A 137,854-nucleotide genomic window follows, 5' to 3' on the forward strand; every position below is an offset into this window, starting at 1 on the left:
GCAGTGTGGACTCTCCAGTATCTTATGCTTAAGACTGGAGCAGAGCACACCAGTGGCAGGGATTCTTTGTTCAGATGCTCAACAGAACTTTATCTTTGTGAAACACAGTTCAGCTGGCAGAAGGGTCCAAAGTTAGAAGGAAAGGCTTGCGTGCACACAGAGACAATTTAACTGCATAAGCTTATTTCTTTAGGAAATGAGGTGAAACAAACTGAAGTTGCATTCCTAGTTCTATTCTGGAGTTTAAATTATTGGCCTGGTTTTCAAGCTCAGAACAAACAGCTAATCCTATGGCCTTGTGTTTATATGAAGCCAGGTATTGAGATCCTGTTTGTTAAAGCTAGCTGCAGTTTTCTGCCCTTTCTTCTCCTGGTGCATAAGAGACCCAGAGATATGGAGATGTCCTTTAAGCAGTAGAATGAGAGGTCACTGGTGTGATATTACACCAATGTAATATTCATGGTTCTTTGCTCTTTCACAGGAGCAGCACCTTTCCTTGAAGGATCTCAAAGCATAATCCCGACCAAAAGGAGTCAGCAGAGCACCTCTGGAGTTCTGTGGGATGCAAGGTCTGATGCCAAGCGGTCTTCCAAGAGAGGGACCCAGACCTGTGGCATCCTCAAGACTTTCCTAAAAGCCCTGAGCTTACAGTGGGTTCGGATACAATTGTTTGCCATCCTCTGCTGTGGCTTAGATGAGAGCAAGGTAAGACTATTGCTTGAATTAGGAATGTGGACTCGGCAGAGGACTTCCTTCTACCCCAGTCTTCACTCAACCAATGATGCAGGAAAATTGCTCTCATCTTAGAAACAGTGAGTGCAGTTCTTGGAAAGTGAGCCAGAATCTGGCCTTGACAAACAGCACACTTCAGCACATGCTCAACTTGAAGTGTGTGCTTAAGCTTGTTAAGCCTGCTTCTTCAACAGAGAAGATTTTCTTTTGTGTTGGGAGTCTCATCTGCTAAAGAAGGTGGAGGTCACAAGGTGATTTATTATATTTTGTGTAGCAGCCTGATCTAGAAAACACTTGCTGTCAGCTGCAGTATTTTGCTACCAGCTTGTCTCAGTGATTTCCACTGGGCTTCATGGGATAGCAATTATTCCACAACAGGGAGTGCTCTTGAAGTGTCAGGGCAGTGTGCTTCCAAGGTACTGCTGCAATCTGCCCATGCATCTCTTATTATAAACAGCAAGGTCCATAGGCAATGGGAGCGCACATGCTTTGTTTAGGGAGGGCATTTCCCCTGTCTGATCATAGCAAAAATCCTAATAGCCAGATCCTGAGAAACAGCCATAAAGGTTCTGTTTGAAAGATTGTGACTACAGAAAGCAGATGCTCATCAAGTTAAATAAGGAATTTAATTAGCCAGCATTTTATCTTGTTTTCAGCAACATGATGACAAATCGCATCTTAATAAAATAACATTAGGGAGCAGCACAATTCCAGTGCTTCAGGAAATGAGAAGCAGTATAAGTTATAGGCCTCTTCCCACCAAAGAAGTCATTCCCATTCAGAAATCTGACAGGCTGTTAAGATGGATAGTGTTTTAGCAAAATGGTCCTCTGGCATCTAGAAAGATTTACACCACTTTTGGCTTTAAAAGGCTTAATACAGGGTGGTGAGAGAGAAGGAGTGGCATGAATAGCTTGATGGACTGGTAGTGCAATTAATACTTCTTTATTCCTGTGGTGGCACAGGTATGCAGAGTTCCTCACAACTGAGTAGAGCAGAGTTGTACTTTTCTCAGTGGGGCTATAAATAAATATAAATGTTAGACATTGTATGATAAGTAACAAATTTAGTGTTTGTAATGTCAAAATTCAACTACAAGCTCTCATTTGATGTTTTGTGTAACATACCAATTCTTACCTAACACTGAGAAAGGTTTATTAAGGATCCACAGAAAGTTTGCTCATGACCTGGTTTGAGAATTACAAAAGTTTGTCTAAGCTCAGCTTCTGGGATCCAAGAAACTACTGCTGTTTGGAATATTTATGTCCAGTAAAAAGGATTACAAAGCATAAGAGTGACAACAATAACAGATGAGGAGAATTAGCTTAATTATACAAGAATAAAGGAACTACTTCTCCCATTCAGCATGGAATCCTTCCTTTTGTCTGTACCAGGGATCAGACCCAAGTTTCAGGTGACTGATCATGTGGTTATCACATAGCTGTCTACTATAAAATGCACATTTTGATCCTAGATTATATATTGAGGCAATACATTTCCCTTGCTGATCATCTGTTTTAACGACAGTTATTTCTGATGGTCTATTTGACATTTTCCATCTTTCATATTCAGAAGTTGCTCCATATAGCAGCTATTCATATGGCACCACAGAAAGGAGGAAAGTGCAAGAGTTGTCTGATTGGATCTCTTTGTCATGCGAGGGTGCACACATACAGAGACAGTACAAACACTGAGTTTATTGAATAAAAGGCAGTCAGTGCAGAAGTGTGGGCTGGGAGTGGGTCTCCTCTTTTAACAGGCAGGAAATTCCTTTTAAGATTATCTTGCAGGAGCTTGATTTAAGACTGAGCATGGAAGAGTGAGGTTTTCTCTTCTCTCTTTTGGTGGAAAAAAATTGAAATGTATTGACCTGGAAAATCCAAGCTCAGAAGCAGCAGCTGGGTTTTCAGCAAGTCCCTTGATTCTTTCCCTGTTGCCCATCTGGATTCACTATAACACGGAGAAATCAAGCATTGCCTCTGAGGTCAAGTGAAGTTTGGAAATGGCCACCATTTCCATGTAATTTTGTGAGGAGGGGGTGCTGCTCCGTGCTCTGAGAGTGCTGCTGGATGTCTAAGCAGTGGTGGGTATGACTTCTCATTTGCAGAGCTGTTTGCAGAATTGGACCCTGAGCCCTCCTGGAGCGAATTGTGAAGCAATGCACAAATCGAATCAAGATGCTGACTGAGATTGCATCCTGGCACAATATCACGCTGACAGAATTTGAGGTTAAAAGCAGTGACATTCATGTCCTGCAATGTCTAATATTTTGTAAGGTTGTAAAATGACAACTGAGTCCTGGAGGACGAAGACTAACGCCCTTGTGCCCTGCAAATACTTTCCAGTCCACAAACAAGTTAAAGACCAAGTCTTCAAAATCTTCTGATCATCACCTAAACTTGGTCTCTTAACAGCAGAACAGGTATTTCCTTCTGAATTTGCAGATGCTGTCAGGTTTTATCCATGGGCATGACACCTTGCAGTATTAATGTTCCCTGTGGATGCCACCACCTTTTTTTAATAGATTTTCCACACTTTCATTAATCACTTAATTGGCACACAGTCATATAAGAATTGAAGTGAATTCCTATAGGGCAGTCATACTTTAGACAAGCACCATCTATTTGCAAGCTGAATTAAAAACAACTGGGAAAAGCATTTTCAGTTGTCCCTGCTTCATTCCTGATTTCAGCAACAAAGCTGATATATTGCCAGGTACTGATCCCACTTGCTGGGATTTGTCCAGGTTGAAAACTTATTAGTGTTTATTTGAGGGGAGAGGGAGAGAGAGGGAGAACACAGCTTGTATAAATCAGATTAAAGTATTGACAACTCCTAAGCAATGCTCATTCCAGGAACAAGTTCACTATGTGATAACACCACTGCTATAAAAGAATTGCATTTTGAATGCATGTCACTCTGCAAATACCTGGTGGGTCATGAGTTCTTGAGGCTTAGCTCCTAGAAGAGAAAACAGGATTGTTTAAAAAGTTAAATACTCTAGATGGAGATTGTGTGAATGATTTAATATGTGGGAAACTTAACAGCCGTTGGACCCTGCCCTAGCTGATGATTCATAGCCATCTTGGATCAGAGTAGAGTAGAAATTATTGCAGGTTATACAGACTACATGAAAAAATCCAGGTCTTTGCCCAAGCCTAGTGAGCAAAGAACTCCACTGTGTGCCATGATTAACCTTGGCTTGCACATTTCAGTGAGGAGGCATGGTTAAATGCAAACCTAAAAGTACAAACTCCCATCTCTTCTCTCCGTGTGGCTGCTGGATGTCACAACCATGAAATATAATAGTGTGTGTTAAGAGTCCTCCTCTCTGCCTGGTGCACAAGTAATGTACATCTGTCTTTGATTTCAGCTACAGAGCTCAGCTTGGGCTGCAGACACTGGTGCTTTTCTCTTGGGAGCCCTCGATGCCCTCAGCAGCAAGGCAGCTTTGCCACTGGTGTCGAGTCTGGGCTTGGCTTCCTGACTGTCAACCTGGCATCTTGTATCAGCACTAAAATACCCTGTGTTATTTTTATTTGACACCCATATGGATAGCAGGGTAGTAGGAAGCAGAACTAATATAGGGAGCAGTGGATAGGAAGAAAAAGGGACAGCTGCAGTTGCAAGTAGAGAGCTCTTCAGTGGCTCTACCAGTGTCCCAACCCCTTTCCCCATCCCTTTTTCACACACACACACAGAGGCAGTTGAGCAGTGGAAGATGGGAAAAGAAAATAGATAAATAAAAGTGTCGGCAGGATGGATTGATTTGCACTTGGTCTCCTCTCATCTCTCTGCATATGTCTGCTGGCATGTAAAGATCACACAAGCAAGGGACTTAGCACTGACCTGGAAAATTTATATCACTGAACATAAAAATGAATCAAGAAAAAAAATGTAGGAAGGAGGTGGTCAGGGAAGAGAACAAAAGGAGATTAATTTTTTTTTCCCTTGTACATCAGGATTTCATTGGGACAGTGATTTTATGGGATCACATGGTTCCAGTGCTTCTGCAGGTACAGCTCTGTTTCAGAGAAAAGAAACCATGTGGGCAGTATCCTGTGCTGAGATCCCTTGAGGTTTTGATCCTTTTTTGCCTAAATGAGGGTTCCCCAAATGGCAGAGCCAGTCAGGGGTAGGCTCAGCAGCAGAGTCCCAACACATGATGACTTTAGATAGAAAAGACTCCATCTCTTGTCTGCACGTTCTCCTGATACCCAGGAGGCTCTACCAGTACCTCCACACACCCAAACAACTTCAGGAAGAGCAGGAGAATACATCTTAGTGTACCCTGGGCCAATTCTCCTGTGATTTACCAGTTTTTTATTAAGTCTTGATGCTTAGCATGAAAGTCATACCCAGGATCACAGACAGCTTCAACAGTGGAATGAAGTTCAGATTTGGCCTGTGTTTTATGCACGAAAACCTTCATTTTTAGAAAATGCTGGAAACATTTTTCCTAAGGCACCATTCTCCAGGGCATCCTTGCCTCCTTTTCATTGCTAGGTTCTACACAAATGCAGGATCTTTGGTGCTTAGTCACTCTACTGTTCCCGCTGTTTATTGCCTCCGATGGGCATAATTCTCTGCTTAGGAGACCTTTGCGAGTTGCTGTGGAGGAGCCGTGGGCTGTTGTCATCCCGTTTCCAGGGGACAATAAACAGCAGCAGTCAAACTTCCATGCAAGAAAGATTGTGCGATTATTCAGTCATAAAAAGAGGGAAGAAAAATAGAGATATATTGCATGTGTTCTTACTTGCACATCACACAAGGATGTGCAAATTGCTCTCAAAGAGAGCCATGCTATGAGGTAAAATAGTTTCCTACGCGGCGCTTCACTGCTGATTCAAAGGGGGAATTCTCTTGCCTGTGCCTCAGTTTCCCAATATAAATCAAAGGGGTTATAGCTCTTCCCATCTAGCTTAAGTGCTTTCAGGGCCAAGAATTAATTTATGTCCTTACAAACTCACAGAGTTGTGAGTTTGGCGATGATGCAGGGAGAGATGTGTTTCCTGGGGTTGACAGCTTGTTTTCTCCCTCTGAATAAGAGCGCATTGTCTGGGAGGAAGATCCAGAGAGACCCCACTAGTCTTAAGATGGAAAGGACTGGTATAAGAGTCAGCCCATCACCACAGTCATCTGCATTGTGACCTGAGGGTTAAAAAACATCACCAGAGAGAGCCCAGGCCTGTTAGGAAGGAAGAGCCCCTTTAGTAGCATGGAGTTGTTGCCTACTTGCAGATGCTGGCTCAGAAACCGTTACTTTTGAGGGTTTCCTTTTAGGGTCTGCAAGACTGAATATTTCTGTCTGCTGGGACCAAGTCATTAGGAGCTGCATGACCCCAAAAACTAGAGGAGATTTCCAGCTCATCAGCACTGAGGGTTCATCCCACAGGGAAACCCAGGCACTCACCACCTTTATGGAGATGTTTAGTTTATGGCAGCATCCATCCCTAAAATGCTCCCCCACAATAAAATGTAATTACAAAACTCTTTAACTACATAAGCTTCTAAATTAGTTAATTATCTTGGTAAGAAAATGTGTATGGTTTTGAAATTTCACTTTAATTAACATAAAGTGCATTAGGAAGCAGTAGATCTGGGCCATCACTTGGATGTAACAGTCTCTCACTTCACGAGCTCCTAAGGCCCTGGGAGAGTGTCAATGTGATGTTTAAGCTCCCTTTCAAAGACTGTGTCTGGGCCACATGCAAGGCCAAGACCTCCTCTACAGAACAAAGTTTCCATTCTGAGGTACTATTGGGGGATGCTCCTTAGAAATGCAATGGTCAAAAATCAATTCCTCTTTCCATGGATGTAAATCCACTAATTTTTCCCACTCTTCTATTTCCCTCTGCTTTCATCGTCTGCACTATGCCACCTCCAACAACCCTGCCTTTAAATCCACACTCCTCTCTTCCTGTTGGAGCCTTCAGTTCATTGACAGACACTGCACTTGTCCTTTGTGCAAAGTTGTGGGGAGAGGTCACCAAGGAGAGTGACACCTGCCAGTGGAACCTTTGTGCACTTTTTAATGACAGTTGTGATCTTTTCTGTGTTTCTGATGTGCGTTGGAGCATAGTCAGGGCAAGAGAGGAGACAATGCAGTATTTTAACAGGCTGTGTGTGAGCCCTGTGTTTTGTGCCCGACACCTTCCAGGCAGTTGTGGAAGCCTACTGCCTTCTTCTGTGAAAATGATGTGGAGCTGGTGCATATGGTGAGTATGCACAAGGAGACACTAAGATGTCCTCCTGCAATGTACTTCAGTGTGCCTTTCTCTCATCTCCAGTGTCCCTGCTCTTCTCAAGACCCATTTTATGCAATAAAGATCATTTAGGAGACACCTAAAAAGGTCTTCTCATGTCTGGGTCTTGGCCTCTGCCAACATGGAAACCCACCTACTGCTGATGAAGCTAAGGAGATTATCTGGCTTGTAAGCAGCTTCACTACCTGCACTGTATTTATGCAGCATGTGTATATCTGCCTGCTGATCCAGAAACAAGGTGCTGTAGATGGGGAAGCTATCTGGGCAGCCTAAGATGTTAAATCCTAAGATTGGTAAGAATTTGGGGAAACAGTCTCAAATATCCAAATATTCATTATACTGAAGGAGAATTGTAGCTCAAGAAGGATCTTAGCTCAGCACAAGATTCACAGGATTAATCTCCTGGACATCCTGGTGTGGTGACTCCGTGCACTACCCCTTTATGCCAGGTACAGATCCTCCTGAGGACAGACTATCAATCTTCCCATACAAAACTGTTGCTTTTTTCTTGAGGATGGCAGTGTTGTGCCAGATGATGGTCCTAGGGGGAACATCCTCAGTGTTTCTGTGTCTGCTGATGAATCCTGGTAACTAAGCAAATGCTGGATGACATGCTGGATCCTTTCTGTTCCCCTGGATTTGGAGAGCATGGGATATCTGTCAGGATCAGCCCCTAATGAGCTTGTTTAACAGCATTCATTTTACTCCAAATCCATCAGACAAGTGTAAGCCAGTTCTAGGTCTGTTGTGTGTCACTAAAATAACATACATCTGAGAAAGCAATTAGACACTTGAAACAAATTTGACTTGACTTAGGAGAGGAGTGGAAACATCCAAGGGACTTTTGATTATATACTTTCTTTTTTTTTAATGTCTAATTTTCGGGTCCTTTTAGGCTTGGAATTTCATGACAATTACTACATTCCTGGATAGTTAAATCCACACAGCATTTTGCTGAATGCCTTCTGAAGATATCCTGAAACACACCGTCTATTGCAGCTGCTCTGTTCCAGTCAGAGTTCTGACTAGTCATCCAAGGGGACAAGGAATTCCTTTTGTAGGAGGTAGTGTAGGACTTGTTACCAGGAAAGCTCCATGTTTGAAGTTGTCTAGTCCTGAAGAGAAGTGCTGTGGCACTGCAAGTTTGAATTTTAAATCCAGGGCCTAAAGAAAGAAAAAGTGGGGGCTGTCCTCATCAGCAGTAGTATCTTCTCACCCACATTCTCCTGCACATTGACTGGTCTCAAGCCTGCTTGTAGAGAAAGCTCTAAAACAAAGACATTGGTTTCTTCCTGAACCCAGGCAAAAAGATGTGCAGTTGTACTTGGCTTTGCTTGGGGTCCTCTTGCTGGACATGCCTGATTTTTCAAAGAAGAACCAATTCTTTTCTCTCCCCTTTGTAGAGAGCAAGCTGCCATGGAAATAGAAATTTTTTTCTGTATCAATTCAGAGACAGACCATGATTTTTGCAGGAAGAGAGCAAGTGGAAGTTCAGTCCCTGCCTGGGGAGAAAGAAATAGCACAGGAACTCCCTGTGTGCAGAGTGCAATGACTTTTGCTCCAGTCCAAGACAGCAGATACACCAAGGCACAAAACTCCAGAAATTGTGTTCTCCTCTGAGAAGATTATTCCAATCAATATATAGATTATTTCTGAATGTTTAGAAGATGCATAACCCCCATCTGCTCAACCCAGCTTTCCAGCAGCAACATCCTTTGCATCAGCACATTTGCAACTGCCCAGAAAGAAAGAAAGATTAAAAAAAAAAAAAAAAAAAAAAAAAAAAAAGTGTCAGAGCTCCCCCTGGCCCCTGGCTGCATCTGCCCACAGGCTTCCTCAACTGAGTTATGGTAATTACATCACTTGAGATTTATTTAATATCTCTGTCCGGGAAAAAGAACTAGGAAGTCTGGCTGTGACAAGCAATCAGAGGGTACTCAGCTGATGAGCAGTTCCCCATCATTGAGAGAGCAGCAGGAACCTTCAATGTATTGGATTTAAGTAATGGTTTGCCAGAGGGATGGGGCCCATGCCACGGCAATCAAAGCTACTCTGCACCATTAAGGAGCTGTAAGTGGAGCAGGAGGCGCAGTGCAGCTATTGACCGAGTAGGTGGGCATGAAAATGGGTTTAGGTAACTGTTCCCTGAGAGATGGAAAACACAAAGGAATGTTTCTCTGGCAGCTTTCTGGCTCCCTGATCCTCTCTGTCCACATCAGCATTTATATTGTCTGACTCTCACATGCTTGTGCACAATGACCAGTGTGCTGAGTTCAGTCTGTTCAGCTGCAGTCCACATAATGTTTTCCTGCTTGCATTTGCCCTCTCCCTATCTCTGCCATTTCTTTAAAAATCCCTGAACTAACAACATAAAAAAATTAAAATAAAAATTTGCTTATATGATTTTATATCAAGCTGCCACATAGGCAGACCAAGTATTCATGCAGCTCTAGCCACCTTTTTTCTTGCTTCCTCCACCCCCTCTCTGCTGAGCCATGGCTTGTACAGAGAGGTGAAGAGGAGGCACAAGAATAGCAATACTTTTTTTGTCCTTGTTGAGGGAGTAGCTAAGGGCAAATGGGCCCACACGGTGCCTTAGATAACCAGTGTCTGCTGTGAGACCAACCTGCAGCCTGACACTTGAATCCTTCTATAACAAACAGTCCTGCCAAGATGCCTGGACATATCCCAGTCTAATTTCCTAGTCAGTAGCTTGGATGTAAGCAACCAAGAGGAACCAGTTATCCACTCTCAGCTGATTGAGTCACGTGTTTTTCCTTCCTCTTTGGGTACCCGAGGAGGGCAGAGGTAGTGTCTGCCAGAGGTGATGCCTCCCATGGTTGTCCTCCCAATGTTTACCTCTTGCCTTAGTGGGCTCAAGAGACAATGGATCAAAACTCCCAGAAACAGGTCCTTCTGCAAAAGAAGGTGCTGCCCATCATTTGCTGCACATTGCTTCCTGTGAAGAAAACTTAGGAAGGCTGAACTGGCCTCCTAACACATCCTGACTCTCACTGGGATCTCACCAAAGTGTCTTGGGCCAGCTCTTTCCAGTGCAAGCATTTTAAACGAGACACCTTGATCCATACTAAAGGGCCTGAATGCAGCATCCAAGTGTGAAAACATTGGCAGCTGTCCCATTTACCAAAACAGAAATAATACCCACTCACCTCTGGGAAGCATGTGGAGCACTTCCGATTTATTATTTGTTTTATTTATTTTGTCACATTTATCAGCCATTCAACTCTCTGGGCACACAGCCCATACATTAAAACCCAGAGTATAACACAAAGATCTCCTCTAGCCTGAGAATATCCTTTCTGTAAGACCAGGCCTGGGCAGGAGGGAAGGATGAAAGATGCTTTACACAAGAGAAGGATAACAACAATATATTTTTCTCCAGTTCTGTTATTGATGGAACCATTCTGAAAATGTTGGTGACATCAAGACAAGAAGATGGGAGCAATAAAAAGCATGGGGGGTGGTGGTGGAAAGCCATCCTGGAGCATGGACACAGAGACTCAGCCTCTAGCCAGCCTGTCTCACACACAGGAAGTCTCTAAAATGCTCTTTCCATTATTATTTCTCTAATGACCCCATTAGACACGTATGAAATTCTGAGAAGCTGTAATATGTTGTAGACAGCTACACGGGCAAATCTGCCCAGCTTTTCTGAGGAACGGCAGGCTGCATTGATGAATGTTTTAAAGCATCCCAATGTGTAATTTATTTCCTGGAAATTAATTGCATGTGCTGGTTTCATTTTCCTGTAGCAAATAATCAGTCTGCTCCTTTTTAATTAGGTAACAACATAGATTCCTCTACTAATCATGACACGATGTTTTATGCACGTCATGTCTTTTTCCATGGGAAACAATTTCAAATCATTGTCTGGGGCCCAGCACAACTTTAAAGAGACATGAGATTATTTATCAGAGGTGTTGCCTGGGTCACTGCCAATGAAGACCTTGTACACAAGACCAGCTAGAGTACCCAGACTGTGCATTGGCACAGGCAATGGCCTCCTCAAGGAGAAGTTTAAGGAAGAAACCAAATTAAATGAAATTTCAATGGCATTGTCATCATGTCAGACCCAGGCGCCAAGAGGTGTGTCTCATCTTGCAGGTATTCACTGGTCCCTGAGCTGAGCTATTCCACTGACATTAGCCAGATTGCATAGACTGGATCAATAATACTTTTGGTCCACATGAAATTCAGTACCTTTGTCAGCTGTTCCAGCTGGAATGCAAATACCAAATTCCAGTTGAGACCTAAGTTCCCCCTCACATTCAGAGGCTGCAGAGTCTGCATGGACACACATATATCGCAGGATGGGGTGGGGAAAGCCACTTCTGCTGATGATTGCAGAGAAGAGCTAATGGCCAACAGCAGCTGCTACTTAAAATTTTCAAACAGGCTGAGAGAGTAAAAACTATTGGCCTTGACATCCATTCATTACTTGCAGCAAAACTCTAATTAAGCAATAGTGTTCAGTCATATTTACCCTCCACTGGGCTACAAGGAACCCATATTTCTACTGAAATACATGCTACTGAAACAAAACAAATCTATCAGCAAAAAACGCTGCTGGAGTAAAATATAATAATGATATCATAGCTATTAGACCGTGAAAACCCCTGCAACAAATTAATCTGCTAGGGAAAAGTTTGTTTGTGGGGTTTCGGCTTCCTGCTGGGAACACGTAAAACCCTCACCACTACCCGAGACACCGCCGCACCTGCGGCCTCTGCCTCCTGCCCCTGAAGTTCCCCTGTGTCACAGGACCCGCAGCGGCCGGTGGGAGCTGGAAACCCGCCTGGAACACGCCGGGGCGCCGAGGCTTTGCCGCCTTCCGGGTGTCTCTCTCGGCGGCGGGGCCGCGTCCCGCAGGGCCGGGCTCGGCGGGGCCGGAGGGGGGCTCCGCGGGGCTGGAACGGGGCTCGGCGAGGCCGGTGCGGAGCTCGGAGGGGCTCGGCAAGGCCGGTGCGGAGCTCGGCAAGGCCGGTGCGCGGCTCGGCGGGGCCGGTGCGGAGCTCGGAGGGGCTCGGCAAGGCCGGTGCGGAGCTCGGCAAGGCCGGTGCGCGGCTCGGCGGGGCCGGTGCGGAGCTCGGCGGGGCCGGTGCGGGGCTCGGCGGGGCCGGTGCGGGGTTGGCGCGGGGCTCGGCGGGGGCAGGTGCGGGGCTGGTGCGGAGCTCGGCGGGGCCGGTGCGGGGCTCGGCGGGGCCGGTCCGAGGCTCGGCGGGGCTCGGCGGGCGGGCCGGGGGCGCAGCGCCGGCGGAGCCTCCGCGCCCCGCCCCGCGCCGCCCCGCCCGGCGGAGCTGTCCGCGCCCCGTGGTGCTGAAGCCGCAGCGCCCGCCCAGCCCCTTCCCCGCCCCTCCTCCCTTCCTCCCCGGCGTGGGCTCTCGCAGGCAGCCGGCAGCTCGGGGCATCAAAGGTTGGGAAGGGCTCCATTCCTCGCTTTGATTCTCCCCCTCTCAACCCCGCCTTTTTGCTTTTTCTTTCTCTCTCTTCTTTTTTTTTTTTTTTTTTTTTTTCCCTCAAGCTGGGGGAGGAAGAAGAGCGCGGCCACGTCCCACCCCTCCCTTCCTGCAAATCCCCGCTCGCACTGCAAACAATCTGCCTTCCCCATTGCATCGAAGGGAGATAGCAACAGCAACATCATCACGGCAAGCCGGATGGGAGAGCGGAGAGGAGGCTGCTGCTGAGGGAGGAAGGCACACACGCACACACCAGCTCGATGTTGCCAAAGCGGTAGGAACCGCACGAAAAATAAGCCATGCTGCCCCATGTGTCTGGCGCATTGTGCTCCATCCGAGCCTTTTAGGAGGAAGAAGAGAATTATCTGCTTCGGTTTTTTTTTTTTTTTTCCCTGCCAGCGAGAGTGCGACAGACTTGCGATGGTTGAATGTCAATGCCTGTGAGAGAGAGCAACAGTCAGAGCAGGAGGAGGACAGAAGGGGAGGAAAATGAAGGTGGGGACGGTGGAGGAGAGAAAGAAGGAGCCTCGTCCAATGCATCAAAAGGAGGTCCCTGCAATTGCTGATAGAGCCCTGACCGCCTCGCCATCCACAATGGTCTGTACAAGCTGCCAATGCGTTTGATGACGTTCCTGTTTTGTGAAAGGAGGAAAGGAAACGTGACCATGTAAGATCCACGTTTCCCCGGTCAATTACATGCGAAGAATAGATCCGATTTCGACGTGGGTTTTTGGTCCAGGATGGTAACAGCTTAGGGAATAATACAGCCGCCTTCCCTCATCAATTTCGCCCTGATATTTTTTTTGTGTGTGTGGTCCAGACAGCTGCTGGAATAGAGAAGGTCAGAATATATAAATATATATAAAATATATATGATATATATATATATTATATATATAAAAATATATTTGTCTCAGTACATCTGGGATTAAGCTCATTGAATGCTAATTATTTCTTTTCGGACTTTTAATACAATGAAATCTTTTAAAGGCAACGGTAAAATCTGAAGCCACCTGGGAGCACAGTGTTGAAAACGTAGGGTGTTTTCCCACAAACAATGTGAAGGTCTTTTTTGTCAAAGAGGCAATTTTGATAATAACAACAGCTACCAATTTTGCATTTTGATAGCCAGACCAGCTGCTATTTTGTCTGGATGCACACCGGGAATCGTGTGATCGGGTTTTATTTTTTAATTGAAAAAAAAAAATTATTATAAAATAGAAGAAAAAGGAAAATTACTTGAGATGCCAAATACTGTCGAGAGAAGCATATTCTCTCTCCTCCCCACACCCACCGGAGACGTGGACCCTTCTTTTTTACAGGCTTAGGAGTTGCGAGAGCTGATCGGGGGCTTTCTCCCGACACCGCCGCCTGCGCCCCTGGACCCTCGGGCGTGGGAGATTTATTTCCTCTTCCCGCTGATTTCTAAGCAAACTTGTGGAGGGGGGAAAGGATCCCTCGGCAGCACAGAGTCGTTTTTTTTCCTGGTGTGGATTTTTTTTTTTCAATCGCCGTCCCCGCCGGGTCGCAGCGGGCTGCCGGGGACTCGGCTCCCTCGCCCTCCGGCTCTGCTTTTGTGCGTTCCCCGGCGGCCAGCGCAGCCCCCCCCGGCACTGCGGCCGCCGCGGAGCCTCCCCGGCCGCGGGGCGCCCGGCTCCTGCCCTTTTCTTTCCCCCGTGCCCGCCTGCCAAGGAAAGGCACATGTTAATACCACCCGGCGCGGGCATTTTCTGCTACTGCTGCTGCGGGCTCCTCCGTCCAAGACAGATGTTGCGAAACCAAGGCCTCCTCAAGTGCCGCTGCCGCATGCTCTTCAATGACCTGAAGGTCTTCCTGCTGCGGAGACCCCCCGCGCCGCCGCCGCCCTCCCCGCCGCCGCCGCTCCCCATGCCCGGCGGCGCAGAGGCGGCGGCGGGGGCCGCACCGCCCGGGGGGCGCGGGCCCGGCTGGCGGGCGGCGGGCGGCGGCGGCGGCGCGGGCAGCCCGGCCGCCGAGGAGTGGGGCAGCCCCGCCGGGGAGCCGCCCGCCTCCCTGCCCAGCAGCACTTCCTCGGATGACTTCGGCAAGGGCAAGGCCGAGGACCGCTACTCGCTGGGCAGCAGCGTCGACAGCGGCATCCGCACCCCGCTCTGCAGGATCTGCTTCCAGGGGCCCGAGCAGGTGAGAGACCGCGGGCGGTGGGGGCCGCGGCGGGCCCGGTGGCAGCGATGCTCCGGCCTGAGGGACCCGGGGCCTGCTGCTGCTTGAGGGGCTGTCCCTGTAGCCCGGAATAGGAGCCCAAACCAGAGGGGCTCTGCCTTCTGCCCAGGCCCCGGGCTCCAGATTTTGCATCTCGGTAGTGTTTCCCAGGGAGGTGTGGGGTAGAAGCGTGCTCCGTCCTTTTCTGGTTCCCGGCAGCCTTGCCCCGGGCACTCATGCCCAGCCTGAGAGCCGTACAGCCGTGGCATGGCAGGAGAGACATGCTGGCACCTTCATGGAGCAGAGCACACCTCAGCAAGGGAGGCTGTTCCCTGCTTTGTGGGTACCTAGTCGCAATGATTCCAAAAGTGATGCAGAGGTGGAGTTTAATGTGCTCTTTGCTTTTAAAAATACAACTTGAGTCTGTACAAAACATGTGGCACAAGACAGCCCCACTTCAGTGTTTCCCAGGGGATGGCTAATAGGGACTGTGCAGGTGCTCCGCTGCTCCCGTGCTCCCAGTTGCCCTATCTGCAGGAGAAACACAGCTAGCTGTGATTGTACCTGCTGAAAATGCAGACTTGAGGCGCTCCATGGTACAGACTGAGGTTAGGCCAGTGAAGTTTCTCTCCACCACACAGAAGAATGAAACAACTGCAACCATGCTAGAATATAAGATGCCGCCCTGGAGCATTATGCTCCATATTTAATGACAATTAAAAGCATCTCATGTATTTTAGGGCTGGCAACTTCCTTACAGAGATGCACCCAGCAACATTTGTACCTAACACGACACAGCTTGCAGGTGCAAGGAAGGCTGTAGACCTCCTCTTGTGAGATCAAGCCCATATGTGCAGATAACCATTATTACTCAGGATAACTTCATTACCTGTCATAATCCTTGTATGAAAAAGGGTTGCCAAGTTCAACTTGACTATTCCCATTTTGGGCACAGGTTCTGGCATGTAAGGTGATACGTTGAAATCTTATGCAAAATGGGTTTTACCCCAGGTTTTCTTTCCCCTTCATGGACCTGCGTGCTCTGCTAAGGAGAAAACCAGTGCTCATTTGAAAGTGGCCATGCTCTGGCACATGCCCTGCCTTTCCCCAAGTTGCCAACATCTGTAATGCAGTGATTGTGCCTTCCCTTATGTTGGTTTGAGGATGGTGGTATGGGTGCTGGAAAGTGGGGAATGGGCTTCCATTCTTCCTTGCCACCAACCGATCCCAATATGCACAGCCCTGCTGTGCGTGTCGTACCAAGGGTTCCATAGGTCCCAGCTCAGTGCTCTATGGACTGTAGCCTTCTCTAATGGTTTATGCAGCTGGCAGACAGCTGTGAAACACAGCTTTCACCACAGGATTTCAGATGGGAGTGGAGGAAATAATTCTTTTTTGGAGATACCGTACACCTTCTTCTCTTGCTTTTCTTGTCCTCATCTCTTCTAAAAGTTGGAAGTCATGCAATTCACTTCCTGGGAATTTTCATTATTCCACATTTCTAGTACTCTTCCCTGGCTTGCCATTCTGCCTGTGTACACAAGACGTAGGCACCTCTGAGATTGGCTTACGTGTCAGAGCAAATAGAGCCTAAGCAGAATTAAAAGGTAGCTTGCTTCTTTGGAGAACATTAATGCTTGAAAATAATTGATGCTAATTTTCACTCTGAAAACCAGTGTAGGTTGCATTGTAAAAGTGAGACTATTTCCTGACCATCTGCCAGCCTACCTGAGTGAGGAGCTGAGCAGATGTGACTGGCATCTCATAACACTTTCACCAGGATTTCTCTTTTTTGATCCTCACAGTTTCTGACCAATACAATAAGATATTTGCAACTGTATTCTGCCACTCCTCCTTGAGCAGTACCTTATTCCACAAATATTTTTTTGTTCACTGGCATTGCTTGAGGAATATTTGAAACCTTTGCCCCTGCAGCAGCTGGGAAGCACAAGTCATTATGGAGGTCCAGACTGTGGGGTTTGAAAGCACAGCCAGATCCTGACACAGCTTCCTGGAAGTACAGTTCAGAATAACTGAGCACTGAATTGGTGCAGCTGATGTCAAGACCTGCAGTTTGGTTTATTTGGTGCTTATGTCAATAAAACTCCAACAGGGCTAAATCCCACATTCCTTGTTCCTTTTTGTTATGGTGTTTATTACTGGTTTAGCCTTTATTTCCCTTTTTTTTTTTTTACAGCTCAACAGCTGACCAAAGACTCTTCATATTTTGGACCCTCACAACTGTAAAAGTTATAGATGCACATATTATTCTGTACCACCCCTGCCAAGATCATGATGAAAATTTATCTGCTTGGAAACAAAATATAATTGCTATTTCTTTACTCTGCTGATTAATAACAATGACAGATCTAAACAGTATTTTATTTACCTGTCAAAACCATCTGAATTTGCTGCAGCTGTGGGCAAATTTGCAGGGCTGCATCACAGTAACAAGAACAAAAGCCTTCATTATAAACCGACTGTTAGGCGCTCTAAGCTTATTTACTCAGATAAAATGACAGTGAGTCTCCAAAAGATGTTTTAATCCTGTTTTGATATAAAGAAAGCCCAACCAAAACAACAGCCAAAAAGGTTTTTCAGTAATCTGGCTTTGCAAGTAGGTTTTGTTTAGTATCTAATGCAAAATAAAATTGGTAGGGATTTTTGCTTTAAATTTATGATTGCCCAACATGCATGATACTTCAGGCTACTGAATTGCTTATATTTTGAGCTCCTCATGTTGGTTTGTGGCTCTTATGGACAAGCTGATTCTTCCATTTAAAAATGTGCTGAGGACCATAGGAAGGAGGAAAAGTCATTTTTGTGAAACTGTTCTGATCCTTGCGTGTTAGTCAAGAGAAACCAGGGATGTGGGTAAGAAAAGAGTGGATCTGATGACCAGGGGATCACAGCATCTGGGCTCGTGTTTTGAGGGCATGAAGGGCAAACTCTGCTCAGGTCTGACAGCTGAAAAAGGCAGCTGCTTTCATTGAAAATGAGAGCTAAACATGGTTGAAGCTGAGGGACTGAACTCAGCTCTTGGCAATGGCATTTCCTTTCAGGGACTTGCTTGGCATTTTCAAAGGTTTCAATGACTGAACATCCTGCACCGTTGTGTCAGCAAATTCTGAGACCCTGGATTGAGCAGCAAAGCTCTGGGGAGAAAGTGAGGAAGAAAAATGCTGGAGTATTTTCTTCTGTTTTGGTTAATGCTTAGTGTTTGTAGAATTTTGTCTGCTTTCCTGGATATCTGACAATGTTCTGCAAGAGAAAGAAACTAAGATGAGCTCCTCTCTGACAAATGTTGTACAGTATTTGATATGGTTCCAAGCTGAAAGCAAGTCGTGGGGATTACCAGAAAAAGACATGGGTGAAAAGTCCCTTTGCATCAGGAGATAAACTTTTAGCCCACGTCACAAGGAGTTAGCTGTGCTGTGGAGTTTAGGGTCTCAGAAGTGGTGCTTTCAGCTGTGCTGGAAATAAATAGAGAACCATTCTTAAATGAAACTGAGATAATTTGGAAAGCCATGTGTTTCAAGGTTTGCTTGTTATATTGTCGGTAAGAGCGTGTGCACGTCTTTTCTTACCTATCATTTTCAGTCTGCATTTCTCTTTCTCTTTTTGGGGGAAAGATGCTGGAAAGATGGAGATTTGAAAAGTCAATAGTGATAGATTTAGTTGGCTATGGAGGATCAGAGAGAATTGTAGACTCTTTCCTCCAGGCTGGTAGCTTGGACTTAGTATTCAATAGAAATGCTTGGATGAAGACTATTCTTCCCATCAAATTTCCTGCTAGACTTTTGGGACATCACTTCCTTAATAGGAGAACATGAAAACCTTCAAGAAAATTGGAAGGGAAGATAACTTAAAATGGATATTGAGACATACATTTCCATGTGAGATGTAACTGGGCTGTGGAGCTCCCTGCTGCAGGACAAACAAAGAGCTAAAGTTTAATGAAGTATTATAAAGCCATGTGATTATTATGAATATCTAGAGTTGTCACAATTAATGATAACACTTCTTAAAGTAAAATTCATCCTTCACATCTGAAGCCAGTCTAGAGACCAGGGTAGGACTGACTTAGGAGCAGGGCCCTGGGGCTGGTGTCTTGCCCCACAGCTCACCAGCTTCCTGTGCCTGACCAGTGAGATCCACCCCTGCAGGTGCATGTCTGGATTTCATGCTCATGTAAGTTGATGTCTTCAGTGTGTAGGCATCTGCCATGTTCAGGACTTCTCTAGAATTAAAGTGACCTCAAATTATTCATCCTGGACTAACACGCATTCTTGGGGCCCCGTGTAGGTTCAGGGAAGGGTCAGTACCACTGAACAGCTGGTCATTGGCCTGTGTTACTTGAAATAGCTGGTGAGAATCTCAACCTCTTCCTGGTACAGACATGAGCAAAAAGCATCATCAGTTCCCTGCGTGGTAGGGTCTGCAGAGAAGGCATGAGCTAAGGTCAGGAGATACTGCTGGTATACAGACTGGGCTCTCAGCAGCACAGAGGAATGGAGGAGGTGTCTGGGATACCTGATTTCTGATTTGCAATGTTGCAGGATTGAGGAAAATGAAGTACTAGAGTGAGACAAAGAGGAAAAGAAACAGTCTCTGTCAGAATTCAGAGCACAAGTATGATAATGAATGAGTGGAAGAAGAAACAACTGTGCAACCAGTATCACAAGCATGTCCAAAGCCCAGAAAACTTGCAAATACAGATGCTGGTGCTTCACAGGGTCTGTCCAAACTGGCTAGACCATCAGGACACTGTTTTCAAACATGCTGAATCACATGACAGTGCAGGCTTCCATCCATGACCTTTTCATAGGTGTGTTCCCTCAGGATTCATTTCTTTGCTGTTAGAAAGAGAATAATTCATTAGAAAACAGCCAGTCCTGCTAAAACTGAAGAATATGAGATGCTGGAATGCAGCCATTTAGATTTCAATCTATATTTTGTAATTTATGAGAGAAAGAAAGAAAGAAAGAAAGAAAGAAAGAAAGAAAGAAAGAAAGAAAGAAAGAAAGAAAGAAAAAGAAAGAAAGAAAGAGGATGCTTTCTGTGACATTCAGTCCATCTCTCTGCCTTCCCATCTTTGAATCTTAACAAACACCTCTGTAGCTACCTCTCCTCTTTCACCTGTCCCAGGATGAAATCCGCACTGTACAGGCAGAACATTTTTGGTTTTGGCAAAAGCTTTGCTTGAGCCATCAACTGAATGGAGCCCAGGATGTCATCTATTTTAGATTTAGTTGCTGTTGCCACAGAGTTGATTGGCAAAGCTCCCATTAACTTCAACAGCAAAAGTGTAGGCATCCAGTAGCAAGGACCTGACCCCTGTATTTCAATAATGTTGTGTGCACAGCGGGGTTTCTATAAATAATAGTGAAAGCCACTAATCCCATTGACTTTTAATTGCTCTGGAAGACAAGGTTTTCACCTTTTGTGCCAGCTGAAACTCTGATGCCTGACCCATTTATTTCAGTGCCACTAGTTAGCCTGAGCAGCAGTTTTTCTTTTCTTTCACTTTTCCCTGTATAAAAGGCTTCATGAAGGAACTTGTCTATGTGTCACTGTTTCTTAAATATACATTTCAGACCATGATTAACAGTGGCTGATGTCAGTTAGTGACAGAACAAGCAATGCAAAAGCTTGTAGCTCCATTGTTTGCATCTGTAGAGTCACTGTTATTTCCACAAAGGCAACACTTGGCTCTGGAAGGGCTCTGTTCATACAAAACTGAATTGCATTTAGGTTGTCTTTTTAGCAAAAATTCATTCCCAGCAAGGGCCTCCTCTGGGGCAGCCTTTTGCTCACATCGGTGTTTTTGCATTCAAGGCTGGCACAGTCCAGAAGTCAGAAATGGTTGTGCCAAAAATCTGTGATACTGTGTGTCCTATGTGCCTGCCGCACATCTCCATTCCTGCTAGGCCTGTAGTAAGATAATAAAATGTAATTGTTAGTGGTCCACGTTTGTGACCATCCCAGCCCTTTATTATCTGGCTGCCACAGGAATAAAGCCGTGTGATGGTGTGAGCTGTTACAGGTTGTGCTCATCAGCCCTCCTCTAAACCTACTAATGACAGCCACATCTGGCTGAGAGTGCAGATCTGAAAGGCATCAAATTCCTGTATGCTTCATGAAAACTAGCTGGGTGAAGAAGAGGAAAGCTAGAAATGTCCTGCTGAGAGAGAGATTACAGCATTATCTGTGCTAGACACTGTAGAGTCCGTGGAGGAGAGAGCTTCAGATGGAACAGCAGCTGTAATAGGAATGTGTATCCCATTAGACAAAAAAAGAATAACCCCATCATGATATGGTTTCCATGGGAAACCAGACTTACAGAATGGCTTGTTAACTTTTTATCTTTCTCCTTTTCCTTTGTTAATCAGAATTGCTTACCTAAAATGAATTGCTTGATGCTGAAGACTTTCTTATCTTCCCCCATCTTTTCACAACCTACCTTTTATCCTTTTCTGATTTATCACTGGTTACAGGAGAACAGATTACCCTTTTGGTAGTGGAGAGTGATGAGTGATGACTTTCTTGTGGTGAAGAAAGTAACAGCAGGACCTGGAAACCTATGCAGATAATGAATGGACTGTCCCCATGGCCCTCTGTGAAAAGTGATGAGATAAGGCAAAATCATGGTAGGCAAACTGGTTCTAGTGACAAGGCCCCTATACTGAAATTGTCACACATCTTCTGTCATGTCATTTCTTGTTCTTTACACTCTTGGGTGGTTTTCTCTCACCTCCTCTTCCTTCTTTTCTTCTTGGCCAAAGCCAATTGACACATCAGAGCTTGGTTTCACCCATCCTATCTGTCTCTATCTGCACAGGTTCTCCTATGGCCTTTGTACCATCAAATCCAAGCCTCCTCTCTGTGCAGCTTGGAACATAGGTGACATCACTCCCAACAGTCACACAGGCTCAACTTGCTTCCCTGGGTAGGGAGTGAGGGATGGTACAGAATGGGAGAATGATACAAAATAAAAAAAAAAGGTTTGCATATTATAATTTCCTACATCTAGTACCTTGTGTTTATTGTAGGAACCAGGCTGTGCTTGGGGAAGACTTTGTAAACCCCATGGAGGATGGGGTAGTTGTATCTTGAAGGGATCCCTGAGAAAGTTTTGTCTCCTCTGTAGAGTTACTTTGCAGGGAATGTCCCTTTTGGTTGGAGAACTGGACTGTCAGGCATACTTTTTTCCATGGAGTCACAGACATAAGCAAAACAACTTTGCAGAACATGACAGAGAAAACAAACTTGATATTCAGCCAGTTTGGAGGTCAAGCACTGCTATGGCCCTTGTGGTTTCTTTGCCATGTTGCTCTCAGCAGAAGGTTACCAAGGTCTGCTTGATTGACAGTGTGTTCATGTTTAATGTGAGGCCATGAGGTCACCTTTCCCATGCAGAAAGTATGTGCCATTAGCTCAGAGGTCAGTCAGTGCTAGAGGCACCTCTAAGGGTTGCAGTGCTCCAAGCATTTTGAGGTGTTTGTCCCCACTGCAGACAGTCCTGTGGCCACGGCCTCTGTCAAGTCATTCCCTGGGATTGCCATTGTAACCTCTGGTACTCTGTGGGTTTAGCTTATGTTTATTAATGTGTGCACTGGTCATGCCCAAGCCTGGGGCAGTGCCCTCTACCTGTCCAAAATCCTGACAGAGCCTGTTCTAACCAGTTCTTAATGATGGGCATAGTTGGAGAACCCACCTTTCCTGTTGACACTCATTTCTTCTTGCCCTTTCCATTTTTTCCCCAATAAGTAAGTAACTGAAGGTATTTTCCAGTATTTGCAAGTAAACACAGTGAAAATTCATCCTTTCAGGATTTTACAAGTTTAAGTGACAACTGAAGTCATAACACTGCTTCTTCTCTAGACCAAACAATCCCAATTGTGCCTTTCCTTTTATGATGTATCTTTTAGAACACTAATCATCCTTGGTGTTACACTTACCAAATGGTCCATATTTTGCTATAAAAGCACTGGAAACAATTATCCAGCTGAATCCTTGTCAGTGCCTAGGAGGCAGAAAGGTTTTGAGTCCTGCTTTACAGGTAGCAGAAATCATCCATTCCAGGCTAATGTTCGCCCTCTTTATTTATTCATTTATTTAGGGAACAGCAGATGATTATTGATTGTTACTCAGCTCATGATCTCCATGTCCTTCAGAGCTGCTTCTTGGCCAGTCCTCCACCCTGGCTCTGTGCAGTTGGCATTACTGCACTGGTGGAGGAGCTGCATTTCACCTTACTGAATTGCATCCATTTTCCCCCAGTAGCAGCCCCTTACAGGAGGGCCTGCAGATGCAATAAGCATTAACTGTGTTGCATCTTCAGATCCGTAATGACTTGAGCTCAGCCTTGCCTCCTGAGCGGAGCTGGAATGAAAAGGCTGGAGGAGCAGTTGTGCTTTTCTTTAAGGATCCCATGACTGCCACAGGTAAGATATAGCTGGGGCTGGTCCTGCCTACTTAAGGCCACGTGGAGGAAGGGTGAATGGATCCTCATTCCTTGAGTTCAGGTATCTGCTCTCTGCCCCAATTAAAGCCACTCTCAGCAAGGCTGAATATGATTTTCCTGACTGTTTCAGGCTTCTAGCCAGTCATGCTTGAAATGTTGCCCACACCACCCCTCCTGCTTCTTCAATCACTTTATGGATGGGTTGGCTCACATTTCCTCCTAGCACCTTCTTGTGCTAGCACTGTCACTGGGGGCATTAACCCTACACCCAGTTTGAGCTTACGTTCTCTCATATCCCAGCTGTGTACTCGTGTTGTGTTCATTTGCTTTCTCTAGGATTGCACAGACATTTGTTTAGATCCTCATTTCTTGCTTTCATTACTGTGATCCCTCCCTCTCCAATTTCCCAGCACAGGCATTGTCCTGCTTCAGTGGAGTCAAAACCAAGAAGCTCACTTTTTTGACTGGTATCTTAATAAAATAAATGGTTTTCCAAGAACTTCCATGTGCATCTCCACACCCTTCAGCATTCCCTGTCCTTACCCAGATAGATCCTGTGTAGTTTTTTACTCCAATTCTCAGCGTTTGGGAGACCTAAAAAAAGCCCATGTGGAAGGATCTGTTGAAGACATAACACACAGCATCAGTGCTGCAGGAATCCTGCTGGCACTTCACCCACATCACATCAGCACCTACCCTGGCAATTTCCTGCAGGTGCTGAACTGAAGCTCAGTGGATGCTTTGCACTTCCTGCAAGTACAGGGCCATGGGCTAAGCCTGCCCCTCCAAACACCCCAGTGCTTTTAGTTTTATCAGTTGTCTTCTCTGTCTGATGTCTTGCATGACCTTGCACTGTCTGATGAATTAAGCACTTCCCTTTTCTTTTTCTCCTTGTTAAGCACACTAGGACCTATCAGGGCTTAAGGTGCTGGAGAAGTACAAGAATATTATTATCCCATTCCAAGTGATATTAAAAGAACATTAAGATGGATCAAATGGGCATTGAAGAAAAGTAGGCAATAATAAAATACTGTATCAGAGGGAAATAGCAGTTAAGTAATTAAAGAGAGCGTTTCCACAAGAGGCAGAAGGAGAGTTATGGGTGCTTCTGGCCTCCTGACCATTCTTTATTTTAATACTATGATAACCTTCACAGGATGTCAATATGTCAAACATTGCACCAAGAAGTGAAGCAAAGGCTTTTCTTGCCCTACAGAGTTCACATTTTAGGACATAAAACCCCAATATTTCCTTAACATTGACAAGGCAGGCATTCTTACAAGGCCAGAGGGAGTTACTGGGTTAGTCTAGTCTGAACCTCTCTGTAATAGCAGTGAAATAAGTTCCCTCAATGAAATTCCTGCTTGAAGCTTAATAGCAGTGCAAGGACTGGAGAAGAAATATCCCTTCTTGATTTTCAGGTCTCCAACAATGGGAAATTGTTGGAGTGCCCAAGGAGAAAATCTAGGGAAACAGAGAACTGAAACTGTCTTTGCATATCAACTTTTGTCTTTTCTGTCACAGAAAGAACTGTGTACTGTGTGCATCCTTAGAAACCAGCTTCAAAAACCCTTGGGCTAGCTGGCAGAGAAGATTTCCCTCATGGAAGAAGTTCTGTGTTTGAAGACAGTTTTATTCCACATCAGATTAAAAGCAAGAAACTTTCAGCCTGGAAAAATACTCATGGGATTCAGCTAGTTAGGAAAAAAACAGTTCATAGCCTCCTCTGACATATGAGAGCAGAAGTGCTGTCACCTACATTTAACCCACATCTGGAGAATTTTCTTCATAGAGGGGATAGCTACATCATTTCTAAGAAAAACATTTTTAGAGCCCTCATAGCCTGAAGTGAGGACTCTTTCATAAAGTCCAGCTTGCTATACTGTCATGACCTGGCCCAGCTGATCGTGTTGGGTCATTGTTATTAGCTTTCCCACTCCTTATGATTAATTTCTTGCCCTTTTTGCAGTTACGTGAAATCTGTGGGAGAGTTCTTGGCCTTCTCATCCTGCAGCTATTAATGAGATTTCCTCTCTCATCTTTTTCTTGGTGATGCCAGACAGGAGCTTCCTCTCTTTGAAGGTGTGCTCAGGCATTCAGTGTAAATGTCAGATGATGGTGACAATTTTGAGTTATAACTCATGTCAAATAAACTTACACAGCCTCAGAATATTTTAGGATTTTAGGGAACCTCAAGAGATCATCTTGTTCAACTTCTGCTCAAGCAGATCTGACCAAATCAGATTTCCAGATATCCAGAGCTGGATAATTCCAGGGACTGTTATTCCAGTCATGTCTCTGGACACCAGATTTAATATTTACCTCCCTTGTAGTAAAAATGTGTGTATGTGGGGTGTATTTTTGATTTATAATCATAATTTCTTGTGTTTCAAACAGTATCTGTTTCCTCTTGTAACCATACCTTTGAGAAGAGTCTGGTTTTCTTGCTGTACCATGAGGTGGCTGAAGACAGCAGTAAGATCTCCCCATAGCTTTTAGAGTGATTTTAGAAGGAGCTGTGCAAAAGAAAGGATTAAATCTCTGCTCTAACTGCCCTGTGTGGATTTGGACAAGGGCTGAGATTTGTGTAATGGTAGTCAGATAAATACCAAGAGAAAATACCTGCCCATCTATAGCTTGAAGAATGAGAACAAACATTGCTAATAATAGCAAAAGCTCAGTTATGTGTCTTTGTCATAGCCAGGACCCTTCTTGATCCAATAATCACTAAACCTCAAGGAGGTGATTCTGTTTCAAATCTGAGTCTTACAGAAATACTGGTTGTAGAAAACCTTGATTGAACAAGAATGGTTTTTGTTTAAATTGAACAGAAGGATGAGCAAAAAGAGATCTGTAACTAAGGTTTTCAACTTTACAGAAGCAGATTTTGAAAAATTATGAATCTGTAAAAATATGCAATATAGCAGAAATTTATTATATGTTGTCTTTTTACTACCAAAACAGCCATTAGTCTCTTCATAACAAGCAAGCATTCTGTTACAATTGCTGCTTTCTGGAATCTTACAATAATTCTCTCTTCTACAGGCCATTTTTGCTTTCTGTCTTCAATTTATTTGCCTGGAAAGCTGTTTAAAACCTGTCCCAAGATATGTTTTAATAGAAATGAAAAATATTCTCTTCTCTCTCTCTTACTTGCTTCCCTAAGCATCAGTACTTATCCGTGTCAGTTCTGTTTATAAGTTCACAAGATACACTCAGTGACATTTAAACTTCTCTGTCAAATCCAGCCACCTTTGATAAAATAAAGGGCTGCAGAACTCTTAAGCTCTTATGAGTTGTCTGAAAATGTGTGGCTGAGTGGGGCATATTCCCCACACTGGGTTTGTGATGCCATGGAGGGGAACTGTCATAAGAGGCCCACTCCTACTAGACATCATAGACATCATAAAAAAGACATCTTACCACCAGGTACAATTCAGGGAGAACATACACACTGTTTGGCTCCATTGCTCTGAGACCTTCTGGTTCTGCTGTTGTCTTTGCTTTTAATTCTCTTTACAAAAAGGCAAGAAAAAGATCCATCTGCCAGCAGATGTGGAACTATCAAGTTTCAAGTTAATACTGGAATATTTCAGAAAACTGTACATTTGGGAAACATAGGGACCTGTATAGTAAAAGTTTTAGAGGCTTCTCCACTGACCCCAGTCCAGGATCTGTTATTTTAGTCAGCCTCTTTCTAGGGCACTTCACAACAGGGTGGTCACACACAGCCAGATGGTGAGACTTGCCCTTCAGGCAGCACACAAAGGGAGGATGTTGATCCAGCCCTACCTAGGACTGCTTGAAAACCTGAAGAAACAGCTTTGGTAGATGGCTGATGGCAGCAGCTCTGTCTCAAGCCTGCAGAACTCTATGTGTCACTCCATCACTGCAGAAACCTCAGCTGGAGCGGAGAGCCAGGTGATCAGGGGAAGGATTGTAGTTAAGTGATCATGACTGGCAGGGAGAATATCAGAAATAATTCTGTGCAACTTAATGAGAGGAGGAACTTTGATCAGAGGCATCCAAAGTGCATCTGTCAGTAGGAAAGCAAACTAAGCTGCAGGGACTCTTCAGAAGTTCTTATTGCTATAGTAAGCCAAAGGAGATGCAGAAGCTGCTACAGGCTTATAGATTTCCACAGAGCAGTCCAGTAAGCTCACATCAGAGATTATTTGCAAACACAAGGCATAAAAATGTGTGTGTTTGTGTACCTGAGCTGCTCTGCTGGTGTTTAGGAGGATCAGAAATGTATGGGGTAAAAGTTGTGATTTCTGAAGGTGGCAGGATTTCTACCATAGCATGGCTCTGCTTTCTGTTTGTGTTGGATTGAGTTATTTTTCTCTGTAATGGATGTGAGAAGGCCTCTGAGATTGGGTTTGTGATGAAACAGAAGATGGAGGGGGATGTTCTTGGAACAGATGAAAGCTGGAAAACACATGCTCTGCTTCTCTGATCAGCACAAGGTTGTGATGGAACCTCATTCATTCATTCATTCCTGCAATCCCACTGCCACCAAAAAAGCCTAATGGCATTCATCAGCTCCTTGCTTCTTTGCATCCCAGTTCTGCATTGCCCCATTTTGTATGTTTCCTTCCACAGGATTTATAACTTCATCCCTCTCCAGGTGGCATCTCTCCAATAGGGCAATGTAACTCTGTCTTTTCTTACCAGATCATCTTTTGTCCCTAAGCACTGTGAGTGGAGCAGCAATACCAGCCCTCTTAGGCTACAGGGGAGATTTTTCACCTTCTCTAACTACATTGTGAATGTTCCCAGTTTTTCAGCATGCTCTGCATTTTGGCTTGATTAGCCTATTTGTTCTGTTGTATTGCAGAGACAAGGAGCAGTGCTTAGGCACAAGAGAGTATGTTCTCTCTGTATCCTGTAAAATGAGACAAAATTTGCTCAGCTGGAAATGAAACAACTTTGAGTTCAAAACTCATTTTGACTGACAACTGTTTTGCATTTTTGTACAACCATCAGTGCAGGCCAAGGTCTTTACCCCATATGTAAATGCTCCTAAGGCCGTTAGCCATTTGTATGCCAGAGATACTGACGAGTCAAAAAGAGGCTGTACAAATCTATGGAGATAGGGAAAACCATCAGGATTTCCCTCCATATGGCATGCCCTATACATGTTTGGAACAAATATGGAACAAAATTCACCCCAAGTCCCCTTTCTCAGACTGCCCTGTCCACCTGGCCAATACTGTTTGGTACTCCCTGACACAGCCCTTCCTGTGATTTATATCCATTCAAGGGAGAGAGAAGGAGCTTTGCCAGATATCCATCTACCTATAAATGCATATGGCATAACTGCTGGGACACAGCTGAGCTCACGTGACTGTCTTTAATCTTGTTTCCTTTTAAATCACTGTGTCTACATTGCCTTGAGCTGTTTTTCTTCCCTCCTGAAATGTGCGCAGCAGCATTGGCATCAATATCTCCAGTGCACTGCTCTGCTTCTGGACTGCACAGCCTTCAGGGCTCTCATGAGATGCTCAGAGGGCCATGAGGGTCAGGGTCCTGGGTTCCCATCAGCATATCCATGGCCTCTCTGTCTTCAGAGGTTCTGTGTGATCCCCAGGCAGCAGCCAGCCACAAGCCCTGCTGCAGTGTGTGAGTGTGTGCTGATCCCAGCGCTCATGGCTGAGCAGGGATCGGCTGTACGTGTGTTTGTGGCAGGGTGGGACAAGGCAGATGCCACGTGGCTGAGCCAAATTGGATTGAGGAGATTAAATGGTCATTTGTGGGTCACGTTTTCCTGCAGAGGGCAGATTGATGCCATGATGCACATCTGGGCTGTGGAGCAGATGTAGCAGTTCCAGCTGCTGTGAGGCACTTTTCTGGAGGACTCTGCTGTGTGCTGTATGGGGCTGGGATCACAGCACACCAGCCAGGAGCTCTCCCAGCTGGGGAGAGCTGCTCTCTGCTGTTACTGGTACATTTGTAGTGAGAGATCTGCACTTTTCTGTTTCTCCAGTACTGTGTGCATGGCACGGCCAGTGCAGTGCGGTGATTTGCAGTGTATCACACCTGTACTGAATCACAATAGCTCACAGATCAGGCCTCTGTGTCTTGTGGTTTTTTTACAATCCACTTACCAATGTTCTGTATCCATCCACTGAAAAAGATCTTTCCATCTGACTGATCAGCTGTAAGTTCACCAGGTCATGAAAGCAGGCTGACCTGGAAAGATACGAGATATGAAGATGGTTCAGAACTTGATTTAGGCTTGAGTAATTTCTGACACTGGGGTGTCAGGGCTGTGACTGTGAAACAGTAGTGGGCCCTTGCTGGACAATGCAAGTGGTAAAGAAAACTTCCTGGCCATGTCAGAAGATAGCTAAGCAAATGGCACAATGTGATATGGAGGAAAACCACATGGCCTGCTTCCATGAGTGCTTGGAGTGGGCATGTCTGCTTTCTGCAGAGCCAGGTTTTGCCTTTCTGCACAAGAAAAAAAAGTAAACTAAAAGGTGTGGGGAACTGAGCAGCTAACACAGTCCTCTCAGATGAGAGTCACCCTAGGAGGTCAGAATTAGCAAACCCCAGAATTTAGAGTCAGGGTGGCAGCTGGGTCACTGGATAACAGGTCCCAGCCCAGGTAGAGAGTCGGTCTCTGGCTCTGAGAGGACACATTTAGAATATTTCCCCCATTGGGATGGCTTGGCTAGAGGAGGCTCCTCTTCCAGTTCAAGTGAATGAAAGTGGATGAGCAACAACCATGGATCTCAGCTTCTCGTCTGAGCTTTGTAAACAAACTGTGATTCTGGGCACATCACCAAGGTGGGACACAGCTCTGAATTGCAGACACCTCAATGTGAGTGTCACAATGTAGGTGTCTGCATGTGGACTGGGTGTTTAGGCAGTGAAAAATCAAGAGCTTGAGTCATGCCCACACAATGATTTCTTAGTGGAAAACATCTTGAGGTAGGTAGTCGTGCCCCTAGCGAATGCAGGCAGCGGAGCTGGAGAGCCAGACACCTACATTTGCTCCGCTGACTCACTCCCAGGGCTCTGCTGTCAGCATTGACTAGACCCCCATTGATTATACAGGAACCAGGGCATCCAGTGCACACAGAGCTGCTGCATCTACATGGAGTACGCAGGACCCTTTCATGCCTCCATAAAGCAGACTGGAAACCTTCGCTTCTAGGAATGCTTTAAGGAATCCTTGCTCATCTACAAAGCACTTCAACCTAGGTGCTCTGCAAATGCTGAGTGTTCACGTTATTATAAGTAAACAGGAATTCAGAAATGCATGCACAACACTGAAGAGAAGTAAACAGATGGGAGAAGTTGCCAAGTAAGGCCACGCTGAAGTGATGAGCAAAAATAAGTGTTAGAGACAGTCTGACATTTTTATAGCAAGACAGATGCAGCCAGGATTTGAAGCATATAGCAATGAAATGGGGTCAAGAAGGTGATCTGCTTTTTCTTGGCCAAGCTCTTCTCCTTTGGGCAGTTCCTTCCGTGCTCAAGCAGCAAGTGCTCCTCACTGTTGGCCTGGCTAATCAGGATAATCATGGTGCAAAATAGCTCCAGTGGACAAGGCAGGAAAAGTGATATTGTTTGTGGTGAGTTGTTGTGTGGGAGAAAAGAGATTTTAAACACAGCCTTGAAGTCACTGAGTGACACCAGCACTGGGCTGACTTGAACTGACAACTGTTCATTACTGAGAAAAAATGACTCACTAAAAAACAGTAATTGTCTTACATCTAATAGATGACTTACAGTCAAATAGAATGCTACAGTCCTGGCATGGGGGACATGCATAACGTGACAGACAGCTTGCAGCCTCACATATCTTTTACAGAAATGGAGTTCAAAAGTTGCACAAGACGTGCTGTATTTTAATTAACCAAAGCACAGAAAAGCTGCTCTGCAAACACAGGCAGAAAGTGCATGAGGACACCCTTCTCTTGGCAAAACACTGAAAATCTAGTACAGGGCATCCTGAAATATGTACAGGGCTTGCCAATCTGCTGTTGCTAACAGCAAGAATCCTCTGGCTTCTGAAAAGTTGTTATTTTCCATTTTACAGCGTCCAACTGGAATTGCTGCTGGAAGCTCCTATGGGGAGGGGAGAGCATCAGCAGAAGGGGTCTTCACAGAGAAATAGTGAAAGGGAGCAATTCCTGGGGAATGATGCATTGAACGTGTGACAGGCATTTCTGAAAATTCATGTGTCTGTCAGAATTGATGAAACTATTTCCTGTTGGTGTGATAAGAATGTATTAAATAGTTGTCTGGGTTCACACAAGCATGGATTATAAGAAAAGCTCTTGTATATTAAAGGATTACATACTTTATTACAGTATATGCTACCTAAGTAGTACTGGGAACGGTTCTCACATGTGTCTGTGCTACAGGGGAACAGTAAGCAAAAGGCAAATTGTTTATGGTGGTCCTAGGTGTAATTTGTATGAGCCAATATGGTTTTCCCATTTTTGGAGTCCAGAATGATCTTTTCACCTTCATAAAGTGGCCTAAGTCAATCTGGAATCTGATGGTGCTGAGGCTCTCATCATTTGGATGTAAGTGGCTCCACCACTCTTCTTGGGCATGGGAGCAAAGGGGATGTGTCTCTGGTCCTCAGATCACTTTTTACTCTTCAGCAGGTCATTTCCAATCTCTGTTTTGGGAGGGAGAGTCAGCAGACCTTGGCTCTGAATTTCAAGATGCTGGGCCTATTCAACAGACAGAGATGTCTGATGGGAAGCAAGGCACTCAGCATCTCTGCAAATGGCACCATCAGTTCAATGCCATCTTTATTTTTTAAAGAAAAAGTTGGCTTGGTTGACCCTTGAGTTACTGTTCATTATTTTCCCATGTGCATGTTGATAATTCCTTGTTATTGGGTCATTTCTCTTTGTAAAGCACTTGAAGTACAATTCAACACCAGTGTGGGACATGCAATTCCCTGAGACGGTGGTGGCCTCCTGTTCACTTCTCCTTCTCTTTTTCTCACTCTGCTGCAATCACATGAAAGTTCCCTTGAGCTTTTGCTTAGCTGGCTCACCCTTGACTCTAAATAGTAACAGCCTTAATCCAGGGGACTTCTATAATCCTGGGGTCAGAGTGGGAAGCATGAGTGATTGCTCTGAGCAGCAAACCCATTTATGCAAAGTGTTTCACTCTCTGAGCAGCATCGTTCAGGAAGGATGAGATTAGAAGGATATCACTGGAAAAGTGACTAAGAGATTTATCTTATTCATAGGCTTGGCTTGTACTTAAGGAATTTACATTATTGGGATTTTTAAAAAATCTGAGCTGGTTGAATCTATCAGTCTTCCAGCTGTGTCATAGATATTGAAGGCTTGTTGTTTCCTTCCTGGTTCCTACCTTGCAGCACCTACACATTGCTCCCACTGCTTTTTCTTGTTGCTTTTCTACACCTATTTCCATGTGCCAGGAGTACCACAGCCTCCCCCAAGTCACTCAGAGATTATCATAAGGCAACTCAGTGTCAAGACACTTTCCCAGGTATTCAGTCTCTTTTTTTCTTTTGCTTAATTAATTTCTTCATTATTTGTCTAGTTAATAGTGTTGGGAATGATTAAGAAAGTTGCATCTCCCTCTGACACTTATATGTCTGAATATTTATAATAAAGAAAAGTCAATGTCCTTGAAGCTTCTAAGTCAATGATTCCCCTCTAGAGCAGGGGCTGGGACAGATCATAGTATGGATATAGATATTTCTCTGCAACTGTCCTGAGAGAAAATTCTCAGGAGCTCAGCCCTCAGGGAACCCCTACCCCTGCTGAGGTTGGCAATGCCAGCACAAGTGCCCCAGCTCACAACAGTGAGCAAAGACCTGGAGTGCCTTTGCTCCCCTACAACTGTGTATTCAGACAGACTGCTTGGGAAATTATGTCAGCAAACCCCACACTCCTCTGCTAATGAAGACTGGCACCTTGCTGGGGGATGGATGAGGAGGGGGATGGTTGGCACAAAGGAGATGCACTTGGTAAAGGCTGCATGCAAAAAGACATGCAGTGCTGGAAGGCAGAACATCCAGGGTGAGCACAGTCAGGCTAAAGTCAGTTCAGGAACTCTGTCTTCCCAACATGGTGTCTCCCTGCACAGGATTCAGGCAGGAGCAGCAGGGACATTCCCAAGGGAAGGAAGGAGGTATCACTGAAGTTGAAAGAGAAGTCAGTGTCATTGAAAGAAGGTAAAGTCTTATCTACAGACCTTTCCTGAGGGTAAGGGTGACTGTCCAGTGTCTTGGTGATGTGTGCTCGTGAGCAAGCGGAGCCAGTCCAAGACCTTGCAGCTATAATGAGCAGCAGCCTCAGCTCTGCATTTCAACCCTTTCCATGTTCTAGCACCAGGGACCATGCAGCCAGGGTCTTGGTCCCAATTTTTTTTTTTTTTTAATTCTGATTAGCTTTTTTTTAAAATCAATTCCCCTATCTGACCACCTGGTCACCAACACAGCAGTGGTAATGGGGCAGGGCAGCACACACAGGAAGGGCGGTAGGAAGGGGGAGATGGCAACACAGACTTAGGCATAAACTGTGCCCAGAATTGCATCCCAATACCAAGAACTTAGCAACTTCTAGTAACAATGAAGTATAAGGCATTTGAAGATACTCTGCAGCAATTTAAAGGGGATTATTTTATATTCAGCCCGGAGATAAAGCAAACTTCAAGCTCAGCTCTTCAAGAAAACAAGCTCCTTGCCTGGCCTGACATCTGAATATCTGTCCCAGGAGGGAGTCCCTTTTACCTCTGTAAAAGGAAAAAGAAAGCCAGTGACACTTTTAGGCATGAAGCCATGCCATTTTTGTTCTTACACACTTTGCAGTTTTTCCCCAGTGACACTGAAGTTGTTCCCAGCTCAGGGAGGAATTGTCTTCTGGCCATTCTTGGAAGAAGGGCTGTATGAGGTGGTTGCAAGCTGCAATTTCAGAGATATCTTTCTTAGTGCCCAAATACTCCCCCAGCACAAATGAGAGATTGACAATCTGGGTTAGTCAGGGGGGGATGCTAAAATGCTAAAGGGACAGAAGCACATTATGTGTGAGGAGAGGTGGAGGGATTTGGGCTTGTTCAGTCTAGCAGCAGGAAGATGAAAGGGGAGATCAGCTGCCTCGTTCTACTTGAAGTCAGAGCATAAAGACTACAGTGCCAGAGGGGCACAGCAAGGGTCTAGAGGCAATGGCACACATTGCAGCAAGGGAGGTACTCATTGGATATACAGAAGTAAACTTTTGCAGTGAGAGCAGAGTAGCACTGAGACAGGAACCCAGACATATGGTAGGATCTCAGTCCTCTGACATCTTGACAATTCAGCAAAATGGAGTCTTGAGCAACCTTGAAGCTAGCCCAGGTTTGAGCAGAAGGCTGGACAAAAGAAATCCAGAGACCTCCCAACTTAAATTCTGTGACCTTAAAAAAAAACAGGGGCTGAGGAGACTGAGAAGTGGCTGCAGTGTCACTGGTCACAGGTTTTAGCCTTCTCATTCTGGACAATGGTATTACAGGGAGAAGATTGTTAAGCACGCAGAGATGTGAGCCCACCCACTTGCCTGCCTTCAGACATGACTGTGCCTGCAGCCATCTCAGTGTGTCCCAGCTTCTGTCTGACTGACCTTTGCACAAATGAGCTGGCCCAGCACGAGAGCCTGTCCTAATGAGCACAGCAAAGCTATGGCCTTTTGCACTGGTGGCAGCAGTCAGTCCATGACTGATGTCCAGGAGGTGCCTGTGCTCCCCACTCATGTTGTGGGGGCTTGTACTGCCGTCCTTCACTTTGAGAACAAATTATTGTCTAACTAGTGAAAATTTGGGCTGGAAAAGACTGGATAGATGTGCTCTATATGCCCACCATCTTCCTTACCTGTACCTCTGGCATGTCTCCTGCTCTATTCCCTAGATAACCCCCAACCTCCCATATCATCAGCATGGTTTACTGTGGGTTACACCAGGTCCCTCCAGTGTAACATCAGACCCCTGCTCCCCAGATATCAACCTCTTTGCTTTCAGTATTATTCTCCACCTGTCTTGCTGAGGCACCCCAGTAGCATATTCCCAGTGACTGTCACCTCAGATTCCCAGTTAGCAGCACCTGTCTTACACCCCCACTTCCCAGAGCCTTCCCAAGCTCAGTACTGCAAATACTCAGTAGTGTGACCATCCTCACACAAAGCTCTTTCTCCTATGGCACATCCCCACTTTCCTCTTCCAGTAGCTCTTCCAGCCTAGCCCCCCAAAATGGTCCTTCCAGGTGCTCTCCCTTTATCTTCACCTTCCTGGCAGGAGTGTGGGAGGAGAAGGCAGGCAAAACCTCTCCCTTAGAGTGGGCGTGCTTAATTTGGTGTTTGTTTTCAGTGCCGTCTGCTCATCACTGTTTAATGGATTGCATTTATGACGTTCACAGAAAGAAAAAAAAAAGAGGAATATCTCTGCCTCACTACAGCACCTTATTTCAAGGGAAAATGCCTTTCCTGTTTGCCTCTAGATGCTTGTGTCTGTCTGTGGGATTCAGCTATCAAAAGGCATAAGTGTGGTCATCTGACACATGCATTGAAATGCTGCTCATTTTCTCCCTCAAGGAAGTAGATGAAAGGTTTCAATCTGGTGCTCTTCTGCCAAGGGAGAAAGTGATGATAAAATGCAGCCTGCCCCAGAGGAGAAGCTAGGCAAAGAGGGAGCTCTGGACAGGTAGATGTGCTCAGCTGGCCAGGTCTGGCTGCCCTGTGTCCCTGACCATACCCAGCACCAGCAGGAAGGGACTTTATTCCCTGCCTGCTTTTGCTGGGGACTGACCCAGAGAGTCCCTGCACTGGGGATGGCCAGGAAATCTTGACCAATTTCTAGCCAGCCCACAAGTCCAGACTATTTGAGACCTGTTTGGTTTTGTGTCCATTAAATCCTTTATTTAACCAAAATCAGGCCTCCAAAAATGTCAAATAAATGATTTATATTCCTTTAAATAGTTACTAATTTCCTCTTTAAAAAATTTCTCTCCTGTTCTCCTACAAGGAGTTAGAATTAGGTGCCACAACTGGACAGGGTAGGCTTTCCCAGCCTCTGCATGGGGCTTGGTACCACACTGCTGGTTTGCAGAGGAGCCATTTTCCTGATTGTGGCACTGGCTCTGACTCTTATTTAAGCTGCTGTGAAAGGAGAGGCATTAGGGAACAGCTATCAGGTCTCCAGAGAGCCAGACCCCGGCAGAAGTGTGAAACGTCACTGTGCCTGTGGGTGAGCAGGAAGAAAGTGTGTTAATGCTTTCGAGAAGCACCATCAGGCCACAGACTTTATTTCTCAGCCATCCATCTCACAGTCCTCTTAGCAAACCGCAAATAGTAACACCTCCCTCCATCCCTCCCTCCCTCCCTCCCGGGAGCTGGGAGGCAAAATTAACTATTGCAAAGCCCTCTGGGCGCATGAAGCCGAGTCCAAAGGGTCTATGAAAAAGCCTTTCCACAATGCAGATTCTCACTTGTGACGTACTTTAGGTTTTTCACGGGATTAAAAATAAAGCAAGACGAGCCTCCTCCCAGCGCTCAGAGCTGTGGGTATGTGCAGGGAGGATTTGGGCTCACTGCAGACGCTGCTTTCCTCAGCACGAGTGACTTGAAGGAGTGAGCCCAGCGTCGCATTGTGCTTTTAGCACAAAAGGATGGATTTTGAGGCTCAGTGCAAAGAAGTAGCGCTGCCTTTCCCTGCCACCCTGCTCCCACCTTCATTATGGCAGAGTGCGCTGCCAGGAGCAATTAAGCAGAACGAGTTTTGTTCTCCCAAAGAGCAAGAGCTCTCTCATGGAGCAGTGGCTTCTCACTGCTGTAACGTGGCTTAGCTCAGGAATGTGCCGGGGATTTTGAAGGGGTGTTGCCAGGCTGGGTAGGACCAGCTCGTTTTGTTAGAAAGGGGACGAATGACAAGCCAGGGAGGGGCACACAGGCTGGTTAAAGGAAGAAAGGATGGTGCCAGTAGGAAACCTCTCACCTGGCATTTGGAAGCCTGCGGCATAAATGTCTGCTCTGCCAGTGTGTCCTCCAGCACGCCTCTGCCCGCACACCAGCTCCTGCCTGGGCACAGGGGACACCGTGCTGTCCCTTTTCCCCAGGGTGAAGGCATTGACAATTACACACCTTCAGACAGTATGAAAGAGGGAGACACAGGCACGCTTGCCCAAGATAGCCACTGTTAACCTTGCCTCATTTTATATATTTTTACAGCTGCTGCAGATGTCTCGGTGTCTCCCTGGAGGGTTGTTAGGTACTTACAGCCCTTTCAGCTCAGACAGAGCTGCCTACCAGAGCTCGTGGCTTTGGCCCTGGCTCCATGAGGCTCCCTCCTTGCAGGGAGGCTGGCTGAAGTCAGAATTGTCCCTGCTCTGAAAGGGACTTCACTTGAGTGCAGCTGGGCTTCAGCAGCTCAGTCAGTGCTGGCAGCTGCTCACCCTGATCTGATTGTAAAGTCGGGATGGAAATAAGACAGAGGATAAATAAGCAAGGATGTACTGGGAAGCCCTACAAGAGGAAATAAGGACATTATTATTGATTATTAAAGATAATAACAGTAGTAGTTATCGACTTGATCTTGCAGCATAACCCAGCCATGTTGTGCTATTGCAGGAGAAGGGAGAGGTGCAGAACCCCTGCACACCAGTCACACAGCTCATTTGTTCTCACCCAACAGAGCCAGAGAGAGCACGTTTGTAAAATGTAGCCTGAATATCATAAGCTAAAGTGACCTATAGGATTTTCACACCACAGTCAGCTGGAGAGCTGTTGGCAGCAGTAATCCAGAAGTATTTTTCCATGGCATCAGCCCAAAGGGTGGTGGAATTGCTGGGAAATGTGCTGAATTTGGGGAGCTTTGGAGCTGCTTGGAAGTATATTGCAGGAGATGGAGAGGAATTGGTGTTCTGGATTTATGGTAGTGCTGGCTCCCATTTCCAGGCTCTGTAGCAAAATGGTCTCCCCACTTAAACTATCCCTGGACTCACTGTAGCTCCCCAGGCTCAGGGCTGGCACAGCCACCTGCGGAAATGCTGCAAAATGGGATGTATCTGTCCCAGCTCAGCTCAGCTTTAGTGCCAAGGCAGGGGATCCTCTGCATGGAGCTAAACATGAAACATATTTGCTGTCCTCCAGTTACCTCTCCACCTGGCCCCTTTGCAAGTTAGCTTTTAAATGGGGAAAGAACTATCAGGACACTGCTGCTGCTGCATCCCAAGTGAGACAATGCAGAGCTCAGGTGACCCTAACCCACGGTGCTGTGGGATGGATGCAGCCCTGACTCAGGTAAGAGGCTTATGTTATGGAGGGCATGTGGCACTCTGTCCAAGAACATTTGCTTTGTCCTCTCTCACCCGCTAAATCTGATTTAGGGTGGCCTCGTCTCTGAGGCCTCCAATTCCTTTAGTCTGTTTCCAATCACCTTCCTGGCCACCCTGTTAGTGTGCAGATGTATGTGTGTGTAGTGGGGTGTTAAGCCCTTTAGAGCATGAAATGTGATAGCTGTCCCTGCACGCAGTGAACTGGGGCTGCAGAGGGAGATGGAATTAATTGCACCAGCAGTAGCAGTTGATTGGCAGTCAGCATCGTGGCAGCAGGGAGGTGAGTCTGCAGAGGGGGAGCCTTATCAAATAGCTGGAATCAGCTTAATCAGAAGGAGTTTTCTTCAGCTGGTAGCTGGACAGAAAAGACATCTGTTGGCGTTAGTGCCTGAAGGCATCCACTGGGTTGGAGGAGCACAGTGGAGGACCATGGCAGCCACTTGCATGCCCAGGCTCCCCAGGGATGTGGAGTAGGACGCACAGGACAGCAGTTGGGATGTGCTGCCTGAGAAACCTGGTTTGATGGGATCATAAGAAAGCAGCCACAGACAAATCCCTGAGATGTGGGCTCTAAGTGACGGCTTGGGACTGAAATGAAATACCAGACTGAAAAGTGAATTTTGGAGCTAGCAATTTCCAGAGGTAGCTGTCCCTGGCAACTCAGTCAGAGGATAAGGGACATTTAGCTGCTCATCCTGTGTGGGATTCAGCCTGGCATTTCTGCTCTCCAAGCACGGAGCTACCACAAACCTGCTGTGCCATGGCAGGGTAAAGCACAGTGCCAGTCAGTTGGTTTTACTGTGTTGTAGGCAATACTGACAGCTAATCTCTAATCGGTAGCTTGTCTTCATAGCCCCAAACCCACTTTGTACAATTCAGAGTCTCCACTAGGGCAAGATGCTCAGTGACTCCAGCTTGGTGTCTTCCCCTCCTTGGTGCCATGGAGAGGTTTTATTGCAAGCATCAGAGATGTGAGCACCCAGGCTGATCAGTGCAAGGCTGAAAGTCACCATAATGACAAATTACCCCATGGCTGTGCCTTTTGTTGCAGGGCTATTGCTACCATGTCCGTGACACAGAGATGAATCATTCTGCCCAGCGGTAGCGCACAGCCTCCCCCGGAATGGCTGCTGGTTACTCATGCACAGCAGGAATACGTGCTGCCTTACTCTTCCAGAAGGGTCATCTCCAGCTGCCTCTTCAAAATGCCAGAAGGGGGTGATTTGGCCCATGCTGTGGCTGAATGGGGCTGGTACCCTAGATGGGCAAAAAGAGGAGCAGCACATTGTCCCTGGCCCACTATGGGGAGCACAGGTGTGCAGAGTGTTTTCTTAGCATCATGAAGGAGCAGAGTTTCCACCTTGCCATAGAGTCATTTGAGCTGATCGCAGTAGGAAGCAGGGCCCTGTGCTCAGCTTGTAGCTGATTCCCTGCCTGACATGGGAAAATGAACTAGGGCTTGTCTGCACCAGAGAATTTCCCCCCTGCACTAATCTGGTCTGGCAGAGGAGGCAGAGCAAGGTGCCAAAATGGGGGTTTTTTTCCCTTTTCTTTTTCATCCTCTTTTTAAATAGCAGTTCAGCTGATGGGCAAAACACAGTCTAGAGTAGCATTACAGGCAGCAGAAAATTAGTTCAGCTTTTACCCTCATTAGCTGATTGCCAGTAATTAAAATTTTGTCATTAACTACAGATGTTTATGGCCTGGAAGAGAAGTTTGGGTGTCTCCATGTTAGCTTTCAGAAATGTACTGATTATCTACATTTGATTGGCTGCCTGTGCCTCGGTTTCCTTATCTCCTACAGGGTAAAAAGGTCACCCCTATCCTCTGCTTTACATCGCAGCCTATAAGGGCTGTCAAAGGAAGATGTGCTACCTTCAGATATAGTTCTTTTTATGAAGTTCAGCTTCAGGAAATGCAGTTATTCACTCTTTCTACCTTGCCATCCCTTCCCTTTAATAAGCCTCACTATCCAATAGATCATAATCTTCTTGGCATTGGCCTTTCATTGTCTCCAGGAGCTTTATGCCATCTATTATTTTCGAATAAGCATGGATGCCCACAAGTTCATTCATGCCTGTTCTTTGACAGCAACTGGTTACACTAAGGTATCTTATAGAACCAGAGCTGGAAACCAGGAGGAACAGCCCTGAAGCCCAGCTCCTGGTCTGAAAAAGCAGGCAGAGCCCAGCACCTGGATCTCAAACCCTTTGACAACTGGGGATGAATAGCACTCACTCATGGGATTCCTCTTTGACAAGTTCCTCTGTGTCCCTGCATTTCAGAACAAATCCTTTCATAGCATTTGGTTTCTCATTAAAATAAATGCATTTCTGTAGCAACCTCCTCAGAAGGAGTAGCCCCACAGTAGCAAATTCATGTGTGCAGCCTGGCATTGCAGAGGAACAATGTAATGAGAAATAAAGCCAGCTGGAGTTTAATCAGGAGAACCAAAAGAAGCCTCTCTCCTCTTCCCACTGCTTGTGCCTGGGGCATTGAGCAGGGCCCAGCACTGACCTGGTTGTGGCTCTCCTTCCCTCCAGTTCCCACTGCAGCTGGGAAACATTAAAGGCAGCAGCACTCTGCACAAAAATGTCTTTCCAGAGACTGCTTTAAGTGTCACTGAGTGAACAGGGAGAGGTAGGAAAAACTAGAAAGTCATGCACAATACCCTGCCAGTTTCCTTTTGAGAGTCATTGCTGTTTATGTCCCCAGCATCCCCCTCCTGTTCCTCCTGCTGTGCTGGGAGCCTCAGCGCTCTCTGCTTCTCAGCCCTTCCTCCTCTTCTGCCTACATAGCCATCTACACCTTCTGATGCTCTTTCTGTGAGCAGGAGGAAGCAGAGTGGGGATTGATGAGGGAGTTCAAAGGCCCTGGGGATCAAGCAGTGACGCTTTCTCGCTGCCGCAGTGACTCTGAGTCTCTGTCTGCTGGTTCCACACACAGGGTTGTACACCAGGGCCTCTCCCAGACACTGCTGCGGTCTCTGCAGCTTGAGACAAAGGCTCTGGCTGTATCTGGAGTCAGTGGCAGTCTTTAACAGAAGGGAACATAGCTGTTCAGCAGAGCTCAAGGCAGCTGGGTGATTTCTGGCTCACACACCAGGCCCAGTGCTCAGCTGCTCTCTGCATGGGCAGGGAGTTTGCCTGTGCCAGCAAAATGCACATTGATGCAGCCTCACACACCAACCCCTCCCACGCAGCAGCATTGGCTGCAAATGCATTCCCATCACTGGATTTATATCCCAGCAGTGCCCCGGCCGTGCTAGTGCTGTTAATAGGTGTCAGCATCAGCACCAGCAGATTTGATAGCCCCCAGGCAGAGCTCATCTGAAGGATAGGGACATTGCAGTATCAAGGCTGGCGTTGCTCCAGCGCAGGATGGGAATGTTGGTGAGGGAGTCCAGCTGTCACACTGAGGCGAGGCAGCAGAAGTGGGCTTTATGCAGCAATGTCCAGCGCTTCCATTGTCTTGCTTTCACTCCTGTTTATTTTCCTCTCCTCCTTTGTGGGTGTCACCTGCAGAGCCTTTGGCACTGCTTTTTTTATTGGCGTGCCCCAGCTTTTTACAGATCAAATGCAAGTGTGGCTGACAACTGCTGGAGCAGCACTGGGAAAGCATGACAGCACAGAGCACACCATCCAGGAGCAGCCAAGACAAGTGAATTACTGGGCATCTGGATAAATCCAATGGGGAGTCCAAGGATTGGCCTCAAGCAGGGACAGTATGTGGCCAGAAGATGTGTCACAGTCATTAGGAAGGAGTAGGACCCCCAAGGCTGCCCAAGCTGTGCAGAGCATGTTTGCACACAGCAGGAGCTGTGTGTGTCAGAGCACTCTGTGCTCTTGGCACATACTCAGGCTCGGGGCATGGGACAGTCACATCTCATCTAGTGCCAGAGCAGTGACCCTCTTGGCATGACTGCTAAGTCCCAGTGCTCTATTAGCTATTGCTCAGCTCTCCAGCTCTGCCCTGAGAGTGCTTTGGACAAGGCAGGAATTCCCAGCCCTGGGTTTCCCTCTGCTCTTGGCAGACAGGCTTTCCTTATGTAGTAGAACCCCCAAACACTGGCTCCCTGTGGAGGGAAAATTGCTAGGCCAGTTTTGGTGAAGTCTCTGCCTTCTCTGCTCCTCAGCACATCACCCAGTCACATTGAGTGACATAGCAGCTTTGCAGGCAGAGAGGGAGCTCCAGAGAAGCCTGGAAAATGTGGTGGTCTTCCTGGTTGCTAGGTGTCTTCAGGATGGGAGGATCCTCCATCAGCAGCCTTGGCAAAGACTGTCTCCCATGCTGGCGGCTGGTCCTGTCCTAGATCTGTGGTTTCCAGGAGTAAAGATCTGAGATCTTCAGGGAGGTCTTGAAGAAAAGGTGGATCAGCGCTGATGAAGACTGCTTTCCTCTGTGCCTTGCACTCAATGTCTCTGGTGCCTAACCATGTGAACTGAAGTAATTTCCAGGATACCAAGGCACTTCTGACCCTGTCTTTGCATCCTCTCCATTTTGTGTGGGTACTCCAGAGTCAAATAAGGAATTCAGCTCAGTGCATTGATTTTCCTACACTGACAGTTTGTAATAAGGTTTCTCTCTTCTATGCATTCCCTTATTTTCAAGACACATAAGCAATTTTATCTTAGAATCCTCTTATCCTTGCCAAGTTTGGCTGAAAGCAGCCAACAACTAAAAAATTATTTACTGGGGGCTTCACACAGGCCTGTGTACTAACGAACTATGCAGTCTTGCAAGCATCATTCCCATTACAAACCATGCTGAAAAGGGGAAAAACAAAACCTGTTGTGACTGGTCATGATGGGGGAAGATGTAACACTATAGAGACGGCAGTGATGCAGAAGTGAGGTAGCTCTGGCTGCAGGAGAGAGGAAAGAAGTACACTCAGCAGTGCTGCTGAAGCAGTTGGATATATTTAACGTGTGCTGGGATGATCCAAAACACTGCAGTTCTGGACAAAGGTTGATACTTAGGTGTGGCTGAGCATTGTTTTGAATGCCTCCATGCTACCTGCTTGTGTATTTCACAGAGTCTGAGCTAGAGAACTGGACAGACTATTGGGGGTCCCTGGGAAGACTGGGGCAGGTTCAAACTGGTGTGTGCATTTCTGCCAGCATTAGGGCACAAGCACATTGTGCCTCCAGGGAGGGGCTTCAGGGCAGGACTGCCAAAGTGTCTCAGAGGCTTTGGACAAGAAGAGCTCTGACAAGGGCTCAGTGTGCCGCTGAGAATGGAAAAAGCCCATGGGACAGGTCATCACCATGACTGCAGTAGCCAGGAGAGAAAGTCCTTGATTTTCTTGACAGGGCCCATGTGGCCTTTTGGTCACCAGGTGGATGCCAGTAAGACCTTTTAGCATGTGGAACTTTTTCTGTTATTCAGAGTGTAGCAGCTTGGCCAGCTGTGGTCATGGGTACCTTGGAACACCTGGAAATGGAAGTGGGAGAGGAGGACTGTGTGCAAGTGATCCAGAGCCTGATTAACATTCTGTCATGGAGAATGTGTGTAACTGCTCAGTGCACAACTTGTGGCTGGAAGGGGACAGCTGTTAAACAGACATGCAGAAGCCTTTTGGGAACAAAGGTAAATTCATGGATTTCATTAAGCAGTTTTTTTAAAAAACAGCACTCCTGATTTCTCTGTGGTGTGAAATTCTGTCAGGCTTCCCTCATTTCAGACCCAGTGACACTTAAAATTTCAAACATAACTAGATTTTGTTTAAGACTTCAGGAGCTGAGGGAGCTAGTGCATCTCTCTGTAAATTCTTTAATAGCTAATTGCTTTCACTTCTTAAAAAAAATGCACTTCATTTCTAGACTGTATCTGTTCACCTTCACCTTGCATCTACTGGATCTCATTCTGCCTGTCTACAGGATTAAAAAGCCCTCCACTGTTAAAAACCTTCTCCCAGTGGTAGTACTTAACAGATTACAGTCGCGTCACGTCTTCACCTTCTCTTCATTAAGCTAAGAAGATTAAGCTTCTCTCTCTACTCACTAGAGAGACAGGTTTTCCCAAACACAGACTCACAGTTCTGCTTTTCACCTCTGAAATTGTAGGAGGTTTGTGCAGAGTCAGGGTATGCTCCAGATGGTTCAGATGACCAGACTAACCTCAAGACATGAGGATAAGGTGTAGGCTGTGTTGGAGAGGCTGAGCTCACTCTGAGGTGCTGATTTGCCAGACTCTGGTCCATGGAGATGAAGCACAGTACTCTATAGTCTTGGAGACCTCTCCTCTCCACCATATCTTCTTCCAGGATGTATTTACAGGAATTGGAGGTGAAAGAACATTTCTCAACTATCTCAACTTAGAGCAGCTCCTCTCTGCATCTGGCAGTTTTTGGGTTAATCTTGCACTTAGAAGTTTTCCAATTTGCAGAAATTTCCCATTTACTTCTTGTGTGCACTTCGTTAAGGATAGGCCCATATGTCCTGTCTGCTCATCTAGTATGAAGAGGATTGACACAAACGAATGGTGTCATCCACAGCCTGATCATATTTGGCATCCTTGAATTTGGCAGAGGCTGTGGAGCTAGCTTAAAAAAGAAGAAAAAACTGTAAGATGCTGTCAACTCTGCTTTCCTAAACGGTTTATTAGAAAGTACGCTGTAAGAATCTGCTCAGCATTTTTGTGATTTGATCAAGAATACACAGGAGGGATGAGTGAAGTAATCTGGAAGGAATAAGAATTGATCCAAAGCCTGAAACTTATTGGAAGTTTTTAAGTTTGAGCAGCTTCATGTAACTGTTCCCATTGCTGTTTTCATGATCTTTTACCTTGCTAACACTGGGACCTGAGATCCATGTAACAGAACTGCTCTAAAACCAGGACATGTGCCTGACCAGACTTGCCAAGTCTTGAAGAGGATTTCTGCCTCTGGATTTCTGGCCAAGCCACACTCCTCAATCACAGGTTTCTCCCTCAGTGTAAATGCACAGTTTCTCATCTTGGCAGTCTGAGGATATTCCGTCACTGCTGTCACCCAGGAGCAGTGGGTGGGATAGGCCTCTGAGTTGGGGACTGAAGGATGTTCAATCCTGTGTCTTTGCACGGTGTTTTGTCTTGTCTCTGAAACATGAATTCCTTAGTAGCTGATTTGGCTTAATGTGCTCAGATTGTTTTGCGTCAGGTCCCCAAAGCTTTTCCTGCCCTCTTTTCTCTGGTTTGTGGAATAAAGAAAGGGATGTCCAGCTTTGCCAAGGATTGAAGAGTCCTCAAGACTCAGAAATCCTCAGTGGGATGCAGAATGATTTAGTGTGCAACAAGACTAAGCAGAAAACAGCTCCAAGCTTTAGGAGGAGTAGAAAGAAAAGTAATCATTGGAAATTACTCCAATGTCACCACAGTCAGCCTGTGCTTGGGGCCCTTCCAGTGCAGGCCCAACAGACTGCCCAGAGCAGTGTTACTGAGTTAAGGACCTCTGGACCCCAGAGTGATGGAAAAGCTTGTGTTTATCTCAAGGAGCTTGCTTTCAGCCAGAATGGCAGTGACTGTTCCCATTGGTGGGAGTAAAAGTTCTCATGGTGCTTTTAGAAAGGGCATCCGAACAAGTCCTGGTGAAAAGGCATCCAAACAAGTGCCTGGGCCATTCGCCAGGCTGGAGAAGCCACTGCCTTTGTCATCTGCCTAGGTCTCTCCTCAGAATTATGAAATTGTGGTAGGCCTGGCAACACCACTGGCATTGATGGTAAATTACTACTTTTAGTGGCAGTCTAATGCCTCCCTGCTTTGGGCTCTAATCTGCCACATTTCCAGTTACCTATATGGACACCTCCTCTCATGTGTCAAGTGGGTGAGTTGGGCATTGAGCAGTACATTTGATGTCTTTATGTGGCACCAGACTTTCCAAAGCAACAGGACTTCTCCAGAGGAAGAATCTGCTTTCCTGGGAAGGTGATAGGGTGGTGGCTGGACAGATGAAGCTTAGCATATTAATTGTGAAATTGTGCAAGTAATAAGGACCCAGTTCCCTTTCTGTCCTGTGAAAGGTCTTAGGTTGCAGATACACTCAGTTACAACGCTCAGACTAAAAAGAATTAATCCTTATGAATGCTGAGAAGGAGTCTAAGGAGGCTCCTGTATTTTTGGTTATAAATCCTCGCTAAATGCATTCACCCATCAATCAAACATGTAATTTAACACTGGCTACATTTCTTGGCAAGTAAGGAGATTTTAGCTGGCTGGGCAGGGTGAGTGGATCAGTACTGACCTTTTGAAGTCAGTGCCCCTGTGGTTGTTAAAATGTCCCCTCAGTGTCCCTCTGAATTTCCACAAAACACACATGGGTAGGGTGCTTAACCATTTGTACTTGAAGTCATGGGTGATAATTTCAAGCCTTGGGAATGCTAATCCCATCCAAGACTACGAAAGGAACTGTGTAACACTGAGGAAATCTCCCATGCAAAGATTCTTTTCTATGCAGCAGTCATGGGTGTTCACTGTGTAGAATCATAAAAGGGTTTGGGTTGGAAAGGGCCTGAAAGATTTCAGGTTTCCAACCTTATTGCCATGGCCATGGGGACCTACCATGGACCAGGCTGCTCAATGCCCCATCCAACCTGGCCTTAAACACTGCCAAAGATGGGGCATTCACAATTTCTCTGGGGAAAATATGCATCTACAGGTTCACATTTCTTTTTGCACCTTAAAAACAAAGAACATGAAAAGGTTGGGCAACATAATCTATAAAACTAAAGGATAAGAAAAAAGAAAAAAACCTCAAAATTATGTGTACTTGAGGAAGACCTGCATTCACTTCAGCTTTCTTCATTTCTGACCACTTTCAGAGTAAGCTCCAGAGCTGCAGTCCCCACACTCTTAGCAGAGCCCAAGCCATGGCTGCTGCATAGTGGTTGTTGCTTACCAGGGGCAGGAAAAGCCTGATGGCAGGACAGAGTGGCTTGGTGGACCAATGCACTGCTGAAATCTGCCAATGTCATGAGGTTCAGAGGCATCATCTGTGGGGAGAAGAATGGCAGAGGAGGATTTTTGGCATGGTCACAAGCATGGAGACTCATTGGACAAGAGGCAGACACCAGCCATGTGTTTGGCTTAAGAAGGCAAAGTCTGAAGGAAGGATGCTGGGCTATTCTAGCTCTGCTAGATGGGGTATGGGAGACCATAGCATGAAGGAGCAATGTCCACTGGCAGTCAGCATGGTTCTCAAAGGAGAAAAATTCAGAAACAGCCTCAAGGGGAATGACACAAAGAGAAAAACCACTTTTAAAAGCCTGGGTCTTTTACTTGGGATTGAGGCTTGCCTCGGGATACAACTTGGTCTATCCAAGTTAAAAGTCTCCCCCATAAAAATAGTCAGTTCAGAAAAGTCTTGTGTAAATCAACCACTCAGAATCTGTAACTGTGATATTCTTCACACACCCAAAACCTATTTGACAAAAATAATAAATCTGGTGGCTAAGGTAAGAAGAAGATGGCATGAAACTTAAGCTGGAAGAAGAGGACTTGAGATTCCAAGAGTAGGTATGCAATTCTATATGCACAGTTTGTTAATCCCAGCTGGATTTGTTTGTTTTAGTCATTTGAGACTTATTCACTAGGAAACTAAAAATAACTTTGAACTTATGACTATTTCATCATCTCTGGTTTCTTCTCCCTGCTCAAAAATTTGAACTATTAATCAGACAGTTAATCTTTTAATCTACATCTAGTTGATTAAATGGGTCTTAATCAGTGTAAAGCCTCCTGTGAACTCAGAGTATCGAATTTGGGCAAGGTCTAGATCTCCACACACGCTCTTCATCCCACCTAAGTAGCCAGGTTAGCTGTCAGGAGGCAGAGACAGGAGATTTGCTCTGGTCCAGCTCCTGCTCTCATAAGCTGCAAGCGCAGACATCCTGACCTTCTCTTGGCTTTGGCTCATCTCTAATGGCCTTGTGGCGAGATGAGAGAGAAAATGACAATCATTCAGGTCAGTATTTGAACTTCCACTCTCTGTCCAACTGGTGGCTGTCCAACATGGCTGTGTGAGGACAAATCCAGCAGGCAGCTGGGACTGGCTCTGGCTGTAGCTCGTTACCTGCAGCCAGTGCAGGCTCCTCAGAGGCACTGACAGTGCCACTGTACCTGAGCCATCTGTCCCAGGCACCACAACCTCTCCAGCACCAATATACCTAATGCTCTCTGCTAGGAAAGGCTCTTCCCAGCAAGTGCAGCTGTGAATCAGGCTCTCCTCCTGAGCCTGACCAAGGGAAAGCAAGCTTTCCAGCTGGTGCTCAAAGGACTTAGAGCAACTGTATTTTTCCACTGAGAAATCGCAAGGTCCACTTTAAATGAATAGCTTCAGCTTTCCTGAAATCTCATGAAAACATGGAAAGTAAAAGGTAAGACTGTCATTGGGGTGAGAGGTCTCTATGAAAAACTACCCCCTGTTGCCCCATACTATTTGTCAGGCCTCTCCACCCAGAAATGTCTTCAGCCCCACAAATCAGGATCTGAAAAAGGTAGCAGGAGGGCAGCTGAGCAAGGAGGGGTCTGGCAATTCTTGCTGGTCCATCCCACAGTAACTGCTTTGCATTCCTCCTTCATTCAGAAGAGGCTGTTGGCCTTCATCAGTCCCAAAGCAAATTTTGTACACAATTATTCCTTCAGCCTTCACATGTGGTAGGACTCTTCAAATGCCCCTCTCTCACTATTATTGTGTGGCATTCTTTCTCCTGGTCATAGGAGACTGTGCTTTAGACTCCCAGCTCCTGCTGGGGCTCTCCAGCCTGCTCCTGCCCTGCTGGCACTGCCTTCCTGGGGAACAGCAGACCTCATGCACAAGCTGCTTTGTTCCACATCAAAAACCACTTCCCAACCTATTTTGCATGGCCCCAGAGCAGGTAGAAAATATCCCTCCAGTCTGAGTGAGCCTAGGAAAGGGCCTTTAGAGAACCAAAAACATGGTAGGTTTGAACACACCCTCCCTGAGTGACCTGCCCCAAGACCATGCTGTGAAGAAAAGTAAATTACCCAGCCAGTAATGCTGCCTGCACAGACAGCATTAAATGACTCACTGGGCTTTTCTGCCAATTTGTTTGGGGTTTAAAAATGTTTTTTACTATTACTTAGCTTCCAAAAGTGTTTTTCATATCCTCTCATCTGCTTTTAATGGACTGCATTTAGTTTTCTTTTTTCTTTTTTTCTAAATCAAATATTAAGGCATTTTCTGTTTTTAAATAGGTGGCTGATTAGCTGTGTCAAAGTTTTTGGTATGTCTGGAGTTTCTTTTCCATGTGTGTTAGGGAGAGCAGGACATGAAGCAAAAATAGATGTCTTACATTTATTCACTGTGCTGGCCATGAAAACCATTCCTGTTGGAAATGAAGTCTTGTTATCTCAAACATGCCTCTTACGTCTGTGGTGGCAGCTGCCAGAGAAAACGCATTACTCTTCCAGCTTGTGCAGTGAGGTGGTGGCGCTGTGTGTGGGAAGGGAGGAGTGTTTTTTTATGGAAGGACCCTTTACTCCAGTGCAGATGCCTTTCCATCCCGAAATTTCTGCTCCTGGGATGAGCGACACCAGGAGAGAAGAAAATGGGGTTTGTTCCTCAGGAAAACACGGGGAAATGCAATTGAGATGAATGGTGTGAGCATGTTGCATTTTTAGGCAGACTCTGCTGTCACTCAGCTCCAGCGAAAGCTAACGTGCTTTTCTGGTGGAGCAGAGGGCCTCCAAGAGGAGCAGCACAGCCTGCACTGCCCACCTACACAACAGCACATCAAGGTCTCAATCCCATCCCTTCCCAAAATCTTCGCCAGCTCTGGAGATGGAGGCGTGTGTGGATGAGACGATGCCACTCAGAGCTGCTCTCCAAATTGCGTCATGGGAGAAAAACAAGGAATACAGGCAGGGTGGAGGGAAGGGGGAGGCAGGCAGACTGGAAGGGTGAGTCCAGAGGCAGGCAGGGCAGAGGAGAATGGTAGGATCCTAGAAGCAGAGGCAAAAAGACAGTTTGATGCTGTCATCAAGCCAGGAGGATCAGGGGAAGAGCATGGACATCCCAAGAACTGTGTGTGGCTGTGCTGGAACGTGTGGGTGTTATTTGCTATCTGACAGAGATTGCACAGCATCTTCAACATCCCTATCTAATATATTGATTGTGATTAATGCCATTACATGGCGTATCTGATTAATTAACAATGGCTTCCCGCTGGCGGCTGCTCCTCGCCCAGCAAGTGCGGCAGCTCGTACCCTGCAGATGCCAGCACTGGTGTTGCTGATCCCCACAGTGATCCCCACAGTGGGCTCCCCACTGCCCACCACCAGAGCACGGGGTGCAAACAGGAGGGCTGGAGGGGAAGCACAAAAGCCACCGCCACCCCACTGGTGGCCGACCAAGCTTTGTCACAGGGATGTCCCCACGGGCTGTGCTCAGCTGGGGTGCAGGATGAGGAGCCGTGCAGGGCATCCTCGCTGCCATTCCCACAGAAGTGTTTAGTCTTGGTTAAGGAAACAGCAGCCAATGTTTATTGAGAGAAAAATCAATGCCGGAAAATATCACAGTATGTTGAGCGAGTGTGCAAGAGTGTGGGTGGGTGTGAGTGGGTGTGCATGAGTGTGGGTGGGTGTGTGTGAGGGTGAGCAGGTGTGCAAGAGTGTGAGCAGGTGTGCATGAGTGTGCAAGAGTGTGAGTGGGTGTGCATGAGTGTGAATGGGTGTGAGCAGGTGTTCATGGGTGTGCATTAGTGTGCGTAGTGTGCAAGAGAGTGAGCGGGTGTTCATGGGTGTAAGCGAGTGTGAGTGAGTGTGAGCGGGTGTGTGTGAGTGTGCGCTAGTGTGCAAGAGTGTGAGCGGGTGAGTGTGCGCAGGTGTACATGAGTGTGAGTAGTGTGCATTGGTGTGAGCAGGTGTGCATGAGTGCAAGCAAGGGGAGGTTGTTCACCTGCTCAGCTTCAGCCCGAGGCTCGGACAGTCAGAGTCCCCCATGTGCAGGCCCTCGCAGCCCCAGCTGCCATCGCTCCTTGTGACATTTCTCTCACGGGTGGTTTTCGATCGCTGATAACCTGTTTCCATGACTACCAGCCACTGTTGTGACACCGGTCTTGGAACAAGCTCAGGCTGATGTGTTCAAAGTTCCTGCATGTCTCAGGCAGTCAGAGGGCTGCCTTTGCACCCTCCCTTCATCGCTGGCAGGCCTCCGAGGCTGGGAGGAGAAGGGTAAAGTTTCCCTGTAATGAGGGCAGTGGGTGCCTGGCTACATTTTTATGCATTAGTGAACCAGAGAGAGATTAAAGGGTAGAGGCTCCACTAAAGGATTAGCAGATTTGGTTATTCAACTATCTCTTTAAATTATTATCCCTAATTATAAGTATGATGAAAGTCCACTTGGTGAGGGATTAGAAAAGAGCCAGATGCAGCTCTTGGGGCTCTTGTGCTAGAGCCTGGCTCTGAGGAAGATCTCCGTGTTGTGCTTTTGTATGCTCCACTATGCTCTTTCTTGTCTGGTTGGAGAACAGCTCCCTTAAAGGGGAGTTGGGGCCCTGGTGCTCTCTTTTTCCCCCTCTGATCCCAGTGAGATGTCCCATGTGTAGGAGAAGCCAAAGGCAAGCGGGACCCCCATCTCCTTTTTGGCTCTTCACCATCTCCATTTGCTTTCATTTCTGACTGCACGTGGCTTCTTTGCCTTCCCACATCACAACGTGAGCAGTCTTACCATTGTTTCCAAAACCCTTTGGGGTCGGCACATATGCTCCAGACAGAAAAAGTATTTTAGTATTTTAAATCCACACAGCCTTTGCTGCACACAGATCTTTTGCTTCTGTGTCATTATTTTCACTTAAAAGGGCTCCAAAGTGGTGTGCAAAAGCAAGGCTTGGGGGTCCTGCTGCTGGAACTCATGGTGGCAGGGGAAGAAAGTCACTGCCACCAAAGGTACAACAGCTTACATGGGGCCAAATATTCAAAGTGCTCTGGAAAAGGCTGAGCTGAGAGACAGGAACTTCTTCCTAGGAAGAAAGCTGAAATTTGGGCAGGAAACAGAAACTAAGCCACCTGTGCCTATGAAGTTCACACAGAGAGGTTCTAGGCTATTTTGGGTGTTACTTTGTGGGTGCTGAACCCCAGTTTTCCTGGCAAGCTAGCTTTCTTTCCTGGCAGCCTGCAGAGTCTGGATTGAGAGTCTGCTGTGATGTAGAGCTGAGCATTTGGGACCAGAAAAGGGTCTAAGATCAAGGGGCCGAACTAATTAAGCTCAAACACCCTCTTAGGGAGTGGGAGAAACAGCTGGCATCCATGAGCCTGGGTCATGCCAGGGTCTTGGAAGTCCTAATCCCATGGGAAGGGCAGACCTTGCCAGCAGCTGCGAGAGGGACCTTACAGCCCCATGTGAACCATGTCTCAGGACAGCTCCTTGGGAGCCCCAAATCCAGCCACAGCCGTCTGGGTTCTCTTGTAGCTGTGGTGTTGTGCTACAGATTTGATTGAACAATTTCTTTTTTTGGGGTGGGGGAGAGTAAATTGCTGGCAAGAATTCAAAACATGGCAATTAATAGGCTTAAAGTGTCATGTTTTACAAGACTGTGTGCACAACTTACAATAATGGGAATTGTAATTATAAGTTCTCCCAGCTGACAGGGAAGGCACAGCTTTGAGAGCTGGAGTGCCTTATCCAGCCCACCCCACAGCATCTCGTTGGGATGAGGAAGAAATGAGCTACAGAGCTTGGGAATAGCATTATTTTAAGGAACATTTGCTATATAGGCTCCTAGAGGAAACCTGGGAGATCGAGGTGGGGATCCACAATGAAAATGGACATCACTGTCACTGTAAGGGTCACAGGGATTCAAGTTATGTGCTGGTAACCACCCTGGAAACCTGGGCTGGGATCCCTGCATTGAAACAGAAATACATTCCCTTTTGGACTAATTTTCTGATGGCTGGAAAGGAACAGGACATCTCCAAACTCCCTAACCCTTAAGCTGAAGGGTTTTTCAGCATGTTTCAGTAACAGCATTCAAAGTCACCCTCTTGCTGCTTTAAATGGTTCACAGCTTGCAAGGCCTTAAATGAGTTGTGTATTGTGAAGAGTAAATTACATCACAGTGTGTGCAATTGGCTCCAGCTGAAACACGAGCCCTCCTTTTCCTGAGTCAGCAAGTTCTCCCAACTAACTTTGAAGGCTATTAATGTTTAAATGTCATCTGCACAGAGGACCTGGGACCCTCTCTATTGAATGCTCAGGTCAATCACTGCCTACAGAATGCCCACAGAGCAATAAGGATTTTAGTTATTCACATTCTCTCCTTTTCCAGGGAGATTATTGCTTTGTTCACAGGAATATGGTTGGGAGTCTTAACAGGGCAATACAAAGTATGCCAGGAAGATGCAGTGTGTGATGACTGGAGATCTGTAGTGGGTCCTGAGTTCTGGGTTTAGCTCTTAAGTTCCCATTTAGTCCCCTGAACCATCTGCCCTTCCCATGCATCAGTTTCCCCAGCAGTAAATTGGAGACAGTGGTCTTCCTACCTATGAATCCTGAAAAACAGCTCATAGGAGAGGGGTTATACTCTCAATGTGTTGCTAATAAATACTGCAATATGAATCATTCGGTAGCCTTACATATAATTATATACTCTCCTTAATTATTGAACAGCTGCTTTAATAAAACATGCAGCAAATAATTCAAAATCTATTCAAATAAAAAGATGTGCAAAAATTCTTCCTGTAAATATGTGCAAAAAATAATTTGCGTATTATTTAAAAATCAGAGCAGTCCTTTGCTCTATCTATAGAGAATAATTGAATAGAAAAATATTGAAGTCAGTAAACAGCAAATTAATAATTCACGTAGTATTTACAGTCACAGTACACTATATTTTCCACCAAGTGCATGTTCTCTTTTTGCCAGTCGACCAAAGAGATGCTGCAATCTAAGACACTGTGTCTGGGCACTTCTGTGAACTGTTTGGTGACAGGGGGATGCTGCTGTGAGTGAATTGTCAAGTCCAGCTGACACTGGAGTCTATGAAAACTTGCCAAGATGGAAAATCAACCCCTGTCTAGAGATATGCAATATTTCAGCTCCAGATCCATTCAGTGACCTCATTTGCATGATCTGCATCCTGGTCCTGTTATCACACATTGAATCCAGTTTATGGCACACAAATAAATTGATTTTGTGTTATTTTTCTTGCTCCTAGCTCTGCAATGGTCAGTTTGGGAGGTGATTGTCCTATTTTAACATTAATTCTTCTCTGGAAAAATCTATTGAATGGCCTGTACCAAAATCTGTGTATTGCTCAGGAAAAATAAGTTGTCATTCAGGGTTCTCTTTTTAAGAGGAAATGGAGGTAGAAAACAGATTTTACCAGAGATAAGTCTTGTGGGATTTTGGTGAATCACTCAGAACCGTCACTACAGAGTGCAAATTTGGGGGAAAAAGGAAAAATTTTGATTGCCTGCTTTCCTGAGCCCCCTGCCTGTTTCTGTGGGGAGCAGTGCTGGGGTGAGCACCTTCAGAACTCCCATACTGGGTGCTCAGGGCTGCACAGTGTTGAGTCTGCACTGCTGCAGGGTGGGCTTTGAAAGCAACTGCTCATTGCAGAAACATGAGATGATGTTTCTGGAGCAGCTTCATGGACCACCAGGTTGTGCCCCAAAGGCAGCCCCATCCAGCAGTGCAATCCCTCTTCATCCTTGTCCCCAGCCATGACAGGGACAAGGTGTCCTCACACGTCACACACAGTGGTGCAGGAGGGGACATCCCAAGGGCAGTGATGGATCAACCTTCAGAGGCAGCTGGGGCCAGGCTGGGGATACCACAGAGTCAGAATAGATTGGATGGGAAGGAACCCTTAAAGGTCACCTAGTCCAAACCCCTGCAATGAGCAAGGGGAACATCAAGTTGTTCAGCCTCATCTAACCTGACCTTGAACATTTCCAGGGATAGAGCATCTACCACCTCTGTGGGCAGCTTGTTCCAGTGTTTTACCACCCTCACCATAAAATCTTCTTCCTTATATCCAGTATAAATTGTCCCTTCTTTAGTTTAAAACCATTACCCTTTCTCCTGTCGTAACAGGCCCTGCTAAAAAGTCTCAATTTTTTTTAAAGGCCTCCTTCAAGTACTGGAAGGCTGCAGTCTGGTCTTTCTGAAGCCTTCTCTTCTTCAGGCTGAGCAACCCCAGCTTCATAGGAGTGGTGTTCCAGCCCTCTGATCATCCTCAGGGAACTCCTCTGGACTTGTTACAGTACATCCCTGTCCTTCCTGTGCTAGGGACCTCGGAGCTGGATGCAGTACTCCAGGTGGCATCTCATCTTCTTGCCCCTATCTGCATCTCCACAAGGGACTGAAGTCTGAGAGTGAGACTAATCTAATGAGAGCAACCCTTCAGGGGAAGTTTTAGACCTGAATTCAGCAGCTTTTGGGTCACTTCAGTTCAGATCAGCTCCAATCTTGCACTTTTTCTAATGGCAGTGCCCAGGGCACATCTCTGTAGAGTTCAGTGCATTTAAAAGTGCTAACTAAATCTTGGGGGAGAGGGCCTTTTCAGAGGCTCTTTGAAGAAGTTTTTCTAAGATCTAGATTTATATTGTGTCCCTTCCCTTTCTTCAGATGTGAAGCTTCAGTGCTGCCTAACTTCTCTGGGAGTTTATCCCCAGTGTGGTCAGGTATTGCTTCCCTTCTGAAAAAACAGAGCATTCACAGTATCCAAATGCTCAGGTGATTGGAATCAGAAAAAAATAGTGCATTTTCCTTTCTAACTCACAGTTCTAAATCCTAGTCAGTGAATGCCCATGTAGGGTGGTCCTGTCAGGAGAAGAGCTGAAGTTTGTTTCTGAGCCGTTGTCCCCACTGATGTGATTTTGCTGGAGCAAGATGTCGAGACGTCCTCACAGCTATGTGTTAGTAGTGCTGGGTTGGACTCAGGGAGTTTTGGTTAAAGGAAAAGAAGAGGTAGGTGGTTCTTCAGCATGGGCCATGCTCAAGTAAAGGCCAGGAGCAAGGGAACTAGTCTTCAACCAGGAGTTTGGAGTGATAAAGCCAAAAGGATGGAGATGTTGGTGCTGAGCAGGGAAGAAGGAGTCACAATGACACGACTCAGACATAGCCGTAAGGGTTGCATCTGGATCCTCTGAAGAGGGTGGGGATTTCGTCACTGGAGATCTGCGTCAGGGGTTATTTCTTCAATCAGGATCCTCCCATTTCCTCACTCTTTCCTCTCAGGAGCCCCTGACTGACAGCTCCCCAGCAGGGATCCGTGCAGCATTGCCAGTCACTCATTACTGCCAGAGATGTAACGCGCTCACTGCAGCCGGAGCTGCAGAGGAGCAGGGGGTGTCTGAGGGACACCAGGTACATTTTACTCCATCCATCATTTCCCTTCCTTGCTGGGGCTTGCGTGACTCTATATCTGACAAAAACAGGGGTATTATCTCAAGCTCTGTGACTAGATTTTAATGAGGCAGTTCTTTTATTTCTGCTTTACATTTATTGAATGCCTGGATGCAGAGACGAGACACTGCACAAGGATTAAACCATTATCAAACCTGCCAGCAGTGGCAAACTGGAACTACCTCTGTTTCCTGTCCAAAATCTCCTGACTGACAGCCATCTTGCCCTAACCCACAGTCATGAATTTCATCAGGGGGTGGTTAGGTGGTTTGGGTTGAAAGCTGCTCATGAGAACCAGCATCCTACCCTTGAGGGTTAAGACTATAAGACCACAGAGCTTAACAGGCTGATTTCACAAATATTGTCTTGCCATCCCATCAGCTGAAGGGTCTGGGTACAGGTTATGACTGGAGACTCCACTACAGGATCTTACAGGATCTGATGTTGCAGCATGGATGTGTCGTGTCCATCCTGGCCAAAACAGCTATTTTGATTCATCTCTGTTCATGCAGTTATCTTTGACATTCACATTAGGGGAAATGGAGGCAAGGGAAAGGGTAGGATCCACATGGCAGCACCTGCTGTTTTCACTCCCCCATGCTGTCCCACGTTTTTAGTTCCCATCATCACTTAACCACCTGCTCAGGTGAGGTCCTCAGTCATGGCTTTGCCTTGGTTGCAGGGCAGTGCCTGGAGGGAGGAACTGCAGGCTTTGTTTCTCCTGGTACCCCTGCAGTTGTGCACTCATGGGGTACAGTCCTGGTATTGTCCCATTCTTTAGTCACAGACTGTCTGAAGTTAGGGCCTGACTGTTCTTGGAAGCCTTAGCTGTTCTACCATCCAGGTGGAACTGTCCCTTTTTTCAAGAGGATGCTCTACTCCTTTATAGTTTTATTTACATCTTTATATTTATGTAATTATCTCTACTCCTTTATAATTCTTTTTAGAGAGAGACTCCGTTGCTACCATGAGTAAGGACCCTTTTCTAGGTCTTTGGCATGTATTTATATATTTAGCACCTGCTTCATGCTAATGCTGCTGCTTTCTTTGCTCATGAGGACCCTAAATGAAGAGCTGAAGTGAGAAATAGGTTTTTCTCTTTTGTTCTCTAAAAATATGATGTTGATTGTTCATAGTAAAGATATATTTCAATCAACCAAAACAGAAGAGACTCTCTCTCCTCTACATAGATATAATGCAATTTCAACTACAATTTAAAAATAAGGAGTTATCCCTATAAAAGCTAATTCTGTTAGTGTAAACAAGACATCAACTGATCAAAAACATGTTTGCATTTATAAAAAATTTAAATTCTAGTCAGCGTGATTGTGCAGCAAGAAGACTAAAAATACCACATCTCAGGTTTTCTGAGACATAATTTCTGCCTTGGAGATCAGAAATTTCCAGGTGTTCAAGGGAAGGTGAGCACATTGCACCCCAAATACCTTCAGAAACATCTAGAAACCAAGCACTGTCAGCATGGATCAATAACAGATATGGCCCAGCAAGGAAGTGTCAAGACTAACTCATTTGCTGTGGATGGTTAATGGTCCCCTCTTACCTGTCTTGACTTGTCCCTAAACCAGGAGCTCAGATGGGGAGTCTGCAGGGGAGCACTGCACATTAGATGTGATAAATCCCACACTCTGTCTCTCAGTCAAACTGCTTCTCTTGCTGTCACTGCTTCTCTCAATGTTCCTCTTCATTTCAGGTTTTAAAAAAGGCTGATGTTGCTGCTATCTATAGGTTATGCAAATGAGACATTTTTCCCCAAAAAACACACCACCTTCCTTCGGTGTGTTTCTAGAAAGCAAGAAGCTAAATAACTAGTTCACCTTGGCTCAGCAATGGAATGGTAGTGGAGCCTTCAGGGTAGAAAGCTACAAAATCCAGCATCAAGAACAAGAAACAGTTAATTACTCATCACTTCTTCCAGTACAAGAGCTAAAGGGTGCCCAGTTATCAGATCAAAAAGCAGCACAAGGAAGCACAATCCATCAGCTGGGCAGCTCACTTCCTTGGGATGTTGCAGGAGAAAATAAAAAGAATAAAACACCTGAAAGAGGGATTAGGAGTTATTAAACACAGTGGTCCAGAAGCAGCTTCTTTCAATGAGCTCTGGTCTGACCCTGCTGTTATGAAGGCTGTGGCTGGCAAGCATTAACCCCAACCACTGCTGCAGCCCCAAGAGGAACACTAATTAAAACACTTGTCCAGAGCAGAACAAATAGTGCCCTGGAGTGATGGGAGGTGATTTAACAGATATTGGTGGCCTTAGAGGCAATATCATCTTCTGTCAGCAAAGGGGCCCAGCTGGATCCTAGGAAATGGGAAGCTGATCTGCTCCCCAGCCTCAGGAAAACCATTTCCTTGGTCTGGCTCCTAGCTCAGATCTGTCTCAGTAATATGCTTGCCACCTCTGCAGGGCAGGCACAATCTTTTACCATCTATCTGTTCCATTCTTAGGAGAAATCAGCCCATCTCTAAGGCAGTGTCTCTCATTGTGCTTGCCATTGAGACGCAAATGGGCATGATTATGTCTATTCTGGAAAAAAAATAATCCATTCCACTGTGTATTTTACTCTGCATATTTGAAGCTGTTCCATTTACAGACACCCTCCATGTGTCACTCCACTTACAGACTCTGATGCAGATGGTCCAATTATTTATTAATCTGGTTTTAAAATATCCTCAGCATGTTTCAGCAGGAGACACTTTCTTCAAGGTCCCAATTTCAGCACAGTAAAAAAGAGGTTTCCTGTTGAATTTGCTGGAGAGCAAGATTGAGTATTCTTTTGTCCTTTCTGACCTTCCCTTTCATGTACTACTAACATCTCTTAGACCTGGGAGAAGCAGTTACTCTTGTGGTGCATTTATATTTCTTAAATGTCTGAAATTGAAGGGATTATAGCTTAAATCTTTGCCTGCATCCCTAGAGTGCATTCATATTCTCACAAGCCATAGACACATGGATCAGAAAAAGCATAAAAATTTATGTGAATTAAGTGTTAAAGAGCTGAGTTGGGTTTTTTGTTTTGTTTTTATCCCTTCTGCCACATGTCCCAGAAGATTCAGAACATCTGGAATGTTGGCTGCAGGCCTGAATGAACTAGTTTTAGTGGCAGCCCATTGGATTTTTGCCCTCCCTCTTTACAATTGTGTTAAGCTGACCAAGTTATTAATCCAGTCCAGACATCAGAGCTGAATGAGGCATCACCATGACTCAGGGTTTTCCCTTGATGGGATATAGAAGATGTCTCACTGCAGAATAACCCTTCAAAGTGGCCACCAACCACATTCACAGGCTACGCTGAAACCCAAAGGCCAAATTCACCAAGCCATGGGGAATTTGAAACATGAGCTGTGCCCTTCCTCTGCAAAAACAGCAGAAGAAAGGTGCTAGGAAATGCATTCACCACCTCATTGCTTTTCTAGCACCGTTATTTGAGTGCTGTTGCTCATGTGCTCAGGGGGCTGATACACCAGAAGGGTCCAGAAAGCTCTTGATCATCTCTGCCTGCACCCTCCCAATGGCTTCACAGGATGAGGTCTGAGAATGGCCATAGACTTCAAAAGGTGACAATCAGAAAATAGCACACTCCAGACTTCCCTCTTGTGCATCCTGTGAACCTGAGGTCATGGCATGACACTGCCATTGCCACAGCCAGCTTGAGCACTCCTGGGAGAAGGACTGCCTCGTACTGAATGGCACTGAGGGTATTTTAGAGGTCTGAACCTCTGCCTCGAGTTCAGTGCTCTGCCCCACCTGCAGGAACAGCTGGAGGCACAGAGGAACAGAGCAGGAGGTTTCCCCAGCACAGCTCCTTATTTGACTTCACATCCCAATCTGCCTCTCAAAGGTGCCCATCATTCAAATCACTTCATTGCAAGATTAAGCTCCCTTTTGTTGCACCAAGTGAGTAAATTTAGAAACAGTTAATCAGTATATTTGTCTTTCACCCATTAAATTATTATGCAGCAAGCAAGGTTTCCTGGGAATAAAACTATTATTGTGGAAAATGAAAGGAGATGTTTGTTTAATTCCCTTCTGCAATGAATTGTTTGGACAATGCAACATTTGAACTGATGAGCAGGAAGTACTGGAATTCTGCCCTTAAAGAGAAGTGGAAATCTCCCCAGCTCTCCCCCATCTCAGCTCCGTGGTTTAGAGCATCACTGTCTGCCTTGGGCCTTGGAGGGAAACACAGACAAGAGGGACACTGAGGGCTCTGCTTTGCTGAAGGAAATCTTCAGCTCATCTGGGCTTTTGCTGCTGTGCTCCTTCATGTTTTTCTTTCATATTTTTGGCTTTTTGTAGCTAGGGGTTCCCATCATTTAAAGACCCTTTGGCTTTAGGAGTATCGTGTGAGTATCTTGTGAGTATCTTCCTCACACAGACTGGTCCTTGAGGAACTCTAGTGTGACCAGAGTGCGTCTGGGCTGATAAAGACAAATGTGATCCTGAACACCATGGAAAACGGTCTCCCTGCTGTTCTCTGCAGTATTGATACCTGTGTCTGGCTGCAGGCAAGGCTGGGCCAGGGTAGCACAGGGAGCACACCACAGGGAACACTGCTTGGAGGGCAGTTTCAGTCCAGCAACAGTGCAGAAACAGGCTGCACACAAACCCAAGGTGGTTTCCTGAGCAGGAGCTTGGGAACCCTGGGAAAAATTAAATGCTGACCTGATTTATCCCTGTAAATACACAGGAGACATGTAACTCTGGGTAGAGAGTTCAAGCTGTTCAAGCTTCCCCTACAACAGGAATATTTAATATAGATAGAGCCTCAATGAATTTAGGGTGACACAGGTTTCCAGCTGACCAAGTAGGGAGCTATTGGAGGAACATTCCAGAAGGAGCTGGGTCATTAAACTGAACTGATATTACAATGAAGCAGAGCAGGTTTGAGAGCAGATTTATGACATGCAATAACAGGAGGCTGGAGCTGGTGGCTGAAGTGATCTCTTCAATCTTACATCTTTCTGCTGAAAGCAGGCTCCAGTTTCTGAGCACAAAAGCATTCAGTCAGTTAGCAAGGGCAGACGTGGGGCTGGTGACCATCACCACCCTCTACCCACAGCCCAGAGCTGCTTGCCATGGTCTGCCCTCCCTACGGAGATGCTGTGCAAGGCAACAAAACCTCCTTCCTCTGAAGTCAAACCCAACAGGGCTCTCTTTCTGGAAGAGCCTCCTGAATACATTTAAGCTTTTATTTCTCTGACTGCAAGGATGAAGGTGTGTTATTCCCAATACCCACAGAAACAGTAGAAGCATTGTGGTTCACAACACATGGGGGCTGGAGCAGAGTCAGTGTGAGAGGAAAACCCTTCCCAGCCCAGAGGAGCATCATCCCAGTTGGAATGCTGGGGATTCCAACTGGGATGATTGGATGAATTGATGAAGGTGCACCCTTGCCACACAGGGGATTTTTGTTCACTTTCTCCCACTGCTTCTCTTTGAACTTTGCCAAATAATCACTGTCCCTCCTTGACCTTGCAGCTTCCATCAGGCCACAAACACAGCAGGCCTACCTGTGCTTCTCCAGCCTTTTTTTGCTGTTTCTAGCATGGGTATTCCCCTGTGCAAAACCCCCTCTGGGTGTTGCAAATCTAAATCAGGATAAGCAATTCTGAAACCAGCCATGATCACTGAAAGCAGCCAGCTCCAAACTCACACACATGAGGGAACAGATAAACCTCAAATTAGTAGACAGCTTATCACTCATTTATCATCACTCAAAGCTTCCAGTTTGCTAATACACCTGGGTGATCTTTTTACAATTACTGTAGTATTGCAGAGGAGCATCCTTCAAAATAATTCCAGGTAGAGAGAGCTTGCCTGGCACACAGCTCTGAGTATCTCCCAAGTGAAATAAGTACTGTTTCCACCTAAATAGGATCTAATGAGCCATTCAGTAGAGTAGGGGGGGAGGAAGTCTTTGCCCTGAGGAAAAGCATCCCAAAGAACTCAACAGCATCTCCACTCTGCTGCTGGCAGTGCTTGTCTCTCAGAAAATACAAGCTACAACAGTTTTCTGAAAGTATAAGTGAAAACACAGAATTGCAAGAAGGAAACGAGCGTTTTTAGGATATTGGTTTCATAATTGTTCCCAAGAGTCTCGGTCTTCAATTTCACAGTTCCTTATCCTGTCACAGTTGCAAAGATGATTGGTAAAGACATATTATGGTGGATGGATTATTGCTCCCTGCATTTGTAGGGAGCCTGAGACAACAGGTCAGAGGTGAATGATGTCTGGTCACAGGTTCACAGCAACACAAGGAGCAGTAACAGCACTCCCAACAACCACTTCACAACTCACAGAATTACAACAAAATTATGGAAATAAGTAATTGACCACCTGAAAGGGTGCTGGGTTGCAATGGCATGTTTCTGTGAGCCTGGGAATAGGGCAGGGAAGTGCAGTCCCATAGTCTACAGCAAGGTTTGCAGAGAGCTTTCATCAGCTGACCTGATAAAAAGTGAAAAATTGGCCTGACCCACAGGGAAAATCAAAAACAAACAAAAAAAAACCTATGTAAGCAGACCCATTATTCCAGTCCTTGAACATGAAAGAAACAGTGCTTTGTGGACAAAAAACTTACTTTTATCCCCAAGACCATATCAAACTCCTGAGGTTCAAGAAAGGAAAACCAAAAATTTAGAACTGGATCAGATCTCTGGTGAAAAACATTCCTTCCCTGTTGGCTGAGGGTCTGTATTCAGGTTCATGGTAGAGGAAACAAGTCTGGAGCATAGAACACAGCAAGGGTGAGGTATGTTAGACATAACCTACAATCTTTACATTTACAGCAGTCTCATTTTCTAGTCCTGCATGGTGCAGAGCTTGAAGTCTTCTCTAGGGATTGGAGGAGTGGGAGGGGCTTCTGTACCACAGATGCTTAAAGATGAAGTGTGTTTAGCATCAGGTTAAAAAGCTCATGTCAGCTCTCTACTCACATTCAGCCATTAATCTGCTCTTGAGAAATTCTGTACCTGGGAAACATCCAGAGTAAATAAAGGTGGATGCAGGAGGAATCCCAGTCAGCTCAGCTCAGAGCTCACACTTCCATTTCTACCTGGCTGCACTGAGGACAGATCAGTCCCCTAGGGGCTGCCTGGACTGGGGCAAGGGCAGATTCCTTGATGAGAGGTAGGTTTAAGTGTTTTCTGGTCACCACAGACTGACAGAGGGTCTTTTTTCTTTTTTTTTTTTTTCTTTTTTTTCTTCTACATGAAAATAGCTGTGTTTTAGTAATAAAACTAGATTGCATTTCATTATGAAACACTTCCAGTCCATGCCTAGGAATGAGTCCACAGAGCACATGCAGGCACTGCATGACCATAGAGACAAGGAGAGGAGACAGGAAAGGGGAGGCTGAGAAAAATCAGTGGTACCTGCTCCCCATGAGGCAGCAAGAACAGTGAGCTAAGTCCTCCTAGAAAGGAGGTGCAGCCCTAACATTGTCACTGTCCCAGAGAAACGAATCCTGCATGGCTCAGAGTAAAGCCAAACAAACTCACTAAAGCCAAGCAAAGGCCATAACATTGCTGACTGAAAGGGAGCTCAGCCTCCTTCCATCCTGCTTCTAGGTACAGCCTCCATTCTGTAGCTCTCTATCTTCCCTGGCCCCACTAAGATTTTAGGCTGGTTTTCAGCAGAGCTTGTCACGGACACAGCCTCCCAAATAGCAGCAGCAGCACCAGAGAGCCAGCAAAATCTTCCCAAGCTTCTTGTGTGACCCACAGCAAACCCATCCCCAGACAGCTCCCTGCTTTAACAGAGACTTTACTTCCCCACAGCTGCTCTGAGCAGCAGTTCAGCTATGGAGAGTCCCCTCCTGCGGCTGCTCTTGGCCACTAGCCCAAGAGGACACCCCACTGCCTTATCCAAACCCTAAAACAGCCTCACTTTCCACTCTTCAAAGGTGTGCCCAGGATATTCAGGTGTGTTTGCTAATGCCCTCAGGACTGTGGAAAGAAGCCCAATGGGCTTTCTCCTGGGTCAGTCCAGGTGAGGTGGAAGGCTGCAGCAGCTGCAGGTGGGCTGTGAAGATGCTGTGTGTCCTTGCAGGAGAATTCTGAGCTGGGGAAGCCCTGGGGTCTCCTTGGACTGTATTTTTGGAGGTTAGGCACCCGGAAATATTTTCTCCTTTAGACAGTATGCTTTTAGGGTTATATTAATACTTAAAGACTGTAGTAGGACTGTTTCTCTAGGGCACTTTAGGATCCTCCCTCTGCTGCCTGGTGGGAACTGGGAAGCTTTTCTATGTGTGACAATCTCCATAACTGACTACCAATGTGTAAAAAGCCTGACTACACCCACACCAATGATGAATTATGGCATTTCCCTTGTAGGCCCTCACTCCCTGTGTCTGTCCCAAGGTATTGTCCCATCATCTTTCACAGCTGTAATGTATGATATTCCTCCTGAGACAACACTGCAGGTGGACATGACACAGGATAAGCAGCTGTCTGTTTTCATCTCCTCCTGACAGTCTGGAATGAAAAAGAAGAAATTCATGCCTGTAGAGAGGTGATGTAAAGTGCAGACAGGGAGGAAAGGGAAAGTGATGGCAGAGCCAGGCTGGTTTGAGTGACTGCCTGTGCAGTAGTTAATGCAGGGAATACAGTGGCAGGGAATACAGTTAATGCAGGGAATGCACTGGGTTTGCTTCTGGAAAACAATGTGCACAAGGATCTGTGCAAAGCTGGGGACAGTGCAAAGCTGGGGACAGTGCAAAGCCTGGGCCAGCCCCGCTCTGAAGGGCTTGTGCCCTGGGACGATGAGCAGATAATCAACCCTGAGATCCCTCTGCCCAACATCCTCAGGCCCGAACAGAGAAGCAAAGCATCACCAGGCTAAGGCAGGGCTGGATCTGCTGGCAGACTTGAGGTGGTGTGGCCTTAACACGTTCAGTCCTAGCAGTCCTTTGTCCCTGCCCCGTAGGGAAAAGCAAATAACCCATCTCGGCAGGCTCTCGCACGGCTCTCTGTGCCCCGCCGGCCGCGATGGGCTGCCAGCAGCCCGGCCGGGCTCTGCGCTGCTCCAGCCCCCGATCCCTGCTCCAGCCCCCGTGTTCCCTGCTCCAGCCCCTGTTGCTGCTCCAGTCCCTGTTCCCTGCTCCAGCCCCTGTTCCCTGCTCCCGCCCCTGTTCCCTGCTCCATCCCCTGTTCTCCGCTCCAGTCCCCATTCCCTGCTCCCGCCCCTGTTCCCTGCCCCAGTCCCCGTTCCCTGCTCCCGCCCCTGTTCCCTGCCCCAGTTCCTGTTCCCTGCTCCAGCCCCTGTTCTCCGCTCGCAGCGCAGCTCCCGCGGCTCCGCTTCCTCTGTGCTTCCCCACCTCGCTCCCTTCCATCCCATTACACCCAGGTGATCGCTTCCCCTCCGCCTCCCTTCTTCCTGTGCTCCAGCCCCAGCCTTGTCATGGCCAAGTTACCTGCAGGCTGTGCAAATAAAACCATTCCTGTGGAGGCAAACATGCCCATATTTTTGGCTCACCTTGGGGAAAATCTCATTCAGCTTATGTCCCTGTTTCCTTGAAACCTATTCAGGTAAGGAGGGAGGCAAGCTCCCCTCTGTAACCATTGGCAAGTCTAATAGCTGCAGGCTAGGATTATTACTTTTTTCCTATTAAGCAATGAATTTAACCAGAAAACGAACCGGTCAGGAGGGACTTGGACACCCTGCTTTCAGTTTGTAATACAGCCAGCCCTAAAACACGTGGCAGTGCAGCAGAGCGCGTTTCAAGACCTGCCCCCTGTGTGCTTGTGTTCCTCAGCACTGTTACCAGGCAGACTTTTATCTCCGTTATCTCCAAAGAAATAAAGAGAAGGAATTAAATTAAAAATTCAAAACCCGTTGCTCTCCTCCCAGCAGGAGGAAGGGCGAAATAGCTGGAGGAGATGCTGAGCAGTGAAGGCCAGGATGCAGGTCCCACCCTGAGATCTTGTTCAGTTTCCATGGCGGCTACCAGAGCCCAGGAATGTGGCCAAGCACAAGGAAGGGGTCTGGAGGACATGGGGTGTTTTCACCCTCCAGGCCCTGGGGCTGTCAGAACTCTTCCAGCTTCTTGGGATGATTGCTGTAGCCTTGCTGGGGGTCACCACTGCTTTCATTTCATACTCACTGCCCCTCAGAAGGAAAACTTCAAATTGTATTTACTAGCTGTGGAAATGTATTTCAACCAGAGATGAAGGCAGACATGGCTTGGGCAAGAGCTTTGGATGCGGGTGTTGTATCTCTGCCAGGGCCCCTTGACCCTGCTCTGCCATCCCTGCAGTGGGGGACCATTGAGCACTGGCCCCTCACAGGTATACATGGCAGCTGGAAGTACTCGTTTTGGAAACAAAAAATCATCTGCAACTGCCCATGCATTTCACCCAGGACGCAGAAGGCAGGCTGAGAATTTGTATGTAAACATATTGAAGAGGAGAAGCCCCCCTACTGGGAGGCTGTGAAGTAGTAAGGTAATTTCTTTCCTTAAAATTTCAGTTTGCTGTTACAAAACATTGGCAGAGCCTCTGAAAAACAGCTTCTACTTGAGCACCTCTGCAGGTGAACAGGGCTGCTGCAGGGGTGGGACCTGCCTCCAGAGCTGAACTGACTGCCCCAGTGCTTTAGGCTGGACATGCTCTGACTGCCAGAGCATCAAAGACACACCAGCGAAGATCAATGTCCATGCAGACAGGTGGCCAGCCATGCTTAATAATTTTCCCTTCAACAACCTTGTTTTTTCAAGGTCTTTGTACACTGTGGACTAAATGAAGAGCAAGGATCACAACATGGAGCCTTCACCAAACCCAAGCAGCAGGACATCAGCAGAGCTGTGGGAGGGAGAGCTGGGGCCAGGGCCCACTCTGCCCATGCCATCCCCACACAGCTCCCATCACACTGCAGCCCATGAGGAGCTTCTGTGGCTGCTGCAGGTGTTTCCCATTCCTGGAGCATCGCCCTGGAGGGTGATAGCTGGGTAATGAGTTTCTTTAGTCTTGCTTGAATGCTCTCGGCTCTGCAGACACAACTTCTCAGTGTTTGACATCAAAGAGCAGATGAGTAGCTGATTACACAATACCCTGCCCTGAGCAGTTAGTGGGACTTCCTCCAGGAAATAGATGTGTGCATAGCGATAATTTCTGTGCTTATCTCTCTACCAGCCCCAGTTCTGCAAAGGCAAGGAAAAACCCCACTAGGAGCTTTCAAAAACCTCTTAAAATCACAACAAAGCCCAGGACTATTGTACTAAAGGAACTCAACTCTTGGGACTTGTAGCCCTGTCCCCTTTGTACTGATGACATCCAGGGCAAAGCAATGACAGCAGCTTCCCTCTTTCCTCTTCTCTCTCCAGTGCCCTTCTTCCATCCCAATTGCTTGCATGAACAACAGTGAAGGAGTGATGAGTCTTGGCCAGAGTACAGCAAGTCACTGTCAGGGAAGTGGGCTGGGCATTTTCATGTTGTTCCTGGCTTGGTCCACCAGAAAGTGGAGTAGAGCAGCTGGGTGGATGTATAGGACAACCCCATCCTAAAACCTGAGTTCAGGTTAGATGGATGATAACATCTCCAACACTGGAACTCAGGAACAGGTATTTGAGCCTTCCTGTGTGGAGACACAACTTGCTGAGAGAACTCTAAGTTTTTACAGCAGAGATGTGTTGTTTCAGAGAAAGGCAGCCTAACCTGTAGCTAAAGAAGGCCACAGCCCAGTCTGACTGGACATAGTTCACTGAGCTAACTAATCCAAGTGTGGCAGGAGGAATCTTGCTTGGCACAAACAGGTTCTGTATCTGATGCAGCAAATCCCATGGGAAAAGGGCAGGAGAACCAATTTGACATTGCATAATAAAGACCAATAACAGAGAGATAATAATTCATATTTCAATAGGGCATCTTTCATACTGAGGGATACAAATGATTTGGCCACTGTTTGAAGTTCAGCCATCTCTGGAGTGGAGCATAGCTGTGCATGGCATCTGACATTGCCTCAGTGTTGATGTTTTTGTTAGTATGTAAGCTGCCAATCAGTACATCTTCAAAAGGTTATCACAGAGTCAGGTGATAAGTAGCCCTATGTAATGCTTAATATCTGTGCACGGATAGTGCTGAAACCTCAAAGCCCTGGCACTGTTTATATATGCACATTTGTGTGTGTGTATTTCACCTGGTCTTCAACTTGTGCAAAAGACTGATAAAAAAAAGAAAATGGCCTCTATAGCCCACTTGACTAATGTTACAGCTATTCTTACATTTATTTCTATTTTCTCTCCTTTCTGTTTCATATTCTGCCTGTGAAAGGAAAGCTGGATTCCCCAGCTGAAGTAGGAAAATGCAAGAAGGCTTTCCAGGAGATGTATGCAGGCAAAGACTGAAACACATGGATTTATGCAGCTTTGTATACAGGAGGCTTTTTGCCAGGGCAGCACTGAAAAAATCACAATTAGTGTTGTGCAGCTTCCCCTGGGGACAGTGCAGCCAGTGCCACTGGTACCTCTGGCTCTGTCCTATTGGGCCGCTCTTGACTGGAAAGTTGGCACACTGTGCAAAAGGATTTGGGGATTAAGCTGCCTTTTCCCATGGTGTATTTTTGCTGCACTTCAGCTAAGTGGGCCTGTGGGTTTATGAGCTCTGGAGCAGGCTCCTGTGATGGCAGGTAGGAAGGTTCTGACAGTCAGCAAGAGCATGCTCCCCTGCCTCCTAATCCCAGCCTTTCCCCAGGGGACTTCACCTACTTTCCCAGGATGCCTTGAAAATGGAAAGCAAATGAAAGGGCAGTGTGACCACTCCTGCCATGGCCAAATGGTGTGAGACACCCTGCTTTTATCGTCTCCCTTACCCCATTCCTTGCTCAGGCTGTTCCATGCTGTCGCTCTTCCATCCGACTCGCAGCCCCCTGAGCTGCCAGCCCTGCAGACACCCCCCAGCACAGCCCTGTGAGTACTTGCCTGGATCCCACTGGAGAGGTGCTGCTGGCAGCTCTGCCTGGTGGGATCCTGAGTGGTATCCATCGTCATGGCACAAGTGCATCCTGCAGGCAGCTGCTCTGCTGCCTATGGCAGAGACACCTGCAGAAGAAACCCTTTATATTTATGGCTGGTTTTCAGCTCACTGCCAGTAAAGGCAGTTCAGCTTCACTCTGGAGCTGCATCATTTAGAAGGGAGGTGCTTCTGCCTCCAGTGCACGTTTGTGCCAGCGAGCATTTTGAATTTCTGCCAAACACTTAAGTGACCTTATGGCAGGACTGGAAGGCAAGGCTCTGGAGCTCCACCACCCTGCTGACCCTGTGGGTCTCTGTTCTCCCCTCAGCTGCCTCCTTCATGTATTTTTGTTCAGCATCTCTGCTTGCACGGTTGCCTGAGACATTAAAAAGAAATGCCTTCACCGCTAAGGCGATAAGGAACTTGATCTCACATAAATTGGGATGTTCTGAGAATCATTTTAATTTCTGCTAATCAGCAGATGAAAAATGAATTACTTCAGATGTCATGTCCTATTGCACGAGTCTTGAAACGTTTGGAAAAGCCATAACAGAGTTACCCAGTAATTGAAGGGCTCTACATGAGTGAACTTCGTAATTGCATATTCTTCTCCTTGAGTCTGGGAGGCAGAAAGGAAAAGCGGATCAGGCCACGTCTTAATGAACCAGCTCAGTCCCGCAGTGCTAGTGAAGCCAAAAGTAAACAAACCACGCTCATTATTTTATATCACAGCTCCCCTGCTGCTGCTGCAGCCACATGTGTGTGGTCTCCCACCTCACTTCTGCTTTCAGCCCCCTGCCAGGCTGTCCTCAGCCTTCACCCCAGGTGCCCCCAAGGCCAGCAGCCCACGTTCAAGCTCTACCTCATGCCACAGGAGATACAAACAGCTTTGGAGACAGACGTAGTTTTGGAGCGTTTCCATCTCTGAGCTGCCTGTCTTGACCATCCCAAATGGAGCAGGAAAAGCTCCTGCATAACTATTCCCATCCAGACCTGTTGGGACAGTCCCTCCTATCGTGTCCTTACTCCACATCCAGCTGGAAAACACTGAATTGAGTAGTGGAGATTTGCTCTGTGCTTCTGTTTGTGCCTTACTGGTTTCCACTTGTTGAATGTGCATGTGGCCCCCTCGGTTCCTCACTGTGCTGCCCTCAGTCCTGACTGGGGGTCACTTGAGGGTATGATGGCAAATGACAGCCCTCAAATCCTGGCTGCCATCATCTGCTCCCCTCCTGTACTGATGAGCTGGTACAGGGTGAAACAGCTCCTAAGCCCTTGTTGCACTTTTGGACAGAGCATCTCACTGCTGTATGACTGCCAGTAGCACCTGGCCATTTTCTCATTCCTGAAGAACCCAGGAAGATTAGGCAAATATTACAGAGATTTTCTCAGGTCTAATGTCGAAGGGTTTTTCAGCTTTCTCTGAGAAAAAAACCCAAACAAACAAAACAAAACCAAAAAGCCTATTGGTCTGTTTGTTTCACTGTCTTTAAAAGTGGAGAGTCAAAGTAGCATCCGTTTCTGTAGATTTTCCATGGCTGTTCCTCAGCAGCTGATGGCATAATGTTTCCTGAAATGGCCATTAGCTGAATATCTTTATGAGCAGCTTCCCAGGGAAGTAGCTGCAAAGTTCAATTTGCTGAATTATGAGCACATCTCGGATAAGAATTGCATTGTACAGTACTTGCATTCTGAAAGCATTAACTTCATACTTTGAACTTAGAGATAGTAAGGAATAATTGCTATCTTTTTTATCTATGAAAAAATAAGTATATTTAGAAAGATTTTATTTGGATGATGCTTTTTCTAGTAAAAAAGCCATTTGTACCCCAAAAAAAGAAAACTTCTATAATTGGTTGTAGATTTATTACAAGAAGCCATAACTTAAGGGTACTTGATTTGTGCTGAAGAGTTGTTTGACTTCATGGTGTCGCATCAGATTTATCCCAGCATCTCATCCTAGGGAGCAAAATTGAGTTCCCTCTTGTATCTCACACAGAATAAATCTATGTATTGTCTGAAATACTTTAAATTTAATTAAGAAGAGCCAGAGTGAAACAACAGTGGATTTCTTTTTCAGAAGTAACTAGAGTATTCTACCTCATGAAAGGGTTGGGGTCCAGAGTAAATCTCCAGAAGCTTAAAGCCCTCAGTACCTTGGGTGAAAGCCCAGGAGCTACAGTTCATGACATTTCTTCTCTGGGATGCTGAAATGGCCCCACTCTGTATTCAGGAGGAGTCTGGAGCTGAACTCAGTGCAACACCAAATGCTCAGGGGTGTTCAGGTACCTTGATTTCACATGTGCAGCACTGTGACTTCCATGCACTGAAGGCTCTTCACTTAATCGGTGCTGTTATCACACCTGATGAGGCACAGCAGGAGATATTTGAGACACTTGCCTTTTGATTCCTTGCAACCAAGCAACATTTAGTAAGAATTACTTAAATCAGCTAATCAAAAACATGTTCAATGACATTAGGATGAAATGGGCTGTAGAACACATAAGTCAAGTAATTTTTCTTGTGAAAATCCTTCTGTAGAGAGAAAAGCAAATAAATACCATATTCTGTAACCTCTCTGCTCCTTGAGCTATTAATAATTAATTCCTGATTCCTTATTCCGTATTTCAGGTAAACTTTGTTCTAGTGGAACAATTGTTCAGGATCAGTTTCAGCTACTTTGTAATGGATTTGCTGGTGGCAACAACAACATGGCAGGAGTGCTTGCAGGTCCCTGTGTTTGCTGAGGAGCTGATTTGCACTGAGGACTGCCTTGCTCTGATTTGCTCTCATTTGCTTATTTGCTCTGAGGAAAACTGATGGGTCAGGATTCCTGTTCAGAGGAATCTCCTCTGAGAAGGGCCTGTCTTGGCAAGACCAGCACACAGAGATGGAGTTCAGCATCTTTCCTCTCAGTTAAGGGGGACCCTTAGGGACTGTCCTTCCCTCTCACTTACCCTGCAGTGGTGGACTCAGGTGAGAACCAATCCCCAGCATCCCTTTCCTTGCTGTCTCCCTTCCCTGGCCAAGTGGGACTTGAATGGCTCTCTGCCCTTCACTTTTCACTGGCCTGAAACCAGGTGTTAAAGTACTCCATAGCTCATTGCACATAAAATGCCCTGTGATTCTCTGTTTCTCACAAAAATGCATTTTTTCTGCTGCTTTGAAGGAAATTGGTGTTAAGCCATGAGACACCCAGCCCTTCCTAAACCATCTCCCTTTGGTCTTTACCAGTGGTGGCAAAGAAGTGCCCAGAGCTGTGGGATAGTACCAGGCTGTGGGCAAGCACATGACCAAGTTGCCGTCAGATAAATACTGAAACAGCCCTAGCCTAGATTAAGTCCTTTTTTTCCTTTTTTATAGTGAAAAGGGATTGGGTCACGTCCAAATATTTTATATTAAATTCTAGAACTTGCCTGTTTTCTCTTCTGTTACCAAGGCAAACGTGCCCCAGCTCCCTGACAGATCACATTAGGCTCAGTGGAGCTGTGTTCGATCACCTTGCTCTGGAAATCAGTGCAGGAGTGAGGGCAGAGCCACCACTCCAGACTGCTCCCAGGATGAGTCACCACAGCAAAGGCTCCTGCCTGAGTGAGCCAGAGCCGCCTCTCCAATGCGCTGGGCTTTCTGCACCCAGGACTTCTCAAGCCTCTTCTTCTTCTTTCTTTTCTTCATGAGATTTTATTCCTTGTCTTCATTTCTCTCTCCCACCTTCCTGCCCTGCGGAACTCTTTAATGTTTTAGCAGTTAAGGGAGGAAGAGAAGGCATCCTAGGCATCCTCTTTCCTGCTCCTTGGCAGAGCTGAGCGATGATCTGAGTGCAGAGGAACCCACTCCTGCTCCTGCCTGGCTGAGTCTGTGGCACCATTGCTGACCCTGTGGAAAGGTGGAGTACAGAGGTTGCCCTCAGGCCTCTCTGACGTGGCACCCATCCCTGTTAATAGGCAATGGGGATCCCCTGGGGGCACAGGGATGGTGCCACGAGGGGTCTTTCTTGCTCAGAGGTGGCAGAATAGGAGCAGAGCAATTTGGCAAAGAGGGCAGCCATTGCAGCTGAGGGCCCTCTTGGGACTTTTCTGTTCTCTGCTGAACAGCCTTGAGAAGGGACCTCAGATGCCTCTGTCAGATGCCTCTCCTCCACATCCCTGCACTGTTGTTGGGCATGGGTACAGGGATCTGACCCACTGTCTGCCTCCAGCACAGCTGAGACTCTTGAGTCATCTGCTTCAACCAAAAAAACATGTTTTGACTTAAAACATGGGCAAGCTTTGTTCCTACCCTGATGAGCAGCCAGATGAGGTGATGGTCCCTCAGTTCTGCAGTGACAGAAGAGTCCCTGGGGAGAATGGTAACGTTCAGAAAATGGAAAGTCTTCCTTCCCACTTCTCCATCCCACTCCCAAATTCTGAGCTGACACCTCTGTCATTGTCTGTCTCAGCAGTGGTGACAAGCACAAAACACTGCAGACGGCAAAGAGCAGAGAAAATACTAAATTTCCCTGGTCTGTGGTGAAGCCAGAGGCTGTGGGCATCAGCTGCTCAGCTGGGAAGTCATGCCTCTTGTGACAGGGGTGGGATGAGTTTTCCAGCAGAAGGAAGATGCAGAGCAGGTCCCACCCTGCCCTCCTCGCAGCTGTGGCTGCAGCCTTTCATGTTTTCATCAGAGAGGTGCAGAAAAAGCCTGAGCAGCCTGGCAGCCCCAGCACTCCTCACAGGTGCCACAGCAGCAGCCTCCGTGGGTGGAAAGGCAATTTGTGTTGTTTTTGAAGCATTGGGAGCTCTGCAGACATGATGGCTTTTCAGAAAAGGCTCACTGGAACAAATGAGGGGTTTTGGCTCAGGACCTTGTGAGATGCATCCCTTTCCCAACTAGCACCCACACTGCCAGACATCACCAAAATACTCCTGGTGGTCCCAGAGGGGTGTGTGATGGTTTTGCTGGGTGCACTAAAGCTGAGATCCCTGTCTGCTCATACCCAGCCTGTAGGCAGAGATGCCTGAGGCACGCAGAACCGCCAATCCCGATTGAAAATTGCAGAAAACCATGAAAAAGCAGAGCTGTGCCCCCACAACACCCATCTCAGAGCCCCCAGCCTGACATGCCCACCTGTGGCTGCTCATTCCTACTGCCAAGAAGCTGAGGAATCCTGGAGAGGGGCCCACACCTCTGCCACAGCTGAGCCTGCAGAGACATGATCCTGACCCAGGGAGCTGCCAGGCTGAGAGCACACACCAGAGGCTTCACCAGGCAGTCACAGACTTAATAAAAACCACAGCTAAGCAACAGAAACAATTGTCCAGAGCTTGATTTTTCTCCTTTCTTGGGCTGCATTTTTCTCTTGCTGTTGTGATGGGGGTACTCGCAGCACCCCAGGGCACACAGATCTTGCCTGCCATGGGCAGTGCTGTCTCTGCATGGCACAGGGATATCAGGTCTTGCAGGGGAGCTGTGGGATGGTCCAATTCTGATCACAGAGATGGCAGTCTTGATGATTTATTTTTCTAATCACTTGCATAGATTCTCCTATAGGGTCTCCAGATTTCAGGGAGGTGCCAAGCTGGGGTATTCCCCCAGCTGGGTCAAGAAGAGGCTCTCAGTAGATTTCTGCCAAGATGGAGATTGGGATCAGCACCCAGCTCTGCTGAGGTGCCTGGGAAAATGCCATCTCACCAGAGCCCCATACATAACCATGTCCTGTGCTGTCCTGGACCACAGGAGACCTAGCTCCACTCCTCCCTGGGTCCACACTGTGTCAATTTGCCCCAGTGCTGGAGAATTTCATGCAATATAGCACATATGTATACACACACATGCACATGGATACCAGTTCCATGTCCTTTGTTGCCTGTTGCTGGCTGGCACAGGGCTTGCATGCATGGGGAAGCATTTGAGATGCTGGTAACAATGTGTTTGGTTCAAAAGGATGGAAGGGCAACTCTTGTAAGTGTGTGAAGACAGAGTGGTCATTAGTACATGTTCATTGAAGTTTACCAGCTGTGTAACAATGGGCTTCTCTTTGCCATTTTACTTAATTTGTCTGTAATTATGTTCCTAATATAGAAATCATTTGGCATTTATTTACTGTAATAAAACTTCCCATTGCATTTAAACTCAATGTGAAGATTTAAGTATATTTAGGAGACACAGCTGAAGACCTGAAATTAAATGACCCTGGCTTCCTTTTGCAAACAAGACAAACTCAGATAAATGCTAGCAGTCAGATACACACATGCAGATCTGTGAGCAGCAGCAGCAGCTGCATGTACACCCCCAAAGAGAAATGGCAGCCCTTGTGGTGATGGGACAACTCCTCCAGCATCTTCTCATTGATCTGCTCTGGCCCAGGGCACTGCTCCTCTGACTGATGCTCGTGCTACTTTGCATACCTGAGCAGGAAAAATGCACAGGTAATGGAAAAACTGCAGGTCTTAAGATCACCATCAGCTATCTTGGTTTTGTGCACAGCTTGCACTGGCTTTCAAAATGTTTGATTTAATGGTTGTGGTAGTAGGATGTTGGGCCAACCCAGGACACCAGCCACATCCTGGCCCAGTGACACCATCATCCCCAGCCCTGCCCTGTTTAAAGGAGACTAGGGGGCAAATTTGCTGTACTTAATTTGCAGTTAAAAGAACAGGCCTGGGAATCACATCTCATATCTGCCTGCTGGTGGGTGAGCAGCTGCAGCTGCGGATGGGCCCCAGCACTGATAAATGACAGATAAAAGCCAGGCAGAGCTCTGCCACCACCACTCAACAGGGGTGACGCTGCTCCTGACGTGGTTATTTTCTCCCTGGATATACCGAGCACCACAAGCATACACTGGCAATAATTTTTTTTTCCCCATCCTTTCTCAGCACTCCTGCCAGTAGGCTTTAAATAGCAGGGGCCAGATAATCATTAACCACTTTGACGTATTGCAGCGGGGACAGACTGGGAGTTCAGACAGAAAGGACAGAGCTGGAGCAGAGCTGCACTACTGGTGCATCTCCAGCAGTGTTGTCCTCCTCAGGATAAAGCCAGTTCAGCCTGGCCTTGCCCTTGCTGCTCATTGAGACAAGCTCCCACCCTACTGAGAGATAGGGAAGAATATTATATATATAATTGATCAGTGAATTACTCTTTCCAGAAGTAGGGAAGAGCATTTCATGCATATGTTTGAAATGGTTGTGGCTGAGCCAGAGCGCCTTTCACTTTTTGTTAACTCTGGTTTTTCCTAATTTAGACTTGGATAACAGAAAAAAAAAAAAAAAAAAGAAAAAAAAAGGCAGGTGATCTGACTCCAAAGCACACTTCAGTATTTCAGAAGAACAAGATGATAGTGAGCAAATTGAGGAGGAAGCTTGAAGTTAGTTACTAGTTACTGACAAAGGAAAAATGCTGCTTAGACTCATCCCAGTGATGGAATGTAACTCTACAATGGGAAGTTGCAAAAATAAATGTTGTAAAATAGGGAAATAGATCCTTCAAAGGGTTTTTGGAGAGCAGTCCCTACAGGGATTTGGTCGGAGCGCTGCTGTTTGAACACTGGAGAATATATTGTGCAGACCCATCTTCTACAAACTTGCAAAAATGAGTATTAAGGTTTTAATTCCCATCTCTAATTGTTGTGATTTTTGTCTCACTTTGGGATTGCTTTTGTGTTCCTGTAGCTTTTAGCAGCAAAGGACTCTGCTGCTAAAAGCTTCCTGTGTATCATAGGAAATGGTCTGTTCCTGAGCTCTCTGTACAGACAGCAATGAGACTCCTTCTCCTTTGCTGTACAAAGGATTTATTCCTTTGATATGCCCCTGGTGTTTGTTTTTCTGCTGGTACAGGAGTGCATGTGCATGTGTGTGCATGTGGCAGTTTTACAAATGCCTGCTGTGGATAGAATTGGGCTTCACAGTATGCAAAAATAGCTGTGTGCCACATACAAGGATGCAATATTTCAGACGGCTGGAGAAAATGTGATAAATTGAGTTTTTGCTAGATTTGCTAAAATCAAGTCACTGGGGAATTCATCTCCACAGCTGAATCCTGAGGTTGGAGGAGCTGGCAGGACTGTGTGTTTGAGCATCACAGTTAGGGAGGGAGACTGGGTCCCCATGGTGCTGTCGGACATCTGTGAACATCTCTTGGCTCTGAAGAGAGAAGCTCAGATTTCAGAGACAGAGCCCCAGAAGCCAACGTGAGTCCAGGCTGTAGCTGCAGCTTTTCCCCTCTGCCTTTGCCTGGAGGTTGTTGCTCTTAGTTCCTGCTCCATCCTGCTCCATTCCTGATCCCTCATCATCCACGCCTCCAGCTGCTCGTTAGACAAAGCCCAGGTCCTGCACTCACCATTTTGAGCCCTGCAAGACACATTGCTGTGCAGTGAGGTGGAAAGGCAGGGATGCTGCAGATCTGGGGGGTTTCTGTGTGGCCTCCTTACTGCTGGGGCCTCACTTGTGTGCTGAGGGACAAAGCTGTTGACAAAATAAGGCACCAGGGACTGAGATGAGAAGGGCAGACCAGAGGCACAGGGCAGTGGTCCTTGTAGCAGGCTGGCTCTTGGTGTGGAAGAGGTTTGGCGAGTGGGGAAGCAGAGGAGTTGTGCCAAGTTCTGGTCCCTCCCCTTTTGCATCCTGTCTGGCAGTGCCTGCTCTTCTGGGCTCCTGATCACTCTGGTGATGTCCCACCCCAATTTCAGCCAAGGGCACAAACATGCCCAGCCAAACCTGAGCCCCTCAAATTGGACCTCATATGGGGAGTTTGAGTGCCCGGTGTCAGTGCTCATTCCCACGTGCGCCTTTCTCCCATCTAATCCTTCCCTGCTTCCCTTCTTCTGGTTTGCCATGTCACCCCTTGCCAGGGGGAAAAGGTTCATGGAGCCTACAGCCCTCCTTGCTCCCCTTCTCCGTTTGTATCCCCTCCAGTATATAATGAAAACCAGTAACAAGTATAGCCAAGGCTGGGTTTGTAACACAAACAGTTATTTACAGTTTTGCTACAATTTCATGAAAGATGACATTTTTAGGTGACCTAGCTGAAACAAATGAAACACTTTAAATGTTCGCATTAGGTTTTGTAAAAAGAAGTATCGCTCTTGCCCAGTGTGGTCCTCGGTTCCTGAGCTGCTGACACCGGATGTAGTGACCTAGAAGCTGACACAGTTTCCCACCACGGTTAGCAAGAGCAGGATCTGGTTCATAACCCGAGGCAGTTATGGATGTCTTTTACCATATCCAGCAGTGTCCAGTGCCAGGGTCTGTTATCCTGGTGCTCCATCAGAGTAGTGATGAGGCTGATCTGGGCTGTAAGAGCAAATACCTTCTCCCCAATGCTGAAAGTATGATCCAACCTTCCCTGTCCCATAGATATTCTGCCTTTAAAAGCTTTTTAATCTTGGAGCACAGTTAAATGTGCTCCAATCTATACTGTGGCTTTTAAACACTAAACAGTGAGGAGTAAAATGTAATGGCTGTCTCCTAACCTAAATAAGCAATGGCAAACAACTGTAAAGGGCTCCTGAGCTTGTGTGCACAGAGGAATTTAGTCTCATGGTGAACAGCATGATAGCAGATAGATCAGAATAATAGGGAGTGTTTGTGGATGTTTGTGGACCCTGTTAAAAGCTGCACCAGAAACAAGGGAGTGAGCCAGGAGGTTCAGTGTTTCAGCCACCACTCATAACTGTCTGGGTTGCAGGCCAGAACACAATTTGTTCTCCACCTTGCTTGCTTCTAGGGTGCAAATAGCCAGCCCTGTAGTTCAGCAGTATGACTGTCTGGGATGGTAGACAGTGTGGGAGAGAAATTTGAGGACATTTTGCATGCCTGGGCTTGAGGAAGCTACCTGGGTCTGAGCAGGCCATCAGTCTGGAGCAGAGGCTGTCTCACAACTTATCACCACCACCAACCTCACTTTCTAAAATAGGCAGCAGAGAGAGACAAAACCTGAGCAATGAACCGATGGTGTCTGGTTTCCAACAGAAGTGTGTCCACTGGTTGGGGTCAGTGTGGGTCCTCTGGAGTGGTAAGAATTGTGCTCATCCAGCTTTTCCTTCAGTGGTGACAAGGCATGTAAGACCCCAGTGTTTGAGACTGTTACATCCCTGACAGTCTCATTCACATCAGCCAAGCATTATTAGAGGGAAAAAGGGATGGAAGCAGCATGATTGCCTGAGCCAAACCAGGTAAAAAAGGAAGAAAGTTCAAATGGTGGATAAGGGAGCTTCTGCCATGCCTGCCATGTGTGCTGTGCTGTGGAAGGAGGGGAGCCTCGCTGATGCTGTCTGTCTGTCTGTCTGTTTCAGGGGGAGTTGCTGAGCCCGTGTCGATGCGATGGATCTGTGAAGTGCACGCACCAGCCATGTCTGATCAAATGGATTAGCGAGAGAGGCTGCTGGAGCTGTGAGCTGTGTTACTACAAGTATCACGTCATTGCCATAAGCACAAAGAACCCTCTGCAGGTAAAGGTACTAGAGACATTTCAAAGTCTATTTATTCTTGTTTCAATTTTTGTTTCTGGGAGCAAGTGGATTTTACCTGTGTGGGTTTTCCTTCCCTGTGCACAGGGATTCATATGTCTGAGACACTCAGAAAGGATTGCCAGGGGCTGGTCCAAAGAGGCCCCATGTTCTGCTCAGTGGTTCTGGGAGCATCCCTTGGGAGTCTGCTCTTTCTCTCCTTGGCAATTCCTATATTCACTTGCCTCCTGCTGAAAATTCCACAATAGTGCTATAACACCTCACAGCCATTCAAATGTGTTCATCCACTGGAGAGCCCAGGTGTGCCTGCCTCCAGGGCCAGGCAAGGACTGTGCCATTGTGGGATTTACTGCAACAGAGCACACAGTCTGTGACTGAGCAGTCGAGACTCCACGTGTTTATAGTTGTGCCATTAATCCTGATCTTCTCCTGCTGAGACTCCGCTGTGTTGGCGTGAGGGATGGTGGAGGCAGATGGAGAGTTCTTGGCACTCTCCTCTCTGATCTCACCCACTTTTTCGCTTTACTGCTCTCACACAATCATGGCAAGGCACAGGAGGTGTTGACTCTAAAACTCTGGTCTCTTCAAGCCTGATTCTTGATGGACTTTTGCAGATGTGCACACAACAGGTAAAGCACATCTTTGATGTGTCTATGAAAGTCATCCAAGGACCCACGTTCTTTCTTATCTGAAAAGCATTGTAGTGAATAAGTCACAATACAGACTGGTGATTTTAAATCAGGATTCAGAATGGGGAAACCTGTGTGACTATTAAAAATGGGATAAATTATCCTTAATAGCTATTGATTTATTGTGGGGGCAATGCCTGAAGATGCATTAATTACTGCATGCCTTTGCTAAGCATCATTAGTGCTCTGGCCATAAGGAAGCACATTACATCCAGGCACTTCTGCTTAATCAGCATCATCTGGACTGGAGTGGCATCACAGTGGTTTAGAGACGAGGGTCATGTCTGTAGGGATTTTGGTCTGTCCAGTGCCTGGCCCTCTGTGGGTCACTCTCTACCAGGAGGCAAGGACAGTGCTGGTGATGGTGCCCAGTTGTACAGGGGAGTGGGGGAAGGGAAACTCCTGCTCTCTCCTTCAAACTGCGAACTCTATGTGGTTTTTTCTAGGCCTGAGGTCACTTACCACATTGAGGAAAAAGGGACAACCCATTAGGACTCCAGACTTAAATGAAGTACTGAAATTAGGGGGACATCATGGGGAAACTTTACTGAGGGAAGGGAAAAACCTGCCTGCTCTCTGAGAGTCCCTACAGCTTCTGATTCAATTTTCCATTAGCCATGGGCTGGACACATCAATAGTTTCATCCCAAGCCTCAGACCCGGAATGTTTTAATTTCTTGGCTCTAGTAACTCAGAGCAGATTGAAACACAGGAGGGGAGATGTGGACAAAGCAGCTTTTGTTTATTTCTGGAAAGCTGCTCCATGATTGCCCTAATGCTTCCTGTGTCTCAGATTGGGGATGCGATGCTGAGCAGCACTGGAGGTTTGTGAGTACAAATTTGTGAGCCTTTGTGACCCCAGAACCGCCTTTATTAAATGACTTCAAAACACTCTGCACTTTCAGGGGGCTCAGGACAATGGGTCAGTGACTTTCTTCTGTTCCTCACTCAGCTAAAATTTGTTGGAGCTGCTCATGGACAAGCTTCCACCTCACACACACAACTTTCCTTGCCTGTGCAAAGCTTCTCTCTCTCTGGGCTCCCCTGGCAGAAAGTGGCCTGATCTGGTGGCCTTTGCCATGAACACTGGGTGGCAGAAACAGCTGAGTTAGAGAGCTCAGCTCCAGGAGCAAGGGTCTCAGAGCACTGTGCAGATCCAGGGCTTGGAGCCTTCACATTGCTGGCTTAGACTTCACAACACTTCTCACAGAAGCCCTGGGAAATTTGGAGGATGGGAAGAAGCAACTGGAGTGAAAAACTACTTGGCCTGGAATAAATGCAATGTGTAGAGCTACAGCTGTGAGCCTGGGTGCCCTGACTGGTGCCAACACAAAGGCACTTCTGGGAAGCAGATGCTACCCTGGCATTAATATGCAAAATCCTGTGGGAAGTGGCTGATACACCAGGCCAGGACTTCCTACCAGTGCTGAGGGCTTGGGCCGCCTGTAACCCCTTACTATGAACGCCTCATTTCTCAGTGGCTCTCACCATCTGGTAAGATACTGGGAAAAAGGGGCAGAGAAGACACAGGAGTTACTACTATGCCCCAACACTGTATCCCATAACAAGTGACAGCATGTGCAGATGGGAGGAGCATCATTTCTGCTTGGTCTGCACCCCACATGTGGATAACACAGGCTAGCTGGACATACAAGTATATCTCAAAGTCCCTGACCTTTCCTCTCAGGGTCTGCTGGAACTTGTGCCCAGCTTTATTCTTACAAGAAATCTCTGAATTTCTCAAGCACATTTTTTGGAGAGCAAATGCTGTAGGAAGTCAAGGTAATCAGTTTTTTCCAGACCAACCACAATACAGACAAGGACCACACAAGCCTCATGTCCTTGTCCAATATAACCTAATTGGGTGATGCTCTGAGCCTGGCTAGATTCTAACCAAGATCATGGCCTACCTCTCTCCTGTGTCCTGTATCTGATAGACTGCTGGGAAGCCAGAGCCAGGCAGCTGGCAGACCCTGGATCCCTGAAGCATGTCCAGTCGGTCTGAGCAGAGCAGCACATCCAACACCCACATGTTCCCTGGGACCTGCATGTTTCTCTGCCCATTTTGACATCTGCTGCACATTTTTTGGAGTGCTTAGAAGCACAGCATGGGCCAGATGTGTCTGGAGACTCATGGTGTGGGCAGAGAAGTTACAGCCGGGTTCATGCATAATTAACACAGGCTCCTTCCAGCCTCCAGGCTATTAGGAAGCTTCATACCAGAGAGAGACCTTTAGTCTTCTGTTTTGGCAGAATTAATCTCTGTAAATTAACCCACCCTACTCTCTACTTCCTGGATTGCAGGCATTTAAGACCAAAGGTCTTAAAGCAGCAATAGTGCTAACCTGCTGAGGCTGGGGGATTAAAGTTGTTGGACAACACAGCAGGTGTCCTGCCAAGCAGCAGTCAGGCAGTGAATGAGCAAAAATATTCCATCATCTGTGAACAACCAGGAAATCCAGAGCTTTTGTCCATTTATCCATCCATCCACCATCCATCCATCCATCCATCCATCCATCCATCCATCCATCCATCCATCCATCCATCCATCCACCAATCCATTCTGCTGTCCAGTTAGCCAGTCACTGAGACAGGAGTCACAAGCTTGGAGGTTTAAATGCTTCCCTCCATTGTAACACTCATGTAAAGCCCATGATTTTTTAAAGGCCCTGAAGGCCCAGGGGTTTAGAAGCACATGATCATACTGCCTGCACCCTGGTGCTGATACATAGTGGAGTAGGTATCTACCTTGATGGGCCTCTGAAGTGTATTTAATCTATATACCTCCTTTGTAGTCAGTCCTGAACCACATCCACTCTGATGTTCTGATTTTAGCAAAGAGAAAATCTGTTTGAACCAACCTTCTCAACAACTGTCTGCAGTCTTGATGAGTTCAGCTCTGATTTACAGTTGTTATCTCTGACTCTTCCTGCATTGTGGGCTGTTTCTGCTCCAAAGATCCCCAGTTGGGGGGGTTGGGATCTGGTCTCTGTTCTCCTCTGGCTCCATTTTGTCCATGGTGATGATCTGTTAGGAGCTGATGAGTGCTCTTACATGGCCTGTTCATCAGGACACTCACAACTGCAAGAACAGCTGATCTCACAGGGCATTTGAGCTTCATCCTGAGATGCTGAGCTAAAAAGCTTGAGGCAAGTTTACTGATGTCTCCTGGTTGTTGTCTCCTGTGTTGAGCATGAGCTTTGTTTCTCCCAGCTGAGCTTCAGCTGCAGCCTGCAAGCAATGGGTGCAGTCACTGCAAGAGAGACTTCAAGGCCTGTGTGTTAAACAGGAGTTTTCCAGGATGCTGGCACTGTAGCCTGAGTCTTACCAGATGCTGTGGCACATGGAGGAGGGGGGTTTTCATCATTGCACATTTCCACGACATGGCCCTACTGGGCCCTCCCGCCTCCTTGCTGCATTTCTAGTATTTGAATAAGCCACAGCATCTGGAAGTGTACAGCAGGGAAGCTATGCCACATCAGTGGCTTAATTTTGCTTGGTGAATTTATAAGAAAAAAACATCCTCCAGAAGATAATTGATGGCCAAGGTCTTGGGACAGCAGCAAGGGGAGAACCACACCCAAGCTGCAAATGATCCTCTCCAACCTTCTAGGAAAAACCTCTCTTGCTTGTGACCCTGGGTCTGAGAATTAAATTGCTGACTAGCACAGCTCAGGATGTTAATGATGTGTATTAAGGGGATGTGTCAGATACAGCAATAAAAATAAACTGAACTGCCTGAGGCAGGCATGGAGGAGCTCTCAGGGGAGTGCAGGAAGGCTCTTCCAGCAAATGAGACTTCTTTGCAAGCTGCTGCAGTAGGACATAGACATCTTCTGCAGGCAGTATCTGCCTTGGATATGTTTGTGCTGCTGCTTGGGAACCTTTGTAGACTGCAAGTGCCAAAGAAAGGGAAATACAGATCAGGCATTAAATACTGTAGTAATGACATTATTCATCTGTGTTACATGAGCAGGCTCTCACTTACAAATCTCTAAGCAGAAGCACTGAAGCAAACAGGGAAACAGGTTTGTGTCAAGTACAACTTGCAGGTTATGAAACAGTGCAGGAGAACAAGTGACATACTCAAAGGCAGCAGTACCAGCTTGGACCCTGACTAAAGTCATCACAAATGTCAGACCTGAGCTCCTAAGAAGCCCTTTCTGAGGCATCTGGGTTTGCAGAGCTTTGTGATTTGGGCAAAATGGGGAAACTTGGGGAAACTGGTCTGAGAGAGAGTGGTCTGCACCGGCAGACATGGGTGGTGTGCCAAAGCACGTGGCCCAGGGGGGTGGTAGGAGAGGACAGACAGCTCCAGACAGTTTCTCCAGAATGGTTTGGAGGGTTGGAGCACTTTTCCAGTGCGGGTGGCAGACCATCACAGAGAACTGCTTGGACATGTTCTGAAGCCACTGTGAGTCTGGAGCTCACAAAGCTGATCCTGTTATCCTGTGGGAGTCTTTAAAGCTTTTTGGTACCACCAAGTCCTTAGTTCTTACCTGTTCAGCGCTGGCAGAGCTTTCTGCCTGCCTAAAGGTCGTGTTCCTGACTGACAACCTGGGTGAGCTGAGTTGTTAAAAGGTGCACTTTAGTGCAGCTCAGTGGCTACCAGGAGCTCGAGTCATTATCAGCTGGGGGAACAAGGGCTCAGCTTTAGGTCTCTCCCCACAAGTGGGATTGCTTGACCTACTGTGATCTTGCTAGGTCTTGAACATTTGAGTGGAGATTTGGAGGGAGGGGGCTGTGTCTGCTGCTAGGCATTCAGACAAAGAGCTTTGGGGGTGTCAGATGTGCCAGTAGAGGGACTCCAGAGTTGCTGAGCAGCTCTACTGGTGATCCAAGGATGATAAGGTCTCCTGCCAAGTCCCTGGTCTGCTGGCCAAAATGAGGTTGGAGAGGGCTTGGGAAAAGGGGTGATTTTCTAAGGGCTGTTATGAAATCTGAAAGACATGGTGCTGTGATTGAGGTGAGCTCCTAAGGCTACCAGTGCAGGGACACGTCAAGCCCAGCTCCTGCAGCTGAAATTCATCAGCACATTCCACCTCTGAACAGCTCTTGGACCTTTCTGTCTGAGCACTCATGGGGGTAAGAGGCTCTATCTTCTGTCTCATGCTAACATCTTCTATCTCATACACTAAGACGTGTAGCAAAATGGAATTAAAAGGTGAAAAATAATGACTCTAGTTATTAGTGGCTCAAGCTAGATCTGGGACACTAAATTGCAGTTCTCAAGGTTGCCAGAGAGAAAATACAACATTTATTACTTCCTTTTTTTTAGTGGAAAATATTAAATTCTTCTGCATGCTGGCTGTTTTCCCCAATGTTCAGCTTTGACCCATTTACCTCCTTGCCAGAGGGTAATCACACCCCAGTGCCACCTTCTGAACAGAGTCAGGACTGCTGCTGTGTGTGTCACTGTCACTTAGTGCCAGATGCAGGGGGAGAGCCTCCTACCCCCTGGCACAGCTGACAGGCTCCAGGCTCTTCATTATCACCGCAGTGAATTTCCCAGCAGCCACTGCCAGCTGAGCAGTGTCAGGCACTGTCCCTGCCAGTGTTTCAGCCTCCCTGTTCCCAGCCAAGGGGAGCAGAGTCTGAGTTTTGCACTCAGGTGTAACTCTTCTGTTCTCTAAGCCACATCCCCTTTGACAGTATATTTAGTGCTACACCTAAGCCTCCCTTTCTCTGCAGAGCCATGGTGTTGGTGGTATGTGGCTTCTAGCTGTAGAAAACAGTTCCTTCACCTCTCATTGCTACCTTGGAAGGACCTGTTGCTAGCAGAGGCCTTGCAGTATGCCAGGCAGATGGTGAGGAGCCAGTCCATTACCTCCTCAAGAGAGAGAAATGGTGCAGAATGATTTGGCTGGCACAGGCGCACGCGGGTCAGTGTGCGGGGCTGCAGTGAAGCCTTCGCACGCAGCCCCAGGCTGTGCTCTCAGCACTCTCATTCCCTCTGAGTCAGCCACAGCCAGTGGAATGGGAGATGAGGTCTGGGGGAAGCTGCAGGGGTGAAACTGCAACCCCATGCACACAGCCAAGCTCCCTCCCCACCGCATGAATTTAGTCCTGGAGCTCTGGGCTAATGGCATTGCTTGCTGATTTGTCCTTTATTGGCTTATGGTGCTGTTGAGAACAAAGCTGGAGAGCTGGTGGGAGGACGGCAGAGCTGCTTATCCCACCCTCAGAAGCCAGATTTGTGATGGGTGCTGGGTGGCCTTTGCTCTGCCTGATGTCAGGAGAGGAGTTGCACCATTGCACCTCTGTTATGGACTCCAGCACGCCTGCAGCATTGGGACTTCCAGGCTGTTCACTGTGGGACCTTCTCAGTGGCACAGATGGGCCAGGTGGATTTGGTGGAGGCATGGAGCAGGTCGGGCTGTGGCAGAGTGGGAATGGGCTGTTGAAAAGATTACTGAGTGTCCCCAGTGCTGTGTTTGCCTTTGGCTGGGTCAGCTGCTGGGGCAGATGGCAGGAAGGGGACTGCAGTAGCTGAGCCCAGGGAAGATACTGGGTTTAGCTGAGTCCAGTCCTACTTCAGGAGGGAACAAGCTCTCTCTCTGCTCAGCAGCTCAGTGGCCATTTCTGTGGCCAACTACGAAATAAGCTGGTACTGCCCACCTCACTAGTGCTGCACATCCATGGAGGACAATTTGAGGGCTGTCTGCCCATGCAGGATGTAAGCCAAGGATCAAGGCTGGCAGAGGCAGAGGAATCTCCTTCAACTGCCACCCACAGACCTCAACCTCTGGCTGAAGCTCTCGTTTGTGCCTCTCCAAATGCAGCCCTTTTCAGGGAAGTGCATTTGGTTCAGGGGTTTGAGGGGTTTGGTAGCAGTGCCATGTGTGTCTGTACCAGCACAAGTCACCCTGTGCTTCTCACCCTTCAGTCAGGGTTCAAAAGTCCTTGCAAAAAACATTGCTAACTCCTGGCTGGCCTGAGCATTAAAGAGGTATCCCGTACTTGAACTCCCTTCTTGCACTGCAGAAGGATGGGACAAGGCTTGCTGGGTGATCCTGCTGTCCTAGGATATGTTTGACCAACATGCAGGGCTCTGAGATCTCACAAGACCGTTACTTCATAGGGGGACTGAATTTGGGCTGAATCTAGGCTAAAGGTTTTCAACTCCTCTGAATCCTCTGTACCTGCAGGAGGTTGAAGTCCATCTTTGTTTATCCTCCTGCCAGTCCCACTGTGATTTCAAGGGCATGTATCTCACAGCTAGAGGTGGCCTATATACTTCAGTGCCAGGAGAGACAGTCTCTCCTCAGCCTGTTTACAGATTTGATTTTTGATTTGCAGAAGATGCTATGGACCATGTCCCTAAGTCTTGTTAAAGACTCCAATTTCTGCTCTTGGTTTTATAGGACAGTTTTCTCAGCAGTGTAAATCTGAGTGGGGAGGTTTTATGCTGGATGACAGAGAGGAGTCTGGGTTTAGGATATTTATAACGTTGCTTATACAAAGCTCTTTGACAAAGTGAATGGATTTGGAGGAGTTACTTCTATTTTTTTCTTTTTCTGAGGAAGAAGCATTGATGTTTACCTTGGAACACAGCCTGAATATGTCTTCATCTAAAGGCAGGGTGTCCTGACCACAACAACTTGTGTTGTTTGTAGCACGTTCTGTGGGATGTGCATTGCTACTGTGAGATTCTACCTAGGGCTGTGATCATGTCAGATCTCACAAAGTGGCACAGAGCCAGCTCATATGAGGCCTTCAAAAAAAAAGCTTGGTTCTTTGAGATATTAATCTTTTGGTACTGAGATGCCCTGGATGAGGATGTTGCCTGGCTTCTGTTTGAGGGAGCAACTGAGCTTTACGGTTTGTGATGGCCATCGCAGGCCTACTGTTATGGGCATGTTATTTTTGGTGTCTTGCCTTCATCCATCCTGCCTCACTCAGGTTGCTGTGCTTTCCTGGTGAGATGCAGGACTCCTTTCCATTCATTGCCTCTTTAGTAGTGCTGCCAAGAAACCCAAGGCCATGCACTGTTGAACAACTGCCATACTCCATCCCAGATATGGATGGGGTAAAAGCACCTATGCCCAGAGGTGCTCTTTGAGATCTCCAAAGCCACCACAATGGTGTAAAACAGTAATGTGCTCCAAGTAACTAATTCTTCTCTTTTGTCCTCCCTCCTCCTTCTTGTGCCCTCCCTGTACAGTGGCAGGCCATCTCTCTGACGGTCATTGAGAAGGTTCAGATAGCAGCGGCCATCCTGGGTTCCCTCTTCCTCATCGCCAGTATCTCATGGCTCATCTGGTCAACCTTCAGTCCTTCAGCCAAGTGGCAGCGCCAGGACCTGCTCTTCCAGATCTGCTATGGAATGTACGGCTTCATGGACATTGTCTGTATAGGTGGGTGACTGTACCTCACACCGTGCCACCCGCTCACTCACCCCTGGAGAGGAGTGGGACATGGCCTGGAGAGCCAGCCTGTACTACAGTTTGGCTTGGACTGAGTCCCACAGCTTTTCCTCCTCTTTGCTTTTATGGCCCATTTTTCACTGTTCTCTCAGCTCATCTGGGCAGCCCCAGAGTGTTTCCTTGGCTGGGGTGGCAGAGGGACCGGCAAAAACACCAGAGAGAAGCAGATGTCTCTTCAGAGCAAGAAGTGGGTGGGGAGGTCTAGGGGAGGCTGGGGAGTGTCAGGCTTTAGAGAATAAAGCTAATCCTGGAATGGCTGATTTAGGGATTGCCCCACACCAGGCGTGGAAGGGTCTCTCCACATGCAGCTCCTTGGCTCTCCAGCCCGGTCTGCTCCTCATGATCAGTGGGACAGGTGGTATAGCCCCAGTCTCTCTGCCAGGCAGGAGTGTCTTCCCCTTCTTTGGCCCACCTTGGAGCTGCAAGTCCAAACCAGGTCACGGGCCAGCCTGGGGTCCTTGTCAGGTTTCTGGTACAGAGCAGCTCTTTGAGGATACAGCTGACTCACACTGCACAAGCCTGGAGAGCACAGCAGCTGCTGTCAGCCTGACCCCAGGAAAGTCTCCCTGGGACCAGTGCAGGTCTGCAGGATGGAGGGACATAGCTGCCAATACCTGCAGCAGCTCCTGAAACACTCTGGTGAGCAGCAGCCACCTCCAAATGTGCCCCTGAGCAGTGTCCTCCCAAGCACAGGCCACAAGATAACTTGTCAGTTCAAGTGACCCTGACAGGAAGCAAAAAGGGAACCAGAGACCTCTTCATGTCTGGGTCCTGGCATCACTGTTAAGAAGTTAGAAGAAGCCCTCTCAAACTCAGTGGGAAAAAGCAGTCTTCTTGACTTGGTGGATATGTGTATGTGTGGATAGAACCATTCCAGAGGGAAGAACAGCCCCCATTCCAGCCCTCGGGAGAAGCAGGACAGAGCAGCAACTTGTGGAATTTGGGTGCAGAAGTAAAACAGACCCAGTGGCAGGGATAGAATTCTGGACTGCATACCCTGGTGTCCAGGTTCAAATGGCTCTTGGCCTCAGCAGCCTTCCAGCACAGGACTTGGGGCTGCCAAGACCAATTCCTCCCACTGTTGCCACCACTGTGCTAGCAATGAGATGTGAGCTTGGCCTGTAGAGATCATCTTGCTTCTTCATGTGATGCTGGTGGACCTACCACATTTCCCCAGGAACAAAGTGTGTTAAAGAAAGCTGGGTAGCACCCATATGTTGGCACAATAGGCACAACAGGCTGTGTTCTCTTGCTGGAATAATTTAAAGTGGAAAAAAAATTTCCCAGTGCATGTGTGGTGTGCACATGGGTTGCCTTGTTGGCAGGGGACAGAAGTAGAGAGCTCTGAGCTGGGCAGACATCAGTAACATGATTAACTGGCTTTGATAAAGCTTCAAGAGCTGAGGGGAACTGATTAGCTCATCTGTTAATAGGAGGCAAATCTTCCCACATAGCAGAGAACAAACCATGCCAACCTTGGACTGAAGGGGAACTGAGCAGACAGATCAGATTTTAGGTTCTTTTGTTTGTTTGTTTTTGTTAATTTTTTCCAAGGATTTGGCCTCTATTTCTCTTTCCCACCTTCTGTGAGGGAAAAATAAGTTTATTGGCATCTCCACTGATGTCACAATTAAGCATAATGCCCTAAGCTGGGAGCTTACATCCCATTCCCAGGAACATTTCAGAGTCGTGACTTGGGGCATCCCCTTGTCTCCTGTTCCTCCCTGCACAGCTGGCAGTCCCGGGGTGCCAGGCATGCTGGCTTTCCCACAAACTCAAAAGGCAGTGGGAAGCATCACAGATGCAGTGAGTTAACATGTCTGTACGTGGGTTCTCTTGCCCAGAGCTGCTCCACTTGGGCTGTGTGCAGCACGTCTGCCCATGCTGCCAGGCAGCCCACCCATGCTCATCAGGGACGGGATGTTCTGGAGCACGTGAGCTCTGTCTCCATTCCTGTAGAAAAGCTCATGTGTGATGCTGCCAGCCCTCTGCCCCTGCCACCCTGCAGTGTAAAACTTGCTCTTTGAAATCCCAGCTGTTGGTGCTGCTGCTGCTGCTGTTGCTGCCAGCTCAGCGGTGGAGAGAAAATAAGTTCTGAGCAGTACTAGCTGAGAGTGTGTTCACTCTCCTCCCCTCCTCCTCCTCTTCTGCCCAGTTCAAACTCAGTGACAAATGAGATCTTCAGCAGTTGATGTGATCATCTCTCTTTTCTGAGTGACTTCTCCTCAGCCCTGCAGATTTCAGGGCGTGCACTAGCACTGGCCAAAAGGCTGCTCTGTCCCACTGAGGGGCAAGGCCAGGTCAGGCCAGGGGAAGGGACTGATCACAGGGAATTCTTTCCTATGAACACAAGCTGAGAGTATTGGGGTTGTTCTGCCTGGAGAAGAGGAGGGTCTGGGGATACTCCTTTCCAGTATGTCAAGGAGCCTACAAGAGAGCTGGAGAGGGACTTAGGGCAGGGGCATGTAGTGATGGAACACGGGTCATGGCTTCAATTTGAAAGAGAATAAGGTTAGATATTAGCAAGAAATACTTTACTGTGAGGGTGGTGATGCACTGGAGGAGGTTGCTCAGAGAAGTTGTGGGTCCCCAATCCCTGGAAATGTTCAAGGCCACATTGGACAGGGGCTCTAAGCAACCTGGAGTAGTAGGAGGTGTCCCTGGCCAAGGCAGCTTGGAACAAGATGATCTTTAAGGTCCCTTCCAACCCAACCCATTCTATGAACACTGCAACTGAGGTGAATTCCTCATTCACTATAACTTTGTGATGGGTGCAGCAGTGTGTCCCTAGAAGGCTTGAAGTGAGTTCCTCACTGTGGAACAGCTTTTCTCCCTCTCATTACCCTTCTTCCAAACCTTACTGCCTCATGCAGGGCCTTTTGAAAAATAGTCAAAGGCAGCTCTGGAGATGGAAAGTTCTGCTTCTGACTGCCAGCATGGCCCTAAGCCTCTTGTTATTCGTCCCTGGGTTTTAGTTTAACTTCTGCAAGTTTAGGATAAAACCTCTCATGGATAATTACAGTGGAAATGGATCTTGAAATACTGGAGTGTTGTCTGTGCAATTCAGTGTCTCCTCCTCTGCAGTAGAGCCCTTTTCCTCTTTTGTTACCTAGCCTGTGGGTGGGTAGGAAAGATTTAGGAACTAAGAAATGCTCAGTCATGGGGAAAGGGCAGGACATTAGGTGCACTCGGTTCTACCACACTTGGTTTTTCCAGCTAATGTAAGATGCTGTCTGTACATTTATTTTGTAACACGTTGGGCAGCCTTAGCTAGCACAATGTGATACCATAGGTCCTACAGTAATTGCATGAATTCCAGTTGTTTCTTCCTCCAGTTTGAGCCCCAGGTTTTTCTTTCCCTAGCAGAGAAGCAGAGGTTTGAAAGACAAAGTACTTACTGAAGAGCAGGTGTGCTGAAATAGAGCTTCTCTGTAGTTCCTGCCAGTTTGCACTTCTGTTATACCTAGATGTCTCACATCCATTGGGTAGCCAGTGATTCTTGTCCTGGAGGCAGGTTCATACACCCTGTCACTGAAGATGCTCAGCAGGACACTTCCTCTGGCACTGTGGAGTCTCAAATGGAGAGTCACCAACTCTGCAGAGGTGTGAATAAAATCAGACAGGCAGCCAGCAACTGCCCAGCTGTTTTGTGTGATCTCCTCTCTACCTGGTCAGTAAGGGATTTTGGTAGCAATTTGCCAAGATAGAGATATCTGTGGCAATTTGTATGGACAATCCCATGGCAGCACTGATCTTTTCCAGTGTGGAGTCAAAGGTGAGGGCATAAGTGCTTCCTTGCTTCATACAGCTCCCTCAGCACATTATTTGGTTGTTGTTATCCTCATATGTTCTGAAATGGTCAGATCATCTCCAAGCTGAGCTCTCAAAATATGACTGTTTACTCAGAGACCATTGATCTGTGGAACAAAATCCAGGGGTCTGGATTTCGCCCTCAGTCACTAAACCTTCAGTAATATACTAGTTTTCTTTGGACTTATCTAGATCTAGCATGCCCCACAAAAACAGTTGGGAGGGACAGGAACCATTATCTACCTCTTCACCCGTGATGAAAACAAAAACCACAACCAAATTAAAACCAGTCTGCTCCTCGTGATCAGTGGGACAGGTGGTATGGCCCCAAGCGCCAGAATCTCTGTCCTTCTGGGCAAGATGTGCAAGATGGGCTTTTAACACTGTTCTGCCCCTTGCTCTCAGACATCTAACAGAAGGGCAAGAAGCACTGGAAAAGATTGCTTGGGATTTGTGGGAACCTCCAGTACTGGATTTTATTTAAGAACCTGTTAGAAAACATATGTCAAGAACAGGTTGCAGAGATGATCCCAGTTTATGAAGGGGGAACAAATTAAATGCTTCTTGATATCCAGCCAGCCTCGATGTCTTTGATTCTGATCTCTCTTTCATCTGTGCTATCTCTGGTCATGTCTGTAGGACAGATATGAGAGTTGGATTAAACTAGAAACTGGTGATGGTGCCAGCATAGGTACAGCTCTGCTATGAAGTCATCTACAACACAGACATCTGAGATGAGGAACCAGGAAGGGAATGAGAAGTGAGATGGGGACTGTTCATTTGATTAACTGCTCTCTCCATGGTCCATGAGAGGTAAATCCAAGAGGTAAATCTCTCGCATAGTGAGATTAGCAAAAATGCCGATATTGAAATGCACAGACAAATGGCATGAGCCTTCACAGGCCTCAGGTACTGAGCAGAGAGAGTAGCAGCTTAGAGCTGGCCTCGAAATCCTGAGAGATACCTGCCTGTTAATTAAATGACAGTCCTTGGAGAGGAAAGGAGTGGTTTGCCTCTCTCTCTGTCAAGGTGCAATTAGGGGAAGTCGACATTTGTAGAATAAGGTGTCATTTGGGGTCAGGAGGACAGGAAAGCATCTCCTGTTAAACAAGAAGGAACTCTGCCAGCTAATGAGAGCATGTCACAGAGTGGGCTCAGGCATCCCCAGATGGGCTCTGAGGGAGAAGCATGTCCCAGGAGGGCCATTAGCAGGCTGTGTGCACAGGGCTGTGGTGATAGGGTTTGTGTGTGCCGGCCTGCTTGGGATCACAGGGCTATCCCTGAGGCTGGCATGCTGGGGGGTTATCCCCAGCAATGCAAAATTAATCTGGTCTGCCTCTCCTTGGATCACTGACTGATGGGCACTTCTGCTTTGTCTGTGCCCAAGTCCCTGCTCCCTGGCTCACCCTGCCTTGGTGCTGACAGCAGTGCATTTCTCCAAGCACTAAATCCTCGTGCTTTTTAAAGTTTTTCCCACTCTTTCCCTGGCTGGCCCCTGATGGTATTTGCCTTCAAAACAGCACTGCACCTCAGCAGCACAAGATGGGCAGAGCAGGACCATTCATCCAGCCAACGAGTCTTGTTGGCACACCATGGCAATCCATTATAGATCAGGAAATGTCTGCCTGCTGTTTTTAATCCCAGCTGCCAGAAAGAATAATCAAAAGCATCCAGTATGTCTGACAGCATCTCAGCACAACCATAGGTAATAACATAAGAAATCAATAGCCAATTAAAACCGATCCACAGCATTTGATCTTTCATAGTGCAGTGGGAACAGTAATTAATGGAGCTTCCTTGAAACAGTGACAATTCAAGCTTCCTGCCAAGACTAATGGGGTTTTGTTCTAAATGAGCTTTACCTTACAGAGAAAATGCTGGGCTGAGGTAGCCTCAGGGTGCTATCTAGCCAGGTCACTTGGGCCTTCAGCATTCAAAGGATTTAGGAGTCAAAGTCACAACGAAATAAAAAGAAACTGAGAAATGAAGTGTCTTCGGGGTCTTGGTCTTCATCTGTATCAGTCCCATTCTCAAAAGGGAAGCAGATGTTTTCATTCAAGTCCACACAGTCCCCCAAGGTACAAAGCTGGAAGAATTGCTACCATGGTAGCAAATCAGTTTTGTGGAAGCACCAAACCCACATGTTGGCTCAATGACACCCTAAAGGCAGAGCACAAGGCAGAGAAGTTCAGCAAATGTCTTTGAAGGAGAGACCTGAGAGCAGCCCACACAGCAAATGTGTGTGACTTTGGCATACCTGGAAGAGATCTGTGAGAATATACAGAATATACAGCTTTCAGCTTGATGCACTGCTTGCCATGCTCTTCATGCACTTCTTACCCAATTTGCATGTAAACTGGAGCTGTCAGGAGCTAATAGGAGTGGCCAGATCCAGCTCCTACCTTCAGAGCAGGCGGCTGGGATAAAGCTAGGCAGCAAAGTCACCTTTTCTTCACCATGAACTCTGGTTGGACACATTCAGCCACAGTGTGCGTGCTTTAAGAACCACTGAGCACATCATTGATCTATCAGCTGTACAGAGGCTGTGTAGACAGGAAGAGTCCCCCCAGGGCATGTTATGGGGCTCTCAGTCCAGCTGGGCAGGGTCCCTCCTGGGGAGCAATCATTGTGGGCCCTGTAGCTGGGCCAGCATCAGGAGAAGCGACGCTGCAAAGCTGATCTGGCCACTGACTCCTTGGCTGCTATCCAGGAACAGCGGATGCTCGGCAAAATTGAGACAAGCCACCCTTCTGCCCTGAAAGAAGGGACCTATTTTTATCCACTGTTGCATTGATTGTTCCATAAGAGAGCAGAGGGGCAGCTGGCACGTGTGCATTGTGTTCTCCCAGCAGTGGGCAGGGCTGCAGGGGCTTTGTGTGCCCACGGGACTCCAGCACAGCTCCAGCTTCGCTCCACAGAGCCAGAACATCACTGCTGAGCAAAGAGACACAGGTTTGGACCTGGCTTTGAACCCTCTCCCTCTTTGCAGGGAAGGAACTTGGCTTCCTGTACAACCTGAGCAGCACCTGGGCTTTCACATGTGTTCCTTCAGCTCCACACTCCTTCCCCACATCCATCTCCAGCAGGGTCCCACTGTTGCAGCAGGGCTCCAGAGATTTATTGTGAATAACCATATGGTGCTCTCTGCTCCAGTGGATCATTGTGTTCGGCGTTTAATGAGGGCAACACAATTAACTTTTTTTGAGGGAAAAAAGAAATTCTTTCGCCTTGTGAACTGCATCTTGTGCTTTCAAGTGTGATACCTTGCAATCAGAATGGTGCCTTACTGTCACTAAACTCCTTGATAAAATCACGTGCCTGGTGTCCCCAGTTAAGTTTCCATACGTGGGCAGAGGCAGCAGCGCTCACCTGCCTGTCACAACCTCTACACTGGCAGGAAATTCCCTTGTAGGCAGCTGGTAGGATCTCCCATGCCAGCTGCACAAATTGTGCTGTCTAGTAAGGGATGAAAAAAGTCCTCAGTTCTGTGCCAGGCTGTGTTTTTCCAACTGCCTTCTGTCCCATCACTCCTCCTACTACAGCCTGCATCCCCACAGACACATCACTCCTGGAGGTGGAAGCTGTGGCCCATGGCAGGCTGTTGTGGCTGTTGCAAGAGAATTCAACTCCATGGTCAAAGATGAGACCACAGCGGGGTCACCCATCATGTACAATGGATGAGGTTTGTCCCCAGCTCAGTGAGGTGCCAGAAGCAGAGGTAAGAAGAGATTAATATGAAGAGACATTAATCAAGCTCTGGGATCACCTTGTAGAGACTGATTGATGGCTACCTACTAGCACAGCCATCTTTCAATCCAGATGCAACAGGCTGTAATGAAGAACATTGCAAACAAGCCTATGGGCTAAGTTGCTGAAGTTAATTCTTCCTGCAAGTTACTCCCTGAAGCAGTGCTTTTCTTCCTGCACCATTACCCATGAATGACAGCCACAGCCTGAGCCCCTGTGTCCCATGGCAGAGCTGGTTCCACAATATCCATACTATGCCAGGTGGGACAATTCACTCTGCTCAGCCGCAGCCACACAAAGAGCCTTTCTGTGTTCTCCAAGGCTCTCTAAACCCTTTGCTGCAGGTTTAGCCATGCTCAGCTCCATTCACTGCTGTCACACCTGTGAGCTCAGCACTGGCAGATACCATAGGTGCAGGTAAACTCTTTCCTGCCCCTCAGCCTCTGTCAGCATTCACTCATCTGGATATTGCAGCCTTCAGCTCTGGTGGAAGACCCTTGTATGTGCAGAGAAGGAAGGAATGTGTTTTGCCTTCTTAGAGATTCTAGCTAGTAACAGATCAGAAATAACAGACCCTAGTCCTTTTGGCTTCTACCACCTTTGTTAATAATGAACAGTGCCTCTGTGGGAGAGGAGAAGACCTTTGCAGGGGAGAAGGTGGGGTGAGACCTGTGGCGACATCATCAGGGAGCAGAGAGAGGCTGCAGCACCCAAGGTGAAAGGCTTTGGGAGGTCTCACAGAAATCCTGTTGGTATTTTTTTGTCATGGCTGTGAAGGACAAAGCAGCACAGGACAGGCTGCACCATGGCATGTCCCAGGAACATGTTTATCCCAACAAAAGGCTGGCCAAATACCAACATGAACACCTTCTGCCTGACATCCTTGGGATGCCTTCCTGCATGTTGGAGGGGAGAGATGCCCACATCTCACTCCAGTGAGGCAGCAGAGGCAATCACCATGCACATGCCAATGTGTCACATCACAGGCATCTCAGGTCCCTTAGTTTAGCCCATGTGCCCTACATTACCCTGGGGGATGGCAAGGGTGGTCTGTACTCACCTTTGTGTCTCTCCTAATTGGTTTGTATTTCTCTTAGTGATAAAGCACTTAGGTGACTGGAATAGTCTGGAGGAATTGGGCTCAGACAGGACCTGCATCCCTTAGAAAATGAAAAAATTGTGAAACTATTCTCATTTTTCCTTACAGAATTTCAATTGCTAATAAAAGCAGAGAGGGAGGCATTAGTTCTACATTCAATAAGCAAATGTCATGTTTTGATCATTCTTGAACAAAGCATTTTGATTTAACATTTAGAGATGACTGCTCATGCTGAGTGTTTCAAATTCAGTGTCAGAATTTAGAATACAACATTTTAAAAAAATTCAATTCCAAATGAAACATTTTAACCTGTCTGCAAATACACGTGTGTTCTTCCATTCTGGGGAACAATGTGACTTTTTCAGGTCCCCAAGCAAATGTGAAGGCAGATTCCCAAGCTCTGTACAGCACAGTGGTGTTGTCCTTTTAAAGGAGTGTCCCTGGGATGTCTGGGGATCAACATGACTGCCCAGGCAGTGCTTTGGGCAGAGTGACATTAGCTATGGCATAGGAAGGTTCAGGACCCAGACGTGGAGGAATGGTTTCCATCCTGCAAACAGAATGAAGTGGAAGTCAGGTGCTTTTTCTCTTTTCACCATAAGTATTCAACTCCATGAGCTTCTGTAGGGAATGTCTGGAAATCTGAAGGTAGAAAAGACCCATAAAATCACCTAGAGACCAGTGCTCTATTCAACCTAGCTTGAAATGATTATTTACTCCCTTCTTTTAAAGACCTTGCAGTATCTGTCATGCACACAATGAATGTCTTTCACCTCTTGAACAAAGCCTTTTCAAGATGTGGGGTGTTGCTGTTATATCCATTTTAAATTCAGAGGAAAAAAAAAGATTCCAAGAGGATCTACCCAGTCCTAGCTACAAAGCAAGGAGGGGAAACTTTAAGAGAACAAGAGGGTTAATGAGTACTGCCTCCAAGCCCTGTCCCTCCTGTTCTGGCACAGTTATGGATAGACACACAAGTGGGGAATGGTGCTGGAGAGGCATGATTCAGAAGCAAGGGGGTGTTCTCTTGGTGGAGCTCCCATCTCTATTTATGTAGTTGATTTTTCCAAGAACAGTCTCATTTATTGCTGCCTGCATAACTGCAGATTTCCCTTTAATCCTCTGCTTTATAATGCCCTGTACAGGAGTACAAGGGCCCTTCAGGGCACAACACCCATTTTGCTCTAGCTGTCCACAGCCAGCTGACTTTATGGGAGTACTTCAGTTTATGCTTTTATCTACTGCCTGAGCAAGAATTTCTTTGGGTTTCATTTTACCTATTTTCAGTTATTTCTTGTTTTGCTTTAGGGTGGTTTTTATCACTGTTTTGAGTCAAGGGGTAAAAAAGTACTGGTCTGGGCAGTGCAGGAGGAGAAAGTTGTAGTTGGTAGTTTGTATGTTTACAGCTGGAAGTATTGTGGCATCTCCAGGGCCATGGTGTTGCTGTGTGCAGCTCCAGGGGTCAGCCCAGCTCCTCTGTCACATCTCTGCAGGACAGCTGGTGTTATTTTCCCATTGCACACAAACCGTGTGGGAGTGCTGAACAAAATGAAATTTCATTTCCATTGGACAGCTCTTCTCACTCCTTAATTTAGCCAGTGTTTCCTCATGTTGGGTCTCGCCAGCTCAGCCCTACAGGGCTCTGCCCATGTGTTGTGGGGAACATGGCTGAGCAGGGCTGCCCTGGGATGGAGGCAGCACCTCACAGAGAAGATGCATTACTTTGCAGCCATAAAAGCTCCCCAAATGCTCCTGCAACACCCTGTCCCCAGCTCCCATGAGCTCCACAAGCCCCATGACAGGCAGTCCTACCTGTCAACTCAGTTCATCCTGCTGAATGAAGCCTTCCTCCTCCCACAGCTACAAATGCCATGTCTGTGGGGTGGACAGCTCCCACTTCCAGGAGGAACCTGTGGCATCCTGTGCTCACAGGAATCACTGCTGCATGCTTGTGTCACATGAACTCAGGACATGCTGGAGTGTCACAGCCTGGAGATTGTTTCTTGCCATGTAGCTCAGCCTCATCCTGCAAAATCACAGTCCCTTCCTGGGGGAGGGACGCTGCCAGCTGCCACCCCAGGCACTCCCAGCAGTAATGGAAGAGCTGCCTCCTGTCCCCAGCCCCTCACACTGTGCCCCAGGAACAACCACCTGGTGGAGCAGCAGCTGTGGGGACTCCCTGAGGTGGCAGCACGCTGGATCCATGTCCCACCTGGCAGGGCTGACTCTGGGCTGGGTGTTACCGGCTGCAGAGAGCTTGGGGCACAGCATGATGACCTGCCCAGGTGGGATCTGCTGCTCCCCTGGCTCTGCCAGGTGGGGTGGAGGGAGCAGGGAAGGAGAAGGGCTCTCACTGAACTTGGGGAGTGGTCCTGGCCCACAAGGGGCTGAGGAAGCTCTGAGGCACAGCTGCCTTTGAACAAGGAGAAATGAGATGTAATAAACACAAGGTTTTCTGGTTAGTCAGCACTTGAAGGTTGTGGGCCAGCTTGTTTTTGCTGTAGTGACCCAAAATGGAAGAGTCCAAACCTCCATAAAAGACTGGGAACAGCTCTTCTGTGCACACTGGTGGGAGCCCTTCCCTGGCTGTGGAGGTACCAATCTCTGAGGGGCTCAATTTCAGTTTTGCTGGAGTCATGGCCCTGTGGCCAGGGGATCCAAGCATGGCATGCCAGTGCTGGGAAAGCTGTGTGACAGTGAAACCTCACTACCATTAATGCACTTTGCAGAAGAAGGAGTGTTTTGTCTTCCCCAGGTCCATGGGATCCATGATGGCCATGTCATCCAGTGATAACAGCACTCAAGGGAGTCCAGCCATGCAGACATTCCAGTCCTGCTGAGCCAAAACAGTTTAGACTCATACATAATCAGTTCTTTAAACATTAAAAAAATGTGCATTGAGAATGATTGATAAGAAAGTGCCTGATTATAATCAGCTAATTATTTTTCCATATGTTAAGCATTCACTTGAGCTCTAATCATTATGAATACATTTTCAATTTATACTTTATCTCGTTAAATGCTGGCAATTGCTAAGTTTGCACACCCTCCTAGTACAGGTCCAGCATTATTCAGAGCAGACCTTTGCTAAAAGTCTTGTGGACTAGAGAAATCCTGATCACTGGTCCAGTGTCTTGCAGCTTCCAGAAATTTTTTAAAGACAGCACCACATGTTCCAGGCTAACCAGTTGGAACTAATCCTGTATGCAGGGAAGACTGTTCAGCTCTAGGGACAAAAATTAAATTTTGGAGAGTGGAGATGATAGTTATGAAGGAATCTATACTTCCTATTCGATTTCCCCAGAAAGCAAAGACTCCCTGAAAATTTGAATGTATTAGTAGTTTGTATGGGAAGCAACTGTTTAATGAAAGCATTCCAGAGCTGAAGAAAAGTAAGATGTGAGGATAATGGACTCCAGAAAAGCAGCAGCAGCAGCCCCAGGGGAGCAGAGCAGCAAGTGTGTCTTGGGAAGAGAATCTGAAGGATAAAAGAGCTGTGAACAGCTCACAGCTGCCAAAAGGGATGATACTAAAGGCACAGCAGCAAACTGTGCCTGTGCAGGGGGAAGCTCAGAAGCGTGGGAAGAGAGCACAGAGGCTGCACCAGGAACTCTTTGAGGACCCAAAATCAGAAGCTGCAATCACACAAAAGGCAGAGAGAATAACCTTCAACTAATGAAAAGTCTCTAGAAATCACACAGGCATGGGGAGCTGTCAGAGTTGAGCCCCAAGATGACCATCCAGAGATTCAAAAGGCAAAAATAACTGGGTCCATAAGCATAAGTGAATTAAGAGCAAGGCAAGTCTAAGAGCTCAAATAGTATTTGATAACAAAGAGCCAAATAGTTAAATGTTGCCTTTGTTTCAGTCCTCAAAACTTAACTAAAATAATTTTAATGAGGAGAAAGGAGCCCAGGGCAGAATCAGAAAAGTAGAGCCTCAAAAATATTCAAATGAGTTAGCTCTGTCCTTGTCAGCATGTCCTAATGAACTTCAGAGGCAGCTGCAGGAGCAGTGGCTGACCCATGAGCATTTCATCATCAGGAGCTTGAGGAGGATGCAGGAGGTGCCAGGCAGCTGGGGAAATGCAAGCAGAGTACCTAACTTTAAACATAATCTCTATCAGATAATGAAGGTAGGCACTGAGGAAATGAAGGGCAAATCAGCTTAACTGATTCATAGAAAGATACTGAATCTTTTTTAGCCAACCAATTGGTGAGCACAGGAGTATAACCAGATGTAATTTGGAAGGGTAATTGCAAAGTGGCTAAGGAGGAAGCTGTTAGTTTAATATGCTGTGGCTTGGGCAGTGCTCTTGGTGCTTTGCCTTTGGACTCTCCTCCCAGAGAAACATGTTCTAGATTAAATTACTATAATGCAGGTGTACAGCCAATGGAGAAACTGCTTTCTCAGTAGTTATCAGTGGTGTGCTGTAAACTGGAAACACATTTCAAGTAGAGAGTCTTTTGGACTCTGTTCTCTTCAATATTTTTATTAATGACTTAGATAATTAAATAGGATCTGCTGTTATAAAATACACAGATGACACCAGGCTTGGAAAGGCTGCAAGCACTTTGGAGGATCAGATCAGCATTTGAAATTTGAAATTATCTTGGCAAATTGGAGGAATCAACAAGATGTAATTGAATAAAGAAGTGCAAAGCATTACCCTTAGGAATGAGAAATCAGAATCCCAAACACAAGCTGGACCAGTCACACTGCTGAAGACAGTGACAGACCAGTTTATTTCAGCAGGGAATCAAAAGGCAGGTGGGGTGTTACAGTGCTGATTCTGCACCTCTCTGCTCTGGGACTGCACCATGCTGGGGAGTTCACCTGCAGAAAAAAGGGAAATGAAATGAAAAGATTCTGGAGATGATGAGCAGGATTGAGGAGAAGAAGGACATTACCTCATTCCCAGCCTGGTCAGCTCCAGGGTTCACAACTCTCCTCCAAACCAGCCCAAGTACAGAGTCATATTGATGCCATGACATTGTTTTCAAATACAAAACTACTTCTCCCTGTTCCTTGGTTCACCCTCTTCCCCATTTCCTGAAGAGCACAGGTTCACCCTCTTCCCCATTTCCTCTGCAGCCTTGAGTATCAGCCACAAGAGCACCTAAGAATGCCAGGCTGTTCAGAGAATTTGTCATATTCAGCTGGAACCGACCTGGGCACAATGGTGAGGGATGCCAGATACCATGTACCCCTTTCCAAGCCTGTATTTCTTTTCCTGATTGATCATCAGCCACTTTCCTGTTCTTAGGTCAAGATAAAAGATGACTAAGCATGGAGCAAATAAGATAAGATTAAAGCAAAAAGATTAGTGAGGGCTGAGCTGGTGGAGCTTTGGAAACAAAAGTGCTGAAATTTGAGAATGTCACAAAAGATTAAAGAATTCACAGAAAGGGAGGGAAGGGTTTGTGTATGCAATGATGTCAATAGAGAGAAAGCCCTGCAAATAAAGTGTTATCTCCCAGAAAGCTTGGTTTACCTTGGCCTGAGTCACGGCTGCTGTGGAGGCAAACATTAAGCTTTGATCACAGCTGCCATAATCTTCCCCTGACACCCAATAATGAAAGCAACAGAAACAGGCTGAAGCATGGCAGCTGTCTGGCTGAGATGAAATTGCATTTGAAAAGGAAAACAAAAAGGCAAAGTCCTGCTGAAGGTGGAAACAAGAGGTGACAGGACAGGGCCTTTTTGAGAAGGCAACTGGCTGGAATGGACTGTGATTTTATTCTCATGTAGACAATATCAGTGTCAGTGCAGGGGTGATGAGCCACCCACCATCAGCAGAAGCCCTGTTTTGGTGGTTTTCTTTACTGGCAAACAGATGAAACAGTTCCTGCCCTAAAACTTTACCTGTTTCTTTCAAGAAAATGCATGGCAAGTGTTGGAATAAGAGGAAGGGTAATTGGAGGCTGAAAATTCTGGGGAAAACATCACTTAGTGGCAGAGGCTGACCACATTCAGGAATTCACTGAATGTTGTTTCTGGGAGACTGCTGCTCCAAAGTTACTTTAAATTGGAGGCTCACAACCCCCTGGGTTAATCTCAGTCTCACAGGATGGTGGTACAGCAGCTGATCCCTGCTTTCCCATCCAGAGACACAAACACAATTCCCTTGTTACTCTGCCACTGTTCTCCCAGGAGCTCTTCGGGTCCTTGGGCTGAGGACCTTTCTCTTGATGAGTTTTCTTACAAGCCCACCCACGCAATGCATCTCTGTCTCTATTCCCAAGAGATTCCAGCTTTCAACAACTTTCAGATCAAGGAATTTCATCTAATGCTGGTCCAGCAAGGTCTCTACATGAGCAAATGGGAACGAGAGCAACACATAATGAGTGCCCACATTCCATGGGAGTTTCACTTCACCAACACTACAAACTAGGGATTTCATGGAGCAACGAGGCAACGATCTAGACTAAAAAGTGTACAGATCACAGAAATGTTCCTTCTGAAGAGGGTGGTTTTCACAGAGGATCCACTGAGATCAGATTTTGTGAATCAGAAGAGGGCGAGATAAAATGGGGAGAAGTAGAAAAGGACCAGGACACTCCCAGAATCCATCTGAAACTCTGATATAGACATTTCTGTGTTGAGGACTGCACAAAGAGAGAAGATCACACCAGCCTGCAATCTTACACACTCACACAGAGGATTTGGCTTATGGAATAACTGCTTCTAAACAGACACCTCCAGTTGAATACAGTCCTTCCTAAAGGACTTCCCACTGAATTCTGGCCTTTAAATTGAACATTTCACCTCAGTCAACACGAATGATTCTTGAGGGGAGGGGTGTTCTTGTTAAGAGATGCACAGAGCTGAATGTAAGAATTCCAATCCTAATTTATCTGAGGCAGACAAGATTTGTTTCAATGAGAGCATTAAGCATCCTGCAGCTTGATATTAACTGATGGACTCTTGCTTACCCTTGGCACTTCCTCTTGTGAATGAATCACTGTTACTTCCACTTCCATGCCCCTCCACTTGGTTCCTTCTTAATTTTACAGCTTCCTGAGCTTGACACTGGGAAATCGATAAGTAATTTAAAGCCCAGTAAATACAGATGAAAAGAGGTTATTTTGTATTTTTATAAATATTTGGAAACCAAAACTATCTAAGAAAACAGCTGCTCAATTGACTCAGCAACCCATCCATCAGCATCACACAGTTAATTGCATAAGATCATAAACATTTATAATTAGAAGGCAAACAAACAAGAATTTTATAAACAGCCCTCTTGAATCAGGCTGCGCATTAAATATTTGTGATAAGGTAATTAAGAATAGATTTACAGTCGTGGCTCGGTGTTTAATACTTTGTAGAATGGATTTGATTCTATGGAGAATGTTCTACAGCCAAAGAGAAAACATTTGATTTTGGCTCTTTTATCCAAGGCTTAAAGTGGTCTCTGAGAAACACTGATCAGAGTGGAATTTCATTCATTAATGATCAGACAGCTCATTTAAATGTATGTCTAATGTCCCTTGTCATGGGCTGATCCACTTCAGGCATGCTTCAAAGCTCTGTCTCCTTGGCTGGATCTGCAGGCTTTCCCTAAGTCCTGCTTTTTATGGTTGATGCTTTGATCAGACCACGTCAGAATCCTCAGCCATGTTTCAAAGCAGGAAGGGAAACCCACATTTGCTATTATGACATCACTGGGTTTGGTTATAAAAAGCCAGCAGCACTGCAGGGTGTGCAATCTCAGTGGCCTGTGGGAACCAGTGGGTAGAGCTCTCTCATACTGTGGTGCCCTGCACCATTCCCTGTCCCAAAATAGTCAGATCTGCATATAAGCTATCCAATGGAGTTACTTCTACAGCCAGTGAGCAGGCTCAGCATCCCGTTTCAATGAATGCGAGTCCCCCTGAAGCTAATCTGGGATCAAGTCAGCAGAGCTCCTAGTTATGCTTAGAACCAGGGAGGCTGGAAACTCAGTCTGTACTGAAGCAAGGATTTAAACTCTAACATCAAATGCTGATCCTAAGAAACCAAATGCCTGCATACTGTCTGGGTAGTGGGGAGATTAGCCCTAAGGGTAAAATGACCTTCAGGTGTTTTGGGGTCTGATGTGGCACAGGTTGTCTCCAGTAATAATCTGTCATCAGAAGCTGGAAGTGTTTGGAAAAGGTAGGTGGTGGGTAAAGCTGTAGCATCTGATTAATCAGTGATATCTGTAAACCACTTTATTCTGGGGTGTCCATCATCTCTCTACATGTTGTTGGTCAGTTCAGCCCCTTTATTTAGGCATGGGTTTGATTCTTGTGAATCTTGTTCTTGTATTTTTATGATTGCAACAGGAAGGCAAGAGATCTACTCTTATTAGAAGGGTTTTTTATAATCTTGATCGTGACCCAGAATGGTGAAGCCAACTCACCATTCTGAGTTGGCTTCACCATTCTAACTGAGTGCTAACTCACCCAGTCCTGCCTGCTGGTCTGGCTTCAGTTACATGGGACACAAAGGCACTTTCCTAAGAGACAGATGGCTGCAAAGCAGGGACACTCAGCCTCCCCTCATTCCACATAAATCCCATTGTCTAGCAAGGCTTGTGAGGTATATTACAGTGCTGAGCTAGTCTACAGGAGATGTTGCATATTCCTCCAGCCTCGGGGGAGAAGACCTGTGTGGCAGCCACTGCTAGACCTAGTGCTTCCACAAGGTCTAGCCAGGGTCTGGCAACTTCAGTAATAGTAGCAGAGCTTAATACTCAAGTACTGTCATCATCCAAGCAGCTAAAATTATTTAATTCCTTAGTCCTCATGCATGGGTGGGGAGGATGATGGAGATAGCTGGGAAATGAGATAACTGCTGGGCTGCTGAGGGGCCTGAGCTGCTCCTTCTCTTAGGAACACAGAAACCATTAGCAGTGCTGTGTCCTACAGCCCAGAGCCATCTCCAGACATCAGCCTGTGCCTGCAGGTGGGCAGCAGGACACAGGCACTGCCTGCATGCTCTGCACACACTGAGAGCTCCTCTGCCCTTTCTGTTAAGCGTGCTGAGCTCTCCCTTGAGAGGAGGCAACGATGCTGGATGAGGTACCTGCTCTGCAGATGAGCAAAACTTTACCTTGGATAACAAACCACTTATGGGTGCAGACAGACCTTCTTTTTCTGCTCAGTTGCTGCCTCTGGCCTCCACATGTGTGTCTGCTCTGCTGCTGTGTGTGTGGGGAGAGACATGGGCTGTGCACACACACGAGGCTGGTGCAGCAGCCGTCAGTGACACATCAGCTGCAGCTACACCCGCTCCAAACACACGCCTGAGCCCAGTGAATCATGCCTATGCAGCATGCAAAATTAGCCCAGTGAGAGATAAACCTTGGGCATTTGTTGGTAAACAGATACTCTTTTGCTGTAAGAGCATAACTCACTGCGCTCCATTTACGATCCGTTTGTCGATGGCTGAGATAAAACCGTAATCCCTTTAATTCAGGGGAAAAAGGGATCCAGCAGAGGACAAGCACCAGTGCTCTGCCTGTCGGTAATTAAAATACAGGATTTATCACTGAGAAAGCACTGGCTGGAGAGCTAACCTTAGCCAGCTAACTGGGGGAAAATGCTGGGGAAGGTTTATGGTTGTTTCTAAAGTTTTGTTTGTGTTTTATGTCTATTTCTTTCCCCCTTCCCTCCAGGTCTAATAATACACGAAGGGCCCTCGGTTTACCGGATTTTTAAACGGTGGCAGGCGGTCAATCAGCAGTGGAAAGTGCTGAACTATGACAAAACAAAGGACATGGAGGAGCAAAAAACAGGGACCAGGACAAATCAGCGCCCCTCCTCCCAAACCACCCACTCGTCCTCCACTGGTGGTACAGCCACTAACTCCGCTCCAGCCGACAGCGGGGCACGGGCTGCCGGCCATGCCACAGGCACCCTCTCTGACCACCACTGTGCTTATACCATCCTGCATATACTCAGCCACCTGAGGCCTCACGAACAGAGGAGTCAGTCTAGTAGTAACAGAGAGCTCGTCATGAGGGTCACGACGGTCTGAGCAGAGGAATTCAGAAGGCCTTAACAAGAAGCGGAGGAGACAAAGAACTCATAAAGCAGAGGAGCATGGTGTGCCTTTTTCTTTCTCTTTCCTTTTATTTTTTCTTTTTTTCTTCTCTTCTTTTCTTTTTTCAGTAACTGCACAAGATATAAGAGGCGGCACCTGGCCAGCTAAGGAAAAAAGCAGGTGGAGGGAGAGCTGCACACTCATGCTAAAGAGGTTAATGTTTTCCAGCCTGTTTAAAAAAAAAAAAAAAAGAAAAAAAAAAAGAAAAAAATAACAACACAAATCACAAAAAAACCAACAAAACAAGTGCAATACAGACTACAAACTGAGTAGGCAGAGTTCTGGGGAAGCAGAGGAACAGACGGTTGAGCATGTCTTACAAATCCTATTACCTGGAATAGGTAACGCTCTGTGCACAGCCCCCGTACACACACGCACGCGCACACAAACACACACGTAGTGTGAGATTTATAAAAACGTGGAAGGGAACGAAATATTTGGAGTGGTTTTATTTTCCAGACTCCAATTAACCAGGGCTATGAGTTGTTTTGTTTCATGAGTCACTGGAGCCTTGTTTGTTTTACTGTGGGGTACCTGAAGTGAAATGGCTGGGGATTTTTCAGTATTGATTTACAGAAGACAGATTGAATCATCTCACTAAGAAAAAATTAACAAAATCCAGGCATACCCAAATTTCACCAAGAAGCCTGTTTTTTTCATAATGTTCCTGACAAGGGGTTTGTGAGGGTAGAACTGGGAGGGGGGAGGGTGCTCCATAACCTTTATTTGACGTATAGGCATTTTTGGCAAATTTTGTACAAACGTTCCGCAGGTGTTTCAAGCACAAGTACTGGTGTGATTCATGCCTTCATAACCCCAAATCCAGCATCCAGACCTTACCACCCACACACATCATTTTCCATGCAGACATTCCAGGTTAATTTCCTTCCATTTTACTCTAATCACAAGAAGCTGACCCATCTTTGGTGGGTTTCTGCTCCCTTGCTGATTCAGACACTCACGCATTGGAGATGTACCTTTTTTTTTTTTGGTGTCTGTATCTCTGCTGCTCAATTTGCAACAGTCTCACTCAGTCTTGTAGGCTGATCCTTTCACATCCAGTCTGTTAGTTTATTACAGAGTCTATTCCATTCAATCATCCAAAAGAGAGTTAGTCTGAAGAGGGAGCACAGTTGCTGACTGACTGTGTAGCACTTCTAATAAGTCTCCTTCTCTGGGATATATCCTCGAAGGTATCAGTTGCTCTTCAGGAACATTCTCTTTCAATGCACAATGGCTGAATCATTTGTGGATATTAAAGGGACACTGTCAAGTACTTTTTAAATAGTTTTTAGGGTTTGGGCTTTTTTTACTCTCCATTGTTTGTAATATTCTCTTACAAGCTTGAAAATAAAATTTCTTTCCCTACCGATTTTGTCCTTTTCCATTTGGGCATGTATGGTTCTCTCCACTCACCCCATTCCTTTCACTATCCCTGTCCTTCTCCTCCCCACCTTTCTTCTGTGACAGGAGGAAATCCATATTTCTGATTTCCTGCTGACTATCTTCATTCTATGGAGGGTATGTCCCAACTCTATGGGGTTATTTTGCAGCTGCCACAGAGGAAGCATAAGAGCAAGAACCCTAGAAATACAGAGATTAGCTGGGATTTTCAGGAGCAAAAGCTCAGCTATCACAAAACAATGACCCCATAGTGTTCAAGCCTGAACCCAGCTCCCTCCAAAATCAAGATAAAGTCTTCAGCCAAACTGCACCCATTTAGCAGCAGTGCCAAGCAATGTTGCACGATGGCTGAAAGCAGCTGCCCTCCATCATCGTACCAGCACCTCTCACACCTTCTGTGAGACAGGGCAAACGGGGGCTGCCAGCTCCTCTGGCAGCCAGGCTGTCACAGGTCAGGTGTTTCTGGACTGGAGAAGGTGTCAAACTTCAGCCTCTGTGTTTGAGCTTTGCAGCCATCCTGCAGCGTTGGGGATGGAGGTGAGCAGCTTAAGGCAAGGTCGTATTTTTCACCTTGATTACTTGACAGTGTCCCTTTAAATATCAGAATGCAACAGAACAGGTACTTACTTCTCTGGCAGAGAATGTGGGAGGTGGAACACCGTCTGAGAAAGCCAGCTTACTGAGGACCAGTGTGAAACAGCATGGTTTCTGAGGCCACTGTACCTTTGTCTGACCAGATTTACTATCTACCAAAGAGTGCTTTTGGCAGAGGGGAGAAGAGAGATGGTGGTGGGCAGAGGGAGAGGGAAGGTGCAGCTCCAGTCATCTCTGAAAGTAGCTATCCCCCAGAAGGAAGGTGTTGCAATGAATGATCTCTGCAAGAACTGCTTCAGTAGAGAGAAACCTGGCCAAAGCAAGCAAACACAGCAGCCTCTCACTCCTTTGCCTGTTCTGGAAGCTGTCCACATTCCGAGGGATGAATAATAATAGTGTTTTTGGGAAGGGGGAAGTATACACAGATGAAGGGACAGCTGTCACCCATGATGTTGATTCCCTCCCTGCCCTCCACTCATTTAACATGGAGAAGTCAAATTCCTTTAATTTGGCTAACAGATAAAATGTTACGAGGTCAGAAGCACAACTTGCTGTGAAAGAGTGGTGTACTCTGAGCACACAGGACTCTGCATACTCTCACTCCAGCTCTGCCACTGACTCTGTAGCCTTGGGCTGTTTGGCTCAGTCCCCCCTCCACGCCAAGGGGGAATAACAATACGTACCTACCTCACAGGGGTGTTGTGAGAATCCACGTTGGTAAAGCCTGTTGAAGCGCTGAGTCTACCGCCGGTAGTGCCGAGGTGTGTGGTGGGGGTGAGCAGCGCTGCCCTTTGTTGCTGGTTACAGTGGGATCACAGCGGGAGCCCATCGGCCTTCTCCTCCCTGGAGACCTCCTCGCGCGGACGCGGAGGCTGTCGCCCGAGTGCCCTCTCCTCCATTGCATGACATTTTAAGCGGCTGTGAGGTGCAGGATAGTGACAGACATGAAGTCCTACTTGACCAGGGATTTGCTACAACGTTTTCTATATCTGTGGGGTTTGTTGGTTTGTTTTTTTCCATATATTGTGCTTAGAAATAAACTTTCCACTTAGGGCTGGCGGTTTGGGGTCTATTCTGTTGCATGGCAATGTATACAAGTCTTATTGTCTGTCTTACTGTGCAAATGATCCCGCAGCCCAGTTTCAGAGATGGGCATGGTCTGAGCCTTTTCACAGTGGCGTAAGACTCAAAAGCCTGTCTAGACTGTTTAATATTTAAACAACACTATGAACTTGTCAATTGTATGTGTTCTGTGCAATACGAAGCATGTCATTAGCTGGCTTGATGGGCAGAGGGGCTAAAGGAAGATCAAAACTTGTTCAAAGAGCTTCATACACGTGCCAGCATGGGAGCCGAAGGGCTGCCACCAGCAAAGCAAACTCGGGGGAAGCCATTCGAAACTATTTCAGAACAGTTTACTCCAGAACAAGGTACTTCTGAGTTTACGAACTTCTAGGCTGCCAGCCTGCGAGAACAAGTGCAAATTTAGTGTGGGGGTTGGGGTTTTGAATTCCCTTTTTCTTTCCTTCTCCAAGTTTTGATGGCAGAAATACTGAGGATCTCTTCCTTCCATGGCACAGTTCTCTCATCTCCCACAATCTCCTTGTGCCGTCCCCTTTGTGCTACTATGCAGGACTTTCAAAGGTGCAAATGGAGACAGTACGCTCCTGAGACATGAAAAATAAGTTGTGTATTGGGTGATTCTAGCAGATAGATGAGATGGGGCAGAGCTATGCTGCAGAGGCATCTCTTCTTCCCCATGTCTTTATTCTAGTCTTGTCTGCTGGGTCCCTGAAGAGACGTTCCCTGTACTTTGCTACAAAGCTGTCAGATCACCTTCCACTGACAAACAAAGCTTGCAGAGTTTGGCAGCTGTTTCTCCCAATGGAGAAAATTCTGGGTCCTATCACTGTGGAGACCCCTCAGTTCTTGGGCTTTGTGGACCTCCAGCATTGTTTGGAGGTGGTCAGTGTGGAGGACTGTGTTCAGCCATCATCAGAAATCGTGCGTGTATGGTCCTGCTCAATCTTGTGATTTCTGCCAGTTCCCCTGATTTTCTGTCAGCTTTGACAGGTCTTTCTGGTAATGCTTTTCTGGTTATGCTCTTCAGAGGTGTTTTGCTCTGTGTCAGTTGCCAATGCTGTTCTTGCCTACTGAAACATCAGTGCTGGCCTCCAGCTTCCACAGCTCTTCCATTCTTGCCATCCTGTCTCTTGGTAAATGCTCACTGCCAAGTTCAAACCCTCCTCCTCTGTGCCTGCAAGGGGTCAAGCACATGCACTAACCCAAGGGTCACCAGAGAACACAGGAAATGCTAAGAGTCTGTATCAGTAAGTCAAACTCTATAACCATCAGTCTTTGATATATATTTACTCTGCCAATCTCAGTGCCTGCTGTTAATTGGCTGCTACAAATAAACGACAAATGCTGGCAAAACTCATATACTCAGCTAACACTTGATTGCCAATTTAAAATGTAAAAAACTGTGGGCTGTTTTTCAGAAAAATCTGGTCTGTTCCCTGTTATGGTTTCCCAAGCAAAGTGGTGAAGGATAGTGCCCATCCTTCCCATGATGGGATGGGCAACCCAAGGAAAGAGAAAGTCAGCAGCTTAGATTTGAGTCAAGAGAAGTGTTGGCTGTCCTGTTTTCACTCAGGGAGACAGGAGAATACTATTCACACCTACCAGATCACTGGCTCTTCTCAAAGCCAGTATGGTATGGTATGCCATATGGTATGGCAGCAGTAACTCTAGAGCCAGTGGCTGCAGCTGGAGGACCATTCTGAAGAATTTCCAGTTCTGAAGACCATCCTCTGTCCACTTGTAGTGGTCAGTCATTCAAGCATCCTCTCTTTGTTTTCCTTAAGAGAAAAAGATTATTTGACTAAGCAAAACACTAATGCTCTTCAGTGTAGGATGAGGCTTCACCATTACCACTCCCAACCTTGGTACCTCCACCAGGATTCCTGTCCATCTTCTTGTGAGGATGCATGGTCAGAGGAGCTGCTCCTTTCCCCTTTCTCTTTTATGTTGGTCAAGCATTGGAGGAAAGCAGTCAGCAGTGCAATTGCGATAGGGACTGCTGGCTGAGTACCCTGATCTCCCCTCCAGCATCATCTCCCCTGTGACTGCTTGTTCTCATTCCTGAGGCAACAGATGCCTCATCCCCTCTGCCATCCTTAGACTCTGGCCCTGAAGATCTCATGAACAGACACACAGCTACATCCTTCACATTTCCAGACAGGCAAATTCACTCCACTTATAAACAATGACATTCAAATCCTGAGAGGACAAGCAAGTGTAGGAGCCTATTGCATTGACCTTCACCATTTCTTACATGCAGAAGGAAATAGGGTGAAAACACCAATTGGTTTCCTCCATTTTGCAGCAATGGACCAGTGGCTCTAGGAATATTTCCCTCAATAATGCAAGTCTGACATGCAGCAGTTACTGCAGGCTGTCTTTGATCTCACATCTATCATGTCGGATAAAAGGAGAGCAGAATCTGACAGTTCTGTGCTGTTTACACAAACATCAAAAACTATCTTAGTTCATTATTCAAATTACCTCCAGGTCAGTGGGTGAATTTCTCATTTGATGAAAGATTTTTTTTCTCTTTCAGAACTGGAATTGCAAGATAATAGGTATGTTAACATATACATATACATTTATCAATGTTATCCTGAAAACATAAAGAAGAGATAAAAACCTGAATAAACCTACAACAATACTTGATTTTTGAATAAGTTTTGTCAGAAGCCAGGGAGTTGCTGTGGAAAATGCAACATAAGGTTTGACTTCAGGCAAAGAGAAGACAGAAGAAGGAAATACATTTATTGCACTCTAGGCCTATCTTTAGTTCATGCTCATTATTTTATAGCTTTTAATTAAGACAGAAATATGTGGAAAACAGACACTCAGCTCCAGCAGCAGGAAACAGACTAAAGATCCCTCAAAACTACCTGAGCCTCAAACAAGCACAATGATGCAAAAGCACAAACAGCTGCCATCACGACTGCTTGAAAAGAGATGGATTTCTAAATGGGACAAGAACTCAGACAGAAATTCTATTCCAAGCCACATTTCCCATATTTCTTACTTTAAAAAGGAAAAAAAAAAAAAAAAAAGGAGAGGAAATTAAAAAGGATTGTTCTGATACCCAAGTCTTAAAGAAGTAAGTAACAGTAGAGAAGATGTACTAAGATAAGATGCTCCTTTCTATGTTATATTATGCATCAAGACGTGCTTTGCCAAACAGAATTAGGATATTACATTCAATTCCCTGATCATTCAAAGACAGTCTCAGTGACTGAGTCTGCTCAAGGAGACTTCCTAGAGTGTAGCCTTCACCAGAGTACCAGAGCTCCCATCTGGATGGATCAGGCTGTTTGTCTCCAGCTGCACTCTTGGGTGGCAGGATCACCACCTGTCAGCAAGTCACTGCTGGGCAGCTTTCATCAACTGATACAGGTTATGATATTAATAATCACAAAAATTGCACATGCCCATCGTGCCCCTGCAAGGGACCTGTCTCATCCTTTCACAGCTCAAGCTGATGAGAGCTACTCTACTCTTAGGTCTTCATCACAGGAGAGCTTTCCTTTAAAATCCGGCCTGACACACTTCTCTGGGAGTTCTTCTACCACACTTTATAGAGATCCTTTTTCCTATAAGGATGAACAGACTTGTAACCAACCCACCCGATCTTGCTTTCTAGCTAGAGAGACAAAAATTAATGTTCTCTGACCAGCTGATCTCAGTACCTGTGTTCTTATGAGGTGATACCCCCCTCCCCTTTCACTCACTACTCCATCATCTTCACTTTCTTTTGGAAAGGGGTGATCCATTGCTACCAAATGGTAGCAGTCTCTGAGGTGAGAATCTGGACAGCCTTTCTACTCCTTGCTAACAGGCACACAAACCTTCCTCCCACCCCTCTAGACTGATGGGGCCAGCAGAACCCTTTTTCATGGAGTTTCACTTCTTGATCCAGAAGAGCAACCGCTTTCAAGCATCTCCTTCACTGCTGTCAAGCTGTGGGATAATGGCATGGGGAATCTTGTTTCTTAGCCTCAGGGTAACTACAGTGGATGATGTACCTGAGCCAGAAACACAGTGAGGACAAAGCACTTGTAGTTTAGATGGTGGTAAACCTGGATGAGGCTTGTTCTCATGACAGGAGAGCAAGAATCTTTGTCAGCTTTGTACGGTAGCAAATCAAAATGGCCTTGTTCCCCATGTTTTTGGCTCATTTACATCAGCTCTGCATTATAAACAAACCCTTTTGTAGGCAATGCAGGCCAGGCCTGGGGAGGAAATCTTCCTCATTCCAGAAGCACAACCAGCCTGTAGCTATGCATCAATCCCTTCAGGACTTTTGCCCCTGAGAGGCTGAGTGCAAGAATGGAGGTAGCTGGCAGGGATGGCAAGAACACTTCCCTGGATCTTCGTCCCCAGGGGGCAAATTCTGCATCTCTACATGTGAGTCCCCTTTGAAGTCACTCCTAAGGCCTCCTTCACTACTACAGGGTCTGCCCAGGAGAGGAAGCAGTGTCTCTGCATGGATCCCCCAGGTCTGCTGCTGGGATCCTCATTCAGGCCTGCCAGAAATCCCATTGTTCTCTGAGGGCTGAGATGAGTCAATGGTGTGTCCATGCAGAAATACTCTCTTTGAGACAGCTTCAGAGATGTCTGTGGGGTTGGGAGGAAGGGGGGGTTTGTCCAGGGCAGGAAGCACGGGGAAGGGAAGGCTGCAATGTAAGGAAAGATCAGCCACAAGGGAGGGACTGACTAAGAGGAATGACCATGTCAACTGTGTTACTGTCCCATCATTCTCCTGAACCCAGAATGGAAACTTCCAAGTGCTCTTCATGAGCTTACGTTTATTAGAAAACTATTCCTGGGTGTTCAAGATTGTTTTCTAATGAAAATATACATAATAAAAAAAGAAAATCAATGACTCTTGGTAATCTTTTCCTTTCCTCTCTTCACTTGTAACACATTGTGGAATTCACCTCCTTTCTCGTTTGTTTGTTACAATAAAATCTCTTTCTTTCTGGTCACAATTCACACAGGGCCTCACACAGTAAACTTTTATCTTCTCTTTACACATCAGAGGCAAAGACTTCACATAAGGAGATTTGAACAAAGGGCCAGGGCTCAGCATGCCTAGCACAATGTGTTAGCACTTCGACTTATCAATTGTTCATGGCATTCAACAGCAAAAATTGTTTACCAAACATCACTGTAAGGTTCCTGTGTAGTGTCTTCCCTGTGTCCAAGAGAGAAGCTTGAGGCAGCCATGGTGAGTACATGCAGCTGTTTTCAGAGTACCCACCCTGATGTGCTGTGTCCTTCCCAGGGACTGTACAGAACTGCCCTCAACAGAGAACATCTCCTGCCAACCAGTGCTGGAGTCAACCTCTGCTCTGGGCTGTGTCTTCCACAGATTGCTGTGGAAACACCAAAACACAGGCAATGTTCAGAGCAAGCGTGCACAGGGGAAGGGAGCGCAGTGGAAGCAATCACCAATGACACGGCTGGAAGGGATGGAAAAGAGCTGGGCTAGAGGCACAGCTCCTCTCCTGAGTGCACGTGGCAGCCAAGCTGTAGCCCAGGACACCTTCTGAGGCTGCCCCTTGTTCCTGAGGTGCCTGCTGAATGCCCAGAGCATCCCTTGTCAAGGTGATGTGCCCAGAAGCCCCGTGCCATCAGCCACACGGCCTTCCCATCTCAGGAGGAAAGCAGGGGCAGTGCTTCACCACAAGATGGTCACAAGGAGCTCTGAAAACTCTACCTATGCCAAAAGATCACTGAACTTGCCCATGCTTGCACATGTGAGGATGCTGCTCTGTGGAGTTAGGCAGTCTGTTCCTCCTCCATCCCCTAGAAGCAGACAAGTCCTTTTCTTCTCTCACTTTTTTTTTTTTTTAATATAGGTCTATTCCAGTAAGTCTATTGAAATGCAGAGAGACAGAGAGGGAGAAAAGAACAAATAGAGAAAAAGGAAATAGGCAGGACAAGAAGGTGCCTGTAAAGCAACAGCTGTGCTAATCAGAAATGAGGGACAAAAAAGAAGGACTATTACAGTGGAAGCAGGGATAGGACTGATAGAGAGAAGGAAGATAAATTAAGAGGCTGGTGGCAGTTATTGATTACTGCAGTGATAACACTGATGGTTTGGAATAAAGAGGATGAGACAGGTCCTAGAGGGTCCTCAGGGAAATGAGGAAGAAGCCATGAAACATGGACAAAAGGGGCTTCAAGGGGCCCTCTGCAACCAGCCTATGAGTCCAGTACCAAAACTGGTTCCTTCACAGACTGCAGCCTGACAAACAATTCTTGCTAGATCATATCCCCTGATTCACAAAAACCTGCATCACCCAGGCCAGACAAACACAAACACTGCACACATCATCTTACCTCAAACCCAAACCCAATTATTCTTAATAGAATGTATTATTCCTAATTCCAGGTGGCCTCCAAGGGCTGGTTTAATTCAGTGCACACAGCTCCATTGCTAAAAGCCATCATGTGGTCTGCAAAAGGAATTTCCTGCATCAGCCAGCCATGGCTCTGCTGAGCTGTGGCAGCTGTAACACACTGTGGCCTTTGCCACCTCAGTGATTTCAAGAGAACGGGGATACTGAAACATTGGGTTGCTCTACAGAGATCCAAGGCAGCCTGTACAGCTGGGAGGTTTGAGTGATATTGCAGCCTGGGTTCCCTCACACACAGAAAGGAGTGTTGCCAAAACATTGGGATCTGAGTTCAAGCTGCAAAATTCACGGCAGAATTGCAAAAAATCACAGGCTCAAGAGTAAAAAGATTTAGAGGCAAGATGGTGGCAGGAAGATGTTTTAACTCCTGGAAACATGCAAGTATTTTGGTTTAGAAATGGGAGGAAATTTCAAAACCTAAACTACAATGAATGTAGGTATAATCTGATTTGGAATATATTTACCTGAATCTTAAAGAGAAAATAATTTTGTTTGAGAATTTCAAGCAGCAAGTCAGTGCCTCCCATCCAGGAGTTACTGGCCACTTCCAGAGGCAACACAACACTGTCCACTCCATGGCCAGAGGATGCCCGTCTCTAAAGGAGATGGCAAACAACTGTCTGCAGTTACAGTGGTAAAATTCCCAGGGTAATATAAGTCTATCAAATAGACAACAAGGTTTTTAATTTTGAATGCGATCACCTAAGGGGCTGACATAAACCTGACTGAAATCTGCAGGATTTTTCCTCAGGCTTGAGTGGGCGCATAAGACCAGGCCTGTGCCCTTGGGGCATTTTGTTCTCTCAGCTCCTCAGCACTTTTCTGGTTTTGCAATCCTTAAGCAAGAGCATGGGACAGCAGTAAGTGGATCAGCTCTGCGAGGTCAACTGAGCCTGTGTTGCTGCAGGGTTTGCAAAAATTACTATTTAGCCATAGTTAAACCATAGTTAGGTGCCTGCATGGGGGAAAAGAGCCTGTTCACAGGCAGGGATGGTAATCAGCTGAAATATTCTGAGTTCTTACCAAGGTCAGTTACATTTGTAAACAAGGCCTCCCATCCTCAAAAAGAGCCAAAAATATCCCCATGCATCCAGGCAAGACAGACACAGAGTTGCACACCTTACAGAGAATAATTAAAGTATTTCACTCAGTCTCATTTCAGGTTTAGCTGGGAGCAACAAGCACTGATTACTTAATGCAAACAGTGCCCTGGTTTTTTAATGCATTAAATAACAACAGACACCCATAAACTCCCTTATTTTATATATATATTTTTTAATGCCCAAGCCTTCTCTCTAATTTGTGGCTACTGTGAACTTTATTGCACCACTAAAGTTCTATCAAACTTCAGAGTGGTCTCAGGTCAGAGCATAATGGATCATTCCCAAAGCTGTAACTGGTGTACAGGAAGGCAAAATCGCTTCGCTGAGTGCCACTTTCACACACAAGCCATGTCTTTCCATTCAGATAAAGTTTCTTGGTGGTGAAAGATGCCATATCTGGAGCTGTGTCTGCTCACAGCACATGGAGTGACCCTTGAAGCTCTCTGTGTCTTCAGTCTCCAGTAAAGCACCTCTGCCCGCTGAGCAATGCTTGAGGCCACCTATTTCCACCTGCCTTTGTACGTATTTAATGTAGTCATCTACAGCTACAGCTCACCCAAATTTATACATCTAAAGGCCGCTTGTCAAATTCTAAGCTTCCTTAGCAATCATCAGAGAAAAATAGGTGCCTCCCAGGAATTATTCATCTCAATTGTGTTCAGCACCAAACTGCCCACACAGTTGTCTAGCATGATTTGAGATGCTTGACTGGCCTCCATTGTCTCAATTTTAAACTGACACCTATCTGTAAAGTTGGGAAAAAAGCACCCACCCCTCTTTTGCATGTCTCACATACCCAGCAGTTGCATCAGCTACTTTTCCCCTGATTTTATTAACCAGAGGAAGCAAGTGTGGCTGCCCAGGCTGAACACAAGATACACCCCCCAAAGCAGTGAAAAAGGGAGAAGGAACCTACAGCAACTGTGAGGTTTTCCTATTGTCCACAGTCAGTGTGAGACTCCAGCTACCAAACCTCTCAGCCCTGCAGTTAATTGTGCTTGGGGTCTACAGATCATTACATCTATTGCTTGAAACCTGCCTCTTATTCTCAACTTCAGTTCTGAATTTGCAAAAAGCATAAAGTAAAATACTGCTCAACTTTTCCTAAAAGTTAAAAAAAAAAAAAAAAAAGGCTTTCTAGGCCTAGCACCTCAAATTACTGTTACCTCTTGAAAATTCAGGCCTGAATTTCTAAACACTCAGAGGAAACCCAGGATTTTTTAAACAGCAAATTCTTCAAGGCTGTGGATGAAGCCTAGCAAAAAGTTGTTGTCTAAAGAGCAAGGCAGCTAGTCCTGTGCCTGTCACCATTTGTGACTCTCATCATTACAGCACATCTTGTAAAGGAACATCTAACATCTTTCAGAGCTTTAGGGAATAGTTTTTCTTGTTTAAGGCCTGCAAAAAATCCTGAGAAAACTGAAAAGGAAAGGTAGAAAGAGCCTGAGTACCAGACAAAATGGAGCAAGTAAAGCCACCATAGCCACAAAGCTGCCCTGATGGAAAGCACAGGCTCATGCTAAAGGACAGCCTCAGGATTAGAAATCATGCCTGAAAATGTTTAACTAAGGCATTTGTCTGACAGCCAAAGCAAACAAGAAGAGGCACAGGGAGGTGTTTTGAGGCTTTAAAATGCTATTTGTAAGGTTGAAGGAGATCAGAGGCTCAACAAGATAAAGCTGCTGGTGCCCATTAAATTTTGCAAAGTAACAAATCTGTGAAAGGGAATCACTCATGATCTCGCACAATAAGGAACTGATGTTTCCAGGGAGAGCTCTGCACCCAGGAGACAGACATTCCTTGGACTGCCTTCCTCAGCTACCCAAGCAGCAACGCCCCTCTCCATCACCTGACCTGCAGCCTGTCTCAGCCTCCCCTTCTGAAAGCCAAAATGCTGCTCTCCTGCAGGGCAGGAGCAGATGTCACTGGCTTCCCATCCCCAACAACATGTGAGCCTTGGGAATCACTGGTGGGATCAACCCTGACCTGCATGTGCACATCAAAGGGTGCCAGCAACCCTGCTCCTTGCCATGGACTTGATTGGTGGAACACATCCCATTACACAAACTACAGCCCAGGAGGCACTGGAAACATCCACAGCACTCTGTGCTGTACACTCTCAGCGCTGTTTCTGAACACGTGTTAAAAACCCCCATCACTTTACCTCTCCAGAAAAAAAATCACTGCTTCCTTTGGCATCTGTCTCCACACCTCTTCCACACTTTTCTCTGCCCTGTGGTGACAATTGCTGCTGTTACTGAGATGCACAAGATTATGCAACTGTCTAGCATTTTGATTTAATCAGCATGGGGAAAAAACCTGCTCCAAATTCTATTAATAACTACCAGCCAGCTCCCTCCTTCCCTCCCTCCCCAAATTCCCATGGAAGGAGGATCACAGGCAGATCCCTGCAAGCACAAACTACCATCCTGACTGGATCAATAACATCCATGGTGCCAGGAATCTGCAACGAATTCTGGGTAATTAATCTGCCAGGGAAAGACAACCTTAATTAAGAACAGCCAAGCTGTTCTTTTCCCAAGCCTTGTGCTTAATAAAGTCACAGTATTGGTTTGGCTGAGGATTTTGGTCTAAATTTTAATGGGTTTTTTGTTCCTAACAAATGTTTTGAAAGCAACAATGCAGGCAGCAGGAAAATCTTCACACAACAGTCAGAGCTGCAAACTCTTTATTTGCCTTCTCGATGCCACATTAAAGGTGGATGATCTCATTATTGAAGATGCCTCAGGGCTGGAGAGAAGCACTGGCTTCAGCTGGGATGGACACTGCCCTGGAGAGGCTGCCTCCATCCCTAAGGGGCCACAGTAGAGATAAAGCTGTGACCTCCCTCCACTTCTTAGGAAGAACATCCAGGACAAAAGTTTCCTCAGCAGGCCAAAGTCTCTGCCTTTCCACAACCCTCCAGGCAATCTGGGAAAAACCATTTCGCCATTTCAGCCCTGTCAGGCTGCAAGCAGCCATTTGGGTATGGGCAGTGGTGCAGGTCACTCCAAAGCTCCTGAAGCAGCTGCTGCCACAAGACAGCCAGAAATCCTGCCAGGCATCTCATGATGATTTGGGAGGAGTACTGGTTATATTTCTGATACACAGAATTTAAGTTCTTTGTTCTACTTCAAATTCTTCATTTCATTTGTGGTAAGTGTATCTATAGCAACACTTATCCAGTGTGCTCAGGACCTTTTTATGGTGCCAATGTCAATGGGTACAGACTCAGCCAAGTCCAAACTCTCATTTCTCAGGGCAAAAAAGGCCAAAGGGTGTCCACATCCAAGTTGTCCATTCCTCCTGACCCATGTCAACTCCTGAATTTTGCTGGGTACCCTCATGATGACAGCTTGGGCCAAAAGCAGGTCAAAATATGTGTTCACAACTTACCAAGATGAGCCTGGAGTGTTTCCTGGGCATCCATTCATGATGAGGACATGTCTCATACATTCAGAAAGACCCAAGAAACTCCCAAACTGGCACTATACCCCAGCAAGGACTTGGTCAGCTGAAAACAAAACCCTCCTGAAGCAATTTGCACAGCCAGTTTTGAGGGCCTCAAAAGGTGTGCTCCAGAAATTTCCAAAAAGATCTCTAATTTCACCAGCCCTGCTCATCTTTGCAGGTCAAACTCTACTCACCTGTCTGAAGCCAAGGGGGGGCCTCCATATTTATTGGCAAAAATCAGCATTTTCCCTCATGTTATCCTGGACAGAAGGCAATTATGGTAAGGACTGATGATTTAACTCCTACTGTGGGGACAGCATCATGACAGCTAGATTAAAGATGTCCTTTATGAACCATCACAGAGCAGGAGAACATGAAAATGAATGAGTTAATTACCCCAGCATCTGAGGCTGATACTACCCCATCTGCCACTTTGATTAATTAAAACTCTGATGGACAACAATGAGGCCTTTCTCAGGTCTGAGAGCAATTAATTGGCAAAGTCCTCAATAAATCTAACAGCATCACTGAGAGAACTGGCAGAAGAGCCCACTGTGAGCAGCCCCAGAGCAGAGGCAGCAGAGCATATCATGGAGTTTGAAGCATCCCCAACACGATGCATTAATCTTTTGGTTTTGCTGGGAGCGGGGCCCAGGAGTTTTAACTTCTTGTTTAATCACCTTTTCTTACCTCTCAGCATCAGAAGGGGCAGTCTCAGTAAAGGACATGAACTGCTGAGGAAATTAAGGGCTTTGGCCCCTTTTGTCCAGGTTCTGTAATGAATGGGCTGCATTTTTGCTCTTGAGTGTCTGCTGTCCTTGGACTAGCTGTAACCAGTCCTGACAAACAGGGATTTTGGAAATGCAATGGGAAGCCAAACTCTTCCAATGCTTCCTGTGCTCAGCAATCAAAGAATGGCAGCAATCAGCAGCAGTTGCTCAGAAAGTGCTGGCAAACTGGGCACCTGTGGGCAGGTCAAGGGAAGACTCTGAGAAACCAGACACAAACCATGTGTCCTGATTCCATCAGAGCAAAGACAGGGCATGACAGAACCATAAAATATCCTGAGATGGAAGAGACCCACAAGGATCCTTGAGTCCAATGGGGTGAAGCTGATCAAGGCACTTTCTACTGTGAGAAATCCCAGATTCCAGAACCCCTTTCCAAAGAAGGGAAAAAGAAGAAAGCCCTAGTGCACAGCCATTTAAACCCAAAAATGTTGTCACTGTACTGCAGAGAAACTGCCCCCAGCCAGGGGAGAGGGATTAGTGCTTTTCACTTTTTGCCTTCTGTCTGCACAGAAGTTTTACAAACTAAGCACAACTACAAGGCAATGGATTTTTGAGGGAACACCACAAAAGTTCACTTTCTTGTGCAACAGAGCTAGAGGGTACCAGATCATCTCCAAAGCCAGTGCAGCTCACAGATGTGGTTTGGAGACCTTGCAAAAGGTGCTGCTTTTTCAGAGAGATGGGGAGGAAAAGTCTTTCCTTCTGTTTTTATCCTACTTATGCACTGTTAAGCAGTTATTGCATTTCACCTCGAACAGTCACAACTGAGGAAATAAAGCTTCATACTACAGATCCAATGATTAATAACAATTATCAGCAGTGATTAGTTAATATGGCCATAATGCAACAATCCCACAGCCTGCCTGTCAACTGGAGGCATCAGTGCTCTGGATGATGCCAGCTGCTCTCATTAAACACTGCCTTGCTCCTGAGGACAGCAGGACAGTCCTCTGCAGCACCAGCTCAGCTCAGGGTGATGCAGCTGCAACTTCCCAAAGCTTCTCAGGCTGGAATGGGACAAGAAACAGCAAGTTTGGACATGCTGAAGTAAACACAGAGACCACTGTTTTCTGATCACAGAAAGGTTTGAGTTGGGAGACCTTACAGATCATCTCATTTCAACCTCCCTGCCTTCCGAGCCCCATCCAGCCTGGCTTTGAACATTTTCAGGGATGGGGCACCCACAACAGGCAACCTGTTCCAGTGACATCCCACATTAGAAGGAGGGTGATTATCCCCAGGGTGCATGGCTCTGGCTCATTGCTGGGTCCTTAGTCAGTAATTGAAAAGAAACCATGCATCAAGGGGTAAGACAAGATCCAGTTAGCAGAGGATAATAAAACAGGTTTGCTCACAGGGCTTGTTTCAAATTACAGTACCTGGATCTTACAGTGTTTCAAAAAGCAAAGCAACTTCTAACATACAAGTAAAGTAACGATGGGCTCCTTTTCCAGGTACAGAAAAGGAGGAAAACAGTGAAGGAAGGAAATAGAGCTGAAATGCGGAAGGCACTTTCCAACAGATGCTGTGGCCATTTACAAATAGTAATAACTCTTTATCTCCATCTGAGCAAAGGAGGGTGAGGGACAGATGCCACATACAAACCTGTATTTCTCAGGAGAAGAATGGAAGAGAAATTAGAACAGACCAGATGTTTAAGGATTACAATTTTTGAAGACTAACTAAAACACACGAGGAGCTGTTGTTGCTCAGGTGAGCCCCAGCTGCCTCAAGCTATGTCTGTATCATGCAGAACAGAAGCATGCAGAACTGCCCTAGGCATCTCATAAGAGCCAGCTAGGTCAGGGCTATGCAAGTATCTCGTCAGAACACTGTGCCCCCCTGAGCCCAAAGGGCAGGAGGAGGTTAATCCTCCACCAGTGCATTTTAAGCCATCTTCAGGAAGCAGATAACGTGGCATGTCTCTGCAGATCAGCTGACGTGACAGATACGTACAGACATGTGCATCCACTGTGGGCTGAATCCATTACTCAACCTAAGATTTGGGTCAGATTTTCTGACTCCACCTGCAGCTCAACTAAACACCATTCCAAAAACCAGAGAGCAAGGATGTGGTAGGGATTTGGGGTTTTCACATCTTTTTGCTTTCTAACCCCTCCAGGTACCAGGTATTACATATTTAACTCACTGAATTCTCCAAGAGCCCTTCCCTTGTTGTCCAGCCCCAAAAGACTGCACATTCAGGAAAAGTATGAGAAACCATGCTCCAAGGACAGGGAGTTTTTTTCTTTGTCCCAGTTTTAGGTTTAAGCCCATTTCACATATTGACTTTTAATGTTAAACTTTTAGCTCCCTCCAAAAAACCATGTTAGAAGAAACGCTTTTCATAACACCATTAAAAACCTTACTGCCCACTGCAAAGAGAGCCATCATTCCAGGCTCCCTGCAGTATTTGGCCATTACAAGGAAAGATGGGGATGTGGGTATAACATTAGCTTCAAATTTTTTTCTTATCACTGTCAGTTTGAGATAAGCCCCAATGTTATTTTTACCCACTGTATAGACCAGGTACTACAGAAGAACTTGGTGTAACCTGCCACACTGCAAAACAAGTGTCATATTGAATTAGTGATTCTCTACTACACTTCTGTCCTGTTCTTCCACAAGCAGGCATGTACTAGAAGAGTAATAAAAATATAAAAATCACTTTCTAACTCCTGTTTCAGTTAATACCTCCAGTTACATAGCATTATTGTCATGGACAGTCAAGAGAAGCACTAATTAGCCTGACACAATAGACAATTGCATTCTCAGTTCTCAAAGTCAGGAGAATGTCTCATTTGTGCCTTTAGAAGCTGTGTGAGGAGGAAGAGGGGAAAGCAAAACCAGCTCTTCTCTGATGTAGCATAGTTCTTGACTAACCAGTTACTGCAGTGTGGCTGCCTTATTTTTGTCATAGACCCATCTGGATATGCAGAGGCACTTATTTTATTCACAAGAATATACAAAATAAGCATCTCTCTGATGAAGTCAATGAAACTGTATTGGTATGCAAACCAGCAAAAATAAAATCAAAATGCAACACATTGCTTCTAGCATTTTTATCTTGATCTGAGATCTGCAATCACAGATGATGTCTCAGACCATTCACATATTGCTGGAGTTGAGCAGTTTGGTCTGGTTCAGCTGATAAGAACTCAGTTCAAGACACAAAAACACCTTTTAGGTTTGAGGGAATTCGAGATAATTTTGGATTCAAGCTCACCTCTAAATTGATCTGATTCTCCCCTCACCCATGTATATAGTACAGCTTTTAATGTCTTCTTCTCTAACAAAATTATCACACTTTTCTCATCCCTTTCCATCTCATGTATTTAACACTGCATTTTTACAGTTCCTTCACAGGTGGCCTCTGAGCCAGGTATTCCTTCTGAGGCACAGAAAGGGGAAGGATGGCTGTCCAAGAAACTGTAAAAGATGTTGAATCTACCAAAGGGCTCAAGAACTGCCCAGTAAATTGCCCTCAAAGGTGCATTGAAAGTGCATTGTCCCTGTAGCACAAACACTGAGCAAGGCAAAGGGTGTACCAGCACTGAAAGATGAGTTTATGTGATAAGCAGCACTGAAAACTCATGTTAAAGTCCTGTTCAAAGCTCTGCTCAGAGAATTGACCTAAATCACCTCCCCTGAGGGAAGAACTCAGCAAAATTACAAGTAAATCTCACATGTTCCTATCACAAGTATCACTGATTAGCCACCAGAACATGTTTGCTAGCACATAGGATCTTTTATATGCTTTGTTTTGCCAAGCAGAGAGCAACACCAGCTCCAATGACACATTCCTGCTTTGTGTCCTCCACAGCCACCCTGCAGCAGGCAGCAAAGAGTGCAGGAACAACCCTTGCATTGAAGCAATTGTGTCTGGAGACCTCTTGTAAGCTCATACAGATTTTAGCATGAACAGATGATTAGATTCCTTTGATAGTTTTGAAAATCATTTTTTTTAGACATTTCAAAAAGCAATCAAGGGAGTGAAGGGCTGGTTGAAAGGGATTATGTTCCCTTTGGAGTGAGGCTCTCAGGCAGCTGCATGGGACAGCAAACAACTACATCCTGGGCTACAGCAGTGTCCTGCTTTTGGCTGGGAGAGAGTTAGCTTTCTTCTTAGTATCTGGTACATGGCTGTGTTTTGGATTTACTGTAAGAATAATGTTTATAACTCACTGATGTCTCAGTTGTTGCTAAGTAGCGCTTACCCTAAATCAAGGGCTTTTCAGTTTCTGGTGCTCTGCCAGCGAGCAGGTGCACAAGAAGCCAGGAGAAAGCATGGCCAGGACAGCTGACCCAATCTACAGAAGGGATATTCCATACCACAGAACCTCATGCTCAGATATAAACTGGGGGAATTGGCCAGAAGGTGCTGATCAGTGCTCAGGCACTACTGGGCACTGAGTAGTGCACAAGCCAACTGGTGCCAAGAAAGAAGGAAAATCCTACAATGGGTTTTCTTAGGATACCAGACCACCACCTTGCTCATTGCTAGATCAACGAAGCACAGCTGCTCTCTTGGTCACACCACACAAAACACAGCTCCTCCAGGCAACAGTGACCCCAAAAGCTCCAGTGGCACAGACTCTGCTCCAGGCCATTTATTTTGCAGAGTAGGTGGAGCAGTATCAAACAAGCAGGCTGAAACTTTTGTTTTAGGATCACAGTTTTAAGTTGAAATCTCTGCAGCCTGCACCAGCTTCTGGTCTTGAAAGCATATATGGGTGATGCTCTTTCCTGCCTCATGCCAATAGATAGATCAATATGAACCTCTTTATTCATCTAATTATAGCTGCAGGGGGGCTCTTTGCAGCTCAGGTTCATTTGTCTCCCTGTGATGTTAATACAATCAGGCACAAGGATCACTTCATTAAAAGATCATCTATGCTTGATCTTATTTGAGCTAGAAAAATCATTCCTTTGCCATACAAACTGTATGGTCAAAATTGCCAAGGTAAATGACTCAGTGTAACACAGGGAGCAGAGTTCAGCTCCAAAAAGCAGCTGGAAGAGGAGCTGTCACTAAGCAAACACAGCATTTCCACCGTGATTCAGATGGAGGATCTATCCACTGCACAGATAGATGGGCACTCTACAATCAGGTACAAGGAGGAAATGAGGAGTACAGTGGATGTAGGTGCAGAGTATCTGTGGCAGAACCCAGAGCACAGCCTAGCTCTCCTTTACTGTAAAATGATGTCCTGTTTTATTTAATCCACCTTCCTCCTACATATTCCTCCAGAAGTGCAAAAGACAGGGCTTGTTTGTTCAGAGTGTGGTCAGACAGACACTGTCCTCAGAGCAAGGGGCCTCTTTTCTAAGCAGATCATTGCCCAGAGGGGATGAGGCCTGCAAAGGGGGCTGAGAGTGTCTCAGGAAACACAGCTCTAGGTTGGTACTTCACAGTCACCTGCCAGATGCAGCTTCCAGCTGGTCACCCTGTGAATATGCCCTTATACAAGAGCACATCTTCAGTGATACAGACACAGAATAGAGATTAACACCCAAGAGGAAGGATTTAAATTTGAAACGCTGTTATTGCTAGAAGATGCTTTAGCCTCTTGAGTAGAACAGACAATAAGGGGTAAGGGAACAGCACAACCAGCCTGTTTCCACTGGATTTTTTTCAGATCTAACCTATTTTTACAGACATCACCTGAGGACACCTCCACTCCAGGCCTGTGGGTAAAGAACAGTTTCTTTGTTAATTTTGGAAGGAAATCAATGCAGCTTTGGCACACTGTAACATGCACACAGAATATGCAGGCAGAGCACAGCCTTTGCCATTGACTGCCCCAGCCCAAAATGGGCATCTTCAAAATCCTCCACAGGAACAATCTTGTCCTGCCTACATCTGCATTTCTACCAATACTGACCTGTGTGCATATTGCCTCTCTAGATTATAAACCACTCAGATGAAAAATAGGAGCAATACTTTTTCTTTTGAAAACCTCAGGATGAAAGTAAGCTGCTACAGCACTCTCTGTGCCACTAAGTTATTAATAACACACAAAGTCCTGAAATCTTTTTAGCAGATTCTCACTGAAAGAAACCCTTACCACCTGTACATGCTAGAAATTGAGCAGCAGGGAAACCTGAATCCTTGGTTCATTACTCATAGGAGTTTCTGGACATGAATTAAATACATATGCTTAACACCATAACTGCTCATATAGCAGCACCATAATGTGAGTTTTTCTCACCTTATCATCCAAAATTATTTTAATGAACTAGTAATCACAGGAAAACTCAGGGAGAGATAATTATGGGTCACCAGGTTGACATTGGCCTCAGAGAGCAGGGATTAGTTGTACAGCAAGATAAAAAGCTATAATGGAGCAGCCTAGGACAACAAATTGGCAAGAGGCCTACCATGCAGCATTGGAGTAATTGTTATGTCCCCAAAGAATGGTACCTTGGAGCCTCACTGGTACCTTTCTGGAGAGGTAAAAAGCCATTATGACAGAAGGATTTGAGGGGATCTCATTCCAGTCCCCAGGAGTCAGAATCAGATGGCAATTTCCTGCAATTAATGGTTTTGCCTCCCAAACCTGGAAGTGCAGCACACATTGCTGATTTTATCTGAAGGTAAGAGCTGGGAATGAAGCACAGCTGCAAAAGAGGCTGGAGGGAATCATGTGGCTTGGAGCAGCAATTTAGCAGAATGGTTCTTCAGCTAATATCTGACTTCAAACTGTAAATGCTTTTTGACTTGCCTTTTCCTTCTCCCTCTCTCAGTAGCCTTGATGCCTTTAATTCATGCACGGAAAAATCCATGCTCCACAGACATGCCTGGCTTGTTGGGCACCAAACAAATCCCCAAAAGTCTAGAGGAAGATCATTCACAGCAGCTGTGCAAGCCTCCCTGCACCCTGCCACCAGAGCATTTAGAACCTGATCAACCAGGCTGCCAGACCTAGGTGTACCTGGGAATTTTGCCTCAGTATCATCTGTGCAGTAAATGTTACCCAGAGGAAAATTGTAGTGCAATGAAGACATCCGCTTCTGCCCCACTGGCTGGTTTTGTGCTGTCTCTGAGAGTACACAGAAAATCCTCAGAGACTTTAGGGAATCTTTGTACAACAAAAACTTTAGCCAAAGGTATATTGCCTTCAGATGCATTTGCTCTTCTAGGAATTGGAAATTGGGGTTGTTTCTTTAAAGAAACATTGCAGAGGAGCTGGACTAGGTGACTTTTCAAAACCCCTTCATGTTGCAGCATATACCAGAGCACATGCCAATGTTGAGAGGGTCAAATACACAGAATGTCACCATACAATTCCAGAAGGTTTCAGCCCACAGAGAGTATCACCTTACCTCATCAGAAGGCTTCAGGCATCTGCCCATACAGAGTAACACCATATCACCTCAAAAGGCTGCAAGCATCTGCCCTTCTTGTTCTTCAGCCCAACCTTTTATCCCCCCATGTTGATGCACTGCACCTGTGTGCCCTCTGTTCCCTTTGGTGGTTGGTCAGTGCCCCTGGGCACTCCGTGGCTCATTGCCTTTAATGCTGCTCACAGCTGTGCCCATTGGGGATGAGGCTCTGCCACAGCCCCACTCCCAATCACCACAAACTGTGTGCCTACCACACCTTCCAACCCAAACTACTCTATGACTTAAAGCCTAACAAAATATAGTTACATCCCAACAATTCCTGCCAGTCTGCAGCTACTGAGTGAATGATAGAACTGTATTTTCTTCAGTTTCACTCATCCCATAGGATGAGTTTTTGTACTAGCCACAAATCATTTGCAGCCTGGCCTAGAGTAATTTTTCAAGACCAGGTTCCATCACAAGGAAATTCCTGCACAAAACCTCCAGCAGTTAAATGTCAGAGAAGGGTATTATTTTGCTTTGGATACCTAACATACGTTTTCTCTATGTAGTTGTGACTTGGCATTTCAATTCTCTTTACTCCACAATAAATCTCTGAAACTGCCCACAGCTCTTCTATGAAGAACTAGATTCTGCAGAATTATCTTCCCTTGAGGAGTACACAGCTGTCTAGAAGGTGAAGCTGATCCTGCCTTCCAGCACACATTCAATCTGTAACATGTATCCATAATGTGCTTCCCGTGATTTCCAGTGGTCCCCTCGGGTATGTCTCATTCTTGTATTAAAGTTACAGTGACCTGTGGGTAGCAAAAGGTCATTCTTGCATGTTTTTCTCTCATCATGTTTGTTCCTTTTCACATGTCCTCTGTCTCATCGCAGTTCTTACTTCTGAATCATCATCAGCTTTAGGTTAACAGGGATTATACACAATCTCATGTGTAAACCTTGAGCTGTGAGTCATTCAAATGCTAAAGCCTATATTGCTCCCATTTCCTGAGGACTGCAGAGAAATCTCTTGCAGACAAACTACAACCCCATTACATCTTGTCTTGCTGGACTAACCCTATTCCTTCTACATTGATTTTGTCACTGCTGCCCGAAGGGAATTTCATGACCATTTGCATTTTTAAATAGGTCAGTGTGTGTGTGTCTGGGAGAACTGTAAGTAAATGCTCATTATGTAAAACAGATCATTCTTTCTGGAATGTGAAAAGAGATACAGAAAGGCTGTTCTTTCCAATAATAACCTTTGAAACCTCATCTGTTTCCTCTCCTTGCCTTTCACAGTCATTAAGTGGAATAACAGCTTCTCCATTTCTCCAGAATGCCTCAGTCTTTGTCTGTTTAATGTCTGCCTCTCATATATTCCTGGTGCCTGTGGGACACTTAATGGAACTCCCACTGTTCCATTTCTCCTCAAGACTAATGATCACGTTCTCCTCATGCCCAGGGAACATCAAAATAACTTGCTTTTTATTCTTCATTTATTCCCATCCCCCCCAAATCTTCTGTCATAAAACTTTTGCACTGACATACCTTCTGTATATGAAGTCTCATCCAACCAAAGTCTATCAAAAGTCTTTCCTCTGCCTTCCCTGGGAAATATCATAAGTAAACAACTTTTCCCAATTAGAGAGGGAGAATAACCAAGAGACAGAGAGATTTTTGGTCAGAGCATGGTGCTAACAACACCAAGGTTGTGGGTTCACTGCCTGCATGGGCCACACACTTAAAAGTTGGACCCGATCACCCTTATGCATCCCTTCTAACTCAGGATATTCTGCAAAACTGTGAATAAATGGCCCCTAATGAGCCTTCAACAAACTAGGTATAAAACCCCACTGTTGCTGTCCTCAACTAGTGAACCATATTGGCTCTCTTATATTCTTAGAATATAAAACAATGAGAAAATTTTGATGCAGCTGTGGAGGACACAGCCTGTTTCTCTTACTGTTTAATTTACAGATTAATTTAGATGGAATCATTGAGGATTCACCTCTTCTGGAGTATGTCCTTTATCTTCCAAGAAGCCTGACCACCAGATCTCACATAGTTTTGAGCCACCCCTTGTGACAAAGGCACAGATCCCTTACAAACAATATGAAGCAAGCCCACCCAGCTTAGCTATGCATATGGTCCCTGTAAGTGCCAGTGCTCCCAAGTTTTCCTTGTTGGTTAGCCAGCAAAAGTACTAAAGACAGAAACCTTCCCTATCTCTGCCTCTTCAAGGCATTTCTGCAGCAAGTGCATTATCCAAAGATAATGTTACTGTTGCTAATCAGTGCCTTAATAGCTACAAAACACACTGATAGTCCTGGTACTTTAAGGGATAGCATATAAAACAAAAGCAAATTCATTAAACATATGCAATTTTCCCATCACCAAACCAACTTTCCTTCCCAAAATTTTTATTCCTCTTACTCAAGGAGAAAAAGGATATACTTGCTGGCTGATGTTATCTTTGATGAATTCCCCCCAGCCAAGAAAATGAAGTGAATCAGCAAGTTGAGCTGCTAGAAGATCAGATGCTAGTTAAAGGTGGGATTCAGTTTATATACAAATTTGTACAGCACCCAGAACAGTTCTGTGAAAGGTGGATTACTATCACTTGGGTTATGCTCTTCTTGGAGAGCATTTAGCCTTCTAAACCTTGGTGTTAAACTGAAATGTAGAGATCCCACAGGTGGCAACCACTGAAAGCTCCCAAGGAGTAACAGGGAGGAATTTACATCACAATCACTAGATAAAGATCCTATGATTTCTCAATTCACCTTTGCTGAGCCATTTTTCATGCTTTGCAGGCAGAGAAATGCTACCTTCTCAACATTCAGGACAACTGTGGGCTAGGAGACCAAATTCACACAGAACTCAAACAGGAAAATGCTCTTGGCAGGCTCTCACCCATTCAGATCAGAGCCTTCAATGCTGGCCTGCTTGGGACCAAAGAAAAAAGAATTCCCTACATCCCCCTCCCTCCTTTATCAGTAAGTAAAAGGTCCCTAAGCATTCCGATACAGCTCCTGTAATTCTTGTGAAAAGTCAGCATAGGGGCCATTTGATGTACTCGCTCCATGGGGAGAGAACATATGTCAATTGACTACTTGCATTAGCAGGCTGGAGAAGGCATTCTCATACATCCCAGTCATACAAAACTCCAGCAATCAGGTACTAACAGCTATTTTACCTTTCTTTTCCTAGCATTATATCTGATTCACATGCTTCAGGCAAAAATATCTGCACCACAGTTGGTCTCCTCAGGGGCTTGTGCTCCCCTTATGCATTGTCTCAGACAGCAGACAGAAAACGTTTCTAGTTATACCCTACATTGGAGGTATTTCTGTTTTCTGATAATATCTTGAAAGCTGTAAGATTCACTCCCTTCTGGAGGAAAAGAAAATGACAGTTATTACTGTCTATTATTGTGCGTTAAAATAGGAAGAAAGGATGAGACAGAGTTGGAACTCAGTGAGACCATGAAGAAAAACAATCCTTTGGTTTGATATATTTAAAGCAACAGTGAATATATTTCCATGGCCAACCTACGAATTTCATTACAGAGTCTCCAGACTTTCACAGCAGCCCATACAGCTCACTTGGTGCATAGGAGGGGACCCTAAGAATTAATACACCAGTAAATATATATGTGACCAAATCTGAGTTGTTTATAGTGCTGCAGAATAATTCATTATTTGGTAACAGCAAAAACTACTGTAAGTATTTCAGGTTCCTGCTAAAAGAGGTGCTTTTGATGGTCAACTGTTGAGACTTGTACTGGGGAAGCATAAGAAGGAACAGAATTAATTTTACTATGTGTCTTAGTCATGCTGTCTTCACAAAGTTTATTGGGAAGAAGCAGATTAATTTCTATCCAGCTTAAGTCACTACAGTACAGTATGTGCAGAGTCAGATGAGCAAAGAGTCTATTTTAAGGCACTCATCTCACAGATGCACTAAAGCTATGCCTGGTTTGTAAAAACAAAACTGAGAGCTTTTATGTTCCTTTTGAGGTCTTTTATTTTCATAAAAGGAAGCACTATTCCAGAACAGTAAAAGAGGGAAGGTAGAGTGAGACATAATCTTTCCACTCACCAAAACTTGCTGCATGGAAAAATATGATCAAACTTTAAGCTAAGATTTGTTCAAATGTTTTTCAAGTAATTTTCTTGTAAAGAGTATCTCTATGCCAAATTTTTATGCAGAGTTCAATGTTGGTTTTGATCCTTTGGGAAAAGTAAGAGAGGATAAAAATTACAACCTTGCCTTTTTTAGTATATCTATTTCAGACCTTCACATCAGAATACAATAGTATTACAAAAGAAAACTTCCCCTATTCTGGTTTCCTTTATTTTCTTTAATATGTGGTAATCTATTCCTCTAAAATTTTCAGGTTCAGTAATCACAAGAAAAGAGTTCAAACTGGTACAGAACTTCTTCTAGAGTTGCCCTCAAAACACTGCAGAGAAATGCTATGGACAAACTCCATCCCCAGAAAGGCAAGTCACCTCTTGAAGTCAGTGCTGCCTTTCTTTACCAGCACCTTTAAGTGGTGAGGGTTTGCTGAAAGAACTGTTTTTTCTATGTGTTAGTTCTTCACAGAATTTAGAAACAAAAGCCTAGGTGGGCCTCCAGTCCCCCGCTAGCACTGGGAATATTTTGAGTTTTTAAAAAAATCTTTGTAACCCACATCTCAAAAGAGACACAAGAAAACTTGGAGGTTTCCTACATCTGAAATTCACAAGTGCTCCCAGCACTGAGCTCCACTACTGTAATGGTACCAAGAGAAGAATGAAGATGGAAGGGGAAAGGAAGTAAAGCAGAAAATTTAGTGGAGATGAGTTTTCCACTGTCACAAGCCAACAGCTAAATTTAAGTGCTTATTTCACACTGATAGTGGTGAGGCTGAAAAAATCCAAACCCACCCTTACAAGCACAGCAGCAACATCCACCAGTGTATTTGCCAGCTTAGCAACATGCAAGTCAGAACTCTCTTTCCAGATTATCCCTGACCTTACTGAGATCACAAGGGAATTCCTCCCTTGCCTTTTATCATGTGCAAATGCAGAATATAAAAATGGCCTGTGTATTTAGAATTCACAACTGAGATAATTGATTTTCCTTCCTCATTTTCTAATTCCAAAGATCCTGCTGCAACATCAAACAGACAATTCTGTCAAAACCCAAATACCAGGAAAGTTAGCAAGACGTAAATTCACCCTGGCAACTAAGAGACCACAGTGCAGCAGAACAGGTCTCTTCACATTAGAAGTGTTTTGATGGCATGTGTAATACTTCTGTGCCACATTCCAAGAACAGAGATGAAGCCTTGTTTTCAGAATTCTCCAAACATGTTGACATCACACTGTTGGCCTGACATTCATTTCAACCTGATTAATATCACACAAATCACAAGTCTTCAACTATGTAACATCCTGGAAGTTATTTTTTATTACTGTGGCATATTGACAACTGTCCAAGAGGACAAATTTGGTTTCTGAGTACAAAAGGAATGAGACAAAACTTGAGAACTACGTAACAGGTAGCAGACCCCCTTACCCAGTGACGGAGCAAAATGCTTCGTGCAGAATTGATACAGCCTAGACACTTACAGATTCACAGTATATTGTAACCAGAACAGTCTTACTCTTCCTCTATGACTTCCAAACCCAGAATTTTGTCCTTTTCTGTGGAGTACTCTCAGTTCCATGCTATGGTCCCAGCTCCCTCACATCCTACTTACCCTTTCTGGTATAATACTTTTGGATATTCTCCACCTCCCAAGGTCCACACTGCAAAATATTTCTTTTTTAGCCCACACCCCTCTTCTAATTAAGGAAGAGAAGTCTTTACAGTCTTCTTTTCTGTAGACACTCTGATAATTTCTCTGCCTATAAAGTACATTACAAGGGATGGGCTGCTGCTGGCAGGAAAACAAATGCACTTTATGTTTCCTTTAAAGCTGCTTTTGAAGTGAACAACTATCTGCTCTAGTGCTTCTGAGGACTGGGCAGTGTGGCAATTGAAAATGAGAATTCTCAATGTAAACAGTGCGTCAGCCCACCAAACAGTAGGTGACACTTTGTAACTGAAAATGTGAACTCGATCCAAATGCAAGATCTCTTTCAGTCATTGAATGAGAACCTGAAAGCTGGCCCTTTGCCAAAGAACAAATATAAAATCAGGCTGCTGATGTGATAGACCTCACCAAGATCAGAAGCTTCTGAAGACTGAACTCAGAAGCCTGGGCAGAATGAAAGATGCTTTTCTTGCCTTCCAAGAATTCACTTTTATTTATTTTGAGTCATAAATTCTCATTCCTCTTCTCAGTACTAGCAACTCAATCACCACACTGAGCCTACCTGGACATATTGTGCTGTACAGGTAGCAAGATCTATGCAGCAATTCTCCATGAACTAAATGTATAGTCCTTGACAAAAGCAATCCACTCTAGAAATGTGGTCAACTAACCAAAAGAAACAAAGTAACTCCATATTCTGGTCACCAGGTTCTATATTCTGTGTGGTCTTGACCCAAGATTTTCTCATCATCAATACTATATAGTAAAAACTACTTTACTGGGGTGTTGCAAAGTTTAGGGTTCATAAAGAATAGGATAAGTATACTCTGCTTCTGTGGAGGGATTTTGATATTCAGTGTTTGCATTGTAGGCCCAGAAAAGGGGTTTTTGATAGTTTCCTTTAGGCACTGCATAAGTAGTCACCTGATTATAGCAAACATGGCTCTGAAGACAAAACCTGACCTTTAAAATACTTTTATTAAACAAAAAAAGTGTATAAGAAATCCTCAGCCAGCATACTCCATATATTGGCCTTTAAATCACTGATCAAATAATCCTTATTTACAGTTGAGAAAAATATCTTCTGGTGATACAAAAGCTATAAAGGTCTGCAAAAATCACTTGCTCCCTGCCATCTGCATTTGAGAAATGCTTTCCACTTAGTCAGGATAGGATGTAAGACAGGAGAAAATAGGTTGCTGTATAAGGAAGTAGGGGCAAAAAACAATTGCTATTTCCCACATAAAAGCTGTTGGCCAATATAAAGTGCAAATATTCCACAACATTTTCCAACTACAGATCATTATTTTTCCTTTTTTTTGTGATCTTAATACCATTTTACACAGTACATTTATACATTTATAATAATGAAGCACCAGCTTTTAAAGGAATGAATCTGGTTCTAAGAGACAAGCATGTGTGAAGGTGTCATTACTGTCTCTTCAGCTCTGCAATCAGACTTGAATGTCTCCTTCTAAGCAGTATTTCACTAGTTTGGATTGCTCTGTGCAGACATTACTCCATCCTGGTTAGCAGTGTTAACTATTATCACTTATCCATCCCAGCTGTCAGTGTACAGCCTTGAGGGACTCTCCTGCTCTGGGTGAGCAGTTCCCAGCAGTGTATGGAATGGACACAGAACTGATTCGTTCTCCTTTCAGCACCAGGAGCATCTACAGTAACCATACTAGTTACAAGTCTAAAAAATCAAAAATACCAGCCCCTGAAACAGGAAAATGTGTCACAGAAAGGGACAGAGACCTTGGGCTGCTGCTGAGCTGACAGGATAGAGAACCTGTAGTGCAGAGAAGACCATAATTACTGATCTGGGGTCAGTGTGG

General features: G+C 46.1%; 1 protein-coding gene across 1 annotated transcript; it reads left to right on the forward strand.

Moving 5' to 3' along the window:
* Positions 1-14,176: 14,176 nt before the first annotated feature.
* Positions 14,177-107,962, forward strand: MARCHF4 (membrane associated ring-CH-type finger 4). The gene is made up of 4 exons (XM_058809885.1): positions 14,177-14,635; positions 80,014-80,169; positions 89,040-89,232; positions 107,601-107,962. Exons 1-4 carry the CDS (start codon positions 14,177-14,179, stop codon positions 107,960-107,962), a joined length of 1,170 nt encoding a protein of 389 aa, XP_058665868.1.
* The last annotated feature ends 29,892 nt before the right edge of the window (positions 107,963-137,854 follow it).

Source organism: Ammospiza caudacuta, chromosome 8 (genome assembly GCF_027887145.1).
Source record: "Ammospiza caudacuta isolate bAmmCau1 chromosome 8, bAmmCau1.pri, whole genome shotgun sequence".
Lineage (NCBI taxonomy): Eukaryota > Metazoa > Chordata > Aves > Passeriformes > Passerellidae > Ammospiza > Ammospiza caudacuta.

Coding starts and splice junctions, on each gene's coding strand:
- MARCHF4 (XM_058809885.1), top strand. CDS start 14,177: ATGTTAATACCACCCGGCGCGGGCATTTTCTGCTACTGCTGCTGCGGG. Junction 14,636..80,013: donor GCTTCCAGGGGCCCGAGCAG/GTGAGAGACCGC, acceptor TGTCTGTTTCAG/GGGGAGTTGCTGAGCCCGTG. Junction 80,170..89,039: donor GCACAAAGAACCCTCTGCAG/GTAAAGGTACTA, acceptor CTCCCTGTACAG/TGGCAGGCCATCTCTCTGAC.